Source organism: Nycticebus coucang, chromosome 23, assembly GCF_027406575.1.
Source record: "Nycticebus coucang isolate mNycCou1 chromosome 23, mNycCou1.pri, whole genome shotgun sequence".
Classification (NCBI taxonomy): domain Eukaryota; kingdom Metazoa; phylum Chordata; class Mammalia; order Primates; family Lorisidae; genus Nycticebus; species Nycticebus coucang.
Genome location: NC_069802.1, coordinates 34,429,149 through 34,573,327, shown reverse-complemented (window position 1 = coordinate 34,573,327; position 144,179 = coordinate 34,429,149). Strand labels below are relative to the sequence as shown.

General features: G+C 45.2%; 2 protein-coding genes across 3 annotated transcripts; both read right to left on the bottom strand.

Annotated features, from left to right (window-relative positions):
• Positions 1-26,159: 26,159 nt before the first annotated feature.
• Positions 26,160-29,850, bottom strand: NKX3-2 (NK3 homeobox 2). The gene is made up of 2 exons (XM_053577822.1): positions 29,218-29,850; positions 26,160-27,753 (listed from the first exon to the last, which is right to left on the bottom strand). The coding sequence occupies exons 1-2, from the start codon at positions 29,678-29,680 to the stop codon at positions 27,218-27,220; spliced, it is 999 nt and encodes a 332-aa protein (XP_053433797.1). The 5' UTR covers positions 29,681-29,850; the 3' UTR covers positions 26,160-27,217.
• A 13,313-nt stretch (positions 29,851-43,163) lies between these two features.
• Positions 43,164-98,664, bottom strand: BOD1L1 (biorientation of chromosomes in cell division 1 like 1). 2 transcript variants are annotated; one of them, XM_053577733.1, is made up of 26 exons: positions 98,305-98,664; positions 92,394-92,518; positions 87,677-87,867; positions 86,623-87,234; positions 85,952-86,101; positions 82,954-83,120; positions 80,966-81,077; positions 79,966-80,104; positions 78,929-79,001; positions 70,554-76,581; positions 68,794-68,858; positions 67,669-67,753; positions 64,133-64,176; positions 62,684-62,744; positions 61,134-61,204; positions 60,167-60,239; positions 58,895-58,974; positions 55,999-56,083; positions 55,654-55,724; positions 54,302-54,377; positions 54,183-54,220; positions 53,144-53,189; positions 51,293-51,342; positions 51,117-51,198; positions 50,550-50,706; positions 43,164-44,537 (listed from the first exon to the last, which is right to left on the bottom strand). In XM_053577733.1, the coding sequence occupies exons 1-26, from the start codon at positions 98,539-98,541 to the stop codon at positions 44,420-44,422; spliced, it is 9,036 nt and encodes a 3,011-aa protein (XP_053433708.1). In that variant the 5' UTR covers positions 98,542-98,664; the 3' UTR covers positions 43,164-44,419. The 2 variants fall into 2 exon arrangements, with proteins under 2 accessions (XP_053433708.1, XP_053433709.1); XM_053577734.1 differs by having other exon boundaries at positions 44,396-44,605; positions 98,305-98,649.
• Positions 98,665-144,179: the final 45,515 nt, after the last annotated feature.

Genomic DNA, 144,179 nt, shown 5'->3' with positions numbered 1-144,179 from the left:
ATTTCATTAATCTTTTAATGGATACCTGAGACTACAGTTGTCTTTCAGGACATGACGAGTGACCACAAACTTTGGGACTTGATGCAACACCTATTGTTGTGCTCACAGTTCTACTGGTAAGAACATGATGATATGGCTGGCTGCTGAGAGCCTCTGCACAAGGTCTCACAAGGCTAAGATCAAGTTGTTGATGAGCCTAGATTTCCATCTGGAGCCCCAGGTCTTCTTCAACTTCATGTGGTTGTGGAAGGTTCGAGTTCCTTGCAGCCTTAGAAATAAAACCCACATTCCCTTTTACCATGTGGCTCTCTCCTCCTTCAAGGCCAACCACAGGACTGTTGAATCCCTCTCATGCTTTGAGTGCCTCAAATTAGGAAGAGTTCAGTCCCTTTTAAGGATGCATCTGATTAGCATAGGTCTACCCAGCATAAGCTCCTGCTCATAAAGTCACATTCCTGTGATGTCTTACCTAGGAGAACAGTCTCCAGCTCCATCCAGGTCGTAAGAAAAGATACCAGGTCACCATTTTTTTTAAGTCTGATTAGCACTCCGTAGTGTACGTGCACCACATCCCGTTAATCTGTTCATGCATTGGTGGCCACCTGAGCTGTTCCCATGTCATTGCGATGGTGAATTGTGCTGCTATCAACATTCAAGCGCAGGGGTCCTTATCAAACATCCTGCAGTGCCCTGCAGCCAGGAACACTCTTAGAGAAGGACGCAGCTATGAGCCTCAGAGGATGAGAGCATTGACAACGAAGAAAGAATGTGGACAGAACACCAGAGTGACCATTATAAATGACATCAAACAGGAAGGTCAGTAAACTAAAGGTTGGAAGGCCTGGGTTTTAGCCTTGGCTTTGCCAAAACTGCGTGTTTGTAAGCAAATCACTCTATCTCTGGGGACCCTGGTTTCCTCAACTACAAAATAAGAAGAAGTGTGGCACAATGACAGGTATTTCCTCCCGAGTGGCAATCTCACGTGCACATGGAAACAAGCATGCAAGGGGTATGGCAGTAATAATGCTGAGGAGAGGAGGGCCTAATAGGATGGACTCGCATACCCCAATTTAAAAAAATTAGATGTAGCTGTATGTACTAATATGAAAGCTCTTCAAAGGCAAAAAAGCAAGCTGCATGAAAGGTATGACGTGGTTCCACTTAGGTATAAAATAAATCTCACAAAACAAAAGCATGTATGGAAATGTGTCTCAAGGACAAACACCAAAGTAACATTACTAATCGTCACTGAGAAAGGCCAAAAATTGGGCTGGGGAGAAGGGTAGGGGAGAAGAGAGTGAATTACTTTATATCGCTTATGTATTTTTAATAGCCAGATGTTACTTATGTAAGTTGAGAGAAAAAGAATAAATACATAGATTAAAGTAAGGTGAGCAAACGTGAGCTCTGAAATTCCAGCGCAGGGAATCCCATGACCTTAAGCACCAGTCCTCTACTTGAGCTCCACCTCTCTCCCTTCCACAGCAACCACCAAAACGGGGTAATCCTGACAAGATGAGAAGTCGACCTTGGCAACCAATTTCATCAGCAGCAATATGGGAAGGCGAGAAACCAGAAATGGAAAGATTCTGCAAGGGTGACTGCCTCTCAGATTTAAATGTGTTAGCAAAGGAAACCTTAAGAATTGTTTGGCTGGTATGACCTCTGAACTTAATTTGAGTTTTGATTCAGTAGATGTAACAACAGCAAAAAGTACTGAATTTGTAACCGCTTCAGATAGTATTAGCTGATCTGCACAGATCTTTTAGAAAGGACTTTGCTTTTTTATACAGAAAGAGAAGTTAGCCTCCTAAAATTACCAGCTTAGTAATCATCTTTTCAAAATACATATAAATTATTATAAGGTGTTCTTAATTTCCATCATTTTAAAAATAAGCTATAGAGTCCCCAAAAGAAGAATAGAGAATTGTTTTACATCATCCTTTAGAGTACCCTAAAACTGTGTTAAACCAAGAATCTGTGCACACACCAAATAAAGTTTATAATGATGAAGAGTAGAGCCCTCCAATACTCAGGCATGTACAATGTTAAAATCCACTTTAATCGTGCACAGAACAGTGTAATGTCTGCAGAAAGTTGGCCAAAGAAAGGATAATTGTTCCTTCTATTTCTGCCAGAATGGGAATGTTTCAGGGAGAAGCCTCCTTCCAGGGAAGAAAAGGGTCAAATCCAATTAAAACGGCAAAGGAAACTTCGAGAGGACAGAATGCCATTAGCCCAGACTGGAATGTGGCCAAAACACAGGGTAATACTTCAACTCTTAGAAAAAGTGCCAGGGGAATATTTAACAACTGCAGGTGGCCAAATGCTTTCTCCCAAGTCTCATCAGAAAAGTCATTTAGCAACAATATTCACCAAGTTCTAGTAATGTTACTTGATAAACTGCGTGTTCGATTACTATGTGTTAAACTCTTGACATTTGACAATTAAAACTACATCTCTTTAGGACAGCCAATACAGAAAGAAAATGCTTCTGTTATTAAGCAAGGTTAGAACGTAGGAAACAGCTATTATTTAAATCCAGCATGGGTCTTCATTAAATGAAAAATCAACTATCATTTTGGCCAAGAAACTGGGCATATTTTTAAATTTTCCTTCTGTTTTATAAAACCTTATAAAATTTACAGCAAGATTTTATTTTCCACAATATTTTCTTACTCTGTTAATTTTATTCATTGGTTTTATGTGTTCCATAATCTGCACAAGAAAGAGCTTGACTGGTTTTTTAAAATGTGTAAATTCATCCATGCCAGGAAATATATGATACGATTTCAAATTTCCTTAAAAATTTTTCTTTGTATTTCTTATATTTATTTTCTTTTAAATATCCTCTCTTTCCCCCTCTCTTTCTCTCTCTGTCTTTCCTTTTTTCTAGGATTGTAAGAAAAGCATTTTGTGAACCGCGATATTAAAGTGATGGAAAACGCAGGCCTGTTAGTGACATAACACACCCATTCCTGAATCCTGCAAAGGATATTATGGGAGCAAATGCACCCAGTGAAACCTAAAAAGGCTCCAATTTTTAAATGCTGAATGCTTGAGAGCTCTGCTTGTACCTGCTGTGATTTAAAAGGCTAGAGGCCTCATTTTAAGCCACTAAAATTCAAAGTGACAGAAACCTACAAATTTTTATTGCTGTGCATTTAATAAAATTTACATTTACAAGCTGTCAGTCTGAAATGTTGAATAACTGGTACTTTTGCATTCAGAAGAGCAGATTTGGTTGTGTAGAGGGTTCATTACTACCTACTTACACCTTCCTTAAATACTCTGAATAATCCTTCAATCTATGACTTTTGATATCTCTTAATTCAACACTGCACAAAAACACCATTGAGTTTTCAGTAGGGTCAACAAAAGGGATTTATTGGGCTCCTATAAAGCAGGGCGTAATTAGAGCCCCTTTCTGCTTGTTGTAATGCACTAATAGGAGAACATTAGAACCAAACTACAACCCATTGCTAGGTGTCTGCAGCAGCTGCCCAGGTTTTTGGTAATTTACTTACTCAATTATGTCGACTCTCTTAAATCCACAACACTGGTGGGTGGTAAGGTGGAGGGATAATAAAAAAACATAGAGTAGGAAACCCCTTTAATGCATGCTTTACGTGCATCGTGGGTAACATTTTTTTTGTTTGTTTGCTTTTGAGAACAAGAATTAAAGATTGTAACTGTAGGAAACTCTCAGCACAGGAATAAATGTGCATGGGTTTAAGACACTTCAAAAAATTATGAGATGTCTAATAATCTTATGATTATGTGGTCCGTTCTGAAAAAGAAGGTTAAACTAAATGTTTGACTCAATATTACAAAAACAGATTATCTAATGGCTTCCAAGGGGGAAATATGAGAAAGGCCATTTATAAAGTTCTTTAATAGTAATAAATTATACACATTTCCTTATTTTCCACATAAATGCAAAAACAAAGAGAAACTCTGATAGAAAATGTTCTCAGAGTTTTATAAGGAAGGACTGCTTTTAGTAAAATCTGTTTCAATTGTTTGTAATCAATGTTCACCCAATATTATTCTCACGTAATCCTCAGAGAAAATGTTAACTACACTTCTAGAATATCTAATTTCCCTTAATATTCACATAAGTTTTAAATGCCAACCTCAAAGTTTTCATTCTTAGAATGCATTGATTTTATATTCAAGTCAAAATATGTACAAGCTGGGAAAAAAGGCCTAAAGTATAAAATTCAACCTGATATAACTTGCCATTATTTAAATATGAAAAATTAAATTGTTACACCAAATTATTGATTTAACCTTGAACATTCAAATCACCTCCTTCTAAATTTTATTTAAATTATCTCTTTATAAAAGGTCAAAACATAATGTGCTGGTATAAACTGAAACTTAGAGAAAAAAACAGGTTAAGTAATTTTCTCTGTATGTCAAAATTTAGCCTGCATCATCTATTTTCTTTTCGATATGTTAAGTCCCACAAAATATTTTTGATAAACCAAATGATCTCTATTTTACAGTTCAAAAATTATGAAAATATTTATCAATATCAACTTACTAGTTTTGACTGCAAATCAGATATCTTTAAACATTCCTCCCTGGAGCATTTTATATTCTCTTAGACACGATGACATAATTAAAAATAAGAATGAACAAAAAAAAACTTTATTTTATAAAATTACCTTTCAATCATTGTCTTTGAAATTATTTTCAATCTTTTGCTCTTAAGAGAACTTTTTTTTTTCCATTTTGGTCTCAAGGAGACTGAAGGTATAAAATGTTATGTTATAGCCATTTAAGTCTCAGGCAGTAACACGTTCAGTAATACAGGTATGATACTTTCTAAGTTTTCAAATGCAATTTATGACTTGTTTTTATTTTTAGTTAATAGAGGTGAATAGTTTGTAAAGAAGCCTATGAAATGTTTCTTTTAAAAAAAAAAAATGAACACCGCTGTCATCTGTGGCTTTGGTGTAAGACTGTGAGAAGAATTATATTGATAATGTCAGTGAGACAAGCAAACATTGAAACTGAGGCACAGATTGGTCCACAAGGAGTTCTGTATATTTTTTCCTAAATGCAAATACCTTTTTAATTAGGTTAATTAATGTTAAGACTTTATAGGCTTATGTTAAAGCTGTGTGTGGGTCACGGTATGATCACTTCTAACTGGATAAAGTCTGTGCAGCACAGTCCTGAGTGTACCATACAGACTTGTAGCCCAGCATGAAAAATTTACAAATACATTTTTCATTGATCTTTTTATATTAAAAAAATGAAATCTGAAATAGCTGAGAGGCTACCAAATGATAGAAAAATGTGTAAAACCATGTTTTCTCTCTTTTTTCCTCTTACAGTGAAGCCACTGAGCTAAGGGAACTCTCCTGAGTTTCCCATACACACACATCACAGAACTAGCCTCTGTATAAATTACGTGTGTTCATTACCTCTAACATGAACTATTCAAGTCCCCTGTTAATGAGTCCATTCTGAAAGAACACATGCTACTCAGAATATGTGAATGAAATTAATATCTGTAACAGAGTAGAATACTTTCACCTCTCTAAACAACTAACAAGATAACACTTTGATGGCAAACAGAACAGTGATTCAATGACTCATCTACTATTAGAAGTAAAAAGTCTAACTCAGAGTACAAAAAGAAAACCTCCTGCCCTCATGCATAAGCTCAAGCCTGAAAATAGGCTTAACACTGTTTTCATGCTCACCTTTTCTCAAACACTTGGTTTCCATGTCTGTGTAAATGCTGGGTTTTATAGGTCTAGTGCCTGCATGGAATACATCAGGTCTCTATTAATCTGACTGGTTGCCTTCAAGATAACTGAACTTTAAGTAACTAAAATAACATCAATATTAATGTAATTGTATTTACTAACCTCCCACTATGCCCCCCCTTGCCCGGCATAAGTGTTAGAATTACAAGTCAGGCAGGACTGAGCAGCAATCTTCAAGAAAATTGCTTTAAATTGGCCTTCATTACCTCTCACAGCACTGAAAAACAACTCCAAGTTCATGCCCATGGATGATAAGCCAAGTAGCAATAGTTCCTTATTAAAAGGTAGTTCAGGAATCTGCTGCACCAGCATTCATCACATTTGATAAATATATTCAATAAGAATCTTCAAGTGCAAAACAATTCTCCTATTTCTAAGTATTGGGACTGTTAGGACCAAATTTGAAATCCCATCTTTAATGTTAATTCTCGCTTACTTTTTTTTTTTTCCTAATTGTAGAGCATTGGAGAGCGCAGCCAAACTGAAATTTCCTTTGCATAATATTCCTGTTATAAATAATGGGTCCTACATAGTAACAAAGAATAAGGAAACTAAAACTTTCATAAGAAGTTCAAACTTCATTTAGATACCAACAGCAAGAGGAAAATATATTTCAAAGTGAAGAAAAATCCTTCTGTTTCATAGCTGCACTTTGAAGGGCACGCTCTTTCTTGACTTCTGCAGAGTGAAAGGGAGTTTAATTCCCTTGGTCAACTATCCTTTCTGAAAATCCTGTATTGGCAGCCTTGAAAATGGAAAAAATTTTTCTCGGGGATTAATTCTCTGCTCTTCTTAACACTGAAAATGCTGACTATCTTCAGTACACAAGCCAGGGAATTTGGCCCTTGGAGTTAATTTTTTAGCACACAGATGTTAAAAATATACATATATATTTTCAACAGACCACACAAAATCTATCAGAGTTCTGAATTGTCTTGATATGGAATTGACACATGTATTAACTCCCCCAATTAAGCTCCCTCTGGTTTACAGCTTGAAAACATTCCAGCATTTCATCCTTTATATTGGCATTTTCATTTCTAAACCTTACCATTGGTTTTGTTCCAAAAAATAACATTTCAAAACAGAACAGAAAAGTGGGGCATTTTAGGCCTAGCAAATAAGACCACCCCTTCTTGAAAGCCAGGTAATTTTTCTCAAAGTTTAAGCTCATAGCCAATTCTACCATTTCAACTTGAACCATTTTAATTTAGTAAACATTTTAATGAAATACAAGGTTCTGTTACTTCATGTGCCTGGTGAAGGGTGGTATTCATTTCACTGGGGGAATGCAACTTAGTGTGGTGACTAAAATTTGGGTCTTAAAGTCGACCAATCCCACTTTTATTATTTATGACCTATAAGACTGCAAACAAGTCACTTACACTCTCTAAGGCTCACTTCCCTTATCTGTTAAGAAGATAATATCAAAGGCTTTCATAAGGAGAAATGAAATAACATTTGTACTTAGCGTATAATAAGCACTCAGTAGAAAAGCTGTTAACTCCATGTTTAACTCAACAAAAAAAATTTTTTATTAACTAGGATATTTTTAGACCAAAATGACCAGTTACATCTTTCAAGACTTTATCTTTAAATATTTAATTCAGATGTTAATTGACCCATTATGGAGTGCTTAACCCACTAGGTAAATTGTGAAAACCTGGATCATTCGAAAAAACACTTTCCTACAAAAACAAATGGCAGGTTTTTCTTTTCCCTCCAAAAGATTTGGTTATCCATTCCTGTAAACAGGACATAAAAATACCAAGTGGAATTTTTCACTTTTTTCCAAAGATCTTTTGCCATATGAAAAGCAAATGTGGCATTTTTTTGTCTTATGCCACTTGCATATAAACCAAATAGCATCTTAAATCTATTTCAAGATTCATTTTGAAGCTAACTTTAAGTTTTTTTTTACATAGTCCACCGTGGAATCAAATTTTAAACCTTGCTCTTTATTCTAATTCCATATTCAAACAAGCTACTTTTTTATTTTTTTGCAAGATTCCTATTTCCATCCCTCCCCCAAAGAAAACAAGGAAAAAGAATATATGAAAAACAGGAGTATGTACAGTTTTTTTCTTCCAGTTTATTGAATACATGATTTTTTTCAATACAAGTAATATAAACTAATTCTGTTAACATTGCAACAGTCTTCAAAAGCCAAGATTATATATTTCTATTTCAGGCCTGTTCTTTACCAAGCAGTCCATTTCTAGGGATCTAATTATCTTACTAAAATTATTTCAATTTTATGATTGAGGATAATTAAAGGACAGAAGTGCATATTCTGTTCAGGGAACTGGTAGCTTCAATTTAGGTTTATATGTGTAACAAAGGTAAGAGGATAACCCAAGCAAGCCACTGGCAATAACAAAGAAAAACCAGTGCTTCCAACATAAAGGTGGACTTCCCAGGGTCTCTGAAAAGATCACAAGGTGAAGAAAGAGACCCAGGCCTAGTTTCATGAGGAGAAGACCTTCCTTCTGTCCTGGACCAGGGCCATGGTAGACATATCTAGGTAAAGTAGCCGTGGCCAGTTGACCCTGGGTCCTGCCGTTTTCTTTTAGGCTCCCTCCACCCATGGTGAGTCTCTGGAAGTCAATAGGAGTTCAGGGCGAGTGAGCCTGTGTAAAGCACACCCACACAGTCCAACCAGCCCCATAAAAGCCAGGAAATGAACAAGTTCAAGTTCTCATAGTGTGTTAATGTGCCCACAAATGTACTTACTTTATACATTTAACAGCTCAAGTGGTAATGAAAAATGCCATGTAGAATGCATAGCTGGGTGTGCAAGGTGGGCTAATTAATATGCCTAGATGTGCCCCTTAATTGTTTATTCCCTGTATTTTTGGTTAATGTAACACTGCAAACTTTTATATAAATAATTTATATTTTACATGGAATTTCGTGTAAAAGAAACCAAGAGGGAACGACAGGGGGGAAATTCTAATGGTATTCTTACTGAATTTCATGAGCTCCATAGCCCACCTTTCTTTTTTTCCTAGAAACTGCCAGTATATTGACACAAAGCACTCCCTCCCGGCGGAGTCACCCAGCAGGTCAGGGGACAGCTTAGCGGAAGGCAGACGGGAAACGCGGGGAGTCCAAGTCTGTGCGAGCTAAAGTTTTACATTTCGGTCAGGTTATCTCTGCAAAACAGGCAGATAACCCCCAAGTTGGATATTTTAAGGCCCAGACATGTTTGTCAGTTGGAAAATCAGGCACGGCCGTATGAAGAGTTGAATTTTAAAGTTTGCCCTGTTGCTGGTGAGCTCTGGGTTTGCTTGTTTTTCTAGGAGGAGCAGAAGGCCGCTGAAGATGTTTTTCCATCAATTTTTTCATAAGCATTTAAGCTAAAGGGGTGAAGGATGAAAGGACGGGAGAACACGGGTTTCTCTGGGGAAGGAAATTAGAAGTCACCGCAAATAATTCACCTGGATAGGGCGAAGCATCAAACAATGTTTACTTGTGAGCCCCTGACAACTTCATTACCTTCTTCCCAAAGGAGAGGCACAGCCCCTCGCTCCGTCTCAGACCCGCAAAGACAGGGCTCTGAGAAGGGATCCAGGCGGAGCACGTCCCAAGTGTGGCTCGCCCGACCCTCTCCGCAGGTGGCTGTCCTTGGCACCCGGCTCCAGCCCGCCGGCTCGCGAAGCCCGGCATGACCCTGGCCGCGGCTGGCAGGGAGCGACGCCCGTGTCCTCCGCGGGAAGGACGCGCGGCCCCTGCGTGTCGGCTGCGGCCGGGCTCTGGTGTTTCGGGCAAACCGCTATAAACAAGGTCCCAGTGACCCCGGGCTCCCCAAGCGCGTGGCTGCCTCCCTCACCGAAGCAGCTGGCGGAGACCCGGTCGCCCCTCTAAGTCAGTGCCGGGACTGGGTGGCCGCAAGAACACTCGGCGCAGCGCTCTGGCCCCTGCAAAGCCAGGGCGACCGCAGCTCTGTCTTCTTCGGAGTCCTGGGGACGCTTTGCAGAGGGCGAGAAACCTGTTCAGAGGCGGCGGGGCCGCATATGAACACTAGGACTTCGTGGCGTGGCGGCCTCCAGGCCTGACGCCCAGTCGCTAGACGGTCACCTCCCTGAGAGCAGGTCATTTGGGCACTCCGGGCTCACGGTGGCTTCCCAGTGGCCAAGCAGAGGACGATTCCACATGCTTGTCTTTCCACCCTGCAGAGCTGGCATCTCGCGGCGAGGTCCCAAAACCGCGGCACCACGACCGCCCACAGGTGACAGCGCCCCACCCTCACCCACTGGAACCAAGAGCGCTCCCGCTGAAGTTTGAGGCGCGCTGGGTCCTGACTCCACGAGCATCCTTTTCATCTTGGAAGAGACTTCCTGTCTCTTCACCTTCTGGATGTGGCCCCCTCTGTCTTCACAGAAGGAGCTTTGGCCCTAAGAGGGTTGGGGGTACCCAAAGGCCCGAGCAGGAAGTGGCCCTGCAGCACTGGACTGTCCCCACACAAGCACCGTATCTTTCAGGACGCAGCGCTGCTAGGATTTGGGGATTCACGCCTGCCCCTCAAGACCGCTGCGCACTTGAACCGTCTTCTCTTCCACCGCCCACCTCCCACCACCTCCATCCTCTCCTTAACTATGGAGGCCCAGGACACAGGTGGGAGGAGAGTGCCATTTACAGCCAGTGTCACCTTGGCCGCCCCTGTCAAGGGGAAGGTGGGGAGGGGCGGCAGAACACTGGCCTGCCTTTTAGCTGTGCCTGGTTGCTTTACAGGAGCCCCCATTGCAAACACCCTCCCCCCACCGTTCATGTCTGCAAATGCTAGCCCATTCCATCCACCCCGCATCCCCACCCCTCTCCCCAGCGCCGGCCTATGCCCCTCATTCGCCCGCTCCACCTTCACTGGCTGCTCCAGTACCACTGGAGGTCTGGATGCCTGGCTTAGTCCTTTCTGCCTACGGTGCTGGGGGACGCTGAGAGGATCCCGCCAAGGCTTGGATGCGCCTTGGATGGGTCTCCTGTCTGGTGAAGGCAAAGGGTAGCCAGTGGGTCAGTAATGCCATGGCCTTTGGATTGCAACACGCAAGAAATAAAATGAAATCTTGCACTCAGCCAGCGCCAGCTAGAGCAAGAAAGCCTTCGGAGCCCCCAGAAACCGAGGCTTGGAAGCAAGTGGGCTTTTCTCCATGCAGATAATCCTAGACCCACTGCAAGGCATAGGTCTTGAAGACAGAGTTCTCAAGCCAAATTCAAGTTCCATACTTTTATTAGTTGTTAGAACCATAGAAAAATCCAATCTTTAGTACATTGGCCCCCTTAACTCTAAAATGGGAGTGATTGTATGTCCCTGCAGAATGAATGTGATAGATTATGTCATGGAGAGTTCCCAGTGATGGGTGTTGTCTACAGAAACCTCAGCCATCAGTTTGCCTCTCTCGTTATCCTGCGTCAGACTGCACATGGTGCCCCCCCAGTGCTGCCAACAACCTTTCCTTTACAGCAGAGGCAAAGGATGCCAAGGGGCAGAACGGGCGTGGGGACGGAGCCAGGGAACTGGGTGCTCCTTCCCAAGCTAAACTTGGGTCCCCAGGAACAGGCAGAGAAAGTGCAGTGATCCCCTGTGCTCTCCCAGGGCCCAGGGCCATCAGGCAGACCCAGGTGCTCCAACACCAACCACTGCTACCCGTGCAGAGGAGTCGAGAAGCTGCAGGTGCTGCTGGCCATGTAGTTCCTCCCGGCTTTCCCCAAGACTGCTACCATCTCTTTCCAGCTTTCCCCAAGACTGCTGAACGCTGGGGAGCAAGTTCCAAGATGCCCCTTGCTTATACTACTCCCGGAATTAATTTCCCAGGGCACCCTTAGATTTGAAGGGAAATTGCAGTAGGAAAGACCTGTGGGCTTAGGGATGTCCTTCAGTGAAATGGACAGAATTTGCTCCACAGGCTCTTTTAAAGCTTTTCTGGGAAAGCTGAAAAACACACCTTGAGCCTTCTCGCGAGTGTGTTTCAGAAATTCCTGCCTAGGCCCTTTTCCTCAGGCTTCTATGATCTAACTTAATAACAGGGGCTCCTATTTTTCCATACTGTGTGCTGGGCAAATTGCCAACCATTTTACATGCTCTTAATTTGAATCTACAAAATAGGTTTTGAGACTGTGGGTCTTACTACTGAGTGCTCTTACAGGCGGGCACACAGTGAGTCACCATGTAGTAAGCCGTCTAGAGTTTTGATCAGGAGTGCCCAGAAGAGGTATTTGTGAACTCCAAGTGAATTCTGCCCTTCTGCTGGCATTTTAGGAAGGATTAAGTACAAACACCCCACTCAGTTTCTCGGTTGTCCTTTACACCAGTCTTTCTGCCTCGTCTACAGACTTAGGAGATTATAATAGGAATGCTGGTACTGTCTGTTACCCTTTGAGAGAGGAGTGGGCAGCTAGAGCATCCGGGCCTGTAAACCTCACACATCACAGGTGTACATTCAGTCTAAGTTAAGACAAGTTTCCATGCACCCTCCAGACCCCTAGACCCTTTCCTAAGAGGAAATTCTGGTGCCTCCTCTTCTAAGTGGCAATTGTTATCCTCCCTGAACAGGTGGCACCTGGCTCAGAGAGGCTGTGGCTGATGCCAGGCCACCCCATTTAGTGAGGTCTATCAGTCTTGAACTCAGATCATCCCTAAAGTCCTTTTCTCTGAGCAATCACACTAATTACCAGAACATTTCCCAATAACTTCTCTCCTTCTAAACTACCAGTGTCTGTAAAAGCAGTTTTATAATAAGGAATAAGAGCCATCACTATTGAGTTCTTACTAAGTCTCAGGCACTGAAAAAAATGCTTCACACGTATATTTTAGAAGCAAACCCTAAGTACTCACGTTGTGCCAGGTCGGGTTTAAATGCTTTACACATATCTACTCAATCTTCGTGACAGCCATGTGACATAGGCACATTATTATCCTCATGTGACACAGGAAGAAGTGGAAATGTAAAGAAATTAAATGTCTGTTAGTTCAAGGTGACCTGGCTCTTACGTGGCAGAGCTGAAACTGGCATCCAGACCTCTGACTGGGGAGGCCTCCCGCCAAACCCCGTCCTAGGCAACACTTAGAGCTTCTGTTTGCAAGGCTCCTTCGGGCTCCATGGGTCTATGGGAGTCTCCTTATGTGTTTGTTTAAATCCAGGCAAAGATCTGAGATTCGTTTTCAGGTGAGCTGTGGTGTCTTTGAGACATAGCTGCCATGTCTTGCCTGCTCATCATACAGCAAGTACAGGGATTGGATACTCACATGCCAGATACCATTCTGAGCCATTCACAAGTTTTAACTGGTGTAATGCTTAGGAAAACCCTCCAGAATAGACTCCATTGCTATCCCCAATTTACATATAGGTAAACTGAGGTCCAAACTGAAAGCAGGAAAGGGTAGAGGTAGAGCTGAATCTCATTTGACTGCAAATGGTTCTCTAATGGATTTAAAAAATGAAGGCTTCTTTTGCTCAGGGGCCCCTGTACCAACATCTAGGACCCCTTCCAATTGACTTACAGAAATGTCTTCTTCTATGAAGCTTTCCTGCTGAGCTAAAGCATTAAGCAGCCCAAAGAAAGGGGAAGGGCCACCATCCCCAGACTCAGTGCCAGTCTCCAAATTGATAAAATGAGCAGCCAAAGCAACTCCGAGAGGCTTGAGGCTGAGACTCATGCCTGGAACCCGGATAGCAGGAAGACCAGGAAACTCTCCGCAGTGTTTGGCCAAGTTCTTACAGGTATCAGCGGGGGTGATGGAGATGCAGTTACATCCACAGTTGGGTCTTTCCTTATTCTTTGCCAGTTACAAACTGCTTTCACCACATCCTTCCAATATGGTTGAAGAAGGCATTAGATTGGAGGGCGGAAAACCATGATTCTCTCACGTATTGAGGAGCTGAAATCCTGTCTCACTGCTGCTTGAGAGCCAGGGAAGGGATGAACCAAACAGGTTTCTACCTCCCCGCCCCCCCAGTAATTAAATGTCTTCCGCCTCCCTCCAGAGGAACCTCTAACTTATTTGTGTCTAAAAATGTATTCCGTGGCTGGGTGTGGCGGCTCACACCTCTTACTCTAGCAGTATGGGAGGCCAAGGTGGGTGGAATGCCTGAGCTCAGGAGTTTGAGACCCTCCTGAGCAACAGTGAAACCCCATCTCTAAAAAAAAAAAAAATTATTCCCAAGACATTTCTTTTTAAAAAACAAAGCCCTGCTTGGAGCAAGGGCGGGCAGGTGTGGCTGGCAAGGCTTTAGCATTCACACTGGCTGGCCCCCCTTACTCACATCCCCTCCATTCCTCCCTAAGCCTCCCCAAAAGTACTGGGTCAGAAACCGCACTCTAGACTTTGGCAGTGACCGTATTTGACCCCTAGCAGACCTGAGGTCAGGGAGGACATCCCTCCTACAGTGGTAGAACCCCGGGGGAAGCGGGGCAGACGTAGAAAGGAAGGCACAGATCCTCACCCGCAGAGGAGCGCACAAGCGGCAAGGGCGAGAATGTGAGGCCAGGGCTGTGCTGTAGTGTGTGATTTCTCGTCTCTACTCCTCAGTTTCCTTTTTTTCAAAAAATTAAGTCATGTACACATAGATCATGAATACATTTATGCATCTGTGGGGTACAATGTGTTGATATTTTATACAATCTGACGTGCTTACATCAAACCAATCAACATAGCTTTCTCCTCATTTACTTGATTATTGTGTTAAGATATTTATGTTCTACACTTGACAGATTTGACTTGTACCTTCACAATATGCTCCATAGGTGTGGTCCCCCTCAGTTTCCTTAATGCGCTCCTGGTCTCCTTGACCCTACCTAGCAGACACTGCTTCCGTGCAAATAAACACGTGCTTAGACCCAAGGTGTGTCTGCGAGGCCAGGGTGCACAATACCTCCTCCATGGCCAGAGGCTTCTCCACGACATCCCCTGGGCCCTCCTGGCACTCCCGCTCAGAGCTCTGCACCTGGGGGCGGGGGCATGTGAGCAGCCTCAGGGGAAACTCCAGGCCCTGGCCCTGCTTCCTTTCCTCATGAGGAGCACTCTTCAGCACCTGCCGCGTTCCCCCAAATCAATCACTACAGCAGGGGCACAAGTGCGCCCCCGATTACGTGAGTGGAATCCTGGCGGAGGTTGGTATCTCTCAGGGGTCTGGACAGGAGGCCTCTCCATCTAATCCCGCAACCATTTTCAGAAGGCACCATTTTTATCCCTGTTTTACACAGGCAAGACCTCAAGTTCCAGGATCTCATTCTAAGGCAGGGTTAGTAAATTCTGCTCTGAGGCTCTGCTCACCCTGTGGACCACCATACTGCCCAAGGCTACAGTGTGTTGGTCAATATTAGGACTTTCCTGGGGACTGTGAACCCCTGGTGGGAAGGGGATCTCTAGTCCTCTGTCCTCAGATCCAAGCCATCAGCCAGACCGGAGCGCATGGAGGAAGTGACCCACAAAACCACCTAGCTAGTGTTGGCAGAGAGTGGGGCTTGCTGGGGCCTGGAGCCTCTAAACTGGGCGAGACACTGGGGCATGGATGCTGGAGGCTTGGCGTCTAAGAGCTTCGGCTTCCTCACACCTAAAGTGGCTATAACAATCCATGCCTGGCTGGCCTGAGCGCTGAGAGCGACAGGTTGAGGGGAATTGCGTCTCCTCCAGAGTGGTTAAGAACACAGGTTGGGGCTGACTCATCTGGTTTCCCAGTGTTATCTTAGGCAAGTTACTTAACCTCTCAGGGCCTAACATACCTCCTCTGAGCTTAGGAGAAGGCTCCTTGTCAGCGCCCCTAAAATACCACCTCCCAGGAGGGCTTCGAGAAAGAGGAACAGTCTCCCCGCTGAGGACTCCAGGAATGGTCCGGGTTAGCCAGAAGATCTCAGGTAAACAGCGCTCCTGCTCTCTGCCCCTCCGCTTGCGTCTCCGTCTGTAACATGAGTCTCTAAAGATACATCCGTCTCTGAGGCCCCTTCCAAGCTCTGGTTTTCGCCTTTGGAGGTAGCAGGACCTCGGGTTAGAGGGAGGGGCCGGCAAAGCCAAGTCCTTCCGAGGGTCCCTCCTACCTCACCGGTTAGGGCGAGGCTAGGGGTTGGAAGCTGCGGGCCGCAGGGCGGCTTCGTGCCACGGCGCAGAGCGAGGACCCACCGGCCCCCAGTTCCCTCCGCCACATATGGTCTGTGGATTTAGGTGTCAAAAACCGGAGAATTAGAAATGGTAATTTTCCGTCATTATGGCTGAAACGCGATCTGTCACAACAACTGGAACATGTCTCCGCGCTAGCGAAAATAATGTTCGTGATTAGGAATCATTACGCACGTCAAGCCGAGTCCATTAAGTTGTAGGGAGAAATTAGCCTTGACGGGCGGAATCAAACTACAAATATACAGGACTCGCCTTCAGGAGGCCGACCAGCGGCCCTGGGGAGGGGCGGGCTGGAGCCCGGTGTTTTCTTAATAGGAAACTGTCCAGAGAATCGATCCCTGCTTCCCGCACCCTGTGCGAGTCTCCCCTCCGCTCCCCACAAACAGGTCCCCACCCTATGATGGGGAGGAGCTGAGGCTTTGAAGTCTCACAGGCCTCCAGCCAGTTCCCCTCTCACCACTTCCAAGCTGTGTGACTCTGCCCAAGTCACTTGACCCTCCTGAACTTTGCTGGCTGGTCTGTGAAAAGACATTCAAATAATCCTACCTTTTTCCTGGGGTTCTCCTGAGGATTAAATGAAATCCGGTATAGTTAGCTCAGCCATCAGAGACCCCAGAACCACTGCCACCACCTGTAGCTGTCTCTGCCTTACCCTGGTGAAGTGATTGGGGCTTCAGGGTGCGTGTGTGTGCGTGTGCGTGTGAGTGTGTGTGTGAGAGAGAGAGAGAGAAGAGAGACATGGGGTTGGATGGCCACAGCTGACAAACTGGCCAACCAGGAGCTGAAAAAGGATGCCAGAATCTGAAAACTGGGGAGGGGTGAACATAGAAGAACCAACGAATTCGTCCTGCTGGGCCTTGCACCCCACTTCTCCCATGTAGGAAAAAGGGCATGGGTCCTCTGGTGCCTCTCGAGGGCTGCACTAGCTACCCACCTGCTAACGTGTCACAAGTCTGTGCACCGCCACCAAGGAGCAGTGAGCGGTAAGTGAATGCAGGACTGAGAAGCTTTCCTTTTCAGCCTGTCGCCTCAGTCTCGCTGCTGAGTATTTGACTGTCCACAGCAGGTAATTTGGAGAAGCAGGGGAGAATCCACTGGGCAGGAGTCTAGAAAGCCTGACTGCTCTCCACCTTTATACACCTGGGAACCTTTTGAGAGCTTTCTCTGTGCCAAGCACAAACTGCAAAGGACTTTGCTGAGTAATTTGGAACTAGATAGTCTAGGTCTGAACCCTAGCCCCACCAGAAGTAGCTGCAGCAGTAGAACTGATCTCCAAAGTGGAGGGATGGGAATTGGGCTGCTAGGATGAATGAATGAAATGATTCACAGTTGCTCCGGCTGCAGCACTGAGCACAGATGAATCTTAAGCAAAGAACTGGTCTCCAGCATGCAGTGATCACCCTACACAGGTTTGGGGGACTGCTGACCAAGGAGAAGAAGAAGCTCCCCCAGCCCCTTCCACAAACTTCTCAGGTGTTGCCAACATCTCTGAGCACTAGAGATTTGATCCTCAGACACTGCCTCCCGAAGGTGCCTAAGCAATGCTAGGTGACCCTCCTGCATGCAGGCCTCCGGGAGGGGCTGAGTCTTTAAAACCGGGGTGTGGATGAGGAGACAGGAACTCCAGGCAGTCAGAGCTCCAGGCCTGGCCTCCATCCCCACCGCTCTGCTTTCCCCACACATGCTCTAAGAGTAGGGAATGCTACTAAGAGTCTAAAACAAAGGGACATAGAGGGACAGGGCAGGAATAGCTGTCCTCTGTCAGACAGAGGTGGAGACCAGGAGGGAGGCAGCTCAGTGATCAGTGCACTGAAAGTGCCCTTAGGAATATACCAGGTGACCTTCCTTCATTAACCCCCCAAGTAACATTCTGCCTTCTCATAGGAGCTAACCGGCAGCCTGTCTTATCTTTCTCTTGGCACTTTCCTCCCTGTCTCCCACTAGACAGGCAACGACTCCACCAGGGTGTGTTTTTTCTCCCAGGAATTGGAAGCGCAGGGCAGGCAGTCAACACTGTTGTTGAATATCTGAGAAAATAAATGAATGTACATGGAAAGACAGAAGGAAAGAATGACTCCACAACAAAGATTTCTTTTTTCCTTAAAAAATCTCTACATTTCGGGCGGTGCCTGTGGCTCAGTCGGTAAGGCGCCGGCCCCATATACCGAGGGTGGCGGGTTCAGGCCCGGCCCCGGCCAAACTGCAACCAAAAAAATAGCTGGGCGTTGTGGCGGGCGCCTGTAGTCCCAGCTACTCGGGAGGCTGAGGCAAGAGAATCGCCTAAGCCCAGGAGTTGGAGGTTGCTGTGAGCTGTGTGAGGCCACGGCACTCTACCGAGGGCCATAAAGTGAGACTCTGTCTCTACAAAAAAAAAGAAAAAAAAATACAAAAAAAAAAAAAATCTCTACATTTCTGCTTCTCCTTGGAGCTCAGCCCCTGTGAAAAGATAGGACTCTACTTCTCCCTGCAGCCCAATACGGGGCGTGGGTGGCATTCTCCCCTAGAGTGAGCCCTGAAGGCAGGACTCAAGCTTCTTACAATGGGAGGAGCCACAAAATCAGAGTGTGCCAGGCAGGGGTCGCATTGCCCAGAGAACCAGTCAAATGTTAGATATCTTAGGAGACAATTGTTTTAAAGGAAGTCTTCTGCAGATCATTTTGGGCCAAAAGAATGTATTAGAAAGTGAAGTTCCCCCTCAATGTATTACTTTTCAATGTATTAAAAAACTCTTCAGGACTCAGAGTTTTAAAAAATGAAATAAAATTAAGAACTTTATAAAATGAATTTAGTTTAAACGGTGAGTGCAGTGGCAAAAAATACAAAGATCCTGTTGGTTGAAAGAAGGTTCCAGCGGGGGCTGGCTGTTTTCATTGTTTTAGTGGTCACAGTCACTCAGCACTTTCTGTCTGCACTTTACTATCTCCACAGATAAATTTTTTAAAGTGGTTCAAGTCCTTGTTTAACTTTCCAAAATGTACCAATTAGGCTACAAGCATTTAGTGATGCCAACTAACCCATCTGCGCTGGGGGGTGTGCAGTTTTCTCAACAGAGTATTGTGAATCAGGTCTTCGTGGAAGCCTGGCTCCAAATCTCGGCTCTGTTACAAAGGGTTTTTTTCCCACTCCCAGGACAAAACTCTCTCTACTGTCCCTCTTGGAATATCAAAAAGACCACAGCCTGAGTTGCTGGATTTGGCTTTTCCAGCTGATCACTCCTGGATAAAGTCACCAGCACCTTCTGCTCCCATGACCGTCAGGAATCAGTACTGTCCGCAGTGAGATTCAAAGAAATAGGCAGGGAGAATTTCTTCTTGAGATTTAAACAACTCTACGGTAGAGTAGGTATCTTTATCTGAGAGCATCTCAGTGCTTACTCCATGCCCAGCCCTGGGCCAGGAATCCAGAGAGCAAGGGTGGTCGCTGCAAAGCCCCCACCTCCCAGCAAGCAGCACTGCCTTGAGGGCACCATGGCCCCCACCCAGCACTGGGCACAGAGGCCTAGCCTCATCACCTAACAGACAGCCATGACCTCTCCAAGGGTGTCTCCACCCATGCTGGCCAGTGATTCTGTGCTCTGACCGACAGCTGGCCCTTTCCACATCACAGCGTCTGTCCAATTTCGAAATTGGACTGATTTTCCATATAAATCCGAAACCGAGAGTGTTCTTTTCAGAGCCTTAATTTTTTACCCCATAGCTGGTCATTAATGTGCATTTTAATATGGTTAAGGCACCAGGAAAGAATCCCAAGTGCTCAGACCCCAGACCTTGACCCAAGACAAGACTGGCTCTTACAGTCTGCTTCCCCCACACCCAGGCCCAGTGGGACAGGAGAACAAGAAGCAGTGCTGAAACAGGGGTCAGAGAGCACCTACTGGTCTTGCCACGGAAGTGCCAGCTTCCTGAGGTCTCTACCACCTCCAAGCCCTAGATGGGTAAAGGTGTGGCGGGGACAGATATGGACAAAGTTGAGGGATCTTGGCTCTCATTCGTGAATCCTTCCAGTACATTGGAAACAAGAGGCAGGCCCGGCTCTGGGGCCATCCTGAGTGCAAGTGTCCCCAGCTCCACTTTCCCAGAGGTTGGTAGGCCAGATAGCACCAGAACAGGGCACAAAGCACTGGTACTAAGGGTCAGGACTGGGGGACCTACTCAGGAGGGACATTTATTCAAACAAAATTTGTTTTTCTTTTTGGCAAGATGACCCAGGGAAGGCCTAGGACCTATAAGTCCAGATCTAAAGGACCAAGAGAGTGTGGCCAGGTGAGGCCTCCCTTCTGCCTAGTTCTCTGTTACATGCCCAAGGACCCTTGGATCTCTTGCCTGCTCTTTCTAACTCCTTTGTGTGGGTGTGTCTCTAGCTTCCTTCCCACAGTCCAGCAGCCCTGAGGCTGTGTTGTTGTAACTTCTGGGGAGAAAAAGGAGCAAGGTCCCAGGCTTCCTTTGGGAAGAGGGGTTGCTGGAGATAAGTCCTGCCCCCTGTGTCTGAGGCACTCAGGAAGCCAGGCCGCTGACTTTGGGAGGCACACAGGAGAGACATGTATACTAGTAAAGAATTTACCACTTGGTTTTTGAGTCCTTAGAAGGGTCACAGCCCTTGACACCTTTTCTAAAAACACAAGCAAAAGGGAGGTAGAGCCACACAAGCCCGAGGCCTGAAGATCCCTGGAGGTTACCTAACCGGGATAATTCAGGGCCACTCATACAGTCAGCTAAACTCCCTGGAGACCTCTAAACTCACAGAGCCCTGTAGCCTCCATGACTACACTCTTCCAGACCCTGGTGGGGGATGCCAAGTCCCCAGTTGGCAATGGGGACATCACCCAGCCGCTCTCGCTCTGCCACGTGTAAGAGCAGTGATACTGTGCATGTGGCCCAGGCGTTCCTGCAGAAACCTGGCCACAGGCTCTGCCGTGCCTCCCAGGGAGGCCTTGGCACTCACAGGAAAGCCATTCAAAATCGTTAATAAGCTTATTAAAATGAGTGGCTTTACTGGCTCTAGTTTTACAATGAGCTGCCCACCCTCGCTTTCTGGCCGGGGAGAAATAGCTTGTGGCGTTAATTTTTGTTCTTACCAAGTTTTCCATCCAAAGGCAGGGGAGTCTGGGGAGTCCAAGCAGCCTGGGGAGGAACAGCCTAGTGTGGTGGGTGGGGACTTTCCAAAACAGCTGGCCACCCAGGCCCAGCCAGGCAGAGGAAGGAGGTCCAGAGATAATGACCTTCGGGGAGGCCGCAGGGCAGCAACTTGGGATGACCGGAAGAAACTGAAAAACCACTCAGGAAGGGCATGACACATTATTTAAAGCAGGAAGGCTTTGTCCTGTACCTCCACTCCGCGTGGAGTGTGGACCCCACATGTTACCGGGAGCGTTATTATTGTTACTGTTACTATTATTATTAGAGGCCCAGAGAAGAGAAGTGATTTGCCAAACACTGGCCAGCTCCTGGCAGGTCCTCAGGCCTCCTTAATCTATGTGCGTACAGGGCCCTTGAGGCGGATTCCACCGCCTCCCACCCTCGGCGTGCAGGCCCCAGAGAAGCTTCTTCCTACCTGGTGTCTCCTCCCGTAGGCACCAGGACCCAGGGAGAGCGGCTCAGCTCCGAGGCCTGAGAGTAGCGCCCAGAGGGGCCGGGACAGGGCCGGAAAGAACTCACCCAGAAGGCCCTAGTCGGCGCAGGACCCAGCGCTGGTTCCTCACGCCGGGAGCTTAAAGCTACAGTTGCAGAACAGCCCCGACTGGCAGGACATTCGCCAGGGAGCGTCGGGTCTGGACCGAGGTGGGTGTTCATTGCTCCACGGGAACCCCAACTGCAGAACCGCGGCCGCCTGGGGACTGCGCGCGGCGGCGGGGCTTGGGAGGGAGAGCCGGTCAAGCACGTTCTCCAAAGTGTGTAGGAAACGCTGGAGCGCAGGAGCCAGCTTACCTGGCCAGAGGACCCAGCGCAGGTGACACTCTAACCCCCCTACCCAGCGGGTGCCGCGTGCTGCTTTTGAACTGAACTTTCCTAAAGGAACTGAGAAGGGCTAGTCGCGGATTCGGGTCCGCCCCTCATCCGCCAAAAGCCGCGCTGCTGCCTTTACCCTCCCGCCTCGCAGCAACTTGATCAGCCACAGCAAAGTCTAGACTCCGGGCTGTGCGGAGGTGCGGGGCTCTTTGCAGATCTCACATTCGCAAATTGCCCAAAATTTGGACTTTTGACATTTGCTTCGCAGGAGGTACAGTCTCAGATATACACCCCACAGGTTTAAAAGATGTTCATGGTTCATTTCAACCTATATCCTACACTGGACCACCCCTGTCTGCCTGCAGGGCCCTGGGTATCAACTCTTTACGCCCGCTTTAATAATCTGAACAGCCCAAGTTATGTTGAATAACTCCTATGTGTGACTACAGCAAGCTCCCGATTTATTAGATGATATAACCATTTACAACATAACACAGTTTTTTCAACCCTATTTTGGCATTTCCACATTTTAAAAACATATCAAGAGTTGGAAAACTTGGGGCGAGTATAAGACCCCTGAGAGACCCTAAGCTTAACAAACCACAGGGCACTTGGAACCCCAGAAGGATGAAGGAATTCAAGGCAGATAGTGGCCCGTTAGCACATTCAGCATTGCCCAGAAATTAATAATGATGATGGTAATAACAATGAGAAAGTCATACCAGTTGTACAGTGCTTACTGGTTTTCAAAATACATCCACAAAAATTGTTTTTTAATCCAACCACCCCAGAGCCTGACAGTGCTAAAGGACAATCTATCTTGCCACCCAAATCTTAAAATATGCTGCTGGGCTTTGAATGGCCCTGACATGCCCTTTCAATGGCCTGTGAAGATGGAGAAATTGCACCACCTCTTTGAGCCTCAGTTTCACCATCTGTAACATGGGCATCATGTCTGGCAGACTACAGGGAGCTCAGCAAATGGTACTGGGACAGGATTCAGAAGCGCTTCACGTGTAATGCTCCAGATAAAGAAGCGTAGGCGGGTTCTGTTGCTGTTATTGCCAAATATTGTTTGGTTGATCCTTTGGGCCTCTCTCAGATTAGGAGCCTCTGCTGCTCCTTCCTTTGCAGCTCTGGGTGAGACCACCTGCGGCAGCCATGCACCCCAGCAATGGATGCAATCACCCACCCACACCCCACGCTTTCTGATTTACAAAGCACTTTCAAGCATTTGCCATCCTGTGCAGTCCCCATGCAGCTCTGTGAGGTTCTGGTTTGGTAAAATGGTAAGTAGGGTGAAATTGGTGGCCTGCAAAGTTGAAGCCCTGGCAGCTGCCTGGCTCTGATTCATCCTTTGGGGCTTAGGCATTCTTCTGCTGGTTCCTGGGTATCTCTGGAAATGCCCGATAGTCCAGTGACATTCCCTTGAGGCAGGAGCCTTTCTGTGAAGTGAGTTAAACTTCCTGAACTTTGTGTTCAGAAGGCCAGGTTCCACATTTCCCTCTCAAACACCCACAGAAACATGGGTAGATGAGAGGGGTTCTTGGCTTGTCTGGTACTGAGCTTCAGTGGCTGGATAGGAAATGAGAGTCACCCATTCCCTGCCTGTTGGGACCTCTGTAGGCCCGAGCAAGAGCTTCCCTCTCTCTAAGAGGAGATAAGCAGGAGCCCTGGTCCCAATTTCACACTCCTGAAAAGCCTCCACATGCCACCTCTTGGCAAAACCAGTCTCCAAGTTCCAGACACTGACACCACTGAGCCACACTCAGTGGCATGTGGTGTTTGAACCCAATCTGGACCAAACGGAATAAAGTTAGATTTGTTGTCACCCTCTGTCTTTTCCCAGTGTTGGGGAACTATCACAGTGCTGGGATTTGCAGTTATCTAGGAAGGAGACACAGCTTAGGGTACACAAGATCAGCAAGCCTGGGTGTCCTGCCTGGAAACACCACATGCACACACACCAGTGACACTCGCCAGCTACAGACCCCAGATTTGCAGGATTCTGGGCTGGGCCTGAGTCAGTGGGACTGATTTCTGTTTGATCATAGCTTTTCGCCCCCTTTCCCAGTCATTCCTCTTGCCTTGGTTTACCTATATGTAAAGTGAGTGAATCTGACCACCACCGCCAGCTCTAAGAGTCTCTAAGGGCCAAAGGAACTGAGAAAGATAATAAGGCGGAAGGTCCACTGAGCTCACGCTGCACTGCCATTGCCTTGGGCGACCAGGCCCCAGGGAGGAAGAGGGCTCCGTGCAGCCCTGGGACGCAGCGAGGGGGTGAAGGAATAGCCCCCTGACCAGGCGGCAGAGGGCAGAGGGCGTGGTCTTCCTTTTTCTAATCTTTGGGAGTGGGTGGGGAGGGAAGCGCGTGTTGAGGGAAAGTAGAGGAAAGAGAAAAGAAAACGAAGAAACGAATACTGCAAATTTCCAACAGAAGCCGCGTGTGCGGCCAGAGACCCAGGAAAAGACATCGTCTTTGGGTCGTAAAATAGGGTAGGAAATCCTCAGAGGCCAGGCTGGACACCGGGCCCGCCTCAGCTCCAGCAATCAGACGTCACGACGTTCACGCCAAAGCAAACCGCGGGGCAGCTCGGAGGGAAGCTGCCACAGTCCAGAGGAAACTGAATTCATTTGAGTCATTTTCCCCGGGCAGGGCAGCTCGACCCAGCCCAGCTGAGCCGGCCCAGGCGGAGAGGGAAAGGCGCACGACCCACCGCGATCAGTAGGGACAGAGGGGTCTGCGGCGGAAGACGGGTTTTGGAGGGTGCGACCTCCGCGCCTTTTCCTACTCAAAGCAACTCCCCGATTCTCTCGCTTCCAGATCTGCAAAGATGGGGAACAAAGTACCCTGTTAGGACGCAGCAACAAAGTCTATCCATCGGAAAAGAGGAAGAATTCCCCTCCTCAACAAAAACAAAAACAAACAACAAAAAAAAAACAGAACCTAACCAACCCGTGGTAAGGGCCTCTCCAGGGAGAGGAGGGGTGGAGATTCTCGCTTTGTTGGAAGTGTTCCAACTTTCAACAAGGAAAATGCATCCGCGATTAATTGTAAAATTAAAATAGAATCTTAAAAAAATTCGAAAAGGAACAGGATTGCTAGAGCCATATGGACCGCAGCGACAGGTTTGGGGTGTAGTGCGGGGAGGTGCATCCCCAGGGTTGGGGTGCAGTGCTGGGAGGTGCATCCGAGGGCCCCTGAATCTCCCCCCCCACAGTTAGCTGTTTCCGGAAATGGGAGTCGTTTTGTAAAGCGGCCGCGCTCAGGCCCTGGCGGGGTGCGAGGGCTGGTGGAACTCACGCCAAAGACCTGTGGGATACCAAACCTTGGAGGCCCCCCATCCCTCGAGGGCTGGGGAAGGTCTCTGTAGCGCTGGAGAGCAGATCTATCTTTCTGCTCCAGGTGAAATTGAAAGCCCGGGCCTGGATTTCGGTGTTTCCCAGTTCCGGGCCAAGGACTCAGGGAAGCCTCTGAGCCCGAAGATGTGGTATTAACCCTAACTGCTGGCCAGGGACCTGGCGGGAGGCGTGTAAAGGTGAGCATTTCACCCTCGCGAATCTGCGGTGTTGCGGGCAGTCTGTAAACAGGTGATCTGTAAACTTGGCCCTGCCCACCCTCTGCGCCCCCGTGGGCTTCGATGTACACCATCTGATACCATGTTGGAAACCTGCTAGGACGCCCTTGGTGTCCGTCCCAGGCAGATGCGCAGATGACCGCAGAGACAACGCAGCTCACGGCTGGTTTGCCCTAAGAGCTTGGGAATTTCAGTGGGAGTTTTTACTAGGCCATTTTGGAAATAAATAAAGACCTAATCACTTCGAGAAATGCTCTTCAAAAATCGAAAATCGAAAGGAGACACCGGCATGCACGTATTTGTGCAAGATAGGAGAGAGAAACCAAGAGAGCGCTCAGATTGAAATGGGGATGGAAACTGGGTTAGGGGTTCAGCTATGGGCTCCCTACACTCTGTAAGCAATGCCCATGACAAAAAAAAAGAAGAAAAACATCCTAGAAATTTTCTCCCGAATTCAGTGGGTGCTGCAAAGTTCCTGAAACTGAGATTCCCTAAACTGTGTAGGTGTAAAACCCTTCCCGCATAGAGGGCGGCGGCGCATCCTTCCTCCCAAACTGAAATGCGCCTGGGACATGAATCCCACCTGTTTCCAGGCGACGTTACCGGTCTCACGGTTCCATCCCTCCCCACCCTCAGCCCCAAGTCCCAGAGAATCTCGGAACAAACACGGCGTCCAGGAGGGCATGTTAAACTAAAAGTTTATAAATTAAAGAAAAAAATACAGCGGATAGAGCTTTACAAATATTTTTACAGTTAATACTCTAGTTGCACAGTGCCCTTAAGGGGGCGAAAAGCGGCGAGGCTGACAGGCCAGGTAGGATCACCCGCATAAGGGTGGGTGTAGGGCTGGCAAGGGAGTTCCGGGCAAGGAGGCCAGAGTCGCAGAGGTGCACATGAGGGGCCTAGCGCCGGGCAGCGCCACCGCCGAGGGCGCCCTGGAAAGGCGGGCCAGGGATATTCACATTGAGTACAAAAATAACCGTCATTTGAATACAAACAACTGAAAAGTGCTACGGGTCTTAATCTCCTTTAAAGAATAAAAAGAAATGAAGGAAAGTTTCTTTCTGCAAAGGGCTGCCCAGGCGTGCGCGCTCTTCTCTTTCCAGCCTTCCCTGACGCTTCCCACCCCGGGAGGGCCCTGGACTCCAGAGACGGAAGGAATGGGGACCCCTAACCTGCTCTACTCTCCCTTCCTTACATTGGGCACCCAATAGGGCGCCCCTACCAGAGCTCTGACTCAGGAAGGTGGAGTGGGGACCTGGAAGCTAAATCCTTCACGGCTGGAATCAACCGCTGGCTGGCGTGGCCAAGTTCCTCACCCCTTTGTTATAGACGCAATTTCCAAAAATAAAAGATATGTAGATACACATAGATTGGTAGCATGGATACCATGAACTAGTTAGTGTGGCCTAGCGCACGAAGCTCCCAGCAGGCCTGACCTTCTGGGTTCAGGCGATGTGGTCTCCATGAGTTCATGCTCTGGGGAAAAGTCACCCCCAGCAGGCAGACATCATCCAAATCCAAATCCATCATTGTCGTGGTAATAAATAGTGTCCCAGGGCCTCTAGGCAGGTGAGCGGTGAGCAGGGCCCTAGGCCATAGGATGCCTTTGTTCAGTTAGAAAAAGGCGCCCCCTCTGGGCACACGCAGTCCGGGGCCAGGGCGCAGTCCGGGTGGGCAGAGCCAGCGCCCCATTGCATCCTTCGCGCGCCCCGCGTCGGAGCGCCCGGCACCGACCCCGGTCCACACCGCCGTAGGAGCTGGGTGCGGGCATCTTGGTTGCCTCTCCCGGCGGGCTCACTGGGTGCCCGCGGCGGCCGCACACGTGGAGAGCGCCCAGCCCGGGAGGCAGTAGTAAGGGTAATAATAGGAGGGCTGCAGTGGCAGAAGCGAGGGCGGCCGCAGCACCTCGCCGGGTAGGTACTGTCTCTGGTCGTCCCGCACCAGCACCTTTACCGCCACCTTCTTGGCGGCCGGCGCCGAGGCCAGCAGGTCGGCGGCCATCTGCCGGCGCTTGGTCTTGTAGCGACGGTTCTGGAACCAGATCTTCACCTGCGTCTCCGTGAGCTTCAGAGACGCGGCCAGGTCAGCACGCTCCGGCCCTGACAAGTAGCGCTGGTGGTTAAAACGACGCTCCAGCTCGAAGACCTGCGCGTGGGAGAAGGCTGCTCGAGAGCGCTTCTTGCGGGGCTTGGGAGCCGCCGGCCCCTCCTCCTCCTCCACGCAGCCCGCCGGCACGCTGCTGCCCCCGCCGCCGGCTCCTCCGCACAACGCGGGCACGCGTGCACCTCCGGCGCCAACACCGTCATCCTCAGCGCTTGGGCTGTGGTCGCCTGCGGACCCCGGTGGGAACAGAAACAATAAGAGACCGTCAGCGCCCCAGACCAGACGAGGCCAATCCTCAAGGGCGGGGGTCACTGGGGCGGGGCGGAAATACACTCTGATCCCCGGGGCGGCGGCGAGGTCGCAGAGGCCACGGGCCTGGAGACCAGTCTCAGAGCCCGCTCCACGGGTTTCCCTCATCTAGGCCTCTTCTGATGCCCGCGACTGACTCCGCCGCTTGGTCACCGCTGTGAGGACGGGACCAGCTCCACGCCCTCTCTGGGCTCCAGGTACCCTCAGAACGGAGGGGCGCTGGGCCTGGGCATCTCCCAAGCAATCTCTCCAGGCTCTCAGCGCTCAGCTCTGGGGTTCTTGCCTGAGTGTCGGTTTCCCTGCTCGGGTCTACCCACGTCCCCACACTTAGCTCACACCCGCACAGGCTGCAGGTACAGGGGCAGCAGAGAGATGGATCTTGGGGCCAGCGACACTAGGAGTCTGTCACCCTCAATCGCGCGGGATGGCAGTGCGCAGTAAGGCAGCAGGCTGTCTTAACATGGGTTTCTCTCCATTTCTTTGCAAGGAAATGGGAGGAGGACGGCCTGGAGAGTGATGAGAGGACCGTGTCCCTGACTCGGGCCCTTGGACCCTTAAATGACACCAGATCGTCCTCTTGCCCACTCCCCAAAACATCCCAGCAGTGGTTCCGCACTGCAGCCTGTTCGTGGCCAGCGTGAGGCCTAGAAAAGTTTGCACCCAATTGGGGCAGGCTCCGGGGTCTTCCAGAACACAGGTCCTGTCAGCCTGCAGCTGAGGAAGCCCTTCTCCTGACTGCGTGCAGAAAGGCCTAAATCAAGCTCTCTGCCTTCAGCTGGCTGCAGGCTTTGCCTCCAGCTCCTGGGTCCTCGGCCCAGGGCTGCTTTCCCAGCTCTGGAGTTTGAGAAGACTAAATAAACCATCTCTTTCCCCAAAGCGCGAGCTCCGCACATTCTCGCCTCTCCCTCACTCGGAGGTGTACTTTGCAGCCCGTCCCTGCACCGTGAGGCCGGGCCCTGGGACCTGGAACTGGTAGGGTTTCTGGGCCAGGACTAGAGCCCTGCCTACCTAGGTCTCTGGATCCCTCAGTCTCCGCGTTTTCTGATTTTGGGGACGTGGGGTCAGACTCGCAATGGCACCAGAGATGGACTCACGCCACCCCTCTCCCACCCAGCTCTTCCAACCCTGTTTAGTGCATGTGGGCCCAGGACGTCGCAGGCCTCGTCCCAGGATGCAAGGCTCTGAGGTCCTCGGTCCTCTCGCGGGCTCAGTTTTTGGAGGGGTAGAGCAGTTCCCGCCAGGGCTTAGAAAGGTTCGGGATCTGGCGGGTCTCCGAGCCCCAGGGTGCAGGGTGCTCACAGTTGGCCCACCCCACTCGGCGGCGTCGCCCTCCACATTCATCCCCCCAGCCCGGCCCCCTAACCCGCGAAACCACAGCAGACCTGAGACGCTGGCCGACATCTCGCTGTCGCTCCGGCCCGCAGCTTCCTCGTCCAGGTCCTTGGAGGCGGGCAGCTCGCAGATCGGCTGGCCGCGGCTCAGGGCTCCTCTGGTGCGGCCGGCCCCGCTGGCCCCTGGGGCATCGGTGCAGCGCCTTTTGCCCTCGTTCTCCTCGCTCAGAGCCGAGTCCGAGTCCCAGCCTCCCGGGCTCTCCGCAGTCCGTCCCGCAGCTGTTCTGGTACGGGCCGGAGACGCCAGCAGAGAGTCCTCAACACCTCCCAGCGCGTCAGCGTCGGTCTCCCCAAAAAGCCTCCAACAGCAGACAGCGGGCGCTGCCACTGTCACCGCCGTGCCCCCGGGCAGCGGGCGCCCGTCCGGCGCGGTCAGCCCAGCGCGCTCCTCTTTCTTGTTGAGGATCGCCTGGATGGAGAAGGGCGTCAAGGTGTTGGCGCCGCGCACAGCCATGGGCGCCGCGGGCCGGAGCGGCCGGTCGGGCGGGCAGCTAGGGCGCCGAGCAGCTCCGAGCCGTGCTGAGAGCGCAGGCGGCGGCGGCGCGAGTGAGCGGGAGCGCGAGGCCCAGGCAGCCCACTCCTGCGCGGCCCGGCAGTCCCCGCCCCCTCCGTCCCGGGATCTGCACCGACCCTCACCCTCACCCTCCTAGAGACCCCCCTCCCCCGAATCCAGCGCCGGGCGCTCAACTTTCGCGGCTCAGCTGGATTATCTCACAGCCTCTGGCCCTGAGGGGCGGGCCGGGGTCGGCCCCCTCCCGGGACGCGAAGGAGGATTGGTGAGGCCCCCTCCGCTGCTGCAGTCCTCTCGGGATCCGCGCCTGGGCGCACCGCCCGAGTCACTGTTTCTTTGCGCTTCTGTCTCTTCCCCGCCTGCAGGACTCCGCTCCGGACTGGTCCTCTCGCTTCCCTGCCCGGCAGGCTCTTCCGGAGCCCCACCCCCGGAGGCGGCGGCGACCGCGGATTCCCAGAGGCGCTGGGCACCTTTTTACCCCCGCTCTGGTTTTATCTGTTTCTGTTCTCTTTGCTTCCCCTGCGTTCCACCGAAGCCCCCTCCCGCCCGGTGTCATTCCTCAGTGCTGAGTGACAGCCTCGGGCCACGCCCCTTCACTGGGCTGTCCCGGGCGCTCTAGACTGTCCATTGGCTGCCTCCAGATGGGCAACTTTGACTTTAACAGACAAAACTGGGCACGTCGCGCCGCCAAAGACTGAGTCTGACTTAACCCCTTCTCGCCTAAGCCTGGTCCTGGAGGGATCTTCCTGAGACTAGGAGGCTCCCCCATCCAGAAATAAAGTACCTCTGCAGCTGTTATCCGACGATTCCAGCATTTTTATTTTACATTTTTATGGAATACTGATATTAAACTGCGTCAAAATTTGCGGAGAAAATTCAAGAAAATGCAGTTCCATAAACTATGCGAGTGGTTTCTGTTCTCTAGGAGGGGTTCTGTTCTCTCAGAAGGAGGTTTTTACAGCAAACGAAGAATCCAACTCATCCTCTGTCGTCCCACACGTTTGCCTCTTCCTCACTGCTGATGCTCTTTGCTGACATAATCAGCTAATTAAAACCATTCTAGAAATAGCTATTTTTTTCTTGCCATCTTTAGTTTGATTCGATTTCTATAGAGGAATTTTAAAGAAAGAAAAGTACAGTTAGAACTAAATTCAGGGGAAGAATTTGAAAGCATCCTTGGGAGAGTTTCTGGAAATTTCATAGTCATATCCCTGGGTGGTCAATACTGAAATTAACTGGAGTGAGTTAAGCTTTATACTAGGAGGAAAAATAATCCTTTAATTTGTTTTTTAAATACCCTTCTACTGTGAGTCGAATAAGATTTCATATATATGTGAGTGTGTGTTTGAAAGTATATCTGGGAATTGCCATAGTTAAATGATACAGAACTGATGCTATCGAATGCTTTTAAAAAATAAGAAATACGGAAGGAGGGAGGGGTGGGGGTCTTATTGTGTGACACACCTTCTGAGGCCAAGACACAATTATAAGAGGGACTTTACCTATCAAATGCAAATGCAATCAGTGTAACCCGGTTTCTTGTACCCTCAATGAATCCCCAACAATGAAAAATAAATAAGAAATACATTATTTGATGAACTAGTAGGAACCAAGCTAAGAAATAGAAATATTGTGCGTCTATACAAATATATGTTGCTTATTTATGTTATTTCTTTTTAAATAAGAAATTTGCTCAAGTAATACCCTTTACTGTCCTCCACACAGAGGGTTAACACCAAATACACAAACTTGAACCATTAAATAAATTTAAAGGACTGATATTAATTTGGTAAATTGCTGGGATTGGTGTGTTTGGTGTCATTAAAATAAGTAACATTTCCCCCTGTCACTCTCTTTTTGGTTGTCCTTGCTGTGCACCGCAGGAGGAAACATACCCACTATTTGAGTTTTCAGTCTCAGAATGAGGTTTTTACAGCATCTGCACTTTTCGGCGTTTCAGCCACATGGCGCTTTTCTTGCTCCGTGCAGACCTTGGGGTGTGTCTGGGAAAAAAACTGTCACTTTGAGGGTGTCGCCCCATAGCTCTGTACAATTACGAGGCCTTTGAGGAAAAGGTGTTTAAATTTGGTGTCCATATTCAGCAAGTATGAGGGACGGAGCGTTCTACTCAGAAAGGAACCGAGCTGAAAGCATAACAAGGTTTACGCCCAGAAGTGTTTCCCTGCTCACCTTCATTCTTGAAATTACCTTTTTCCCCCTGCCCCCGCATGGGTTTTGGAAGTGTAAATACAAATAGTGCTTTTCTCTGGGGGCCAGTCCAGGAGGAGAGGATTGACACAGATAGCCGGGAGGTAGGGGATGGGCAAGTGTGGACCGTTGTTGCTTTGTGGAGTTAGGACTTACTGCTCACAAACAATAGAGCTCGGAACACACAGGCGGGCAGAGATGTTTGGGATTTGCACAGCCAAGCACTAGAGCAAGTTTGTAGGCTTTGCAAAGACTTACTTAAAAATAACTATCATTTTGTTGCCCCCTCCTACAAATTCTCTTTTAAAAAAGAAACCCAAATCACAGTTGGATATTCCTCCCACCAGAGGCTTGGGTATAGGTTTGCAAAAGCGTGAGAAGATGCAGTTTGGTGATTCTGAGGTTTCAGGTTTTTCTGTGTGCCTGGCCTTTGAGAAGGTGGCTGCGCGCTAAGTCTCCAGGAGGGGCACAGCTAGGGAGGCCCTTTTGTCATCTCTGGCAACCGCGGTGGTCGGCTGATCTTTCGGTCTGGCGAGTGACTGCAGGCAGGGCTTGGAGCTGAGCGTCTGGCGGTGGATAAACACCACGACGTTCATCTGTAACTGGAAGCGGCTCCTAGTAAGTGGTCAGGTGGAGACGAAAGGCTTGGAGGACGGTGAGCGGTGATGGGGGCCAGAGATGTCAGGGGATGCAGAGTCCACGTCGGCGGGTGGGAACCCATGCTGAAGACCGCAGGTCAGCGGGTGTCACGGGGTCACCGACTGGCAGAGGCAGGGACAGCGCCGCGCGGCCGCGCACAGGTCCGGCTTCTGGCTCTTCGAGAGCGATTATCTGAGGGTGTAGCCTGCAGCTTCTGGAACTCGGCGGGCTCCAGACATCAGTGCCTGCCCCTCTGTTACCGGGGCGCTCCGGCCTGGGCCCGCCCAGGAGCTGGGAGCCGGGCGGCTGGGGCAGCTTCGGGGAGACCCCGGCTTGCTCCCGGATATGCGTCTTTCTCCCCGGCCGCTCCTCCTCCACGTCCCCGGCCCTGTTCTTTCCTAGTTTTCCCCTCTTCTCCCCTTCCCTCTCCTTCTTCTCCCGATCCTCCTCTCTTTCCGCTTCCCTCCTCCGGTTCCTCCTCCGCAGTTTGGTTCCCGCGCGCCCCCTACGTGCCGCGCCCTTTGGTCCCCAGAACGTCCCAGGCCTGGAGCGCTGGTGACCGCGAGGCTTCCGCCGGTGGAGAAAGGAGCCCGCGGGAACAGCCGGAGAGGGGCGGGCGGAGAGGGAGGAAAACCCGGCCCTCGTGGGCACACCGCAGCTGCCCCGCACGTGCGCGCGCTCGCGGGGACCCGGGTTTGCCCGACGTTGATTGTCAGGGCCATTGGAACCTGGCCCCAAACGCCCGCCACCTGCGTCCTGGGCCGCCTTCTCCGTCGCCAGGGGCCAGAAGGCGCGCGCCGACTGCTGCCCAGCAACTGCGGACCACGCGGGGCTGCTCTCAGATGCCGTGACCTTGACAGAAGTCACCTGCCTTCTCCAGTTTCCAGTTGTTTTTAAAACGAAGGCTTGGACGGGTGTTCTCTGAGGCCGCTGCTGAACCGGGTCACCAAGTGGGGGAAGGGAGAGGTGTCATGGAAGGTTCCCCAGAGCCAGGTCCTAGCAGAGGTCGCGCCCCGGACTGCCGAGGCCGCTGCAGGCAGCCATGGCATCCTACGCGTTGAGCAACTTGCCACTTGCCGGTCCCCAACACCGGATCCTGGGCCCCTACGTCGTGCAGCCCCCAGGTTTCTCACGCCGGTGGTCCGAGTATATTAGACTACAGAGAAAAGCCTTATTACCACGGGTCAAGGCAGTTTTACCCAGGGTGCCGGGAGCTAAAGCCTATCTTATTTAATCAATATACACAACACTGGGAATCGAATGAGTAGAAAACATTATTATGCCCCTTTTACAGATGAAGAAACTAAGATTCACGGAATTTAAACGACCCGTCCAGTAAGTGGCTGAGCCAGGATTAAGGTCTGGTCTTATCTGATGCCAAAAGCCAATTGGATTTTCTACTCTCACTGTTTTTTCTCATTAACCCTCAGGTTTATTCTCATTCAGTGCTTCCCATACCCATTTATAATTTCTCATTCGTCTGAAAAGGAACTTCGTTTAACTTTAAGGAAATCGAAGAAAAAAATCAGGCAGGCAAATACAAGGATTTTTTTTCCTATTCTGTGCATTCGAAAATAAACCACGCTAAGACCTGCAGATCTGAACTGAAACTTGATTATATAGAAAGAAAGAAACACGCTATTTTATTATAATCAATGATCTAAACCATGTGTTGAGCGAGGCAGCCAGGTGACGAAAACTCATTGGGTTCAGAAACTATTGCGCTCGCAGCTCTGAGATGCAGCGAAGCGACCTTAGCCAGGACACTTTCCTTTGGGGGCTTAGTTTTCCTACGTACAGAAAATTAGGCTTGTGAATCGCAGCGCGCCTGCGCCAACCCGCCTGGGCGCTGTGGAGAACCAGCGCCACCTCGCGGGCGCCCTCGGCACGCGCGGCGCACTTTGTCCGAGAAGTTCTCGGATAACCCAAAGCCCCAAAGAAAACGGGGTGACAGATCATGGCAAACTTGTGAAGAAATACAAAAAGAAAGGGTTAGTCCAAAATTTAGGGCAGTTGCTCTTGCTGGGGACAGAGATGCTCTAGGACCAGGGCCGCTGGGTGCAGAGGAGGTTGCTGCACTGGGAGGGGGAACGTGGGTCTTCAAGCACCTTGCGATCCCACCCCGCCTCCCCAGCAGGTTCATAAAACATTGGGAACATGTGGCAGCTGACTGCAACAGGATTAGTGGTAGATTTGGTTGATAATTTTGTCCCCAAACTCGTGAGTTTGAAAATAAAATCTTTTAGAACTTTGCGGCGGTGGGGTGGGGGGTGGTTCACAGGGTTTCACAAATAGCAATGTTCTTATTTCCAGTTTTATGTGTCTACGGCCTCATGTTGTCAGGGACCCAATAGCGGAGATATTTCCTTTCTAGAACTCAGACAGTCAAAACCCCAGCTAGAGACTCACCTCTCTTCAGAAGGGAAGGGATTGCAGCGACGTGTTGGGGCCAGTTTTAACGCCGAGGCTGTGGCTGCGAGGTGACCCCGGAGAACCCCCTGGTCTCCTCCTGTCCCTCTGGTCTCCTCCTGTCCCTCTTGATGCCCCCGTGCTGGTCTGCAGGCTGCCTGCTGTGAGTAATCAGCCAAGGCTCTCGCAGGATGGTCATTCAGGGCACCTGCAGCTCTGCGTGCTTTATTGAGCCTATAGGAATGTTTTCCAGAAACTAATTTATTAATGATATGAAGTATTTCATGCTAAATATCAGAAAGTTCGGGCATGGCAAACAAACCTCACTTGTCCCCCGAGTTTTACTTTCTTATTTGGGTTGTCTGTCATACAGCCGTGGCCCACGATGCTATCTGGGGGAGGGGAGGGAGCTCCCGAGGACGAGGAGGAGCAGGTGTGAGCAGATACGAGGAAGATGTGTTTATCGTGTTATTTTGTTGTTGAGTTCTAAGAATTCCTCATATGTTCTGTGCATTGGCCCCTTATCAGACTCACGATTTGCAAACGTTTGCTGCTGTGCCATCGATGTTTGTCAATTGTTGAAAGACTCAGGATTGAATGGAGGTGAGGGAAAGGGACCTCACTCTAGTTCACCCAAGACATCTCCTGGCTTCAGGCTCGGGAGACTGAGTAAGCAGTGTGGATGATCCCGGTGGCAGAGGGAGGGTGGGAGTTGGCTTTGGTTTGAAATGTGGTACAGGTTACATCAGAGATCTCTGTGTTACTAGACGTCTATGCGGAGATGTGACACAATCAGTGAAGATGACATTTCAAGAACAGGTAGATGCTAGATGGAGCTTTGGGAGCTATAAATTGATAGAAATGGACGGAATCCCCTAGGAAATGATGCCAGCCTCACCAGAGAGAACTCAGGTGCAGAAACTGGGGCCCTTCCACGTTTGCAGACTCTGTTGTGGAAGGAGATTCACCAAAAGAAACCGAGAAGAAGTTACTGTTTCAGTGGGAAGACTTGGGAGAGGTTGGCACTTGAGAGCCCAGACAAGAAAGTGTTGCCAGAGGAGACAATGGTCAATCACTGGATGTGCTGCAAACAGTGTGACACAGAGATGTGACCTTTTGGTTGAGCAACATGGATGCCATTGGTCACCTTGATAGGAATCATCTTCCAGATTAGAAACACGGAAGGAAGCATGGTCAGGGGAGAAGCAGAGCTAGTGAGTGCAGGTAACTCTTTACAGGAGTTGAGCATGAAGGCAATGAGGTGAAAGATGGAGGGGATCTGTCCAGAGATTCATTTTTAAGTAGAAGATGATAGAACATGTTTATACGCTCTTGTAAGAATTCCATTAGAGGCTCGGCACCCATAGCACAGTGGTTACAGTGCACCAAGTATGGAGGGATCGAACCCGGCCTAGGCCAGGTAAACAGCAATGACAACTGCAACAGAAAATAGCCAGGTGTCGGCAGGCACCTGAAGTCCCAGCTACTTGGGAGGCTGAGGAAAGAGAATCGCTTAAGCCCAAGAGTTTGAGGTTGCTGTGAGCTGTGACACCACAGCACTCTACCAAGGGGGACATAGTGAGACTGTCTCAAAAAAAAAAAAAAAAGAATTCCAATAGAGAAGGTCAATTGATAACGCAGGACAGGAGAAAAAACTGCAGTCCTCGAGGACGTGAGAGCGTTGGTCTCTGGGAAGGAGAAGAACATGGATGCCTCCCAGTGAGTTCCCTAGGTGACCAAGGATGAGGTCGTAGTAAAGACGGCTGGCACTTCCGGAACCCTGATCATCAGCCGGGTACTGGCCAGTGCCTTGGGCACATTGAGTTCTCTTCATTTACTTCTCAACCAGAACAAGGCCAGGTGAGCATGTACAGCAGGACCAGGAGGGTTGTCAGTGTGAGACATAATCACTTGGGCGAGATATGGGGGAGCCTGGTGGAAGAGCTGAGCAGTATTGAGGGTATATAGGAGAGTCCTGCCCATGAAGTCCAAGTATGACCAGGTAGCCCGGATATGGCTTTTTTCCCCCAGAGGTAATCCCCTGTCAGTCAGTGTCAGGCATAAGGTGGGTGGACAGTTGGGTTATCCAAGGTTGGGGCATTGCTGGGAACTATGGAAAACAGCTGAGACTTAAGGTTGTTTGCAAAAGAGGGCATAGCATCAGAAGTCGTGGCTGGAGGAGGGACGGATAGGTGCAGAGCTGATGATTAGAAGACTTGGAAGAGGAGAACGCCTGTTTGAGTACGAACACTCGGGCATGAGTTGGAAGGAGAGTGGAGTTGGCACTTAGTCAAGATGTGGGAGGTGCTCTGGTAGTTGGGGACACCGAGTCTGAGGGTGAGGGCATGAGTAGAGGACTTGAGTCCTGGAGGAGCTCTCCTGCCTCGTTTCCGCAGCTGCTGGTGCAGCCAAGTGACTCCCGTGGGTCCCCCCACGTGATGTCTGCCCTGTCCTCACTGTGGACATGCCATGGAACCATGAGGTCTGGGAAAGAACCTGGAAATGGGAACCTGCAGCATTTTTAAAAGGGATAGTTTTCCTGGCTCAGCTCATGAAGTCCTGACTCCTGGGTCATCCTCGACCCTACCTAGTTAACCTTTGGAGATGAGGATGCCAGTGTGCAGGAATGATTTCCTGGTGTTAAAACGTGAGCATTTGATCCTTAATCAAATCCAGGCACTTTAGGAAAGATGCCACCCAGTGACCATAAAGATACTTAAATGAAAGTGTGGCTTTTTGTAAGTAATCTGTCTTAAGTTATAAGCATCTGTATACCCCTTTCACATTTTTCCACCTGTATGTTTCCACCAATAACTATTATTCCCCTAATACCTTGATTCAAATGACTTCCTTTTTAAAACTTGAAAAAACCTTATTTTCAAAAGAACCTTTATAGAAATAAACATGGAACATAGATATATTTATAAATATGGCAGAACCTCATATTGACCACCCCTCTACCCTGCCCACCTCCTTAACTTAACCTAATTTTCATTGACTGGACATGTACCACATGTACGTTATCAGTACAGTAGGCTGAGTTCCTTGCGTTGACCACCTCTGTAAGGTTGGTGAATTTGTTATAGTCCTTGGGTGGTCAACTTACAGAGGTTCTACTTTATATAAATAAATGGAACACCATTAATCCCTTGCCATATAGAAAGTCAAAATATGTATAATTGTGATAAGACAATGTTTGCACACTCCAGCTAGATGCTGAAGGCTCTGGGCCAGAGCTTGCCTCTTTTTTATTATAAAAACATGTTGAAGGGCGGCACTTGTGGCTCAGTGGGGAGGGCGCCGGCCCCATCTACCAAGGCTGGTGGGTACAAACCCAGCCCCAGCCAGCTAAAACAGCAATGAGAATTGCAACAAAAACTAGCTGGGCATTGTGGCAGGCTCCTGTTGTCCCAGCTACCCAGGAGGCTGAGGCAAGAGAATCACTGAAGCCCAAGAGTTGGAGGTTGCTGTGAGTTGTGACACCACACCTCTCTACTGAGGGTGACAAAGTGAGACTCTGTCTCAAAAAAAAAATATTGAATAATACACAGCTGTTCTAGACCTGTTAATTAGAGAACATGATGACAAGTTCACTGACTTTGAGAAGTCACACTCAAATCAGCATTTCAGTCTCACCTAGTTGATATCACCAAGGCATCTAAATAACTACAGGTGGAATTGATTGAGCTCCCAATTCCACCTCAATGACATTTTAAAGTCTTTGTTTGATGCCACGAAAGATCCAGTTGAAATATGGAGAAATGCAGTGGAATACCTACACCTTTAGCAACATGCCCCCAAATGCTTTCTTTTCAACTACTTATTGCTGTGAATCTGCGTTCTCCTACCCTAGCCCAAATCAAGACACCTTTAAAGTCACAAATGACTGATGCCCCTCTAAGGATCAACAGAAACCACAGGTCTCCATGCCGCCACCAAATCTTCATGTGCCTCCCAACAAAAAAGCAGACACAACAAAGTCAGTAAAAGGTCACTTAATTTTAATAAATACTTGTCACTTTTTTGAAATTATTAAGTACATAGCAGTTAGATTTTTAAAACATACTGTATGCTTTAAAGTATCTCTAATTAAAGTTGCTTGAATATAGCCTTATTTGATCACAGCTCAAATAGTGCAACCTTCCAACATGAAAAGTTTCCCTACCTTGAGCCTGAAGCATTCCAGCTCTTAGCCAATTCATTGAATTGGATGGTCTCATTTTAGCCTCAGCATAATTCTGTGAGATCAGCAGGGCAGGAATCAGAATTTCTACTTCCAGAAGAGGAACTTGAGGCGCTTGCTTCCTGGTTACATCTAGAACACAGTTGGCTGCACTGTTGGGTTGGTCTGTAAGCCACATCCTTACCATCATTCTTAGTTACATAGTGGTTCCCGTGGGCTTTTGTACAAAACACATATTTTGGTTTCTTTTGTTGTTGTTAAATCATATTCTGGAGATGTTTATTGGAGATGTTTATTTCCATTGTGAGACATTTTGGACTAGGATGTGAAGGAGAAAGGGCCGGAGGGCTGTGTTTTCATAGAAAGGGGCTTAAGGTAGGCGGAGAAGGCTCACCAGAGAGATTTATGGGAAGGAGTTGCAGCAAGTGCTGTCATTCTGTCTGAGTAAGTGTGGCGAGACTCAGGAAGAGAAACGCAGGATATTGTGGTGGTGCACGGGCTTAATGGATGTCAGGGGAACAGCTGGAACTGAGTGGTCCTGGGAACTGTCAAAGGTTTGAGGAGGCTTCGGAGGAATCCGGTACAACTGCAGGTGAACTGGGGATGAGGACGTGTGTGCTGTGTAAACTCAAAGAGTCATTGAGAAGCCTCAGAAGGACAAGCAAAAGCATCTTCTGTCCAAGCCATCTTTCAGGAACTGAGCCACATCCAGGCTGAAAGGAAGTCAGGGTCTCAGGGAGAAGAGGGTGGACAGATTTATTGAGATATAGCTTACATAGAAAGGGTTAGGGTTAGGGTTAGAATCTGAAACAATCAATTATATATTAGCTATAATTTTTAGATACAGTAAACTATAATGCTGTAACCTCAAACTCCTGGCCTCAAGCAATCCTCCTGCCTCATGCTCCTGAGTAGCTGGGACTATAGACATGCACTAACATGCCCAGCTAATTTAAAAATAATATGTAGAAATAGGGTCTTGCTATGTTACCCAAGCTGGTCTCAAACTCCTGAGCTCAACAACCTTCTCTGCTACATCTCTCTAAGTGCTGGATTTTCAGGTGTGAGCCACTGTGCTCAGTCAGTTGTATGCTTTTTAAATCAGGGAGACAGTTTCTTGAAGAGCCAGAGGACCACAAGATGGCAGGTGTTTTGTGGTGCTAGGACTAGGGCTCTGCAAACCAGTTCCTACCGAGGCAGCAGGCTCCCTGTTAAGTTTTGTCAACAGGAGACACTAGTGGGAGTCTAGGAGGCTGGGGTTGGAAGGGGTCTTACTTCTTAGCTTTTGGCGACTTTTATTAGCATGACCCAGGAACAATTCTTCACCCTGGCAGTGGCAGCTGATGGCGGTGATTTTGCTTTTTAGTTAATACCTGTTTAATTAAATAAATTACTGGCTTGGTCTATCTGGGGTGACAAAACAGAATACCACAGACTCGGTAATTTATAAAGAGCAGATGTTTGTTTCTTAGTTCTGGAGGCTGGAAAGTCCAAGACATAATGGGCTCATGGTATCACAAGGGCCTCTTTGCTGAGTCCTGTCGTGGAAGGTGGAAGAACAAGAGAGCTTGGGCAGCCAAGGCTAAGGAGCCCACTCTCCTGATAGCGATCTCATTTATTCTTGAGGTTTCTGACCTAGCCATCTCTTCAAGGCCCCACCTCCCAACACTGGCACGGGGGAGGGAGATTAACTTTGCAACACATGAGCTTTGGGGGTCACATTCAAACCATAGCACATCTTTCTTGCAGGAACTGGTGCCATTTCTAATAGTGTCCTGGACCGTGACTAAAACATTTCCTATAAAATGTAGGAGTAATATGGATCCTTTTCAAAAGATGGTTCCAGGAGAGAAAAGGGAACTGTAGTGACTAATTTTTAGAAATGCGCTGATTCTAGATCTCTGGGCAAACACCTAATGGTATGTGTAAGTGGGGAGTGAGTACTTAAAACATAATTTTAGCACAATGTAACTGGTCAGTCCAGGGTGGATCACAGCAATAAAAAAACACCCCCCCTTGGAATCTATTGATTTATGGGGCACAGATCCCTGGACAATGTCACACAGCCTACATAACCAAATGAGATGTCCCACGACTGAAATGACTTCCTTCTAAGTAACAGGGCTGCAGTTGTTTTAGAGACCTCCTGTGTTAACGTGGGGACATGTGCATCCTGACAAAGGGAAGCAGGGTGGCTGCCCTGGGCCAGCATGCCTCCCTTGTGTCTGGCGGCTGCTCATATCCTTCTTATATCATGGGAATGGCTCTGGTAAGTCTTAGTCAGTAGGTTTTGGTATTTAAGAAGGCCAGAAGGTCAAAAATCACATTATAACAGAGGTATTTGTACCAGAATGTTTATTGCAGCCCAATTCATAATTGCTAAGTCATGGAAGAAGCCCAAGTGCCCATCGACCCACGATTGGATTAATAAATTGTGGTATATGTACGCCATGGAATATTATGCAGCCTTGAAAAAGATAGACTTTACCTCTTTTCATGTTTACATGGATGGAGCTGGAACATATTCTTCTTAGCAAAGTATCTCAAGAATGGAAGAAAAAGTATCCAATGTACTCAGCCCTACTATGAAACTAATTTATAGCTTTCATATGAAAGCTATAACCCAATTATAACCTAAGAATATGGGAAAAAGGAAAAGGGAGGGGAGGGGAGGGGTGGGGGGAGAACAGGCAGGGGGAAGGTTAATTGGTGGGACCACACCTATGGTGTATCTTACAAGGGTACACGTGAAATTTACTAAATGTAGAATGTCTTAACACAATAATTAAGAAAATGCTGTGAAGGCTATGTTAACCTGTTTGATGAAAATATTTCAAATTGTATATAAAACCAGCACAATGTACCCCACGATTGCATTAATGTGCATAGCTATGGTTTAATAAAAAAAAAAAAGAGAGGAAAAAAAAAAAAAAGGCCAGAAGGTAGGGCTGGGAGGGACAGTTTGCATGGATTCTCAACTTCAAGTGAGGAGTTTTCCCCCACTGTGAGCCTCACTCGGGGCTGAGGGAGCAGATGGAGACTCCAGGGAACTCATGGAGAAGCCCTGGGGCCGTGGCAAGGACAGCTGAGCTGAGAAGTGGGAAATTTGGAGATGGGCTGCAAGTGCTTCTCAGTGGGTGAGTGGAAGCCAGTGGCGTTTTGGTTGAACTTTTTTCTTGTAGTATTTGGCCAGGCCAGCTTTGAACCTGCCACCTCCGGTACATGGGGCCAGTGCCCTACTGAGCCACAGGTGCCACCCAGTTGGACTTTTTTTTGAAGTGGACTGGTCTGTGAATTGTAGGAGGACGTTTCACATTCCTGACCTCCTTCCTTCTACTAAATACGAATAGTACGACTCACTGTCACGACTCAGAGTTGCTCCCACGTATTCCTAACACCACCTGTGGGCTAATGCCTCCTTTCTACTTAAGTTTCAGCACCGCTGGAAGTTACTAGGGGGTCCAGCTGATTTTCCCACAGAAGAGTCTTTGTGCCGTTCCACTAGTTCATTCCCGTTTTGCTAGAGGCAGCACTTCTTCACACCTTGACTGCCTTGTGTCTACAGGATCATGTGCACAGGGGCCGTTACTAAAAGGAGCAAGGCTGGCTTCACCGTGAGGAGTTGTTCCCGGCTGTGCCCTCGTGGTGAGCTGCTCTAACACTGACCAGGACAAAGACTCAAGGAATTGTGAGGTCTGGAACCCAGTCCAGCTTCTACCCTTGACTGACTCTAAGACACTTTAGATTTTTGAGCTTTGGTTAAAACTCACCCATATACGTATATAAAAATGATAAATTCTCATGTTCCTGGTCTCTAAGGCCCTTTCTGGATCCAAAGTCCAGTTCTACTAGGAGAGAGGCATCACTAGCTTATGTTTGAACGTGAAAATGGAACAACAGCTCTAAGACCAATTACACAGAGAGAAGAAACGATTTTCATGTGGAGGAATTTTACAACACAGAAAAAAAAATTCTTACCACTTCAAGTTTTGGGAAACATTTTATAATTTATATATAAAATCTCAGTAAGAAACAATGTAAAATGACAGAAATATCCACCTTACATTAAGAGTTAAAAAAAAAAATCCACACTCACTGAATGTAAATTTTAATTATAAAACAAGAATATGAACAAAACATTTTAAAATAATCTCAATTATTTGGCAACTTATCACATCATTGCAAGAGACAAATTTGATCTTAAGAAAGGTTTAATTCTATGAAAAACTTAAGTTGGACAGTTTGCTCATTATGGGAGTTAAAGCATGTTTAAAAAAACACCTGGCCATAAAGCCAGTTTCTATCCCGAAATAAGACAGAGTATGTGTATAAAACAACATTAACTCCTGACACTGTGTAGACCAGGGGGACCTAACCCCTGCATTTCTCTCCACTGAAAGGGACGATAGGGAGAGAACACGGGTAGAAGCTTCAGAACAGCAGAGGAGAGGACTCAACATGGACAGAGGGGTGTCTGCTGTACGTGACCAGAGTAACTACCTGAACCAGCATTTCACATCAGTGGGCTGGTTGTAAAGTTACATATGCAAGTATAATCTAAAAACAAGTTACATTCTTAAAAAATAGAGCCACGACTGTGAACAGAGAAGCGATGGAGAACCCTTCTTTAGCTAAACTACTTCACCTGGATACATGCGAGAGTTTCCGCCAGGTCATACTCAGATTGTTACAGGGCAGGCAGGGTCCCAAAAACTGCTCTACGAATGACTGCATAGCATTTAAAACCTTTTATTAAAATAAAATAAAATAAAATAAAATAAACAGATATATAGTAAAGTTCACAGATAAGTTTTCTCTGTAAAATAAATAAAGTGTTCATTGATTAGCATCATACATAGAGTAAAATACAACCTATTTTTACATGTTTGTATTTATACACAGATCACCAGCAGGCAGCTTGGCGTCTGAAGGGCTGGAAGGGTTTGCAGTAATGATGTATCACATTGGGAAATCCCAATTTCAAATGTTAAAATATACAACTACTTTGTTTTGAATTCAGATACAAAGTAAACTTATTTTCATCTGAAATAAATGTACATAATATCTTCTATGAACAATAGTTTATAAAGCTGTTTAAAACATAACAAGAGAGAGCTTGCACCTAGGAACTTACAGCACATGCACATCCTTTTTCTGATTAAAAACAAAGAAGCCTGTGGCCATAGGCTCGTCCCTTTTCTTTCCATGGTCTTCCCCTACAAGCCAGGGGCACTGGGGTGGGATTACCGCTTCGCTTTCTTCATGGGGGCTTCCTCCACCCTCTGCTGGCCTCTCGTCCGGGCCCCGGGAGGGCTGACTTCTCGCTTGCGCTTGGTAGAAGGGGAGAGCTGTGCCTTCGATCTGCATTAAACATAAGTCAAGGCAATGGTGAGAGGTAAAAGCAGCTGCTTCAAATAATGTGGGAGTTCCTTAAAAAAAAAAACAGAAGAATTTTGAACTTGTCAGCTAAGAAAAGAAAGCCCCAGTACCATTTATACAGGGAAAGAAACTATCAAAGAGCTCGAGCTAACCAGCTGTTTGCTGGCAACCTCACAGACACATAGAGGGTGCTGAGGGGACGTGGACACCTGTGTTCTGGTCCCAGCTCTATCACATGCTAGGTCTTGACCTTGACCAAGTCAAGGTCTCCTTCTCTGGGCCCTAGTCTTCTGCTCTACAAAACAAAGAAATGAACTGCTAGTCCTACCAACACACAAACTGTTCCAAGTTCAAACAACTAGCAAGAACCCAGCAGGACCGTAACCTATGTCTGATGACACATAAAGTCCTGTTTCACAGCTCAGTATTACAGAACACAGCTGACGATGTTAAATAAGGCAGAGAAACTTGAGAAGAGCATTTTCACCCATCTTCCTCTCACCAGCCTATCCCTGTTCTCCAGTCTGCATTAAAATTATTTGCTAGAAATTCCAATCATGTTACAGTTCTGGAGATAAAACCCCTCCTGGGTCTCTGGTGCTTTCAGGATGCAGCCACTCCTTATAAATGCTTTTGCACCATCTCGGACTGCAGTCCTCCTTTGCATTTTATATTTTAATAGACCATTTCTTAGAGCACTTAATTCACAGAAAAATTGAGTGTGAAGTACAGAGTTCCTCTATGACCTCTTTCTCCCCCACCACACCAGAGGGTACGTTTGTTACGATCAACGAACTATATTGATATCTCACTATACCCAAAGTCCACAGTTTACATTCAGCTTCGTTCTTGTAGTATATTTTCTACATATTCTGGCAGGTGGATAATGGCACATCTCATCACAGTATCATACAGTACAGTTTCACTAACCAAATCTCACTGTGCTCTACCTACTTACCACTGCCTGTGCAGTAACCTTTGGCAAGCGCTGATATTTTTACCGTCTCCCTAGTTCTACTTTTTACAGAATGCCATACAGTTGGGATCACACAGCATGTCGCTTTCTCAGACTGGCTTCTTCATTAAGCAAAATGCATCTACGATAGCCTGACAGTTCATTTTTAGTACTATTTTGTTGTCTTTATAGGCTACAATTTATCCATTCATCGACTGAAAGAAGAACATCTTGATTCTTCTTTCTTCAAGTTTTGGCAATTAATAAACTTCCATGTGCACATTTTTATATTAATGTATTTCAAACCCATTTGCACAAATACCAAAGAGTATGACTGCTGGATCACACGGTAAGAGTATACCGAGTTCTGTAAGAAATTGCCAAACTGTCTTCCAAAGTGGCTGTACTATTTTGGATTTCCAAAAGCAATAAATGAGTTTCTGTTGTTCCACATTCTTGCCAGGTGGTATTAGTATTTTGAGTTTTTGCCACTGTAATAGGTATGTAGTAGTATATCACTGTTTTAATTTCCAATTCTCTGAAGACATAACATTGAGTATCTTTTCATATGGTTATTTATCATCTGTATATCTTTTTGTGAGTTGTCTGTTCAGATCTCATGCCTATTTTCAAATAGGTTGTCATTTTCTTGACTTTTAAAAATTCTTTGTATGTTTTATATAGTTGTCCTTTACTGGATATATTTTTTGTATCTGATTTTTTTTTTTTTTTTTAAATAACCCTACACCAGCCATCTGATCAACTTTGTTTCTAAAAATAAGAAACACTGTCCATTCATAAGTCACTGCTCTGGGAATCTTTCCACAGAAGAGAGGACGCTGGTCCTCTTCTGGAAACGCCACAGCACTTTGGGTCTTCACAACACTTACCCCTGTAATTTAATTACTGTGTTTTTCAAACCACAGTTTACAGGTAGTTATTTTGAAACAATGGTTTAATAGAACACAGTGGAAGACACCCTTTGTATCACATCCACCAAGTTTCACTCAGGAGGTTTCTGTCTCGGTTCTAGCAGCAGGAAAGTGTGTACTTGTTGTTCTGAACATTTTCTTACTTGAGTTGCAGTCAGTTAAGTTTGAAAGTCTCACTACATGTGCACACGTCTCCCCACCACACAGAATGCTTCTACCACAGCTGCTGAGATTTAGTCTCTTCTCTAAAGTCAGGGCTTAGTCTAACCCACCACTCAGAAAGCAAGGAGTAAAGGTAAATGTCACAGCAGTGGACAAAAAGCTTCACAAAACTACAACTGCAGACAGAGACATGGGGCTTAACCCATCAGCCGACTTTTACTTATTGTTCCTTTGACAACAAAAGGAAATAAACTCAAGTGGGTAGAGATGATGAGGTTCTGGCACGTTTACTGTGCACATTTCAACCATGGCTAAGAAGCAGTGTTCGTTAATAACCCATAACTGTGTCCACAGCCAACCACCAGCCACCAGCTGCTGTGACGCCTCTTTGCTGTGAGTTGCTGTGTGCGGCATGGTGCGAGGAGCCATGTGGCAGGGAGATGGGCTTTGAGCCGGACTGCTTCTTCCTAGCTGTGTTTGCTTGGGAGGTCCCAAAGGTTTTGGTCACCTGGTAGAGGTGCAGGCTCTTGGGCCCACCCTTGACCTGCAGAGCCAGAATCTGCCTGTGAACAGGTCGCAGGTTACAGGTTCGCACATTCAGTTCGGAGAAGTACGTGTCCAAATTTCCCGAGCTTCTTCCCTCGCACGTTAAATGTGACCTGCGCTTCATGAGGACTGAGCAAGAGAATCTGAGTGAACATCTGCCCTTCAGTTTGCTTTCTCTAACGTGGGCACCAGGGCGTCCACACATGACAGACACTGTGAAGACCAAAACGTGGTGCGAGAAGGTAGTGAAGAGTCTTATTCTTGAATGCACAGAATAAAACAAATTCCTGACCTCAGGGAAGCAGCTTTTAGCTCAGAGGGAAAAAACCCCCAGCAAACCTGAGCCCCCAGGACATGGCGTCCTGAGAGCTTCAAGTGCAGTGGGAAGGAGATGAGACTGGCCTGAGTGGTGGGGACAGCGTCTCCAGAAGGGAAGTTGGAGGATGGGAAGCACCTGGCTCCCTGGGGGTTGAAGGCAATGGCTCAGCAGCCTGGGGGCACCAGTGGGAAGCAGGAGGGTGAGTCGGGCTACAGGGAAGGTGAGAGCAGAGGTGGGCTGTGCCGGACGAGGGCGTCTTCCTCTGTCGCCTGGTCACCTCTCTAGCACCCTGGCTGAGAATTAAAGTCCCAGGGAATTAAAAATGACTTGAAGTCTAAGCAGGGACTTACCTTCCTAACCGGGGAGATCTAACTTTTTCCACCTTGGGAACTCCTCTTTTGCTAATTTTTGGCAATTTCTAGGAGAAAGTGTTACTGGGCTGCAGAGTTTGGCTGCTGCACGTGCAGACGGCTGGTTTGGATGCTGGGATTATAGAAAAACTAGACGGCGGCAGCACTGAGTCCTCCAGATGCCATAGAAAGGATGAGGCTCCTTGTGGCTAAATCAGAAAGTGGGGGCTCAAAGCAGGAAAATAGTTTGTTCTCTTGATGACTGCTTGGAAGCAGGCCTTCGTGTTGCCCTTGACTAACTCTGCTCGCATGGGTCTGCCCTTGCTCTTACTGTATGTGGTATGTAATCATCACTTAGAAGAAGAGTCAGTGAAAAATACAAAATATGGCTCTTCAGAGTAGAGGGGCCCAGATTAATGAAAGTGCAATTCACAGCAGGGGGCTAAGCGGTACAGCCCCAAGAGTCAATTACACAAGAGGAAGATAAGAGAAAATCTGATATACCAGTAAAATATCTTTTAAAAAGGACTTTTGCTGGTGTGTGGCTAAAGCTGAGTAAACTCAGAGATGTGAATACATTTTGGAGAACAGTATCCAGAAAACAAGGTGGGACCATCCTCTTCTGGATTCCTGAGCCCATGCGTGATGGAGAACACTTGCTTCTAAAGGGGACACAGACAGACTTGGGGACAACAGGGAGGGTGGGGACTCGAAGCAAGAAGAGGAGACCAGAAGCTTTTCCCACGCATGAAAATTATATAGAAGGTTCCAGAAGTGGAAACTAGAAAAGAAAACAGAAGCTCCTGGGATGAGAGAGAGAAGGACAAGGTGGAGAGGCTCTGCCTGCCCTGGGGGCATGTGCAAACCCTGAAGACCTTCCAGCAGGGCTGCCGGGCAGTGATGTGGGCCCCGTGGACAGGAGCACTAGATGGCCACGGGGAGTCCGCCCAACCCGGAGACTCTGTGAAATCATAAAGACGCCAGAACCCTGGGAACATGTGACCAATGCCAGGGAGTCTGACTACAGACATGATTCATCTGAAAATCAAAAGTTCCTGAAGTATGTTAAGGAAGAGCACTTATGACCCAGGAGATCACAGAACCATATAAATCAAATACAGTATTTATTTATTATTTATTTACTCTTCACCTTGGTAGAGTGCCGTGGCATCATAGCTCACAGTAACCTCAAGCTCTTGGGTGTCAGTGATCCTTTGCCTCAGCCTCCCAAGTAGCTGAGACTACAGGTGCCCACCACAATGCCCAGCTATTTTTCAAAGACAGGGTCTTGCTCTGGCTCAGGCTGGCCTCCAACTCCAGAGCTCAGGCAACCCACCCATCTCGGTGTCCCAGAGTGCTGGGATTACAGGTGTGAGTTGCTGGGCCCTGTTCTAGGAGTTATTGTTAAAGAATTTTTGAATGGCATATCTGAGAGCTACTTCTGGACACCTGAAGACAGCTGGAGGGCCTACAGTTCTTCCTGAGTTAAGCCCCACTGCAGTTCAGTCCTACTGTCCTGAATGACCTTTCTACTGGGTGAGAGGGACTGGTAGTACCACTGGGATTTCTGTCCCCAGTGCAGGACAGATTTCTGTTCCACATTGCGTTTTGTCTATCAGCAGGAATCTTCCTTCTGTGACTTCTGTTTGTTTGAGTTGCCTACCTAAAGGACAAATATGAGACTACCTTACCTTTAGCCACGTGATCTAGAGTCTTTGAGAAATCATACCCTGCCATGAATGCTGATGATGTGCAGGTCTGAAGGATTAGAAACTTGCTGACCCACAGTCTTTATGTAAATATGAGATATCATTATTACTACAGTCTTAACTAGTGGTACTTTTGATATAAATGTTCTTGCACTTTTTTGAATCTTTGATAATAAATTTATGTAAGATGATACTGAGATTAATAGTTTGTAGATCACATTAAAGATAAAAAATATTCTTGCTGTTGAAAAAGGTATTAACCTTAGGAGGAAACTCCATAGTCATGCCCCATCTCTCAGAATGTGCTACCAGGAGAGGAGCACTGGGCATGTTAACAGAGGTGACGCCACAGGAGGGGGTGTGAGGGGCAGGCAATGTCTGAGTAAACAGAGTCAAACCGGTCTCTTTCCTTTGGGACTTTGCCAAACACTTAATAATTTTAATGAGCATTGTGACAGATAAGAAGGGGACTCACTGGCACTCCCGGCAGTGTTTGACATGGTATTCTTTTCCTCAAAGGCTTCTGGCTCTACTAGGGTTTGAGAGAGCATGCTTTGGGAAATGAAATTATGTTATTCAAAATGGTCAAGTAAGGATAATTTCCTCTGACCAACCCATCACACAGCACGAGCCAGATGCGTGTGAGGACAGGGGTGTGTATGTGCCGAGCATGGGGCTTGTCCCAGAGCTCCGCGTCCGCTTGTGGCACCACACACAACGCCTGAGATATAACAGGTGTTCAAAGCACACATGTGAAGGGACTGAATGGGTCCCACCACATAGGCATTCCAAATGTGGTAAAGACTCTGAAGTGATCCACCTGAATGGTTTAAGACAGAAAACAGATTCTCCGAGAAGAACCAGAGTGACAGAGGCTGAGAGCGCTTGGCCTCTGCTGGAGGCAAAACCAAAGGAAAGAACTTCCAGCATGGCTGGAGCAGATCAGTTCCCAGAGGACCCGTGAAGCCCCAGCCAGGCTCCAATGGGAAGCTGGTGAAGGTCTTCCTGCCTGGCCCATTACCTCTGAGCCTCGGATCTGGCGGTGGATCTGGTGGTGGCTCCTGAAGGCTCCTCCTCCTCCTCTTCCTCCTCCTCCTCCTCATCGGACTCCTGGTCTTTCTTGTCCTCAGTTGCTTCAGATACTGATTTCTGGCGTTTTCGTTCTGGTTCTGATGATTCTGTTCAAACAGAAGGGTAACACCTGGATTGTACAATTCCCAAGACATCTGTGAAGGAGTCATGGCATTTAGAACTTAGGATATTAGGGACTTGGAGGAAGAGAAGTGGTTTTCCACTTCCTTTTTATTTCAGCACTTGCAATTCACAACTGTTTAGCTTAATCTCAAACACATTTGGGATAGTTTACATAGACAGTTCACAGCCAGCGTTCATGAAAAAGTCACATGTACTGAGGAAAACATCTGGGATGTGGCACTTCTGACACAGGATTAGAGCTATTTCACACATATTTAGGTAATATTAATACTAGCTGTATTCTTCTGAATTTTTCCTCATTTAAAGAAAAACTCTTAAAATAGTGATTTTGAAATAACAAGACTCTGTAATTAAGAATCTGCTAGAAACGTACCAGCATCATCTGAAAGCGTGAATGAACGTTTGGGCTTCCTCCCTCTCCGACGCACACTTGCTAATTTTTCTTCAACATCATCCTAGAAGCAATAAAATTAAAGTTGAAAGAAGGATAATCGAGCCTTTTAAAGTTTGTTACTAGAGGACATTTGCCCATACACAAGTGACACTTACGCTGTTCATGCTTCTTTCTTGTAGGTCAGCCGTCTCTTTATTGGGCTCATCTTTAAGAAAAAGGGAAATCTCTACATTAATACTCGGCTACTAGAAAGTTAAATTTTAACAGTCTCTGGCTTATCTGTCAATGCACCAGTGCTAATTAATGCATTGTTATACAATTTACCATTGTTTTGTATCAGTCAAGCAAAGATAGACTCAGAATACCTCGCAGGGAGCACATCAGACATGTAAGTTGGGAAATCAAAGTTTCCATTTCACATTGTCAACAAATAAGTTACGTGATCTGGGCAGATGACCTGAACTCCCCAGGAGTTTTCATCTGTAAGATAAGGAGGTGGGTTAGACCACCTGCACAGTCTCTTTCAGTTCAAATGCTCTGATCCCAGGAAGGAAGGAGAGGGGTAGGAAGCCCATGAGACAGGCCAGAGCCTGCGAGTCCAGAAGGTGCACAGGTCGAGAATCCCTAACCCAGAAATCTGACGTCCAGACACTCTAAGACCCGGAGCTACTGGAGCGCTGACTTAGCACTCAGAGGAGATGCTCGTCTGATTTCCGGGTTAGGGATGCTCAAATGGTAAATGCAAATCCTGCAAAATCTGGAAAAGTCTGAAATCTGAAACACTTCTGTTCCTGAGCAGTTTGGATAAAGATTACTCAACCCATACTTTTAGAGCTCAGTGTAGCTGTGTTAAGTGTTACAATCTCAGCCTACAGTTTGGAAAATCCAGGATTCACTTGATTTACATAATTTATTCAGAGTCACATGAGTAACAAGTGTAGTGATAGTTGGAATTCTTTTGACTCAAAACATTTATATAGTGGTAACTTAACAAATATATATTATAAGCCTGTGTAGACGGTGTGTTCCTTTTCTTTATGCTTCTGCTTTTTGTAGATGTTGCAATTTTCTGAGACTATACTTTGGAGAGAAAAATGAAGATGAGTTCAATGTACTATTTGAAGTTCAAATTATGAGAATGTTGATTAGACAATGAAAAACTCAAAGGTTCTGCTTATTAATGATGAAGATTCTGTAGGAATTGCTCTTCTGCAGGTTCAATATACTAATGAAGATGGAAAAGTTAATTCAATAGGCCAAGAGTCTCGCCATCGTTACCCAGATTTAGAGAACTGCTGTTAATAACAACCCCAAAAGATTAAATTGAACTCTTAAAAGGACACTCAAGTTATAAAGATTTCTTGTATGAATTTAAAGTACCTTAAAATTATTAATAAAAACTAGTTAAAAATCTAGCATGCAGAATCTCCTCTCACTTTTTAAAATTAAACAAAGCTTAATTTACTAAGAGACAAGAAAAACTGAAGTAAGATCACAAGATGACACCTAGGCAATGTAGAAAAAGTTTTATGTGATATATTTGCTTGATCTTGCTCATCAGCACCTGTACTTTCTAATCTGATCATGCTATTTACTTAATACAAAATAGCTATTCCATTCATCTTTTTGGCTTATATCAACCCTAAGGTCACCAGTGGCTCTTCTTGCTTTTAGGTAGAACATTTTAAACTATGAAATTAATACATATACATTATAAAAAGTCTGGAAAACACATGCAACAGTAATACACAATTTGTAATGCTCCCTCTATTCTGCCCCCCAGTTATTATCAATTTAGGATATTTTTCCTCCTTGGAACAAAGATAAAAATAATATAAACATTTACTTTATCTCTTCAGTCCTAGGCTCTCTGTAAGCTAATAGGTGTAGTCTATCACGGTCGTAAGGATGATGGGTTTTACTCATTTCAGTGACGTTCCAACCGCCCCCACAGCCAGCCTCCCTGCCCCTCCTCAGCTCCTGTGCAAAATGCTGTCAGCACATACCTGGCTGCGCTGCTTTCAGCTTGCTGCTGGGTGGAGACTGTTCTCCCTAAGTTTAAACAAACAAACAAAAAGTCTAAACTGGCAGTTTATAGTCATCACAGAGATGAGATCAATAATGTAAGAAGTTGGGTTCTCTATTTATTTAGGGCGGCCACATATTGAGACCTGTCTTCTCTCGTTCACTAAGTGTACCTAGCCAACGCGGATGCTATGCTTCTGAACACACAGTCTTCCCAGCAGGCCTCTTGCCAAGCCAGCACAGTGTGGCCACTGTTGCTAATTCTCCTGAACACAAACCACTTTAACATGCAGGGAAACACATATGGCTCTCTAGTTTTGTCATCTTATAAAAACTCTGTGAAACAGGTACTAACGGTATCATTACACCAACAAAACTGAGTCTCTGCAGGGTCACATGACTGGCCCCAAGTCACAGGCCTGGCTAGTAAGTGGCAAAGCTGAGGCTTGAATCCCACGTGCTTTTGTTACATCAGTGGAGCTGTGTCTGTCCCCTTGTGATGCTGTCACTGAAAGGCAGGCAATAGAATCCTGATAAAACAATCATTTCATTGGGCAAATGCTTCAGGATCAAGGATAAAGAAGGTTGAAAAATAAAGTATCACTGAGAATTTTCCTGCACTGAAATCAGTGTACATTTTAGGACAAAAAGAACTCTATAGGACTGCTAAGATGGCAAGACACCTCGGAGGTCTTCGTAAAGAAGCCACTACCTCAGAATCACATGAAATAGCTAATTTCTTCATTTTAACCAAGAGCAAACACAGGAAGGTTAAATCTCTAAATAATTTTTAAATAATCAAGCTCATAAGTGAGGATGGAGTCAGACTGAAAACTAATATAATTCTGTTTATATGAAGATAATGCTAATCAAAATATTTGAATGTTTTACTTAAGAAAGTCTTCTAAAGCTTTTCAAATACTTAAAAAAATAAAGTAGTTCAAAACACTAGACAGTGCAATATACCCTTCTCAGAACAAGAGCAAATATTTAAAATTGTCTTCTTTTGTAATTACTTACAGTAACAATTCCAGTATCTGTTTTGGAATCTTCTTCTTCTAAAAAAAAAAAAAAAATCTCACTTAGAAAATCAATTTGAAATGTTTTGTGTGTGATCTGAAAACACACCAAATACCTACTTATTTTTAATGCTGTTTCTACAGGGTATTTTCGAGGTCTTCCTCTTTTCCTTTTAATAATTATTGGCTGATCCTCCTAAGGGGAAAATGAAAAAAAAAAAAGCAATAAAAAATAATTTTATCCTCTATAATACAAATAAGATGTTTTTTCTCAAAATGAGATCTCGAGTTCCTTCCTAAAAGGGCTCAAATCCCAGCTTTGTCACTTAAAACATGTGTGACCTTGGGCTTATTGTTTTTCTCACTGCAGTTCTTCTGCCTGATAAATACTGGTAACTGTCATGTGAATTTAGTCATGAGGTTCTGAAACCAAATGCTCAGTGTTACCTTCAACTTCTGTAATAAATATGTACATCCATTTACATTGAGATTTAGTCTGAGTTACTTGCAACCAAATGTTATCCCTTACAAGTAATAAAGGAGTCCACTGACTTTCTCATATAGAACTATGAGAAGAAAAATTAAAAACCGACAAACTGGCTCAGCACCTGTAGCTCAAGCGGCTAAGGTGCTAGCCACATACACCAGAGCTGGCAGGTTTGAATCCAGCCCGGGCCTGCCAAACAATGACAACTACAACCAAAAAATAGCTGGGTGTTGTGGTGGGTGCCTGTAGTCCCAGCTACTTGGGAGGCTAAGGCAAGAGAATCGCTTAAGCCCAAGAGTTGGAAGTTGCTGTGAGCTGTGATGCCATAACACTCTACCGAGGGTGACATAGTGAGATTCTATCTCAAAACAAAAAAAAACAAAAACTGACAAACTTGGCAATGGTTATCTAGAAGTTCTGATTAACACAGTGTAAACCACTGGTTTATGGGGCTCGGCCTTATCCCTGGTGATTCTCTGCCCCGTGGGCTCTATGCCGATCTAAGTGGGCCTAGAGCAGGTGAAGCAGAAATGGTCTGTCTGCTCCTGCAGCCTCATGGGACCCGTGACCTTGTCTATGGAACCAGGTGCCCTCAGGCACTCCTGCCAGCCCCTGAGCAGCACTTGCTGCTCCCATTTCATCCTGGCTGGACGCCCCGGCTCAGCTGCTCCTGTTTGCTGCCCTGTCCTGGCACCTGGCCCAGGTCTACTGAAGTAGAGCGCTGGGTTGACCCTATCTGGCCATGACAGAAGTAGGTCTCATACAAAGGACTTGATGCAGCAGAGACGAAGAGAGCAACATTAATCATAGTGACACTGATAAAACGCACTGTGTGAAATGGTGTCACAGCACACTAAAAAGGAGAAGAGCCAAAACCGCCATCAAAAGCGCTTAAGAAAACGTCAGGGAACGGTATTGAACACAGTTAATTTGGTTTCAGTACTTAAAGAACTCTAAACAAATCAGCATGGAAAACATTTCCCACCTCTTGGGATTTGATGGTCTCGTCGTCGTTCTGCTCCATCTTTTCACCGGCAGCGTCACTGCCGCTCTCGTCTGCAGGAGAGGCAGAGCTCAGGTCAGCACAGTGGCCAGGGTCAGGCCTCCCAGGGGAGACGCCACCCACCGCGCCCTGCCCAGCTGTAGCCACATGGTACAGACTTCACTTTCAGCGGTCCCGAGTGGGCAGCAGCACCCGAGGTAAACTGCTTCCCAGTACTGTGTTCTCCACATTACTCAGGGAAAGCAAACGAGGGGACCGGGTTTCAGCCGTGAAGCACCACGAGAAAGATGCCGATGGCTCTCAAGGCTCTGTCCGCGTTTCCCTCACCTTTTTCTTCCATGGTCCCTGAGACAGTGCTGTTTGTCTCTGAACTTGTTTTAGGTAATTCTTCTAAATCTCCAGAGTTCTCTTCCTGCAGAGAAGTTGAACAAAACAAGAATCTTCTTCAAATTCAACCTTACCTCCATTCACCCTCCCCAAAGCTTTCCTCTCTATTTCAAAAACAATTTCCTAGCTGTCTTGTAGAATAGTTTGCTGGAAAATGTCTTTTAAAAGTAACTATTATTGTTGCTAGTCGACTATTAAAAAAGATACAAATTCTGAAGGTACAAATCATGAGGTCAGGGTTCAACTCTAAGAATAGCAAGGCCATTTTATTTTCCTACAAAATGGAAATTTCTCTTTTCTTCCTTTAGCCTGGCTTTTGTCTTTTCAAGAGAAATTCCAAAGGAGAAATGATAGATGTTGACAATAGAGTTTTTCTCTGTGGAGTCACGGAGGGAAGCAGTGGGGAGCAGGGGCACCTGGAAAGGTGACGGAGTTCCCAGTGATCCAGAGGGGCTGATGTGGAGCAATGGATTTCTCACCTGTTAAATTATTCACCCTTAGTTACAAAACTTGAGCATGAAATACTAACAGTATGAAAATAAAAATACATAAAGTAGGATAAAAATAAGACAAAATAAAACCTCAAGTTTTAACCTTACTTATTTTTTTGAGACAGAGTCTAACTCTTCACCCTGGCTAGAGTGCTGTGGCATCATCACAGCTCACAGCAACCTCCAGCTCTTGGGCTTAGGAGATTCTCTTGCCTCAGTCTCCTGAGTAGCTGGGGCTACAGGCAACCACCACAATGCCTGGCTATTTTTTGTTGCAGTTTGGCCCAGGGCCACATTCGAACCCATCACCCCGGGTAAGGGCTGTTGATTTTCAGCTTGTAACCTCTTCAAGGGCCATACGTACGAGGGTGTGTGTGTGTGTGTGTGTGTGTGTGTGTGTGTAGACGGGGTGTTAAAGCAGGGAGGCATTTTGAAGACCGTCCCACATTTGAGCTAGGATACTGATGCTTCTATCGTTTCATGTCGTAGACTAAAATGCACTGGCTGAATGTATTCGAACCTTCCAACACCCTGCATTTATCCTGTGCAGGTGATGCTTACAGAGCCAACATCAGTCCCAGAAGCACTTCATCAGAACGTGCACACAGCTCGTTTTCATACCTCACTTTTATTTTTCCAGTGCTGGAATTTATTCTTATCCTATTTGGGTCTTTTTTTAGTTTCGCCATATACACTTTAAATACATGCTATTGAAGATAGTTTCCATGCAAAAGAAGATTCTTTTATAACTGAAAATGCCATCTGTGTACAAAATTTCATAATGAAAAGTTAATTTATGTTTTTTTAAAAATGCAAAACATGAAGCTGAGGGGAAAATAAAAAGAAACCCCGGGTGGCGCCTGTGGCTCAGTGAGTAGGGCGCCGGCCCCATATGCCGAGGGTGGTGGGTTCAAACCCAGCCCCGGCCAAACTGCAACAACAACAACAACAAAAAAATAGCCGGGTGTTGTGGCAGGCGCCTGTAGTCCCAGCTGCTCGGGAGGCTGAGGCAAGAGAATCGCGTAAGCCCAAGAGTTAGAGGTTGCTGTGAGCTGTGTGAAGCCACGGCACTCTACCTGAGGGTGGTATGTGAGACTCTGTCTCTACAAAAAAAAAAAAAAAAAGAAACCCCTCAGTTGGTTTCTCTTAAATTTTAAAGGAGTATTTTCCCAGGATTCTTGTTGTACCCAGGGCAGGGTAAGGGAGAAGACCTCTGAAATCCCCGATGATTCGCCACTTTCCCTCTTCGGTTGTTAAGTTTTCTCCAACTTTTTAATTTAGTTCATCAGTTATTGAGGAAAAAGAAAAAGACTCACTGGCTTCAGTGAACTGGAAGTCAGTTCAAATATTTTTATAACCTCATTTAGATAGTTTTGGAATAAGGTAGAAAAAAATAAACCAGAGAACAAGAAACAAGAGGAGAAGGAGCTATCTGGGTGGACGGTGAGAAGTTTAGAGCAGTGGTTCTCAACCAGTGTGCGGGATGGAATCGCAGGAGTGCCACAGAAATTTTAAAGGTATTTATTTATTTATTTATTTATTTATTTATTTATTGCAGTTTTTGGCTGGAGCTGGGTTTGAACCTGCCACCTCCGGTATATGGGGCCAGTGCCCTACTCCTTTGAGCCACAGGCGCTGCCCGCTCATGAATTATTTTTGACAGAAGTTCAAGCACAGTGTGTTTTTTACTCTTTTTAAAAATCAACGTAATTTAAGTGTGCCACAGAAGTTCAACTACGGGTTCAAGTGAGATGAAAAGGATGAGGAGCAGTGTTTAGAGTGCTGCCTCAGAAAGGGAGCACGCCCCAGAGGCCGTCCAGCGGGAAACAAAGGAGTGTTTCCTTAAGTAAGTACAATTGTGGCCTACAACAAAAGGGTGGGCAGGGTAGAAAGGAAAACTGGCGAGCTGCTTCCCTGAATCACAGGATGAAAAAAGCCAAGGAAGACGCCAATCCTTGGACTCCCTGGATTTGAGAGGCAGGTGAGAGGTGAGTGAGGAGGTAGAGCATTAAAATTTCAAAGTCATGTTTCTCACCGTAGTTCAGTATTTTATATCTGTGATAAAACACATTACACTTTGGAAGCAGCATCAATAATCTTAAGGCAATAATACTACTGAACAAAAGCCTAAGCAATGATGTCAATCGGGCAGCTTAAGAATTACAAAGTATGACAGTTGATTTTACTGGGGGAGGGGACCAGAAAATGTGTACCTTTTATAATAAAGTGATTATTATCAGAACACTTAGAGAGAAACTAAAATGAAAAATAAATAGTGTGATAAGTACTCACAATAATATAATTAGGTTACCCCCAAACTTAAAATTAGTATGTGGAAAAAATACCTTTGTGTCATGTGGCTCAGTTTCAGAAGGCCTCCGCTGTGCTGTTTCTATTCTGGAATTCAGGACATCTGGATTATCATCTGTAAATCAGTTTGGTCAGAATCACAAAGGAATAAAAGCTAAATGAAAAATGAAATGTACACTTCTATTTTAAGACGGTTTGAATCTTCTTTCTGAGGCCTATGATTCGGTAAAGCCAAAAGTTTTTCTAAAAGCATTTATAATGTTAGGTGATGTGAGCACTGAACGCTAACTATTGGCCTTGGAAAAGTCAAAAACATAAAACAGAATAGAAAACCCTCAAATGCTCACACGACGTGGGCAAAGTAGCAGCTTGTATGGAAGGGCTTAGTGTATTCAATTTTCCAGACGCACTTCAACTTCCTGAGTAAGCTACCATCTCAGAGGTATAGAGTAGAGATGGGGATCACAGGCTTTGAAATTAGATTTACTTGGTGGGATAAGGTCAAAATTTCTCAGAAACTTAATTCCTTTATTTATAAAATGGTGATAACAACTAACTCAGAAGATATTCTGAAGATTCAATGGGAATGCACATATAATGTACCATGGGTAGGGCCTAAATACAGCATAAACTTAATGAATTATTATGAAATAATCACGTACTTCCAACAAAAAAAAGGCAGTATTTATGTTCCCATTCTTTCTTATGGATTCACTCAAGATTTACTGAGTTTCTACTGGTGTCAGGTATTAAAGGTCCCGGCAACATCCATATGGTAGATACTAGCTACACGTGGCTCCTGAAACTTACAATAATTAAAATGAAATATAATTAAAAACTCAATTTGTCATTCATACTGACCACACACTCAAGGGCTCAATAGCCACAGATGGCTAGTAGCTGCTCTGCTGGACAGAATAAATAAGGAACGGCCTACCACTGCAGGCGCCCCCTGGAAGAGACTGCCCAGCGCATGCTGCAGACAGGGCACCAGAGGCTCCTCAACCAGCCTGCTTCATTGGCTCTGCCGGGCACCTGGTCATGACTTAAAGTGCAGAATTCAGTGGGGCACCTGGCTGTGTCCCAGACCCATGGTACAGAGGAAGCCTGGGTTTGTGTGAGTACCAGGCGTTGGTCTTCCACAGGAAACAAGACTCTGGAGGTATCGCGCCTACGTAGAAACCAATTAGCTTCAAGAGTTGTGAAGTAAATAGTTACTGCCCTGTAGGGTACTGGCTTACTCTTTAGGATGTGAAAAACATGATTTTCAAAGATGTCTAAAACAGAAACGTATATATTCCAAATACCCAGTTCGTCTTCTGAAGAGGGATAATGCTTCTTTCTTTTTCTGTTAGGCATCTGCCTTTCTTCGTCTTCAACCTGGAATTAAGAATGACTTTATTAAAGGAAATAGAATCTGAACTCAAATCCACTGAAATGGGGATATACTGGATTAGCTACGAGCCTTTGGATTAAATTGATATACAAATTTTTAAAAATCTAAAATAACACTTACAGCATCTAGATTTAGACTAATTTTATAAGTTTGAGCCTTTTTTATTTGAATACAAATCCACATAAAACATCAAGATTTGTTTCTGGGTACATACTGTATTTCAACAATTTAAAAACCCATGTTTTTAAGAAATTATTTCTTGGCCAGGCAAGGTGGCTTATGCCTGTAACCTTAACACTCTGGGAGACCAAGGCAGGTGGATTGCTTGAGCTCAGGAGTTTGAGACCAGTGTGAGCAAGAGCGAGACCCCGTCTCTAGAACTAGCTGGGCATTGTGGTGTGCACCTGTAGTCCCAGCTACTTGGGAGGCTCAGGCAAGATGATCACTTGAGCCCCAAGAGTTTGAGGTTGCTATGAGCTATGAGGCCACAGCACTCTACCCAGGGCAACAAAGTGACACTGTCTCAAAAAAAAAAAGAAAAAAAAAGACATTATTTCTATTTTATAGTCTCTGAAGTCAAGTTATACCTTAAAGCTGACATAACTGGCGTGTTATGATTTAATTGGTAGTGTTTTTCTGCTTTCTTAATGGCCACTAAACATAGGCTTCTTATGGCTGATCTAAGGCAGTACATGAAAAAACATTCTGACTGTACAACACAGACACTTCCAAATAATGCTGGGACCTGCAAGCACAGACAGGAAAAAATGATACACAGAACTCTTCATATAGCTATTTAATTATTTAATATATATAGAAAAGTAAAGCCTAAAACCGTTCTTTGTGCACAGGTGACTTAGGTTTAGTATGTGACGTACCTCCTTAGAATTTGCTTCAGTACCGTGACCTCTTAGAGCTTCCATGTTGTCTTTTCTCCCATTGGGTATCTCTGAGTAGTAAATACAAAAAGAAAAAAAAAAAGTCTTTAATATTTTTCTAATCCAAATGTGTGGAGCAAAGAAGCTGGGCTAGCAGTCCTCCTGAGCACAGCAGTAGATGGTCTGAAAATTCCCCAGGATGCCCCCAATAGCACTGCCAGTTACGTTCTATTTTTCTACTTTTAGATGTGGGAAATGTGGTTTACAGAGGGAAGTAACAGATCCAGGGTCTTCTCGGTGGACTTTGCACAGCAGGCCACATGGCTCTGTCCCCCAGTTCATGTGGCAACATCATATTAGGAAGTGTCGATGAAAACAATGACAAACCAGCCTAGTACTAAGATTAGCAAATGTTCATCAGTGTAAAGATACCAAATACTGGAGGTGGTGTGGAGGAACGGCGTATACCCCTTGGGGTCGGGCTGGTGCTTACTAGTCACCGAGCAGTTCTGCACCGAGAGACAGCAGCAGGGTGCTCGCACCAGGAAGCAGGCACAAGGACACACAGCGGTACTCTCGGCACTGGGCAAAGTGGTCAGCAGCCCAAATACGCACCCACAGAAGAAACAAAAAACACTAACTTGGGACCATCCTCCTACAGCAGACGGTGTATGGAACGTGGGACCGTCCCCCGACGGTGGACGGTGTATGGAACGTGGGACCGTCCCCCCACGGTGGACGGTGTATGGAACGTGGGACCGTCCTCCTACAGCAGACGGTTTATGCCACACGTTGCTCATGGAGCTATGCGTCAAGCAGAATGGTGGTTCCCTTTGGAGTGGGATAAAAGGGGGAAAGATGGGGAGAAGGAAGGGGCAATGTGAAGTGAATATATTAAAACTAAGGGATGGATACACGGTGTTTACAATATCACTGTTCTGCTTTTGTTTGAAATATGGTAAGATATGTTATACAAATAACCATCTACAGGAACGGAATCTCTTTCCTCATTCTTGGATGAGGGAATCAACACAATTAGTAGCACCAACACAATTCCACGTCCAGTGAAAAAGAGTACCACCTGCCTGGACGGGCAGCCTGCACAGGTTGTGTGGCCAGCCCAACCCGAGAGAAGACTCAGATGACAGACACCCGTGCTCCCCTCCTGCGGCTGCCTGTCAGAGTTAACATGTTACACACGAGGGGGAAACCCCACGGAACTATGCATTTTGTATTCACATCGGATCAAGCCCACTGGGAGGTTGACGGCAAAATTCCAGTAGCTAACTAAGGAAAGGCACCACTGACACTGTGTGGCCTGGACAGAACCACATGACTTTCTGAGCCTCATCTTCCTCAACTATGATGAGATGTGATGTGATGATTCAATCAACAGACGTGATGCTGTTGATTCTCACTTTACTAGATTAAATGAATTAGACCAGAGAATTTGTAAAGTCATTAGCACAGTGCCTGGCATATAGAAGGGACTCAATGAATGGTAATTATAATTACTATTAAAATCACTACTATAAAATCCATTAACTCACCTCCTTTGTTAGGAAATTTGCTATGATCTTCTTCATCTGTTTTGGAGCCTGAATTTTCCTCCTAAATAGACAATGTAAGGGTTATTTATGGATAGTCTCAAAAAAGCTTAAAGGCAAAAACCAAACAAAAGAAATAAAAAACCTGGCTCTTTATACAAATACCAAAGGAACTGCAGTACATATTCTTTTTAATTGCACCCAAAAGCTCAAGAGCATAGACGATCTTCTTTTTGAAAAATTGTCCTGCTGTGTTTATTCTCCTTGTCTTTAAAACAGTTAAGAAATAAGAGAAATGAAAATTTTCTGAATTCTATGAATTTTCTTCCTGATTAAAGATCCTTCATGACTTTATTCTTTATTTAAAAACTCTGTAGGATTTTGTCATAAGAGTTCTTATTTGGCAAATGTTGTGAATTCTTCTTTTTCTTTTTAAAATTAAACTGTGGGGCAAGTCTCAGTATACCCTATAATACTGCAGGTACCAGCTACAGACTCGTGTGCCCCTTTGGAAAGGACAGCTGTCCTCAGCTGGGGAGAAGGAACGAGTTAGGACGGAGCACACACCAGCTGGTTCTGCAGCCACAGCCCCATTTAGAATCTTTTTAACTCTTTTATGATTGATTGTATTTAAATTTTTTTTCTTCTTTAGCAACGGAGATCCTGCTATGTTGCCCGGGCTCCAGCAATCCTCTCACTTCAGTTTCCTGAGTAGGTGGGGTGCAGGCAGTGCCACCACACCCAGTTACCATCTTTTTAACTCTTGGAGGGCAGGCCTGAATCACACCAAATGGGGCTTTTCTCTTCCTTCTTATTCAGCAGTGTATGAGTTTCTAGCTACAAAAAAGGTGCTTTTGGTGAGGCTGGCACTCTGACACACAGGTGTCTGCTGGGACCCAATTCCTCGAGTCTAGCAGCACTAGAAAGAATGCAGCTGACTGCGAATTTCTAAGCAATTTACAAAGCGTTCACTCCAGGTATGATGTTATGTTTCCTATAAATACATTAAAACAGAAAATACAAAAACTCTCTCGAACATAAAAGGGATAATGAGAGCCACATCTTGGAAAAAATACACATACATGTCAAACACAGCTTAGTATCTTCATAAAAACTTCTAAAAACATAAACTTAATGCTCAAACTAAAATCTATTGTTTCTATAGCACCACGATGATTTAAGACATCAAAATCCAAATTTCAATCTCACTATAATAATAAAAAGTAGAGAATTTGGAGTTCCTCATCAATGGATACAGGTGAACATTGAAAAGAAGCAGGAGGATGCTGAGGGCGTGCTGAGCCCAGAGGGTGCGGAGAGCGCGCTGAGTGTCCCTGCTCCTGAAGAAATGTACAGGCAAAGGAGACAAAGTCTCCTCCCCAATCAGTCTCTAAAAACCAAAATAAAACAGAAGCCCCAAAACAAAAAATCAAAACCCTTACAGTGACTTACATTTAGTGATTCATTGACCAACGAAGTCTCCCTCTGTCGCTCAGCTGTTCAAAAACAAAACAGAGACAAAGAAGCTGAAGATTGTTTCTGAACTACAGAGAAACAAATTTAAAGATCTTCAGGACAATTAAACAGGCTAATGGCCGAATTACCTTCGTGAACTATAAATTCTGACCTATTATTTTCTGTAATCTGTGTTCTACTACCAGAAAATAACTACCAGAAACACAATTGAAATCAATGTTGGCTTCATTTTCATAAGTAACAGCAGTGGTACATTAAATCACTACTACAAAAAAGGGCGTTTTAACTATTTTGGTGATCTGAAAGTTCGAAAAAAGTAATTTAACCGTTTTGGTGATCTGAAAGTTTGAAAAAAGGTGGAAGACCTTTCTGTAACTGTTAAGCTGCAGCGTAACACTGGTTCACTTAAAATAATGCCATCAAATGAAAAGCCAGAGCCTGTCCCCTCAGACAGCAGGGTCTGTTTATTTTCTTTGGAAACTTGAAGTACAAGGTCTACTGTTTCTACTCAACGATGACACAACACACATTTTTCTTTTAAACAACTTCCTTTTACGTAAGTACATCTCTTACTGAGCTGGACCTAAACACGGTAAAACAATCTGAAATATAACTGTGGGAACAAAGGACTTGCAATCCCAGCACATTGCCTTCTTGACAATTAACAAATGGGATGTTAATTACTTGTCCTATAAAACACCCATACACATATTAGCTAATGTTTCTGTCCAAGTTTTGCATAGATTAGTTATTCTCAGGGTTTTAACATGTTGGCAAGAATGACTTACCAAGTCTTGGCGTGGTCTTCTGGGACTGGCTGATTCTTTTACTTACAAGACGCTTCAGGCCCTTTCAAAGGATTTTGTCTAAGAGGATTGTCAACTGACCCACCCTTTGCACCCCCAGCTATTATAGGTAAGGACTGACACAAGTTCTTACCTAAATTGGATCAGCTCCACCTCCACCGCCCTTCTCTTAGCCTTTCCCACCTTTCTCACCTTTTCAAACCTACTTGTCCTTCAATATGAGCTCCAAATAAACACAGTGACAAATACGAAAATTCAAAACTTACACAGGTCGAGTCTCCCAAATCCAAAAATCCAAAATCTGAAAAATTTTGAGTGCCAACCAGACACAAAGGAAAAGCTCACTGGACCATTTCTGGATTCTTAAGTTTTGCATTTGGGATCCTCAGCGAGGTTTAATGCTAATATTCTAAAATCTGAAAAAAAAACCCCAAATTTGAGACATTTCTGGTCCCGAGCATTTTGGATTAGGGCTACTCAAACTGTATAGTCTCTGACCCCCTCCATTCACTTCTGTGGAAATACCTGGGGACACGCCTTCAGTGAGGCACATACAGACGTTCTTTGTTGCTCTGTTTCGAATAGTCAAAATCTGGCAACTACTAAAAGATCTAAAAGTGGCTTTGTGGACGACTATTTAGCTGTTAAACAGGGAAGAGGGTCTGCATACGCTGATACAATAATAAAGGATGCCCACAATACATGGCCAAGGGAAAGAAAGCAATTATAGAATGATTTAAATATGATTTTTTGTTTAAAATATACAGTTGTATTGACGGTGTCTGCTCATGGGGAATGGGAAACTTTATCATGTACTTTTATCTTATTTTCTATAATTAAAAGGGAGGGAGAAAAGGAGAGAGAGAGAGAGAGAGAGAGAGATAGACGCTAACTCCCATGGACAAGTGCATGTCTATCTTTATTAAAGCACCTCACTCACTTGCACATCCATCTCTGTGAATGAATGATTTGTTTCCATCAGTCATTTCCATCTTGATTTCCCCAGTACTCACAAATACCTGGCTTAATGATGCTTATTAAGGGAGTAATTTTAAAAGTGAGCTGGCTACAACAGACATATGGCTACTCTTCTGGCACTTTCCCCAGGAACTTAGACTGTGGAACAGAGACCTTGATTTAAGTCAACTTGTAAGCTATCTTCCCCCTGGTCACAGGCATTAGTTTAGGGTGGTCACGCATACCTAAGCTAAATGAGAGTCTCTTAGGGTATTCACCAGAAATAACAGGCATAAAGCCATTTTTCCAGAGGCCAAGGATGAGAAAGCAATGATCTCTGGGAGGGGATGAGGGAGAAGAAAAGAAATTGCGTTTCTACCCGAAGTATCTTGGGAATATGACCATACTCTTGACTTTTTTGGTTTTGTGAGCTAATACAGTCTCTTTAAGTAAATACTTGCAGGGTTTTCTCTTATAAGTATTGCAACCAAAATCACCCTGAATCATGACTTGTGTAAATATGTCAACATTGTTTAAAAAAAAAAGAACTGGCTTAAATTTGGCCCCATAATCAATAGCTCCTAGTACTTTTTTAAAAATAGGCAAATCAGAAGGAAAAATACAATTATGATTAGAGTACAAACTGGAAATAATTCTCCATCATCACAATTCTTCTCATTTCCATTCCCTTAACCCTAAAGTATGGTCCAGGTCCCAGCCGGGAATTCCTGAAGCCTTCCACCAAAGAATCCACCAAGGCCAAACTAACGTCATATTAATACCAATCTGTCATTTACCTTATAGACTCGTAAGTGCAATGAGTTTTTTCGAGGCCACGTGATGTATCCACCACTATCTGAAAAGGCTACTAAAACCCAACTGTGTATCCACAATGGATTTACTTCAACTACTTCAACCAAAGCTACATACAGCAATAGCCTGAACGTGCGAACAGAAATCAGCTATTGTCTGTTAAGCCAGACTTAGAGTTGCAAAAATATAAAACAATGTCAGTCTTCTCACTACATTTTGTTGTTTTAGAAAATCTAGTTATTTTTCATGAAAAAAATTTATTTATGGGCATGGAGCCTGTAGCTCAGTGGCGAGGGTGCCAGCCACATACACTGGAGCTGGTGGGTTCGAATCCAGCCTGGGCCTGCCAAACAACAATCTCAACTACAACCAAAAAAAAGCCAGGCATTGTGGTGGGCGCCTATAGTCCCAGCTACTTGGGAGGCTGAGGCAAGAGAATCACTTAAGCCCAAGAGTTTGAGATTGCTGTGAGCTATGATGCCATTGCTCTCTACAGGGCAACATAGTGAGGCTCTGTCTCAAAACAAAATTTATTTATGCTAACTTGTAGTGAGTTACTTATATTAAACGAATATTTGTTTCATGGCTCTCCTAATTTTTGTTTCTTATTTTATAAATGCCAACAGGTATAATCCTCTAACAAAACTCTTTGACTCTTTAACAAAAGCTCAAACAACTTCCTTTTTGCCACTATTATTTGGAGATACCAGATTTAAACAATTACTCTACACAAAGTCGATTCAATTTAATGAGGAAAAGGATACGTTAGCAATGAAATAGTGAAGAATTACCTCTAATCTGTTTTAAAAAGTGAGAGGCAAACTCACATGGCCTGCCAGTGTATTATCACGCACCAGCTACTGATTAGGCTGCAAGGACAGACGGAGAAGGACACAGGGCCGCAGAGCCACCGTGACGGCCGCGGGAGGAGCTCACCTGCTCCACTCGGCTTCCCCCCTCGCCGGCTTTCTGGTGATGCTAGAACGCCAGGATTTCTCTCTTTCTCTGAAGGCACATATGTCTAAAAAATCCAAAGCACCACAAAAGTAAGTGAACTGAGTGTTTCACAAGAAGGCAAGACTGGCCTCAATGAACTAAACTAAAAACCCCAGTGTCTTAAAATAGCATAAAAATCTGCTTTTAAGTCTGTACACAGTTTAAAAAGGAAGACATTCACCTTTAAAAACAAAACAAAACAAGCAAAAAGTCAATTTAATCCATCAACAGCTCTCCTGCTATAAAAGCACAACTCCAGCTTAGCACGATGCACAGCTCCTTCCAGACGAGACCCTCCCTCACAGGCTGTGGTCTCACCATACCACTGTGCACTTTGCGGTGCCCAGGACACCAGGAGCCCTGTCTACTCTGGGTCTAGAACGTAATACCCCCTTTGCCCTGAAAGGCTCTTTTTTTCTTCCTTTTCCAGTAAAGTTCTGCTCAACTTTCAGAATCCCAGTCCAGTGTTCCCTGTGCAAGCCCCCGTCTGCAGGCCCTGCTGGGCACGGTGTGCTTGTCTGCGCAGTTCACAAGCCCAGTTTCACTGCTGCCTCCTCATGGGTCCTCAGAGAGGGCTGAGAGATCAGGCTGAAGAAGAGGCACTAGATTGTGTAAGGCATACAAGCCATGTTAACAAAAAATGTAGACTTTATTCTCAGTGTGATGGAAAGCCACCGGAAATTTCAGCAGAGCAATGAGAGGCCCTAAACTGCACGTCTGGCTGTGCAAGCTGCAGACTGGAGGAGGCTGCAAGGAAGAAGCTCTGACGTGGGGGCTGCTGAGCAGTGGCTCAGGCCAGTGGTGGCTGTAGAAGCTGAAATAGATGGATTCCTATTACATTTTGGAAATAAAACGTGTAAGAACTGGCAATGGATTAAGTGTGAGGTGGCAGGCAGAAAATGGAAGTGATGAAGGCACTATTTACTAGGATTACTAGTGTTCTCAGGCCCCATCCCCCACAAGGTATGGCAATTAACAACACCGAGTGCTCCGAGCACGAGCAGAACAGGACCTATGTCCCAAGTACACACACACAGGTGCACACAGCTGAATTGTAAGCCATACCTCAGTTTTCAAGTTGGCTTTCAGTTCCGTTCTTCCAAAAGTGTTTGATGGAGACTTTTCATTGCCTAATGAAATTCAAAACATTAGCACATTTTAAGAATTTGCTTGCACAATGTATCCAGAATCAAAAAGCAGTGGGATGTGGTTATCTGGCACACCACGGCCTTTTGCTGGTTTACTTTGCTGTTAGTAGAAAAGAATCAAAAGAACTATGGTGTATGAAAAGTACCAAGTCGGAAGGCAGGGCCATCTACTTATTTCGGGGGAGTGAAAGTGCTTCTTGCTTGGACAGTGAGATGGTTGCCCAGAAAGAACAATAAAGCATGATTGAAGCAGCTATTTTATTTATACATATTTTTCTGCAGTGGCCTTCATCAAGTTTGTCCTTACAGGAATAAATTCTGCATCACTGAGATACTGTCTTAATAAAGAAGGTGATTTATGAATAGATTCATTTTACTTGCTTACAGTAACATAGCAAAATTGAATATAAAGTTAAAAAAACTCCAAGGCAGACAGAAGAAAGTGGGATTTTCCCAGATGCAGGCTCTGCTCTACTTGGAGTGCGCCTCCCTTCTTCTCCCTAGCTCTCAGCACCCCTGGCTTCTCTGGTTCCCTCACTTGACCCCACATGAGCACAGAAAGGAAAGCCCTCCTTTCCCCTAGTCTGCAGGCCTTTCCTTGCTAAGAGACCTTCTACTGTTGCTCCTCCAGGGGAGAGGAGGAGGCAGGAGTGACAGACTGAAGCAGCAACCAAGTCAGAAGAACTCCTGGGGCATTCAGGTTACTCCAGGTCAAATCCAATGGGAAATTTTAAAAGTTACTTATTTCAACTCTTGGGAAGTTTCTTAAAGTCTCCAATCTAAGTCCCAATAGGACTAAATCTACTGGCCTCAGCTTCCTGAAGCTGGGTTAATGATGGGTGAGGTCTGTTCCCATTTAAAAGTCTGGGACACCACAAATTATACAGCCCGAGTGGAAAAGAAGTCAGCACCCTCTCACCCGTCCCAGCCCAGCCCATGGGCTCCCTCGGAGTTCCCCCAGCCTCCTGTGCGCTCCCCTACCCCAGGCACTTGTCACACTGAACTGTGCTACCCGCTTACAGTACGGGGCTGGATTTACTGCTGCCTTCCACTCGACTATCTTTGCATCCCTAGTACCGGTATAAAGTATTTGAAGGCAATGTCACCACGAATGACGGAGACAACTGATATGAACTCAAACCTGTAATCAATCAGATGAGGGTTGCCATGATACTTGCTTTAGTACCATTGTCTTCTCCTATCCCCATTTTATACAACAGGCTACTGAGGATCAGAAGTATATTTTTCCTAAGATGCACCCAAGGACTATGGAAGTTATTTAAATTCTCTGACCCTATTTCTTCATTTGTAAAATGAGAGTGAGAAAAAAATACTCATTTCATAGGCTCATGCTAAGGTATTCATTTTGACTGACAAGAAACCTGAATGTCAAAGAGTGTTAGTGACCCGCCACAGTCACACGAGTGAGCTGCCTTGCCTCAGCCCCTTCTCCCATACAGAAAAGGTCTAAGGTTTTAAATCTTTAAACAAGTATCTTTTAGAGAAGCTTGACTTTCACATTTAATGAAGAGCTATTTTGCAACATTATACAAACAAATAATTTATGTATTTATCACTTTGGAACTAAAGCAATTTCTTAGAGACCCGTCCTAAAAGCACTCTGTTGTAACCATCTTTGTAAAAGGCTAACATTTGCAATTAGGAACAGATTCTCACCTACGTCACACCCGTTTTCTTCAGAAGAAAGTGGGCCCGAGAAGTCTCCCATGCTGCTACCACCTCCAGCTTTCTCAGGCCGTGTGCCACCAAGGGCACTCCTTGTACTCAAGTGCTGCTCACATCTAGGAGCCCACAGAGCCTCGTGGGGGACAGCTGGAAGGACCGTTGTGTGGGAAGCAACAGTTTTTGATTCTTGGCCAGTACCACATTTGGAGGTTGTGGTTTTTAGGTTGTCTTCAGGCCCTCGCTCCTCAGGAGGAACAGAGGAATGCACCACGGCAGTGTCTTGGACAGGTGGCGTGTCGCCAGTTTTAGCACCGGTATTTGCTGCGGCCAAATAGTGAACACTGACAGAGGGCTCCTCTGCCACCTGTCCTGGCCCTCTCAGAGGGACAGGGCAGCCTGTGCTCCTCTCCACGCCCCTCCCTGCTGAACCACAGGCCGTGCTACTGCCCTTTGCCCACTCTGCCTCTGGGCTGTTCCCTTCACTCTGTGCAGAGCTCAGCAACGCCTCCTCCTCGTCTGCTGTGATGAGGTGCAAGGCACTCTCCTGTCCTCTTCCCGGGAGCGGGCCTGTGCCAGGGCCCTCCCTGCCATGTGTCTCTTCCTCCTGTGCACATGTGGCACTTGGCTGGCCCTGTCCTGCAGCGGGCTCCTGGACTGACAGCCGGTTCTGGCCTTCCTCGGTGCTCACTGCCATCACCTCTCTGCCTTCTGTGGACGGCCCCGGATGCTGACAGTTATGCTCAGCAATCAGGCTGGGCATGGGCACCTGGTGCTTGTTTGCTCTTGTGGCTGACAGGTCACTGCTTCCTTCTGGGTCACGTGCAGCTGGCAGATTCTCTCCATGTCTGCTGACGCTGACGACAGCTGGCACACACTCCACTGTGCTGGTGGAGATGATGGCGGTGTCGCTCAAGTCCTCCAACCTTGCAGTGGTGGGCTGGTCTTCATCCTGGGAGACGGCGCCCATCATGACCGCTTCGCACCCTTCAGAGGTGCTTGTGGAAATCATGGCAGCATCACTCATCTCTTCCACTGGTGTGACTGAGGTATGAGCCCCCTCCTGTGGGGCGGCGCTGGACACCGGGCCCTCGCAGTCTTCCACTGAGCTTGTAGAGATGACAGCGCTCCCATCCTTCTCTTCCAGGGCCATCCCAGCTTGTTCGTTTCCACCTTCAACAACTGCCCCAGACACAGAGGCCTCACACTCCTCTGCTATGCTGGTGGAAATGAGGGCGCATTCATCCTTTTCCTCCTTGCTGGTTGAGGTGAGGGGGCCTTGGGCCTCTGAGGGTGCACTGGGCATAGGCCCCTCAAAGTCAGCCGTGCTCACGAAGACCACACCTTCAGCTCTCTCTTCCACAGCTGCGAGTGGCTGTGGACCTTCGGCACACTTGGTAGGGGTTGCGCTGGAAATGGGCACCTCGCACTCCTCCCTTATGCTCGTGGAGATCATGGCACACTCGTCTTTTTCCTCACTCCGGCCTGGAGCACATGGGCTCTCCCCGGACACAGCACTGGGCATGGGGGCCTCGAACTCTTCCACGTTCGCCCTGGCACTGTCCACACTTTCCCCAGCCCTCAGAGCACCTGTGTGCCCTTCTCCTGTGGTTACCACTGCACTCCCGCGAGGCACGTCATCACTTGTCGTGCTGGTGGAGATCATCAGGCCTTTGTTCAGACTTGTGCCACTGGCGAGGCCATGCTGCTTGGTGATCCCGTCCCTGGCGGTGGTGGCCAGGAGGTGGTCACACTCCTCGTTCTCCACAGACGTGATGACGCCCTCATCTTCTTTCTCACTTGGTGATGTGTGGGCAACTTCACGCCCCAGGATGGCACCACACACAAGAGTGTCATAACTGGCCCCTACCAGCCCCGTGGAGATAATGGTGTCTCTAGCATTTTCTTCCCTGGCGAGCTGAATGTCGCTTTGATCGGAAGCAGCACTAGTCATGGGGTCCTCGCAACCCTCCAGGATGGGTGCCACTTCCTCCTTCCCCAAAGCCCCACTGGTCACGCTGCTCTCCACGACCCCTTTGGCACTGGAGCAGATCTCTGCGTCTTTGACCTTCTCCACGCCGCTCACACTGTCAGCATTACTCTCACTCACGTTGACGATGGCCGCTCCGGCCTCGGCCTCCACATGCTTGGTCACTGTACCAATCTGACTGTCCCCTTCTGCACTTTCACAGATCAGCGCCCCTTCACTCTCTTCTCCCATGCCTGTGCAAGTGGAAGCATGCCCGATTTCATTTCCTCTTCCAGTACTGGTCACCACACCCTCCCCTTCCTCCTCCTCCTCTTTTGCACCTGTGCTGGTCACAATGCCTTCATCATCACATGGGCCAGCAGCGACTAATGGGATGTTGGTGACATCTTTGGCTGCTGTGCTGTCCATGGCATTCTCTCCATTTTCCTCTGACTCAGAACTTAGAGCAAAGCCTTCGCCACTATCTTCCGAACCTGTGCAGCTGGCTGGACCCTCCCCGTCCTCTTCCGTTATCCCCGTGCTGGTCACTGCGCTCTCTCCTTCTACGCCGTCATTCACGGAGCTGTCCCCTTCGAGCCTGGCGCTGGCTCCTGCTGGTGTGTCATTACCTGCCAGAGCCACATCTGCACCCGTTACCACGCTCTCCTCTCGGGGCCCTGCCCTGGTCACTGCAGAATTGCCACTCTGGCCTTCTGCTCCCGTACATGTCACAGTGCCCTCTGTTTCTTTTTTGGGGCCCAGTCTCATCTTATTTCCCTGGAACCTGTCAACCTCTTCATTGCTGAGGGACCCAGCTCTTACTTCTGTCCCAGCACTGGTAACTGCCCCATCGCTTTCAACTTCACTAATAAAAGTAACAGTTTCTTCGACCGTTTCTGTGTCTCTACTGGAAGAGCCGTGACACTTCTCCTGAGAGCCTGCACTGGTGACAGCGTCATCCTTCTCCTCTGTCACAACACTGTTCACAGTGGCTTCAGTGTCAACTGCGTGCACAGCCACAAGGCCCGCTGCTCTTTCCTCCGACTCAGCCACGGCACACTCCCCACTCTCCCCTTCCTTGGTGCTTGTGAGGAAAGTTTCGTTCTCAGCGAACCCCTCTGTGACGACAGCTCCTTCTTCTTCAGCTGCAGCAAAAACAGTTTCTGCCCTGGCCTGAAGCGGACGGCTTCCAGGGCGTGTGCCTGCCATGAAGCCTTCATCGGCCTCAATGCTGGTGCAGGGCAGAGCCACCTCACGTTCTCTGCTTTCTGAAGATGTGGTGGTGGCAGCACCCGCCTTTACTGAGCTCATGGGAACGCTTTTCTTGTTCCCTTCAGTGCTAGTGGCGACAGAAGTCTTTCCTACCTTACTGGGTCCACTCGCCAAAACCTCAGTTTTTCCATTCTTTTGGTGTAAAACAGGGGCTGCAGAGCCACTCATAGCACTGGTGTCTACCTCACTGCTTTCATTCCTTCTTTCAACACCAATGCGTATGTCTTTTATTTTGCCGGGGCCTCTATCATGTGTAAGTTCCACAGTTTCAACATCTTTTCCTGCACTCGTGCCTATGGTACGGTCAACAGCAGTGCCATCCTTCTTGTCATTTTCTACTGCTGCTCTGCTTGTCTGCTTTAAACTGGGCTCTGAGTTTAAATCGCTCTCTTTCTGGGCCAAGTCTGCTGAGCGGCCTTCTTTGTGAACATTCTCATTTCCCACAGCCACGCTGGCTACCTTGCTCCTGAGAGGCACGATCACTTTGTCTGGCTTACTGTCCAGTGAAGTGGCCTGGTAACCATCTGGGATGTGTCTTTTGCTAGTGATGCTGGTTTTTGCTGCTGTCTCTACTGTGGAACCTTCATCACCTTCTTTGTTGTCACTTGTCTTAGGGACAGCACAGTGACCCATAGGAGCAATGCTGGCAGTGCCACCTTCTAAAGCAGTTCTTCTGTCAACTAGAGGATTTACATCTGAACCATGAGATTCTTTCTGAGATCCAGCAGTCACTGCGCTTAGGGATGGTGCGAGCTCTGCACCTGTGGAATGTCTGAGAACAGTATCCCCTTGAGCAACGCGCTCGTCGGCAGGCTTGGCTGCACTTTTCAGGTTCTTCTGCACCCTCCCGTTTTCTGGCGGGGCACTGGGCAGCACTCTATGTGCAGTTTCCAAGCCTGCATTCACTTCGTGAGCTGCTCGCTGAACAGGCTCTCTCTCTCCGGGGCTCGGTTTAGATACAGCACTTTGCACATGCACTTTTCTGGCCAGGGGGCTTCTGCGGTCAGTGTGCTTTTCAGAATTACCAGTAACTCCTGTTCCACGCCCTGACTTACAGGTGAGAGCTGTTGTTTTTGAATCTACTGTAGAAGTTCGTGATTCATCCTTTAGAACTGTGGCATTAGTTTTTTGTTTTATAATATTTTCAGAGTCAGTGTGTTGCTGAGAACTATTAGTGTTGCTGTCTTGGATTTTAGAAACTTCATACACATTTTCAACACCTGACTCAGAATCAATTTCCATTGGCTCTTGTTCAGGAATCAATGTGGCATCACCACTTTTTTTTGGTCTTTGAAGGGAGGAGTTACTGGGAGTGCCTGAAGTGTTTGCTGCTGATTTTTCCTCTCCTTTGGCCATTTCTTGTGGTAAGCTTCCTCTTCGATTTTCACAAAACCTTCTACTCAACTTCTTTTCCATGACTGAAACATTTCCTCTGGCCTTTTCGTGATTACTATCAATTTCTTTGCCATCCTTGTCATCTGATTTACTTTCTTCCTTCCTTTTCGCATCTTTACTACTATGCTTCAAACTTCTACTTCTGTGTCCATCTGATGGCTTTCTGTCAAGCCGGGAGCCTGGATCCTTGTCACCCCGAGATTTCTCCCTTGCTAAAGGTAACTTAGCTCTATGAGTAGAATCCTTCTGCATACTAGGTGCCGAGGAAGCAGGAGTCTCTGAGGCAGGTTCAACACCAGTTTCTTCAAAAGGTTTCTCTTCAGCTTTAGACTTCCGTTGCTTTTCTGAGTCATCTTCGTCCGCGTTTTTCTCCTTCTCTGGTTTTGGAGTGGCTGCCTGCTTTGTGACATTTTCTGCTACTTCTGCTTCTACGCCTTTTAACTGCTTGCCTTGACTTTTTGACTTAGGCTTTAACACGGGTTTCTCATCTAACGAGCTCTTTGTTCTTCGCTTTTCCTTGTGAACAACCTCTTCTGGTTTGGAAACACTGTCTAAGTTGGTTGAGTCTGTGTCACATCTATCTTCAGAATAACTTTCACTTCTTCTCTGTGATGTGACACTGTGCTGCTTGGCACTTAGAGAATCTTTCTGAATCCTAGAATCACTGGACCGTCTGGATTTGTGCTCTGCCTTCGGTTTTTCGGTTGACAAGTGTCTGTCTTTTTTGTTGTTTTCTTTGCGACCATTCTCTTCTGTTTTTATAATATATTCAGAAACCGGCTTTCCATCCTTGCCTAAAATTGATAATTTCCTTTCATTCCTGTGTTTGCTTTTTCGTTCAGCTTTATCATCTGAAGAAAGCTTTGCCTGTTGACTTTGCTTCTGAATATTTTCCTCCACTTTTAAACCTTTCTCACAGGAGTGCAGGTCAGCCTCGTCGCCCGTGCTGTGCATGCTGTCACCTTTATATTTATGTTTCATAGACACTTTATCTTCTGACAGAGGCTTCTCTTTGTCAGGCTTCTCCCTGGATGGCTTCAGCTCCTTCTTAGGCAGGCCTTTCAGATGTGGAGACTCAGAGTCATCCTTCCTCAGATGCTTTTCACTTTTCACTGTGCTTCTCTGTTTCTGGGGTTCTTCTGTGCTCATTTCTGAGCGTTCCACCTGCCTCTTCCCGTCTCTCATGTCAGTCTCTTCCTGGGTCGCTTCCACCATGACGGGGGTGGATGTGCGTCTTCTGTGTTCTCTTTCTGTTTTGGATTCATTTTTGTTTTCATCAACTGAATGCAAAGACTCTGAAAGTCTCCGGGCAGGTTTACTTGGTTCACTTTTTGCATGAATATGCTTCAGCTCCTTTGAAGAAGACATCTTTTCCTTTTCACAATGCTGTAAGAAAATAAAGGTTAAAATATGAGAAATGCAACAATCAAGAGTTAGATCTCAATTTAATACTGGAGGCCCTTTAACATATTGAGTGCCGTCACATTACAACTCACTGAATTTGTGCAAGCAGTCTGTACGAGATATGATTACCCTCATTTGATGCACCAGGAAACTGTATGTCAGCGAGACTCAGTAACTTGACACCCAGGCAATCAAGCAGGTGTGTGAGGCTTAGCCCAGATGATCCCCCTCTGCACCTGGTGATCCCCGACTATACTGTCACCATGTTTGCAGAGACTAGTTATTTCTTCTGAGATTCATCTATGCATTCCTCAACTCTGAATCACTAGAGCCCACTAATGCCCAATAGAAATTAAAAGTAAGCTGAATGAATGATAGTCCAACGTTCTTTTCAGTCTAAAAACAGAGTATGTGATGATTAAGACAAATTAAAAATTTTATACTGAAATAAGGACTTCCTATTTTAACTTCAGAAGTCTTTATTTCCATAAAATCACTTATGGAGGCTCGGTGCCTGTAGCACAATGGTTACAGCGCCAGCCACATACACCAAGACTGGTGGGTTCAAACCCAGCCTGGGCCAGCTAAACAACAATGACAACCAAAGCAAAAAATAGCTGGGCATTGTGGCAGGTACCTGTAGTCCCAGCTACTTGGGAGGCTGAGGCAAGAGAATTGCTTAAGCCCAGGAGTTGGAGGTTGCTGTGAGCTGTGATGCCACGGCAATCTACCGAGGACGACATAGTGAGACTCTGTCTCAAAAAAAAAAAAAATCATTTATGGAAAATCTCATTAATTTAGGCCATTTGTACACTGTTTTATATATGACGCTTCAAATGTATATAATAATGCACAGTAGAGCGGCGCCTGTGGCTCAGTCTGTAAGGAGCCGGCCCCATATACCGAGGGTGGCGGGTTCAAACCCGGCCCCGGCCAAACTGCAACCAAAAAATAGCTGGGCGTTGTGGCAGGCGCCTGTAGTCCCAGCTACTCGGGAGGCTGAGGCAAGAGAATCACTTAAGCCCAGGAGTTGGAGGTTGCTGTGAGCTGTGTGAGGCCACGGCACTCTACCGAGGGCCATAAAGTGAGACTCTGTCTCTACAAAAAAAAAAATAATTCACAGTAACAGGAAAAATACATATAACATATACGAAAGGGAAGATACTGAGAGAAACAGCATCTAAACCTTTCCCTCTACCCCAGGATTTGGCACTAAGAATATGACTAATGCTGACCAAATCACCGTAGTGAAGACCTGCTGACTCTTAGCAGTGCTCATTCAAATAAGGGCTTCCCATCCTCAGAAGGACTGTGCCATGGGACAGCTCAATACTCACTATCCTTAAATTTCAACACAAATATTAGTGTTTTTCTACTAATGCAGAGATCAGAACACAACAAGACCTTAATAAATACTTTAAATTCCTCAAAGAAAAACTGGCAGGAATTTGCAACAACCTAATTTTACAATAAAATATTAATTCTAAATAGTTAATATATTTTGAGATCATTTCTCATAGAAATCTATCACAAAATAAAATTCAGTATTAAAAGATATGTCATTAAAACATCAAAATATACTTCTAAATATGCCCTTAATTTTTGAATAAAATTAAAGATATTTGCTGACTGTGAACAAATAATTTCTAAATTATTAGTTTTCCCCCCTGAAAATATTAAGATACTTCAGCTATAAAATTAGAAATATGGTTTTGTAAATAAGAATTTAATCCTAAAAGGGGAAGAAATGTATTCAGTGCATATATTTTTACTATTTAAAATAACTGAATGTTAGAAATGACCAATGTGCTCAAATATAAGAAAATGCTTAAGCAAATTACAGTATACCCATTCAGTAAAAGACTACACAAACACTAAACGAGGAAGCTTACAAGCAACATGACTAAACTGTTGTACTTCCACTCCAAAAAAATTATTGAATGAACAAGAATAAAAGGGATGATTTGTGATAATCAAGGGATTTTAGCTTTTCCCTCATTTCCTTTTCCATTATGTTTGGGAATTTTGTTATTGCAAATATGAGAAATGGAGAGAGAAGAGGAAAGAAAAGGAGAAACAGAGCTGTTACCTAGATAAAAGATCACATAAAATTAACTCACCAAAATGAGGAATTTAGGTCAGGATAGAATGGAGTTTCAAAAATGATTAATGTAAGGAATATTTTAAAATTCCTTTAAAGGAATTTTTGAAAATGTAAGGAATATTTGAAAAAAACTCAAATTGCGTTCTAAGTTTTACTCCAAAGGATTAAATAATTTATATCTATCAAAGGAGCTTCTGAAAAGACGTTTTACTGACTATAACACACCTCACTGGTTTTCAGGGTTTCTTTGGAATCTTCTTCAGATTGCTGCTTCTTTTTGGAATTCTCTTCAACATTCCTAAGGGAGAAACAGTCAAATGTAAACTTTCAAACAAATGTAAAAAATTTTCAGGAAGGTTAAAACAAAGTTTTCCTTTACTATGAACACTCGATCTATAAATATAGATGTTGCTACATTTCAATTGCAATCCTCTGCTTAGTCAACAGAGAACATATTCCCAACTGTGGCATGAACTGCTCTTGGTGCTAAAGAAAAGTAGGTGAAACATTCCCGATTTGTTGCTTATTTTAAAATAGATGACTATTTTATGAGCTGCAATTACATTTTGAAATTACTACTTTTTGAGTGAGGAGAGCAATCTTATTTATTCAGATCAACAGGAATCAGACTTAATAAGAAATCTAAAGAGCTGACTCCTCTCATGGAGTTCTACAAATTACTGATTCACGTATCTTGAAATCTGTGATAAATTCACACAATCCCAACTTGATATAACAGCAAAATTGTAGCCCATGACTCACATGACTTCACAACCATTGTCTACAGCTTTCTAGTTCTTTAGGAATTAATAATAACAACAGAGTGTTAACAAGGCTCAGATACGGGGTGAAGGGGAGAAGCATGGATACTGCTAAAAAGAACTCTGTAAAAATACTGTAGAATGGACACAACAAGTGGTCACTAAATGCCCCAAACAAGAACACTTCCAGAGGACTACTGCAGGGTCCACACTCTCCCCAAACTCTACAGATTATACGTGTGCTTCCTGTGGGGAGAGGGTCTAAATAACCCATCAGAGTAAGAAAGATACAGGATTCAAAGATAGATCAAGACACGTTACTACTCAGAAAGTAATGGAAAGAATTTTGATACTAAAAATAAAACCTTAAGGTTTTTCATAAATGTGGTAACTAGCACACACGTTCAAGGCATAGAACTCCTCACTGCCATTTTCAGTGCTGTCTTCTGGAAGCATCCCAAGAGAGGTTCCAATGTGAACATGACCATACAAAACATGTACCTTGAAATTTTCCTTCTTTTTTTGCTCAAAGCTACTTTTTTCTCTAAAACCTTCCGTTCTTTAAGGACTTCTTTAATTTTGGGGGTTTTAGGTTCCAAATTCTTTGATGATAGTTCTTCTAAGTCCACATTACTCTTGCCTAGGAAAGAAACAATAAAATGAATTTAAGAGCTTTGTAAACAGTGCAATATTTATTTTTATTAAGATTTTTCTTTTTTTTTTTGTAGAGACAGAGTCTCACTTTATGGCCCTCGGTAGAGTGCCGTGGCCTCACACAGCTCACAGCAACCTCCAACTCCTGGGCTTAAGCGATTCTCTTGCCTCAGCCTCCCGAGCAGCTGGGACTACAGGCGCCCGCCACAATGCCCGGCTATTTTTTGGTTGCTGTTTGGCTGGGGCCGGGTTTGAACCCGCCACCCTCGGTATATGGGGCCGGCGCCTTACTGACTGAGCCACAGGCGCCGCCCAAGATTTTTCTAATCATTGTAAAAAGGCAACATGGTTTACTATTAAGCTGTAATAGAATAAACATAATATTTGAGTTGGAGAAGTCTTAACTTTTCTATTTCAAATAATCATACAAGTGTGTGTCTGTGAATCTGCATATTGTACAGAGGGGGAGTGCCATTTTTTTCAATGCAATATTCCAGAAAAATGCTGGACATTTTAATTAACATAAGCATAGATTAATTCCATTTAATATTACTGCCATGTATTAACAATCCATTTTCCAGAGATAATTCATTTAACCATTACTAGAAAATAAACTGCTAGTCAATAAGCTGCATAAGCTGATACTGACAAAATGTCTAACTTCGATATATCAATAATAAAAAAGAAAAGTTACTAAACAAATGAGATTAACAGCTAAGGAAATCTCCCATGCTTGAGAATGTATCTTTTTATTCTATATTCATATCTCGTAAGTAATGTAAGATGATCTAGAAAACAGTGGAATATATAAGATAGTTTAAATATTAAAAGTTAATGTCTCCTATACCTTGACTCTTGGCTTTTGAAGACTTTGTCTTTTCAGCTTTCTGTTTTCGCTTTTCTTCAAGTTTCTCTCTATTAATTTGCCTTCTTAAAAGCCTCTCTTCTTTTTCTTTAGCCTGAAACCACAAAACATCCTGTCAGATTAGCCATCAAAAGCAAAATGCTCTGAAAAAGAATGTATAAAACACTGTACAAAACATTTGTACAAACAAAAATCATGGTTTGTCCTTCAGATGTTCTCACAAATTAATGGGCTCTGCAGAAGAGTCACAACCTGACACATCCCGCACACGCATAACTGTGTGTAGCTGCATACGTGTGTTTTATTTTGGAAGCTGTCAGAATCAAAGTTAAAAATTTTCATTCCTTTTCAGAATCCCATTAGTTTAAAAAATGAGAAAACTATTATTTTGGGAAAAATTGGTTAAATAAACTGGTTGTTTCAATTAAAAAGAAAGGCAAGAAAATATCTATAAACATCAAGTATACAAAGTTAGGTCTCCATAGCTTTTCAGTTATTTGTAAAGAAAAAAGTTGAAATGCAGATTCAAGTGACAGGCTAGTCCTACAACAAATTTGACATGCTGGTTATATTCTTGGGACCCAGACTTTGGACTTGGGATTTCTACTTTTGTATTTTAAGCCAGGGAGAACTCAACAATCATTGTGCTGCTCCCGCTCAGTCTAAGTGCCAAAACATCCCAAGTGGATGCCTCACCCCAACCATGCGAACTTTTCAGGAGCTGAGCCTGGATGGAGGGCTAGCCACTGTTAGCATCTTGGTACAGTTCCCCCACCAACCATTTTTCTATGTAATAATATTTCCTGGTTCAGCGCCTGTAGCACAGTGGTTACGGGGCCAGCCATATACACCGAGGGTGGCCCAGGACAGCTAAACAACAATGACAACTGCAGCAAAAAATAGCCGGGCATTGTAGCCAGCGCCTGTAGTCAAGAGAGAGGCAAAAGAATCACTTTAGCCAAAGAGTTGGAAGTGGCTGTGAGCCGTGATGCCACAGCACTTCACCAAGAGCAACATAGTGAGACTCCGTCTTAAAAAAAAAAAAAAAAAAATTCCTGATTTGGGGATATAAAACTTTCCAGATTTTAATGTTTCTGAAATTGTAAGCCATCTTAAAACCAATGTATACATATGGGTGGACATGAAGTTCACGTGCGATTTTAAAATAGTTCAACATAGTAAATTGCATACGAACTTTACATCCACCCTGTAAAAAGCTGTTAATTCAACGGCATATTCTCATTGAAAGCACTTCCAGATCCAGGCAACTTGTGAAGCGCATTTCTCTCAGTATGAGGTTAACAGCTGCATGCTGCATCCAGGTGTGAGCCGATCTACACTTGATTCAAATGTTTTCATACCATGAAACATTTAGGCTGTTACTAGTTTTTCACTACTACAGTTGAACCTCCCCAATCTGAAAATTCAAAATGTTCCAAAATCCAGAATGTTTAGAGCACTACAATTGGAAAATTCCAAACTTGACCTGACAGGTGGCAGTCAAAACGTAGTCAAAACTTTGTCTCATGCACAAAATTACTAAAAACATTATATAAGATAACTTTTGGGCTATGTCTATAAGGTATACAAGAAACATATATGGATTTTAGTTTAGATTTGAATCTCATCCCCAAGATGTCTCATTATATATATGCAAATATTCCAAAATCCAAAAATTTTCTGGTTCCAAGCATTCTGTTAAGACACTACCGTATTAATAAAGATGACACAAACATCTGTCTGTTGTATCTAAAGGACAGGGTCCCCGCAGGCAAAGCCTGCCTCTGCCTCCCATGCACGTGATGACGCCTCACACGCAGACCGTCTAACTCCTCCCATGCACGTGATGACGCCTCACACGCAGACCGTCTAACTCCTCCCATGCACGTGATGACGCCTCACACGCAGACCGTCTAACTCTGCCACGTGATGAAGGAGGCTGACGTGACGTCAGACCTCAGCGGACTTACGATGGACTGTCGCCGCTGCTCCACAGTCAGTTCATCATCAGAATCACTGTAGTACTTTGAGTAAAGATACGGTTTGTGAACATACGTATGCCGTGCAGTTTTTGCTTTTCCTTCAATAGAATCATTAGTTTGAGTTTTTGTTTTATTTTGTTTATTCTTCTCTTCATCTAGAAAAAAGCAAATAGAAGAGTGCTCCTATGAATGAGCAATAAAATCAACATTAATCTGTATAAGTAGTAAAAACTACATTAATGTAGTTTATTTGTAGGTCCAAAAGGAAAAATATCAATATGTAAAAATTTCAGAAATTGGTATTTTTAAAAGCTGTCATCCATATCTTTTTCTTAACCACCAGTCTCCCGCACATAAAAGAACGTAATGAAAAATAAGATATTATGGGTATTTATGCTGTTAAAAGAAAAACTTCAGACAAATTATGTTTAACAGAGTTTACCTGAGCAAGGAATGAACCATGACTGAAGCATCATGAGGAGGAGGAGCGGTGCAGAGAGGTCTGACTCAGCAGCCTCAACAGCAGTCTTTGATAAGCTGAGCACTAAAGCAAAGCAAATACATGACTGGACTGCCTTACTTGGGTATGAACTTAATTGGAGGTTAGCCAGTGGTTTCTGATGGGCTAAGCTTAAATTTTGTTTTACTGTTTACAATGGGCTCCAGTTTGGGAAAGAAGCAAAGGCACTGGGGCTATCTCAGCCTAATCGCCTCCAGCTACCCCTCTTCACCCCCTGTTCTCCTGACGATAATAGGACAGATAGGACAATAATTCCTATCTGTTTGCCAGTGCACTTGATGTGAATGATCTACCACTGGTAAACAGACGAATATGTTTGAATTCTTAAGTAAACTTGAGATTTTAATGACCACCTCTCAGTTTATCCGTCAGGGAAAAGGCAGGAATCATTAAGTGTTTCTGCACAAGTACGCACTAAACCCCTCTGCATTAGGAAAGCGACCTGCTCCCCATTAATACGGCAAGAAGGTTTTCATGTCCTACCACTTAGTACTATTAAAATAACATCATCTTCTTACTTTTTACATCCCACACATATATAATCCCACACATTATTGTCTAGGAAAAAAAACTTCAGAAGACCCTCAAGGCATCAAGAAGCAGAATTTTAGTTAGTGTAGAGAAAGGGCAGTGTTCACAGAACCAGGCACGTCTTCCCATATAGGTAATAAAGAACTGACCCTGTGAGGGCAGATATAGCCTCTGGGAAGTGCTACTATTGCTTTTTTTGATAGGTAATTTAGTTTTCCACAAAGATGCATAAAAGAATAAAAGGGTGGTGCCCGTGGCTCAGTGAGTAGGGCACTGGCCCCAAATACTGAGGGTGGTGGGTTCAAACCCGGCCCTGGCCAAACTGCAACAAAAAAATAGCCGGGTGTTGTGGGGGGGCACCTGTAGTCCCAGCTACTCGGGAGGCTGAGGCAAGAGAATCACGTAGGCCCAGGAGCTGGAAGTTGCTGTGAGCTGTGACGCCACAGCACACTACCAAGGGTGACAAAGTGAGACTCTGTCTCAAAAAAATAAATAAATAAATAAAAGATGAGACTGAAAAACACGTTTAAGGGGGTTAAAACTATACCTTTTCTCCTCTACCATTTTCTCCCTAGGTATCCTATCCAAAAGCCAGTGGCAAATTTACAAGATGCTATCTTGAAGCAATGGCAAATAAAATTCAGTATTTTTTTTTTTTGAAGTCATAAGCAGAATTTAATCATGTAAAAAGCAGCATAAGATACTGGACAAATGCACAGACTCATGTTTGAAATGTGCATTGGTGTTCACCAGCTACATGACTTTGCATAAGACACATCTCTGTGACTTTTTTCCCTCACCTGCACTCACCTCCCAGTGCTATTCTGGGGGTTGCAGGAGTTATTACATGGAAGGTTGTTAGCACAGTGCCTGGAACACAGTTAAGTGCTTTGGAAGGGTTAGCTGCAAAGCAAACTATTTGATAAATAGTTGAGCCTTGTCCAGAAGAGCTCTGGCCTTTAGAATGCCAGGCTTGACCGGAGTGCTTTTGTTTGCCTCAGCATCTTGAGTCAAGCTAAACAGCTAACAACGTAGTTTAGGGTAGGGTCTTTGGGTTATGTAGTATCAGCTATTCCGAGGGGCTAGAGACTGAGATGAGCCTCATGGTCAGACCACTCTGACTACATGCTGGAGTCCACTAGGATCTCTGGACACACTTCCCTGGTTGGCAGCTCTCTGTGTGTCTAGTCAGACTCAACAATGAAGGAGCGAGGCTGTCCGTAAATTCAGGTGCTCCCTGTCTGGAGCTTTCCTGGACTCTGCCCTATGTGCCTCTTCCCTTGGCTGGCTTCATGTGAGTTAACAAAAGCACCCCAGTCAAGCCTGGCATTTAAAGACCTAGAGATGACCTCCCAGAAGTTAAGGGCAAAGGCCAGAGCTCTTCTGGGGAAGGCTCAATTCTTTATAAAATAGTTTGTTTTCAGCTAACCCTTCCTAAGCACTTACCTGTGTTACAGGCACTGGGCTCACGACTTTTGATGTAGTAACTGTCATAATAAACCATAATGTGAGTGTGCCTATACAGATTTCACTGAGTTCTGTGAGTCCTTCTACTGAATTGTCAAATCTAAGGGTGGTCTTGGGGACCCCTGAACTTGTAACTGGTGCTGTGAGGGCAGTATTATGGACCATGCTTCCCCCAAACATCACACACACACACAAACACAAACTTCATAAACATTTTCTCATCTAAATCTCACGGTAACACTAGGAGATGAAGTTTAAGAGATGAAGATCCAAGGGTTGTTCAAATTTAGTAACCGAGCAAGTTTGCTCAGACAGCCAGCTTTGGAGCTGGGCCTCAGAAACAAACCTTCCAGCTATAAAGTCCCACACTCTTACTGCAATACCACTCTATCAAGACACAGCTGTCAGAACACACCAACAGTGCCCGGGAGGAAGCCCTACAGAGGCATTGCTAAGGACATGCTCTACCGTCTGAGGCGATCTCGCCTTCTTCCATGCTATCAGACATCACAACCTCTTCCTCCGTGTCTTCTTCAAAAGATGAAAGGTCACTGGTATGGACAGAACTCACTGTGATGTCTGTAAGTCCATCCACATCAGAATCCATCAAAGAGAAATCTTTTCAAGAAGAAAATAAAACAAAATAAATCATCTTGTCATAAGAACATACTCAGAGCTCAATTACTAAATTACATTTAAAATTGTCTGCTTTAAACATGTCTAAGAAAGTCAACTATCAAATAAGGCAAAGTTGTGTCCAGAAAACACAAAGGCAAACTAGTACCCTATAAAAACAACTGATCTATTAATTTACAATGTAAATGATATGACCAAAAATAAACTTTAAGTTAACGACATATTTACTACCCAATATTTTAAAGGTCAGGATATACAATAATTAAGATGGCTTGGAATAATGTATGTAAATAAATTACAAGACAAATTTCACAATTTTTTGGTTAATTTACTCTGTGTAAACACATTATACAGAAAAGAAACATAGAAATTTAAATTTTCAGTGTTTGGAGATATAAGCATCAAATAAACTTATTCAAATTTGAAAGCAAATTTGACCCTCGCCCTAAAGAGACCCTTTTGATTATTTAAACTACTGTAGATTTTTGCAAGTATTTCTCTACCTTCTTTTGTTCCTTCAGCAGTTTTGCCTTTATTGCTGTTCTTTTCTGATGGAAGTTTTGCACTCTCCCCTTCTTTTTCCTTGGCTTGTTTTTCAGCAGCTTTCTGGGTGTCTTCACTGCGTTTTGAGTAGTCAGACTTCCTGTCTGCCTTTTCCTTCCGCTCCTTCTTTCTCTCTCCTTTTTCATTGCTGTCTGGCTTCTTTTCACCTTTGTCTGTTGACTTGCTTTTTTGCTCACTGCTTTCCTGTTGCACATCCTTATTTAGCAGAATTAAATTATTATTCTCCTTTGCATGATTTTTAGTTTCTTCAACTGGACAAGGGAGGTCATTAAGCTCTTCGGACTTGGGGGCGGTTCCCAGCACCTCCCCTCCAGAATCAGGTGGCGGCTGCTCCCTGTCGGCGAGGTCCTCTGCAGCTCTTTCTCTGTCAGTGCTGGTGTCAGCACTGGGCTGAGATGGGAGTTTTTTGGCTGCTCTGTCACTGGGCTTGGTGGTTGATGCCTCTGTGGAAGCCCTGGCAGCATTAGCTTCTTGGTTAAGAGAAGTGATGGTTTCCAGAATTGACATGGCATCACTGGCTACATTAGCGCTGGGCCCAGGAGCAGGAACACCTTAGAAGACAGACAAGATTTAGAATGATCTGGTGATGGAGTCAACACCAATGGCACTGTGACCTTTATGTGATGCACATGCTGTGCCGACCACTTGTATCCCCTTACTTTATGTTCCAGCGCTAGTCCATGCCATATTCTCAATTCTCTGCCCCTCTACTACACTCTTGGGAAGGGCACCATGAAAGTCTTGCAATAGTCTAATTCCCAGAAAAAGACCCTTTCTCTAATTACTGTGGTTCTTCACACTATTATGACACACACTCCATTACGAAAATGAGTACTATTTTTATTAATCTAGTAGAAAAAGAAATATTGTGCTGTTTGAAGAATCTGGATGATATTTAAAATAAACGCAACTTGACTAGAGTGGCCAGAGAAATGTTTTAAAGAATCTACTGTCCCTAACTCGAGGCTCAGTTCAAGAAGAGAAGCAAGGCACCTTGTGTAATGACGGCAGAGTCTGGCTTCTCCTCATCGGGAGCTGTGCTGCCACTTGCTTCCTCTTTGTGATTTAGTGTGGCCAAAAACTCGTGCACAGCCTTCTCCACCTGAGGTCTAAATGTGTGGTTGATCTTTGGATCCACAACCTGAGAAATAATTCGGTCGATACCAGACTCCAACATTCCTGATCTGGAACACAGGATAATTTACACAAAAGTGAAAAAATAATTTTATATTTACATTGATTACTTTGAAATAAAACTGAATCTGTTATACATGTGTTTAACCTTAAACTGTCCAATCTGTCCACCTGGATATACAAAACAATAAGCAACAGAACATGAGTTTCAGGCTGTAGTGGCATCTAGACATACCACTCTACAAAACGGTCTGTGAACTTTACCACCACTGTGTTGCTGGTGGAAATACTGAAACAGACAGAGCAGACCCCCACTGAGGACAGACACAGCAGGCGTGTTGGTGGCGCTCCTCTCACTTCCGCCCAGCCACACCACACAGGAATATGGTCACTAAAGCTCGGTTCTGACTATAAAGTAAATCTATGAACTCTGCAACCTTTCTTTTTCTTTACACAGAAAAACATAAGCCTTTTATAAGAACTAGAGTCTCCGGGAAAACTGAAGAACATATACAAAGCATAATTTCATCAAATTAAAAATAAAAGAAAGGTAACTTTAGTAAAACAAAAATAAAACAAGACTTCGGGCTTTCTTTTTATTACCTTCCTGCAATAAAAAGTGATGATTTATTATTTCGACAATTATGTTGTAAGTGTCTTCCGTCTCACAGGCACCGAACTGGCCACTGGGCAGCTAGCTATAAATCAGAGCTGGATTCTGTTCTGGTTGGAGAGGGAGATGCAATTATTCCTTTATTCTTTTTGTTTTAGAGATAGTCTTTGCTCTGTCGCTCAGGCTAGAGTATGGTGGCATGACCATAGCTCACTGTGGCCTCTAGTTCCTGCTCAAGCAGTTCTCTTGCTTCAGCCTCTTGAGTATCCGGGACTACAGTCGCACACCACATGCCTCACTTTTTGTAGAGATGGGGCTCTCAGTATGTTGCCCAGGCTGGTCTCGGACTGCTGGCCTCAAGCAATCCTCCTGCCTCAGTCTCCCAAAGCACTAGGATTGGAGGCATTAGCCAGGGTATACGGCCTGACACAAACAATTAAAATATGAGATGACAGGCATAAGAAGTTATTAGATATAAGATATATACGACATAATTTAGGAAAGCTTCATAAAACAGAAGACAAATGAGCCGAGTCTCGATGTCTGAGGAAGGTAAGGGGCAGAAAGGTCCAGCTTACAGAAACGTCACACGTGAGACAGCGGAGGGAGGAGGACAGTATCCAAGACATGCCCTTGCGTGAAGGTGTCAACGTAAAATAAGGGAACAGGAATTTATGTTAAGAAACACATTTAAAACTTTTTCTTTCAAAAGAACCAGAGGAGCAGAAGTTCCTAGGATAGCCCTAGGAGGGCCGGTCATGTCGACAGTGAGGAGGACAACTCCTCCTGCTTTACAAGGGCTATTTTTGACTGTAACTCCATCTGGAGTGGAGGATGGATCAGATTTTCATTTCTGAGGCACCTTGTTGCCTTGTGCACCTATAATTCTACTTATGTGGGCCACGGAGAAAAACGAGCCAACTCAGCACAAAGTAGGTTACCTGCTTTTCAAAGTTCTAAGATTAAAAAAATGCAGATCCTAAAAACATTTTTACCTCCTAGAGGTGTGTTTAAAATATAGTAGAGGCAGAAAAAAAATTAAGGAAAAGCAATTTAAAAAATGTTTTAAAGTACAAGTACAAAGGTATAAAATAAAAACTAAAACCTATCCACCCCCAAATTATCGCTTCAGTCTCTTTGTCTGTTTGACTATGTTTTAGCCTCTTGTCTTGCAAAATCAAACACTGTCTCCCTCAGGGAGGTGAGCTCTCGTCTTAAGTAAAAATGGAGCACAGGCCAGTGATCTCTGGGGCAGTCAGTGGCCACAGCTGCCGCACCCAGGCTGGAAGAAGCCACAGCTCCAGGGTCAAGGACAAAGCCAAATGCCAGTTGCTGGCATTTTTCAGTTGAAATGACTTCCTTGACTTTCTTTTCAATTCTGTTAAGATCATTATTCAGAGCTATCTAGAATTGTCAGATTCTGTTGTATAAATGAATGCTTAAGTAGAATAAAATTTTCCCTCCTACTGAATCAGCAGATTAGCTATTAAGTTTAATCATCTGAAAATGCTGATATTAGCAGATAGCTCAACCCAAATGAGTCGACTGAGTACTTACCAAAATCTGTCTAGAAATACTGTTGGAAATTACATTTATTTATGGGGATAGTCCATCCCTCTGCCATCCATTTGAACAAAACTAAATAACCTCCCTCTTTAAGGAAGCTTTAGATATTATTATCAGTAATACAGAACTATTAGTAGAATTTAAATGAAAATAGGTGTGCTCCCACTTAATGGACACAATGAAAGAGTATTAATAGGGCATACCATGTGGGTGCAGGACTTAAGTACAAGAGGGACTCTACCTAACAAATGCAAACACTGCAACCTAGTTGTTTGTACCCTCACCTTAACCTGAAATTTAAAAAACGGAAAATAAAAAGTAGTTCATTTCAAAATACATAATATAACCAGAAGAAAATTTACAAACGTTCTAGGAGAAGCAATGTCTAAATTGTCCTAGAGAAGATAGTTGTTTTCCTTCTTTAAAAATGTCTCTGGAAAAAGTGATTCCTCATCACTCATAGGCAGACTGCTCCAGTATTTAGCCACTGACATCGTCACAAGAACATCTTGCCATTTTGTGATTTGTGATAAGTGTGTTATATCAGCACAAGAATTTTAAGTGCTTTATTTTCTCATGTGTAAGATTGAGTTGAGTTCCTTTTTATAAAAGAACACAATAAATCCTTCCTTACTTTATAGATTTTTTTAATGTCAAAAAACAAAATATTATTCTAGGAAGTTTGCCTTATATTTGAGCCTCTCAATATATACAAAATAGAAACTTAAGATTCCCCCAAATGTGCTTTTAAAGCAATGGAATGGCTTAGAAAGGTGGTGGCTATGCAAATGGCAGCATGTGTGCACTTTGTGATCAGCGCAGCACTTGTAACCTTGAGGGCCTGCCTCAGCACCCTATCCTTCAGCCTGTGGCCTTGGTAGAACTGAGGATCCCTCCAGGCCTGTCACCCAACAGATCTCTTCTGTCGCTACTTTTTCTAAAAAGAGCTCAGACTATTCTTAACAGCTATTACCATGCAGTCCTTTACTGGCATCTTTTGATCTCAACTGAACTTTTATAGGTTCCTCACACATCCTTTAAAATGCAGACAACAGGGCGGCGCCTGTGGCTCAGTCGGTAAGGCGCCGGCCCCATATACCGAGGGTGGCGGGTTCAAACCCAGCCCCGGCTGAATTGCAACCAAAAAAATAGCTGGGCATTGTGGCGGGCGCCTGTAGTCCCAGCTACTCGGGAGACTGAGGCAAGAGAATCACTTAAGCCCAGGAGTTGGAGGTTGCTGTGAGCTGTGTGATGCCACGGCACTCTACCGAGGGCCATAAAGTGAGACTCTGTCTCTACAAAAAAAAAATAAATAAATAAAAAAAATAAAATGCAGACAACAAAGCTATTGATAATTTTCCTCCTGTCTTATGCATAAGGACAACCTGTCTGAGCCTCAGGCCCCTGGTTTCTAGGATTACTAGTGGCTGAATGTGTCTCTTTGAGCCAGGGTATGAAATTTTACTTGTGGGACTTTCTGTTGGTTGCAACTATCACAATAGATAGGCAGAAAGGTTCCTATGGGACCAAAAAAATTAAGGTGGCAGGTATACGATAATTTTGTTTAACTTTTAAAAGCTATATTTCATCTCAGATATATGTGAACATAAACACTTGTAAAGGCAAGGAGACCAAGTGCTCTTTAAATAATGCAGTCATTATTTAATGACCTTCTGGAGGAGGGGGAGGGGGAGGATATGGGGGGCTAGAAGGTCTGCTTTGCAAAAGCTTATATTCAAGAACAATCAGAAGTCAGGACTTTTTTTTTTTTTTAGTAAATATGCTTTTAGGCCTCTCTAAACATTACAGCTCTTTTCATTCTTTTTATCTTACGTTCACTTAAAATGGCTCTGACAGGTCCAAACACCTCTGCCCTTTTTTGGTATATCACTAAATAGCAGAGTTTAAAGTCATAATAAAATACAAAAATAAAATAAAAAAGAGGGATAAGCATGTTAGAAAACAGAAAACATGGTCTCAGATCAAAACATTTCCATTTCGGTGATATTTAAAAGTCATTATTCATATAACAAGAACAATAAAACCTATTCTTTTAGGGTCAAGAAAATAGTTGTGAATACAACTGTATAGGGTATTAGGGCATTTATCATCTATTAATACTCTGTCTAGGTTTTAAAAAGTCATGTTGTTATTTTCTTCCTTCAACTATTTCCAAAGGTCTACAGGAAAAGTCAGTCTGCTAAAATTTACAGGGGAATGTGAAGTGATCAGATCACATTACAAAATTATACTGTATCACAGCAGAGTAGCCACACCAAACCTGGTGAAACTGCCAACACCAGCAGGCAGACAAACGTCTCTGCAATGTCTCTGCTTTCAGACAAAATAGGCTATGCCATTTTCAAAGCTGCGTAGAACACTAAGTCTCAGACTTACTTGAGAACTTGTTGTCTAATATTGTTTCTTAGCTGGTTCTTATTGAGATGAGGACTCCAAGTGTGAGTTGCCAAGTGGTTTGCAACAAAGTTATCAACACGCTGTCTCAGGTTCTGATAGGCAGGCTAGAAAGAAAAACAAACATAAATGTTAAAAATCTTCAATGACACACAGTGTCAGTGTTGATAATCTCAGGAATGTATCTTACTTGTGTTACCATTTCTTAGATTATACAGTACTAACGTGGCAACAAAGTTCATAGTTTATGACAATCTGCTTTAGGATAATTTATGTTCAAATGAAGCTTGTTTGGTCCAAGACCAGGAGTTTAGAGATATGAGGAATACAAAGAAACCACACCCCTTATTTATAAAGGAGTAGAAAACAAAACACAAATAAACATTATTGTTAGGTGATTTACAATAAAAAAAGGAGAGAATCTGACCTTGAGAATGTGGCATTTAGAGCTGGAAAAATCAGTTTCAGTGTTTCAAAATGTATCTGGAAATAAGAACGGCTAGCTTTGCAGATTCAGTCAACAGTATAAGCAAAGAACAAGTAGAGGAGAAAACAAGGTTAGGAGCATCTTGAGAGCCCCAAAGTTGGCAGCCCAATTTGGCCGGAGAAGAGAATGCAAGAGAACAAAATGAAGCTGGAGACGGGGTGCCGGAAAGCTATGGGTACCTGGACGAGACGTTTAGAATGATGGGGCAGAGAATGGGACTGCATTGTACACATGAGCGAGTGACGTGACAGCTGAGCTCTCTGGTGATTAAGCATCCTACAGTCAAAGCACAAAACACACTTGGGAAAGTATGTAGTAACTAAAGTGCTAAAGGTCTGTACCAGGGTGGCAGAAGTGGGTTGAAAAGCATTGACACAACAGAAATTACTAATGAACAAAGACTTGAACTAAGCATTAAACCTGATGCAAGGCATTGGTTCTCAACCAAGAGTTGTCACCCCAACCCCACCCCTCCCCTCCACCCCAGGGGACATCTGGCAATATCTGGAGACGTTTTTGGTTGTTACCACTGAGAAGTGCTACTGGCATCTAGTGGGTACAGGGCACAGATGCTGCTGAACATCTCACAAGGCACATGAAAGCCCCCACAGCAAAGACCTGCCCAGTCCAGAGGTCCACAGTGCTGAGTTTCAGAAATCCTAGTAAGAGATATGAGGAATACAGGGGAGGGAAGTAAGAGGGGAATACGGGGAAGGAACACACAGTATGCCACCTCTACTTAAAAGGACATTGCCCCGAAGGGGTACACTCCATTCCTAGAGGCTGTCCCCCCAACTCCTGTGACCTTTCTACCCCTCTTCCATAGTTTTAATGTGGATGGATTTGAGCATCCCTGAATGATTTTATGTTCCAACAATCAACTCTTGTGCCTTTAACATTCTACACCTACCTTTCCATCCACCTGTCCATCTGGCCAGCTTCTTGCCCTCAGAGATCACCCTCATCTGTGAAGTCATCCTGACATCCAAGGTAGGCTTACGAGACCCTTCATCCAAGTTCCCACTGTCCTTTACACATAACAGCAATTCTGGCACTGCACTGTATTTTGGGAAGAGAAGATACTTACCTTCCCACAGAAGCCCGCACCTCCCTTAGTCTTTGTTCTTACATAGTCTAACACATTGCTTAGAATTGTCAGATAAGCAATTAAAGAATAGTCAGCAGACAACTGGGTAACTGACTACGACACAGAATGGATAAGTTTTATCCCTCTGAGATGCCCTTTCATTACTTCCAATTTCCAGACTTTTGCTGATACCTATTTCTATCCTACAAAGAAGTCTTCTGTTCTTTTTCACATTCTTCTACATTTATCTAAAATTAATGTGAACCCAAAAGAATTATTTCTCCTCCATGATTCTAAAGCATAATTCTTCTGTGCACTATTGCCAAATCTACAAACATTGTTAGGCTCAAACATCGCAATGCATTTTGTATTTTAGTCTCGTTGTCCCACATCAAGTTCAAATTTGAACGAGACCAGTGACTTTCCTTATTTCCAAGTCCTTCTTTTAGTAAAAAGTCAAGTGACTAGAGAAATGGCAAAAATTCTTTGTGAACTATTGTTTTAGGGTTGTATCCATACGTGTCTTCTTCCCTTCCCAGTGCTTTGCGCAAGTGGCCTGGAGTTACCCTTGACCCATCTTTTCCTTTCTATCCCACATCCAAACCCACAGCAAATTCTGTCGGCATTAGCATCAGAATACACTCAGATTCTGAACACTTCTCACTATCTTTATTGTTCTGACTCTGGTTCAAGACATTCATCTCTGGTCAATTATAGCAACTGACCTCCCAGCTTCTACCCTTGCCACCCAAAGTCTACTTTCCAACTCGGCAATTAGAGTAAATCTTCTCAAATCAGGTTACCGACATAATTTATTGTCCAAATCAGATCTCAACTGAGCATGAAAGAGGACATTATTAATAATTATACATGGTCAGTCCACCTGATGTGGAAATCAGACTATCTCCTTTTTTTTGCTGAACACCTGCCAATGGCTTCTGAGCCTGGGTAAAAAGCAAACTCTTCCAGTGGCACCCAAGGCTGCCAGGTCTGGAAAGGCAGAGAGGGGCCCTCCACCCGCCCCAGTCACTCCCCGCCCCAGTCACTCCCCAGTCACCCCAGCAGGTGCCGCCCAGGTCTCCTGCACCTGCTGTATACTCTCTTCTCACAGTCCAGGCCCCAAATAGCTGCAGGGGTCTGCACAGCTCCTTTAGTTCCTTCACAGATGGCTCAAATGCCACCTTTTTGAAACCTTCCCTGAACTACTTATTTAAAACAAAACAGGAGGCCTTTCCACCCCTCACCTTGCTTTATTTGCCCATGGGACTATCAAACACTATTTGTTGTCTCTCTGCTAGGATGTAAATAAACCCTATAATAGGACTTCGGGTTCACTTCTGTATCCCTGGCAACTAAACAAAACTGCCTGGTACATAAAAGTTGCTCAGTGAATGGTGTCTGTGAGTGACTAAATTGAGCAGGAGCCATTTATAATGAGAAAGTGTTCCAGAATCACTTTGTATTACTTGGGAATAAAGTAATACTTTATTACTTTATTGGTTGATGAACTCCCTCCATGGGACAGAGTGATAGGCCCCTTTTGTCTTCTCTCCTCACACTCCCTGGTGGCTAATCAGTGCAAAGGAGTCAGAATGGCTTAGTGACTCCTGGACTTGCTCCAGAGATCTAGGAACTGGTAGTCTACCATGCAGGAGTCTTGGCAGCAGGAGGATCTTGGGGCAGCCCAAGGTTCTACTTACTGGGTGGGAAAGGCTGATTTGGTCTGCTGTAGCCAGACCTCTCTGTAGTTAAAGTCTGCAACGATCCCAGAAAAGTTTGGGGGATTTTATAGTCTTCGGCAATAGCAGCAAACTTTGGTACGTCTCACTGTGGTTTAAATACACTAGACTGGATGCTAGTTTTACTTGCAGAGCACCTGGCATGTATCAAATGTCTTGATTCTTAAATATGTATATGACTGACATAATCCAGTTACTGTTACTACCCTCCTCCCTGCAGGTAAGACTTTTTACAGGAAGAGGACAGGCTTTGGGGTTCATTTATCAAAAGCACCCATAGCATAAGTGGCAGGTGAAACCCAAGGATTTCCATTAGAGAGATGCTCCTTTGCATGAAAGGAGGGAATCTCATTTCTACTTGGCCCGCTCATCACATTGATATGAATGTTAAAGCTCCTATGGAGAAAATTTTGGCTTCCGTATATACTTTTGGAGGCTTTCGGGCTTACTTTCTTTTTTATTTTTTTCAAATAAGAAAATAGAGTGTAAAACGCTATTCAATAAGAATAAATATTTTATATTAAATTAAAATCTACATAATTGCTAGTTAAGGGTGAGGCCAGAACATAATCAGAGGAAGGTAAAGAGGTGGGAGGGGTTGTAGGGGTGGCTAGAGACAGACAGCATGGGAGAGTCTGAGGGAAGGAAGAACTTCAGACCCAGGTGCTCCCCTCTGTCTGAGAAGAAAGTGTCATTTCAGTTCTATTTTTCTCTAGCCTCAATCATTAAAACAGGGAATCTTATTTTGGGTCCCCGAACTTCCTGAAACTATGTACAATATTAGGTTCACCCACAGAATTGCCTATAGTCAACGATTTTTAACGTATAAAAACAGCACCTTAATAGGTATATAAGCATTCTCCTTGGAGAAGATCCCAGCCTTCGTCGAATTGTCAAAGCCACTGTGCTTCCCTCAACCCCTTCGAGAAGGCTGTAATATTCTACTTTACAAGGGACTAGCAGGAATATTACAAACACACAACAATAACATTTAGGGGGGATGAGATGAAGAAAAAGTTAAGCCTTAGATATTGCAGACCCCCAAATCACTATATTAAAATTTTCAGTTTGCATACACAATGATAACACACAGATTCATGGATTTCTGAGACCAGCAAAGTGAAATCTCTCCTTATTGGATACAAATAATCACCTTTTGGGGGGTGGCATTTACCTGGCCACATCTAGTCTCTTTCCCTTATATAACATTAGTAATCAGAGTAATGAGACATTATTTTTAAAAAGATCGCTGTGCATATTCCATAATACAAAGTAAGAAAACTATATATTTTCTAAGTAGATGAACACTCCCTCCCCCCATCACCCAAGAAAACGGAATTCTCTGTGGTGCAAAAAAAAAAAAAAATCCAATATCGGAAAAAGCACATTCTACACAGTGGACCCACTATCACAGAATCCTAATAAAGGAAGATGTCGGAGGACAGAGAGAAATTGTATGCAAAGCCTGGGAAACATCGGTGGACCCTACAAAAACACTCTTTCTTAAAGAAACAAGTTCCTGAAAAGAGCCAAACATACCAGGGAAAATTCCAATAGACCCACCCGATCTAAACAAAAACAAAATAAAACAAACAGAAAACCAATTAATTTTCTAACATGCGTCCTGTTCCACCTGCTTCCAGAATTCCAGACTCAACTGGTTTTCCATCATCTTACTGCTCCTTCCCAGTGTCCTTTTCTCATTCTTTGTCAACGCACCTAAATTCACCTGTTCCCCATAATGCTCCTCTCACTCTGACATTCGGCACAAAGCTTCTTCCCTTTTCTGGCCCCTGACTCTCTTTGGACAGGGCATCTCTCCGCTGACCTTATCCGTCTCCCCGTTACTCTTCTGAACTAGCTCTACTTCCCTGCCCATCCTTCACTTCTCTGTCTGTTGTCACCTCTCCTCCATTCTTTCCCTGTTGAATGGCTTTGCTCTTTCTACCCACATCCCCTTCTTCCTCTCCCCTTCGAAAAGCGACTCGGCCTAAGCTACCTAAGAGGCAGTCACCACTAGAATCCAAACTCAAGTTCCCATCTCCTAACGCAGCTTTTCACTGGCCAGGATTGCCTCCTATCTTTGCACCCCCATCCCAATGTCCAGCAAAATACGTTGCAAATGATGTGATTCAATTATCATTTAGTGATTTCTCCAAAGGGCAAACACATTGCCCTTATCGCTCAGGAATCTGCAAGAGAGAAAGCAAAAATAACTTGGAACAAAGCAAACCGGGAGAAAAATCTTGAGAGATGAGAATGAATCAAAATACAAAACCGAGCCCTGTTAGCGTTACTGATACTAAACGGCTCTCCCTAAGAACAATGACTTAGTTTCGCTCCCCAGACCGGTGCAATGCCCAGCGCCGAAGCCGCGCCCGGCACGTAGTAGGTACTTGAGCGCGCACCGGTTAGGCGAATGCTAGGACTGGCTGCTGAATGGACTCACCGCGCCCTGCACAGTGCATGGCACACGGCTGCCGCTGCAAGAGGAAGCCGCTGCATAAGGAATTCGGCGAGAGGAACGCCCTTGAGGTCCTCCCCTTCCCCGCAGACCCCCAGACGCCGCGCGCGCCGAACCTTGGTGTCCACGTCGGCCAGGCAGTCCCTGCGGAACTGGTCGAAGAGCCCCTGGCTCTTGAGGTGGTTCACGATCATGGCCACGAGCTGCGGGTCCCCGGCGCCGGCCCCCGCGCCGCCCGCTCCGCCTGCACCGGGGCCAGCCCCGGGGCCCGGCGGCGGCGGCGGCGGCTGCGGCTGAGGCGGAGGAGGCGGCGGTGCGGGAGGAGGCGGCTGCGGCTGCGGGTTGGTGGCCATGGCGGCCTGAGCCGGGGAGGGCGCGGGCCCGCGCGAGCGGGCGCTCCTGGGAGGAGGCGGCTGCACTGGTCCGGCCGCCTGAGGGAAGCCAACGGGATGTTGTTACGGAACCAGAGGATCCAGAGCAACCCCGGAAGTGAAAGGGAACCGGGGGAAGGGAGGAAAAGGCGGTGACAATAGCAACCAAACCCGGACGACGGGGGCCGCGAGGGGCCAGTTCTGGCTGCCGCCGCGCGCGGGCGCCCCCGGGAGGCCGGGCTGCGCCGGAAGAGGCGGTGTCCGGGAAGCGCCGCGGGCCGCGGGCTGCGAAGTTGCGGCAGCTGGCCCCGGGCTGGCGTGCCGGCGGTGGGGGGGGTCCTACCGGCGCGAGACCCGGGGCCCTGGGGCCGCCGGGTGCCTGCTTGGAGCAGACCGGGTTCCATGCGCGAGGGCATTTTAGCCTCTTGGCTCTTGTTTCACAGAGCAGTCAAGATCCATAGCCGTTTTTGATGTCACCGTACGTGGGGCTGCTTATTCTAAACTCCCCCAGCCCACTTCGTCCTCGGCCTGGGATCCTGTCCGACTCGCTTCCCAGCAGGTAGCTCCAGGGCCCACAGGCTCTCTGCCCACTTCCAGTTCCCGGCCTTTCACTCTCAGTGTGCCCGGGGCTAGACCTCGATGATGCCTCCAGTCCCCTTCCGGTCTGTGAAAACAAACAGGCTTTTAGTTTGAAGGGCGTTGCTGTTGAGTACTATGATCATTGCAGGCACAGCTCAGATAGCCCCGTGCGATACTGTGTCAGGCACGGCGATTTTACAGGTGTCACGTTTTTACACTTACAGTCATCTCCCATGGGGATTGGTAGATTCTAGATAAATGTAGCTAGTGGTTGCTTGAGAGTTACTATTAAAAATAGGCCTGACTAATTCTATACCGCATACTATGCCATACCATACCATAAACGGTATATTGACTTGATATTAATATTGAAATACACTAATTAAAAGCAAATAAAGACAAAGGCAAACATCACTGTTACACAAATTTACTGTGTTATACAACAGCTTTGTAAATGCAGCGTACAATTCTAGTTAAATGGCACTCAATACACTCTTCAATTTCACTGTTGTATTTTTTGTAACTTCAAGTAACGCATTAACAAGTAAAACCGTTACAGAGAATAAATGGGAGCTGGGGGTGATATAGGGAGCCTCTGCTTACTCAGGGCCTGGCACACAAAGTTTGAACTATTGTTTTTTTTTTTTCATATATTTACCTTTAGTCTTTGTAAAAACAGTAACTACCTCTGACTTCTGGCCCCATTTTGCAGATCAGGGTATTAAGGCCCGGAGAAAGTAAATTGTGCAAGGTTACACAGTCAGCAAATTGCCTGACTTTAGACCATGTTATTCTTAGGTTATTATTAGTACACAAAACAACAAAAATGTTACAAAATTCATAATTATTAGATAGAGTATAATTTATTAGAAATAGAATCTGAGTAAAATGGACATTGTTGCTTTTTAAAATTCACATACATATCTGTGGGTAAATGTCTAGAAGGATTGAGCATCAATTTTATTTTTAATTTTTATAGCTGTATGTCCTGAAAAACCTTGTTCATATGAGGTACTGTACCTGAGAATGGAGTTTTGGTGTAGCGATATCATTTAATTCTTTTTTTTTTTTTTTTTTTGAGACAGAGTTTCACTTTGTCACTCTGGGTCTCTGAGTGCCATGGAGTTATAGCTCAAACTCTTGGACTCAATTGATGATTCTCTTGCCTCAGCCTCCTGAGTAGCTGTGACTACAGGCGCCCCCACAACACCTGGTTATTTTTAGAGATGGGATCTCTCTTTAGCTCAGGCTGGTCTTGAACCTGTGAGCTCAGGGCAATCCACCTGTTCGGCCTCCCAGAGCCCTAGGATTACAGGTATGGGCTACTGTGCCTGGCAATATCATTTAATTCTTGACTTCAAAAAATTAGATGTATGAACCGATTTCATACATCATTAGGACGTCTTTCAATTTCATTGAAAATAAAGACCTAAAACCCACCTGTTTTGCCAAAAGCATTTGTTTGTTTAGTCTTTATTCTCTTACTTGTTTAGTTTCTGGTCAATATACCAATAGGCTTTATCAAGATATCAAATAACTATGAATTAGACTTTTTTTTTTTAATGTGATGCACTTTGTGAACTAAAAATAAAATTTTAAGGGTGGCGCCTGTGGCTCAGTGAGAAGGGCGCCGGCCCCATATGCTGAGGGTGGCGGGTTCAAACCCAGCCCCCGCCAAACTGCAACAAAAAAATAGCCGGGCATTGTGGCGTGTGCCTGTAGTCCCAGCTGCTTGGGAGGCTGAGGCAAGAGAATTGCGTAAGCCCAAGAGTTAGAGGTTGCTGTGAGCCGTGTGACGTCATGGCACTCTACCCGAGGGCCGTACAGTGAGACTCTGTCTCTACAAAAAAAAAAAAAGAAAAAAGAAAAATTTTCTCCCCAGCAGCAGAAACTGAGTTGCCAGCCCTTAGAAAGGAGATCAGAAGTTGCTTATCATGTTCCCCTCCCTTTCTTACAGATGTCCTTTGTGACTCATTCACAGACCTAAGGCTATGAAAGACATACCCGCAAGTCCTCAATTTACCTAAGGGAAGTTTTTCAAAAGAAGATATACAGGCTGGGTACCTATGGTTCAAGCCGCTAAGGCGCCAGCCACATACACCTAAGCTGGGGAGTTTGAATCCAGCCTGGGCCTGCCAAACAACAATGAGGGCTACAACCAAAATATAGGTGGGCGTTGTGGCAGGTGCCTGTAGTTGGGAGGTGGAGGCAGGAGAGGAGAATCGCTTGAGCCCAGGAGTTGGAGGTTGCTGTGAGCTGTGATGTCACAGCACTCTACCCAGGGCAACAGCTTGAGGCTCTGTCTCATAAAAATAAATAAATAAAAATTAAAAAAAAATAAAGAAGATATACAAATGGCCAAAAAAAAAGTGAAAAGGACCTCAGGACATCATTAATCATTGAGGAAATTCAAATTAAAACAACAATGAGATGCCAGTTTGCCCCTGCCAAAAAGGCCATTATTAGTAAGTTAAAAAATAATAGATGTTGATGTGGATGCAGTGAAAAGGAAACACTTAAGTACAGTTAGTGGAAATATAAATCAATGCAACTTCTATGGAAAAATGTGTGGAGACCTCCCTATCAAGCCAGCAATTTCTCCCACCCCCTGCATATCTACCCAAAGGGAAAAAAGTCTTTATGTCAAGAAGACACCCAAACGTTAATCATAGCATAATTCACAATCACAAATCTATGGAATCAATCTAAGTCTATCAACTGATGAATGTATAAGGAAAATGTAGTGTACACACACCATGGAGCACCACACAGCCAAAAGAAGGAGTAACTTTTTTTTGCAGCAAATTGAACGGGGTTGGGGGTATGAAGGATCCTGTTTTCCTGAACTCAGTTGACCTGTTTCTATTAGTTGGCTGAGCTAGAAAGTTCAACTGAGGCACAGCAGGAATTGAAAGCAAAAGCAATTGGAAACTGAAAATAAAACTGGAGTAGCACAGACAGTGTGAATAGAAAATAAAAGAAACCTGCACAAGTTTCAGTGTAACAAAGAGAAATTTTGTTAAGGAACAAAAGGAAAGTTTAGAGTACTTCCAAAGAGAGTTGGAAGCGGGTCCCTCTGGTGAAGAGCAGAGGTGAGGCAGATGGAGACTGAGAGGTTGGGCAGGGGTATAAATACCCTCTTTGTCTCAATTTGAAATTAGTTGCAACTCTTTCATTGGCCCTGTGCCCCTCCAGGCATTATTGGCTTTTTCTATTGATCATTAATCATTCTCTTTTTCTATTGGTCATTGGTTATATCTGAGTGGCTCTGGCATAGGGTGAGCGTCCACAAGAAGAGAGAGGAGGCCAGTCCAGGAACAAGGAAAGGCTTTAATGGAGGGGAAAAGGAGAATGAAGACTGACCGGTGTCAGCTCAGCCCCTATACAGTTGCAAAAGGCTTGTATTAGCCTGATCGTACAGCTGGAATGGGGCAAGAGCCCGAAGTATGGCTTGGGGCTTTTCTCTGATGACATCAGGATTATGGGTAGGGCATTTGCAGGAACTCTGGCCTTGCACTCCAGGAATCTGGGGAGGGTATTGCTGTTTTGGACCTGATTTTCTAAAATGGCTGCACTCCTGTCCGGGTATGAGAATTCCTTTCTCACAATGCCCACATTTTTTTCTTTTGGGGGTGAGAGTTGCTGAGTGGTCAGTGTTCCCGTGGGCCCTCCAGACTTCCTTGCTCAGCAGGCCGAGGTTTCGTGCCGTCCCCTGGAAGCAAGCCTCTTTCTTAGTGCCCCTTCTCAGATGGAACTGAGACCGTTATTCTAAGTAAAGGGTCTCAGGATTAGAAAACAAACACCACATCTTTCCACTTATAACTAGTAGCTAAATAAGGGATACACGTTGTGAACTAAAGTAAAAGCAACTCAATTTAGGGTATTTCTGGGTTCCTCTTGGCCAAGAGGGGGTCCATTCAGTCATTTGGGGGCTTAGATTTTGTTTTAGTTCACCTTTCTTCTTTGTGAAATTGCAAGAATAATAGATCTACTATAGGATTTTAGGGAAGATCAACTGAGATCATTTATTCTGTTGGGGCTTGGGTATTCCAGTTCCCCAAACTTAGTTGACCTTATTCAATTACTCAGCTGAGCTAGAATGTTCAACGAGGCGCCACAGTAATTGAAGGCAAAAAAAGATTGGAAACTGGAAATAAACCTGGAGCCACTTAGGCAGTGTTGATAGAGAGCAAAGTAATGTAAAGTTCCAGGGTAACCAAGAGAGATTTATTTAGGGAAGACAAAGAGTTCAGAGCACTTCCGAAGAGAGTTGGAAATGAGTACTTCTCATGAAAGAGAAAAGGTAAGCGAGAGAAGACACGAAGGACTCTGGCAGTATAGATATTCTCTGTTCGAAATTGGCTGCAAGGCTCTCATTGGCTGCTCTGCACCTCCAGGCAGTATTGCCCTTTCCTATTGGTCATTGAAGATCTCTTTCTATCGGTCGTTGGTTACCTAGGTTACTTTGTGTCCATATTCTTATGGGCCCTCCAGACTTCCTGGTTCAGCAGGCCAGGCTTTCCTCACACCCCCCTTGAATGTCCCTTCTCACATTCATTCCACAAGTATATTCTGGGCTCCTGTTATGTGCGCTGCACTGGTCTAGGGATGGGAGGGAAAGGAGGTGGGTGAAGACAACAGATAAAGCACCCCACCCCCGCCCTTTTTTAAAACAGGGCTTCCATTCTTGTGGAACAACTGGTCAACAAACAAATGCATGAAGAAAGTATCAGAGATCAGTACTCCGTAGAAGATTAAGCAGAGAGATATGATACGGATGACTGCACAGCAACTTGCAAGCTGGGGTAGATCTTTCTGACGTCTGATTGTCACCTTGAAGCCATCAGAAAACAAGGGGCAGCCTGGCGGGGAGTACAGCAGCCCTAAGGTCCGGGGGCAGGAATCAGCCTGGTATATTTGAGGAATAGAAATAAGGTCTTTGCAGCTGGGGTTTACTGAGCGAGGAGTAGTGTGATAGCAGATGGAATTAGACATGGGGCTTTCAAAACAAGAATCAGTTATGTGTGGTGTTCTGTGCAATGCAAAGCCACTGGAGCGTTTTAACTGGTGAATGGCATGACTTCATAGCAGATGTCAAGTGCTCACCACCTGTCCTGGCACAAGATGAAACACCCGGTTATGTTAGCTGTTGTTGACTTTTCATTTAATCCTCACACAGCCCTGTGCAATCGTTCCTATGTCAGGAGATTATCCCAAACCTCAGCTGGGCAGAACTATGAGAGCTGACTTGATTTTCAGCCCCTTTGGGAAAGATCTTGCATTCCTGACAAAGCACTGGAGTATTTTCTGATAGACTTTAATGAGATTTTGAATCCTTCTGGGAAGTTAGACTGGCTTCACGATTTGCTAACTGTTATTCTTTAGATGTGTCCAATAACCTTTAACTAGACATTCAGAAGTACAATACTCTTTAAGCCTTAGGCTGTCCTAACAATCTTTAAACCAGACATTCCTCTTTTTAAGCTCTACTTGAGTGGTGTTCATTAAGTCACTTTTGTTTTTCTCCCCAAAGAAAATCTTTGAACTAGATTTTTGGAAGTCTTTCCCCTTACAATAAGCTTGAAAGAAAATGTGGATAAATGTTCCCATACTGTTTATCTGAGAAACTGCTTTGACAGTACCATTATCAGCATTTTATGGATAAGGAAACCGAGGCTTTAGAAATGTTAAGTTCATCCACAGTGCAGATTTCCACCCAAAGCCTGTCAGTTTAAGCACTCTGCTGTACTACCCACACCCCCAAACTAAGATTCTAAGATTTTAAGAAGCAATAGAACAAATTGAACCCAACAGGTCATATTCCCTAGCAACCACATACTTCTTTTACTGCTGTCTCATTATTATCTATTTTATTTTGTGTCCATTTGTGAAGACGGGCATTCCACAGTCCATTATGGCCTCCTGTTTTCTCCACCAGATTTACATGTATAGTTTGACTCCATCCCCCTCTGCTTCTTCTTATAAAAGTCCTTATTTTCTCTTTTCACTAATTGAACCCAATCCTAACTTGGATGGACCTTCTCCAGTTTCTCAAGCTCTATAAATCTCTTCTTATGGTCTATGATGTCACTCACTTGAGACTTTGGTCCCACTGGCACTTTTTTGTTAAATGAAGTTTTGTTGGATAATACCTGCACTTATTTATTTACAACTGTCTACAGCAGATTTCAGGCTACAGTGGCAGAATTGAATAATTGCAATGGAGAACACGTGCGTACCACCTGACTCTGCAGAAAAAGTTTCCTGATTCCTGCTCTTGAGTTATAGATGCTCCCCCAAACTGGCTCAGCTTTCATTATCCTCTTCACTGTGGTACAAAGGCCTCAGGACCCTTGGAGAAGAATCAGGGCTGGAAGTAGGTATTTGTGGTCAGCCAGTGCAGTTCCTCAGCTGGCGCCAGAATCTCCCCAACATACCTTCTCTAATGATCCCTCAGTGGTAGAGGCACTCCATCACCTCAAGTGGCCATTTCATCTTTTTGTGGGACATTTTAGCTGTTGGAAAATGATTCTTTACTTGGAGCTGGAATATGGTGGACAAGAAAAATCATTACGGTTTAATTATCTAGGAGTCCCTCTTCAGCCTTTATTGCTGGCAGGCTGGGTCAGGCTGCCTGTGGTGTGTGCATCAGTGAACACATGCTGGATGCCCCCTGAGAGAAAGATCCCAAGAGTGATGCTGGCATGGCGTGGTTGTCAGGGTGGGGTGAGAGAGGAGCTGCAGGTGAGGCTGGGGTCAGACGTGTGGGAGTTATCCCAGATTATTCTTCACTGCTTCTGGAGTAAGATGTGGGTCTGAGGATATGCCTCTGGATGAAATTTCCCAAAAGGGAAAACCAAGGGGCCCAGGTGCCGTTGAGTTGGGTCCGTCCTGCTGAGGCTCACCTGCATGGGCCTTATATTCCCAAACCAAACACCTGTGTGTGTGTGCGTGTGTGTAGACAGTCTTACTTTATCACTCTTGGTAGAGTGCTGTGGTGTCATAATTCACAGCAACCTCAAACTTCTGGGCTTAAGTGATCCTCTTGCCTCATCCTCCCAAGTATCTGGGACGACAGGTGCCCGCCACAACACCCCACTATTTTTAGAGGCAGGGTCTTGCTCTTGCTCAGGCTGGTCTTGACTGCCTAAGCTCAAGCTATCCTGCCTCAGCCTCCTAGAGTGCGGGGTTACAGGCGTGAGCCACCGTGCCCTGCTTTCCAAATACTTTTCATAGCAAGTGGCACCCTTGGCCACAGTTGCACAAATTCCACCTCACCGCCTTCCTCCCCAGTCACAGATTTTCTCTTCTCTGTCCTCAAACTTTGCTCCACACCAGCAGGGTTGGAGGGAGAGAGGAGGAGGGCAAAGATTTTCCAGGGCACAGGGCACAGAGGGCAAGATCTCCAGATGGGATCTCAAAGGTGCTGGCTTCCAAATTTATTTTTACAGTAACTTCTTGTCATTTCTCTTCTTTGTGCCTTAGTTGTTTCTTTCCTCTTCTTCTTCTTTTTTTTTTTTCAAAAAAAAAAAAAAAGAGCTACAGTTCAAACAGTTTCAAGTGCTTCTCGCCTAACCTTGAGCCAGGGGACCTCTGGGGGCGTGGGCAAGGCTGGCAGCAATGCAGATAACAGAGGCTGAATTGCCCAGCCAAGACATCTAACAACGTCCGGCCTTCATGGGTGGCTTTGCCATTAGATAGACTGGGATCCCTTGAACCCCCTCCTCCCCACTAGCACCACTACATTCCCACGGCCAGAAGCAAGCCTAGACCCCTCTGGGCTTTACCAGCCTTTGCAAATGTGCAGGGCAGGCCCCACAAGAGAGATGCGAGCTGATACGTGAACCGTGGACCAGGCCCTTTCAACTCCCCTTCCCTTCCCTTCCCCTTCTCTCTTTCTCTCTTTCCACTTTCAGTTTTCATAGCTACCGTATCCACTTTAATGTCTCCCAGGAAAAAGGAAAACTAGCACATCAATAGAATTTCATTGCTATATTGCCTAGATGGGGCTCAGTTTAATTTAAATAAGTGGATTTATTCAAAGAAAGAGAAGTAACAGTGCAGATGGTATCGTGACATGGCAACACATGGGTGTTTGTGAGGACGGACAGAGTGACCCGCACAGGCCCCCCGGCTCTGTGCGCCTCCTGGCTCTCCTCCTCCTCGGGACCACTTCTGTCACTGCGTCCCGGGTCGCGCGGTGTCCTCCTAGGCAGAGACGGCATTAGACAACACGCGAGCTTTCAGATTCAGAACGTGGCCTAGACAAGCACAGAGTCTGCGCTCGGAGTGCCCTCTCCGTCCTCCCTACGTCAGGACTCCGCTTTGTTGGGGGAAGCTCTGCTTTTCTCCCTCCAGTTTCTGATAAATGCAGGGAACAGAAGAAAGCAAACCAAAAAGAAAGCGAGGGAAACAAGGCTGCGCAGAGAGCGCATGTGCGCCTCGCTTGGGCTCCAAGGAGGCTGTTTGGTTCCATCACGTGAATGCCTGGTGCGCTTGGGTTCCAAGAGCGCAGCAACAGCGTGAGCGGCTAGAAGCTGTCGGTCTCACAGACAGATGATTCTGCCTTGCTCTTTTGCTTTTTTTGAGACGCAGTCTCACTTTGTCACCCTCGGTAGAGGGGCATGGCGTCATAGCTCACAGCAACCTCAAACTCCTGGGCTCAAGTGAACCTCTTGCCTCAACCTCCCAAGTAGCTGGGACTACAGGCGCCCGCCACATGTCCAGCTAGTTTTTCTATTTTTGGTAGAGACGGGGTCTCACTCTTGCTCATGCTGGTCTCGAATTCCGCTCAGGTGATGCACCTGCCTCCGCCTCCCGGAGTGCTGGGATTCTAGGTACGAGCCATGCCTTGCTCCTTTTTAACCATCAGACTTCACTTATTTTTATTTACTTCTTGGCATGAAATAATTTCCTATATTCTCTTTGTGACTCACTCCTAGTAGGATAACACATGTCTGTTCTCCTCATTCTGGATGATTTGTCCTCGATTGCTGACAGGACACACTGGGGGTCCTGCATCTGGTATCTAATGCTAGATTTGCATTTGGTGACCACCAGTGATGAAATGTGGCCTGTCATGGTGGACAGACCTTGGACAGTGGGGCAGCCCGACCTGGATTTCAGTTTAGCTTAGCCACCGGTGATCTGTGGACAGATGTTTCTTACTTAAATAAGCTGGAGTCTTTAATCTCTCAATAAGAATTATGCCTTTTTTACCTCCGGGGATTTTTCTGGTGAGGATTTAAGGGGATATCTGTCTATCTATCTATAATACATATATGTCCAGCCTGAGTGTGTTGAGTTTTACATGTTTAGTAAATATGAGCTCTCTTTTTTCACTTTTTTGTAAGCTTGTTCTAGATCCTACGGATGAGGGAAAAATGCCCATGACTTAGGTCAACATGGCAAGTAGGTTTTCTTCATGCGCCAACTCTTGGGTAGAGGTGCTCCTCAGGGAGCGCTGTGTTGAGATGGATTTTAAGGGTTGGCAGGGAGCAGTGTCATAGTTGATTAGCTACGTCTGCCAAGGCTTTGGAGGGGGCAGTGGGGAACGCAAATTCACACATTTGCCATCACTGGCACGAGCTCTGCTTTGGGGAAGACAGGACTATTAGAGTGTGAAATCCACCTACAAAAAATGGATAACAACTGAGCATTCGGATAGCAGCAGGCACTTTTACTTACGCTACATCTTGAATCCTCTCAGCAAACTGGGGAGGCATAAATTGGCATTAACAGGACAGTGCTCCAGGTGGCCTTGAACCAACCAAGTTCTGCCTTCGTTCTTGGGAATAACTGTAGAATGTGCAAGGATTGTAGCACCTTGAGATAAGGAGGAAATGGCTAGAACATCCTGAGCTCTGTTCAGTCCCCCGCCACCCATCCTGAGAAACAAGATGTCCTTCAAAGCTTCAGCCCAGCACGTCACGTGGCCATGGGAAATAACACGGGGGGAGGGGGCTGCTTTCTGGAGTCCCTGAGCCGAGGTGCAGGTGGCCCACATAGGTGAGACTCGGGCCACTCCAGGCAGCTTTCCTGAGCTGTGGGGGACCAGCTTATCATGAATTCCAGGCTTCTGTTTTCCCATCTCATCCACCTGTCGGTAATAACGCAAATATGTTCTGTACAAATGTGTTCTGTCTCACTGGATTCAGATGAGTTGATGACCAGGGCACAGGGACCCTGCTTCAGGCCCTTCTCAGTTTATAACTGAGAAAAGTAGAGTTTCAGACAAGCTAAGTAATTTTTTCAAGATCTTACAAAGTAAAAAGTGATACAAATGAGATTTGAACCCAGTTGTCCCAGGAGCCTTTTGTTTGCCACTGTTAATTTTTTTAAACTAGGGTATTCAAGTGGAGTCCTTTTAAAAATCAGGTAAAGGACAGGTACTTTATGGTGTGTAACAGGGCACTGACACTGAGTCTGCAGCCTGATGAACTTTTAATTAGTTCTAAATACCTGTGTAACCACCACTGGAAAACACAGAACTTTCTCTGCTTTCCAGAAGCTTCCTTTGTATTCCTTTCCAGTCAATAACCTCTCCACCAAAAGATGTGCTGTTTTTCTGATACTTTTCATCTCTGACTGATTTTGACTGTTTTCCAACATCATGTGAGTGTGTTTATAAGGTAATTTTGTTTTTGTGTCTGTCTTCTTTATTCAACATAATGTCTATGAGATTCATCCATGTGAATGCATTGGTAGTTTGTTCTTTTAAAAATGATTGTATAGGCTTGGCACCTGTAGCTCAAGCGGCTAAGGTGCTAGCCACGTATACCAGAGCTTGCAGGTTCAAATCCAGCCTGGGCCTGCCAAACAACAATGACAACTACAACCAAAAATTAGCCGGATGTTGTGGCGGGCACCTGTAGTCCCAGCTACTTGGGAGGCTGAGGGAAGAGAATCACTTAAGCCCAGGAGTTGGAGGTTGTTGTGAGCTGCAATGCCACGGTACTCTAACCAGGGCGACAGCTTGAGGCTCTGTTAAAAAAAAAAAAGAGAGAGAGACTGTGTAGTACTTCATTGTATGAATACACACCAGGAACTTTGGGTTGTGTAGTTTGGGGGGTTATTATGAAAAAAGCTGCTATCTACATCCTTGTGCTGTCTGAAGGTAGGCATGTGACCTTAGGAGGCACAGGGCCTTCAGGTCACGAGGGCAGAGCCCTCAGGAAGGGGATTAGTGCCCTTCTAAAAAAGGTTTGAGAGAAGGCTTTTTCTCATTCTGCCGTGTGAGGATGCATAGAAGGTGCATTTATGAGAAAAAGGCTCTCACTAGACACCAAATCTGCTGGCATTTGATCCTAGAGCTTTTCAGTCTCTAGAACTGTGAATGATAAATTTCTGTTGTTTACAGATTGCCAGATCTGCAGGATGTTGTTATAACAGCAAGAGTGGACTAAGACTTGAACCATGAACCTTTGCTTTTTCCAGGGGCGAGCTCCACTAAGTCAGAAGCTCGGGCTCTCTCTTCCTCTGCTATGTCTCTAGAATAATCTACAGCAGTCTCTGGCTCAGAGTCTAAGGCAGTCAGACATTGGTTGGTAAGTGAGTGTACTTACAGATTGTCATCTTGGCTTTGTATTGGGGTCATCATGTTCTGGTGAATAGTAAGGTCAGAACCTCTCTTCTCATGGCTAGAGACTTCCTTCTAAAAGAAATATTTTATAATGATTCCTTAAGTATCTTCAAATAAACCTCACAGGGCGACCCAGAGGTCTGTCCTGAGAGCAAGCGCGATGCGCGGCTTCCTCAGCAGAGGGCGCCGCAGGGTGCGGGTCCCCGCCGTCTCCGCGCGCATCGCAGGTGCCCGCTGCCGCTGGACGCGAGGGCGGCAGGTGGAGCCTGCTCCGGCCACCCGCCAGACAAGTCGTTCTGTGACTTTGCAGCCTTGGCCGGGTGATCTCACCTTTACGCAGCCCCCTGGGCCCTGGGAAGCCACTCCCCGCGCGCCCACTCCGCGCACTGCGCCCCCTCTGCGAGCTTCTGCACCCGCCTGTGCGTGGCTGATCTTGGCTGTAGCGTGGCACGTGGCAGCCCCATCCTCCTCCTCCTACCCTGCGGCTCTCCCGCACCAACGTTGCAGGTCGCGTCACGGCCCTAGCGGCCGAACTTCCTTCTCGGTTCCCCACGGCCAGCTCCAGCTCGGCCCAAACCGCGCGGAACCGCACCTGTTCTCCAGAGGTCTGAGTCCCTCGGACGCTTGTCTGTTCCTGGTCCCCCCACTCAGCGCTAGCGGGGCTGGGCAGAGTTTCTGCGCATCTGACAGTGACTCAGTCACACTAGTAAACTTCTCCTCTTGAACTGTGTGGTTTGTTTCTTAATTGGATCAAGAATCTCATAGGAGGCGACCCCAGGAGGATGGCGAGAAAGTGGGAAGAGAGGAAAGCCGATACTCCGTATGTTGAGGAGTGGGTCCCTGTTCAGAGCCGCTGGGGCGCAGTCCCGCGCACCTCCCTCTGACCTCTGGGCGCCGCACACTTCAGCACGCTGGGCATTTACCCTGCGACTCGGTGCTTGAAAGTTGTTTGTGAGGACAGCGACTTCTGTCTTGCCCTGAAGACCTGGGCAGTGTGGAGCACGCTTCAGTGGCTGGAAGCAAACGATACCCTAGTGCATGGTATTGCCTAGCGGAGCTGCCAGCGACCTCTGCGGTAGCCAAGGAAGTGTGCGTGGTCGAGGATGCAGGTGTGTCCCAGACCCTTGGCGGGATGCTGGATGACGGGAGGAGACTAGGGGCTGGGTGTCTGTGAATGGAAGGACTTACTCTACGGTGAAGAGTCAGTTACAGAAAATCAAATGTTTTCCTGACCTGTGTGATTTAATTGTATGATCAGTGTTGGCTATGGAGAATTGGACTTTTCTTTGACCTTGACTGGCTGGCTGTCTATCCGCACTGGAAGATGTTGTTTTCCAACTCTCTACTGAGTGCAATCAGTCAAACCTGGCCTCATCAGGAGCTGGTGGGCCTGCGGTTTTCAGAAAGTGCCGATGGCTGTGGAATTCAACCAGCAAATGACAGTGGTATTCGCATTTTCCATTTTTGCCCTTTACAAGAACATTTCTCCTGAAGCAAAAGGCTTTTTCCTTCATCCTGGGTTTTTAAATAGAATATTGGTGGCATTAAGCACTTTTAATTCTAAGAACCAGCTTCTAAAGTTCAAAGCTGTGTTCTGCTGGATACCAGGGTGACAGGGTCTAATCGCCAGGAACACCAGAAAAAAAAAAAAAAAAAACCCAGGAAGGAGACAAGTTTATTACAAAGAGTCGTGTACAGTATTTGTCTGTGGGTAGTGTGGACCAGCGGTGGTCATTTCTGCATTAGAAACACTCGTATTTTGCAATAATTTAAACAAGGTATCTCTTTTCCCAATTGGGGATGTGTTCTTCCCACATATAACTTGCTTAGTGAAAAAAAGAAAAGGATGAGGGAGCTTACTTTGTCCTGAAACAGAAAGATCTCGGGGACATGTTAAATGATGTAACAATGGGCAGGACAGTGTTGAGTAGCTCAGTATCGTACAAGAAGGAAAAAACAAGCCTACATAGTCACATTTGCTCGCATTTACTTACAAATCTATTGAAATTAGCTGACTATAACCTCAAACTCTGAGCTTCAGTCGTCCTCCCACCTTGGCCTTCTGAAGTGTGTGGATTATAGGCATGAGCCACTGTTCTCAGCCAAGATTTTTCACTTTATAAGTTCCACATCATTTTGATTTTAAAATTATGTCAATGTATTTCCTATTCACACAAAGACATAATAAAATGCCCAGTGAAGAAACTGATAACTGTACAACGAATGTCCTAAGATATTTTTTACAAGCTTTTCAGGTAGCTTCAGTTGAGAAAGTGCATTACACAAAATTCAAATACCTGCACACAGTGAATCCTTTGCAAACATTTAGGGTGAATGTTCTCAGGTGGTCATCGAAATTTGCTTTTACATCTATGCTGCTCTTCACCGCACAGGCAGCAGGGGGAGGTGTTTCTCTATTTTTCTTTGCGCCTTCCACCATCTCTCCAACTTTGTGTGCAGAACCGACCAAGAATTCTGTAATTCAAATCTATGCGCGGAAGGTATCACGTTTTCTAGATTCATGCTGTTGCCCTCTCGTCCCCAAGATTTTTACGGGACTTGGAACTTCCAGCAGGCTGTTAATGATTATTGAAAAGGGGCTGATCCCTGGTTTTGCTGGTGTAAAGTTTTGTCTTTTGTCTTCCTTGTCACCCATGCAGCTTCCATACTTCACGTGCCATAATCAAGCTACAGGAAACAAAGCTCACAGATTTCCCCACCCCCTACTTTTCAGATGAGACTCAGGATTTGGAAGGCAAAACAAACAACCAAACAAACAAATAAAAAGAGATTGAATTTTGGACTTTCATGAATGGTACTAACATGAAAAAAAAAAAAGTTGCAGAGGGCGGGCCTGAGTGTTGGGTGAGCGTTTGTCTCTGCGCCTGGCACAGCACCTGAGTTGATGTCTCACAACAGCACAGCAAAGTGGGTGTCACGACAGCCACTTTGCTAAGGGGAGATTATAGCTCAGAGGGCCTAACCGTATGTTGCTGAAAAATGGCAGAATTGGAATTAGAAACTAGACTTCATTCAAAGAGGAAATATGAATATTGTCTCCCTCTACCATCCAGATAAACACAAAGCAGCGTTTCCCTGGTGTCCTTCTCTTGTTTCTGTCCCCCCACCATTCCCTGTACCTGAGTTCTCACAGAGACGTGCCACCTGCTCCCTGCTGCACACTGTGCCCATGCAGACGGGAAAGGAAGAAAGGGATGGGACTTCAAGAGGTCCGCATGTGCTCCCTGAAGTGGCTCCTTGTTGTATGCGGGCAGTGATTCCTTTACAAAAGTCAGCAACATAGATCCAGGCGAAGTCAGAAATTTCTTGACCTATGGACTTGGGAGAGTGCTGGGAAAGGCATCAGACTGTGTCAAAAATTGGTTTGGATGGGCGGCAGCTGTGGCTCAGTGAGTAGGGCGCTGGCCCCATGTACGGAGGGTGGCGGGTTCGAACCCAGCCCTGGCCAAACTGCAACAAAAAAAATAGCATTGTGGTGGGTGCCTGTAGTCCCAGCCACTCAGGGAGCTGAGGCGAGAGAATCCCCTAAGCCCAGAAGTTGGCTGTGAGCTGTGACACCATAGCACTCTACGGAGGGTGATAAAGTGAGACTCTGTCTCTAAAAAAAAAAAAAAAAAAAATTTGGTTCGGAGCATTTTGTGTTTGTTTGTGTATGTGTTTTTCTGAGTGTTCCTGCTTTCTCATCTGAGTGTCCTGGCAATGCCCACAGGCAATGGTCATGGTGGAGATGTAGAAATTGGCACCGTAGAGCACTAGGTGGACTAATTAATTACAACATCGAACTTAAAGAACAGTGGTGAGGACCTTCTGCCTGAAGTGAAGTTCCTGGGAGTGATCTGGCCTCCTGCTCAGCCTATGTATTAAGTATAATTGACAGCTCTGGGGACAGAGTATGGCTCTTTTCACTTCTGAGTAGAGCAAGAAGGAACTCTCCTCAGTGCTGGCGTGACTTTAGCATCTCACTGTGTGTGTCAAGGGACATGCGACAAGCTGGGGTCCTCGAGCAGACAGTAGTTATGATTATATTTATGGCAAAGATTATGGTTTTTCTATTTATGTTAGTGACAAGGTGTCCCTTTTAAATGATGTATTTAGGTAAAAAGAAAGCAAAAAGTCATTTAATAAAATATAATTAATAGTTTAATAAAAAACAGTTTAGTGACTAACAGAATAGTGGTGTATAGATTTGGCAAAAAATGATGAAAGTGGTGCTAAAATAATTGAACTATGGGACCTTTCTAGTGGATTATTTCTAAGCATACATTGCAGCTCAGACATATTGTAATTCTAATTCCATCCTTTGGGAATCCTGACCAAGTTAGAATCATATAATATTAGTAAAGAAAAGGGGTAATCGGGGGTGGTGCCTGTGGCTCAAAGGAGTAGGGCGCCGGCCCCATATGCCGGAGGTGGCGGGTTCAAACCCAGCTCCAGCCAAAAACTGCAAAAAGAAAAAAGAAGAAAAGAAAAAGAAAAAAGAACAGAAAAGGGGTAACTGGGTCCACTTTCCTCTTTTTACAGTTGATGGAACAGAGGCTAAGAAAGACACGACTGGCCCAAATCACACGGTTTTCTGTTGGCTCGTAGTCTGCGTACATGTGAGAAATCTCATCTGGCTTTAAGATGCTGTCATTCTACTTTATCAACCAATTAGCAACTCAGAATAAGGACTAGGGTGGAAATTCCTTCATCAGACCCCTCCTGTGATGAAATTGTCAGTCAAGTCAGACAAAAATGTATCTGAATTCAGTATTTACCCTGAAAACAAAAGAAATATATCTGATACATAGGGAGGTAATTTGCACTAAAAAAAAAAAAAAATACAAAATACAGATAGACTCATGGAAATCGGCCAGCAGAGTTTAGTGTAAAGACGTAAGTAAAGATGGATGGAAGTGGCATCCTTAACGGTGTAGTAAAGAGCCATGTGAACCTAGGAATGAGCTGATGTCTTTGTTGCCCAAGTCACAGACTGGCTCAGAGGTAAGATGCTTTAGTAGCGGGGCTCACATAAACTGTCCAGATAAAGGCTGTGGGCTTCTTCTGGCTGAAAATAGGAAAACTTGACACATTTTTGTCTGACTTGAGATTCCTCCTCTAGGGTGACGATTTTACAGAGTTTATTGATCGCCAATTAGAAGAAAAGACAAACTTAGAGAGGATTGTTCCTTAGACTTTGGGAGAAAAGATATAAAAAGCATTCCAGAGCATTGTTATTATTATGATGATGATCTTTATTTTTTTGAGACAGAGTATCACTCTGTTGCCCAGGCTAGAGTGAGTTGGTGTCAACCTAGCTCCCAGCAATCTCAAACTCTTGGGCTCAAGTGATCCTCCTGCCTCAGCCTCCCGAGGAGCTGGGACTATGGGTGCTTAACACAACACCCAGGTAATTTTTCTATTTTTTGTAGAGGAGTCTTGCTCTTGCTCAGGCTGGTCTTGAATTCCTGAGCTTAAGCAATCCACCTGCCGTGGCCTCCCCAGAGTCCTGAGATCACAAGTATGTGCCCAGCTGGGATTTTTACTTTTTATTTCAAAATATTAAGGGGGTACAAATGTTTTTGTTACGTGGAAACATCATGTAATAAATAATGAAGTCAGGGCTTTTAGTGGGCCTGCCAGGAGAACAGTGTTCATGTACCGAAGAGGTAAGCTTTTGTTCTCCAAGGCTCTCCCAACCTTTTCTCTCCTTGGTTTCTGCTGCCCTTTATATCTCTTTGACCTGTGTAGTCATTGTTTAGTTTCTACTTATTAGTGATAACATGTGGTGTTTTTGTTCTTTTTTTTTAGTTCCTGAGATGCATCTCTTAGAATAATGGTCCCCAGGAAGTTGTTGAGAAAGACTATTTCATTCCATTTTATGGCAGTGTAGTGCTCCCCCCATATACCACAGCGTATTCTGCCACTGCTGAATTGATGGACCCTTAGGCTGAATCCACATCTTTGCAATTGTGGATTGTGCTGTGATAAACATTTGAGTGCAGGTGTCTTTGTGATCAACTGATGTCTTTTCATTTGGGTAGATGTCCAGTAGTGGAATTCCTGGGTCAGATGGTGAGTCTCTATTTATTTCTTTGAGGATTGCGATACTGTTTTCCGTAGAGATTGTGCTAATTTGCACTCCCACCAACAGTGTGTACGCATTCTTCTTTCTCTACATTCAGTCCACATGTACTGGTGTTTTTGCTCTTTAATAATGACCATTCTGAGAGGGGTTTAATTTGCAGTTCCCTGATGATTAGTGATGTTGAACTTTTTTTTCATATATTTGTTGGCCATTTGCCTATCTTCTTTTGAAAAGTTCTGTTTATGTCTTTTGCCCACTTTTATTTATCTATTCATTTACTTATTTATTTCACAGTATCATAGGGGTGCACACATTTTGGTTACATAATTTGAATTTGTACATTTTAAGTCAAAGTTGTAAGTGTGCCCTTCACCCAGAGCAGATACATTGTACCAGTTAGGTGTGAATTTACCCTGCCCCCTCCTCCCGACTCCCACCTACTGGATTTCCATTGAGTTTTACTTCCATCTGTGCATGAAAGTGTTGATCAACTAGTTCCAATTTAGTACTGAGTACATGAGGAGCTTGTTCTTCCATTCTTGCAACTGGAAAAGAATGGTCTGTCTACAGTTCCATCCATCCCATCCAGGTTGTTACAAAAGATACTACATGACCATTTTTAAATTTTTGCCCACTCTTCGATGTTTTTCTTTCCTTGCTAATTTTTTTGAGTTCTTTGTAGATTCTGGATATTAGTCCTTTGTCAAATATATAGCTGGCACATATTTTCTGCCCTTCTGTATGTTGTCTATTTACTTTGTTGATTATTCAAGCCCAGGAAGCCTGGATTATACATTTCTTGCTGGTAACTACTGCTGCTGACACCAATTTCTTTTCCAAATGGGTCACACAATGAGATCCAGGCCAAGTGCCTGGTCTCTATTTATTTGCAAACCACTTCTCCCCATGTCTTCTGCTGGAATCTGGAAGGGCCATGTCTTACCCCAATTCTCAGCACTCAGCCCTTGCTCAGTGAAAGGCTGAGTCAAGCACACCCCCCACTGGCCTTTTCAATCATCATAGCCTTTGCTCATGATGCTAACCAAGCATTTTTCTTTCTGGTAACAACACCTGGGTAGTATTCCTAGATTCCAATTCTAATCTAATGTTTTTTACTTGAGGTAAAGTTCTTGAAATTCCAGGAGCTTAGGCCACCTCCAGAATGGAAGCCGAGCACCAAGAGAATGTAATTTTCCACTTCTGCTTAAAATTCTCAGAGCTCTTTGATCACAGGTATTTAATCTTGAAATGAATCTTAGTGCAGCCTACAGGGGGAAGGAAGAGGGATTCAAAGACATGAGTTATTTGCTAGAGACAACTCTACCCCTAGACACTCGGGGATAGATTTCAGACTGGGAATCAGGACTCCCAGCACTGTGCATGTGCTTTCAACTGTGTACAGAAGGAAAACCTGCAGATTAGATATTAGTCATTTACAATATTATTTTTACCAATGTTACATAACATTTGAAGTAAAACTGAAAAACCAAACAAATATTAATATGTTGCTTTGGTAACAAATGGAAACCATAGATGTAAAAGACTATTTCAATAATGAACATTTTTAAGGACTTCTATAAGGAAATTTATAGAATGCTGATGGACAATAAAACTATGACAGTACTATTTAATGGCATTTGAGGAGACCACAAGGGAAGGTTCTGTACAATTAGAGTCTTGTCTTGCATACCATAAATCAAGTAAGTCTTCTATGAAAGATTAAAGGCATTAAAAACATCCCAAAATGTATCATTTGTGGAAATCTCTAAGCAGCCATGAAGCAAAGGAAGCATGCTTTGAACAAATTCAAATTAGTTCACTAATGGAAATCTTAGAAAAGACGATTTCAGTCAAGGGCTCGGTTTGAATCAAGATCCATTAAAATATTACTTCCACAGACAGGGCATTTGTGAAATTAAATTTTCAGATAAAATGGCTAGTCCATATTTTGAAATAAGTGGGTTATGATTTTGCTTGGAAAGGAAGAAATTTGTAGATTTAGGAGAAAGATATTTTCTTAATGACTGTATCAATAGTGGTCAAAGACAATAATTGATTAATCAATGCCAGGAATTTACTCGATGTGTGACCCAGATACGATTTGTCACCCTTTCCTCACAGCTGCCTCTGTCCTTCCATATGTGTTACCAGTTTTACCCTTACAGTACATGTGGTCCATGAGTTGCTTATGGGCAGAGATGTTGTCTTTTTAGTTTTTTATAACAGGCGAGGTGAGTTATTCATGGCACCTGTGGACTGTGTGGTGGACCCAGGGTTAAGACTCATGTCCTTTGACTCTGAGTTCTGTGGAAATAAATGAACATTAACCAAAATGGGAAGAAGCAAAGCCTATTTATCCAGAGCTTGCCAAAGTAAGCAAGTCTACCCTTGTCACTCACATATTTTCAGAGACTCAAAAGGAAGAGGAGTGAGAAGTCTTCACAGTGGGCTAAAGGGGAGGCTTCAGGTGTGCTCTGGCTGGAAACTACTGGCCTGGAGAATTGGGGAAGGGCTCATCAGAAGCAGGAGTCCCAAGGCTCACAGGAGAGAAAAACATAATTAAATTCAAGGAGGAGGAGAGGGAAGGAGGAGAGGGGACTCAGTAAGCTCCCACCCAACGTGTACAACACGGGGAGTACAGCACACCTCTCCCAAACATGCAGAGGCAGGTACCCATGTGACTCGTTAGGGCTGTGCATTTGATTTTCTTTGCTTGGTCCTAAGTCGGAAGCAGGGACAAACATTCAGAAAGCTGTCAGTTATTAGTCAAGTCCTAGATATTTTGGGCTTCGTTTTCTTGACCAGTTGCTGGAGATAGTTGTCTGTTTACACACGACTCATAGATAGCAAGCTGGCTCCCCAGGCTGGCGACTGTGCATAACGGCTTGGTTTTCTGGCTGGTTGCTGCACCTTGTAAGTCAGAGTACCTATGGGCTCATGTGGCTCATTTTTATAGACAGTCCAGCCATTGTTTGTTGGTATATTCAGTGTGTTAGTTCAGCAATCTTTCTTCTAGATCAGGGGTCAGCTAACTTTCTGCAAAGAGCCAGACAGAAAATATTTTCAGCTTTGCAAGCCTCACATTCTCTCCTGCAATTACTCACCTCTGACACTTCAGTGCAATCGCAGCCACAGACAACAGGTGAATAAATGGATTTGGCTGGGTTCCCATGAAACTTTATTTTTAAAAAACAACCAGCAGGCTCAGTTTGGCTGTAGTGCCCTCATTCACTGACGCCTGCTCTGGAGTGGAGAGTTTGCCCAAAATCAACAAATGTGCAAAAAGCAGCTGCCCTCCCCTGTGCTACAACTCATCAGTTTTAGCCTGCGTTAATTCTACCGAAGCTGCGATCATTACAGTCTAGTTTCTGAGTGGGACCCTAGTCCAGAAGCATTTTACAATGCCGTTTTTATTTCCTTTCTCTCAGAAGGTATCATACAGCACACGCTTCACATCTGAAGTGGGACGCCTCGTCATATTGTCTGCCTTCAGTCTGATTCCTCTGTAGCCCACACTCCTGTCTCAGAACATCTTAGTTGCCAACCACCCACCCCCAAAGAAAGCCTCTGGTACATGCAGAGACTCAGACAATCAGAGAACCATCTTCCCTTCAACCCGTCACATGCCAGATAGCAGCAACACGGTTGAATTGGCAAAGGTGGTCTGGACTTCACCTTGTACCCTCTTGTTTGCAACGTGGCCGCTATAGTTCCAGGCAGCACAAACAGAAAGAATAATACCAGAAGAGGAAGAAGCCTGCTAGTCCTTACATCCCCTTTCAGAGCCCTTTTCCCAGAAGCTTCCCAGAAGACTCACCCTCTTGCCTCCTGGCCCAGTTGCATCACATGCGCACACCCAAGTCAAAACTTCCCAGGGCAATGGGATCACCAGGATTGGCTTAGCTCAAGCAGAAGCCACCTGCTGAGGCTGGGGACACACCCTGTCCTCCTGAAGCACATGGCCAATGTGAATGAATGACTCTGAGACTCTGTAGGAAACACGTGGGCGTTGTGACCTTCTCTGACTGGGCAGCATCACAGCTTATCTTCCCTGGCGCTGTGGCACAGTCCTTTGGATTTGTACTAGGGCAGGGTCACATGCTGGGTTCTGAGGCTGGGTAAGGTCTGTGGGGGGTTTTCTCAGCCACATGGTGTGGACAGGCTATTCTCTGCTGTTCTGTGTGCACTGGGCTTTGCCTTTCACTCCAGAGTAAGCTCAAACAGAGCACTGTGGTTTGGTGGCGTCTTCACTTAGCAGCTGGGTTCAGGGTGACCCGCTGCTCCATCTGTGGGTAATCACTGACCTGTAGTTGCCTCTAGGCTTGGGGAAAACTTGATGAGACTGTCAGGACTAGGCTTGGCACCTGTAGCACAGTGGTTATGGCGCCAGCCACATACACCAAGGGTTGCAGGTTCAAACCGTGCCCAGGCCAGCAAAACAACAATGACAACTGCAACAAAAAATAGCCAGGCATTGTGGTGGGCACCTGTAGTCCTAACTATTCAAGAGGCTGAGGTAAGAGAATCGCTTAAACCTGAGCGTTTGAGATAGACGTGAGCTGTGACACCACGGCACTCTACCGAGGGTGACATAGTGAGACTCTGTCTCAAAAAAAAAAAAGTCAGTGCTTAGTTGAATCACCTCTTGGTGTGGCCAGTAGGGAAGGGTGGGGCCAGATGCTCTCTTTAAGGGTAATTTCTGACCTGCTATAGCCTTCTCATCTGGGACCACTCAATGCAAGCGCCAGGATTTAGCTGGCCACCAGGGCGGGGAGGGCTTGCTGCTCCCTCCTTGGGTAATCACTAACTAAATTGCAGTTGCCCCTCAAACTGAGGAAGGCTTCACCAGAGCTGTCCAGCTGCATGGGGAGGCTGGCTATGGGTTTGGACCTGGAAGATCTGTGGACCAATCTTCCCGAAGCACTATGCTGTTGGCTAGTCCCTTAGGTTTAGCTGTTCTGTGGGCCACAGTGCAGAGCGATCACCAATATCTTCATGCTGGTCTTGTACCCACTTCTGTTCTCTATTTCTAACCGATCCCAGGTGATCTTGCCATGCCAGTCCTCCCAAAGTTTCCCATGGGTGATAACGGAGTGAGCCTCCTGTGAAAGGTCTCAGACGATACAGTCCACTCTGTACGTCCAGTCTGATCCACTTCCCCTTTGCAGAAACTAGAAATCCAGGGACATTCTCTGTGTATGGCACATATATACCCATCTCGTGGGGGTATGGGCAAAGAGAACCACTCCTCTTACTGTTTGATGGCAGATTTTCTCAGTTCTGTGCTCCAAGGGGATGGGTCAGCCTCACTGGAATACTGGAATACTGGAATCCTCACGAGTTCTCACCCTCTGGAATACTCAGGAGGGTGCTCTAGATGAGGACTGTTGCTAGTTGGCTTTCTGTTGGTGGAGAGATGTGCAGCCAGAGAATCCCTGTTGGACCATCTAGCTAATGTCATTCCTCATAGAGTCCTCATGCTTCAAAATAAGCTTTTGGTTTAATTTGCATGTAGGATTTTAAGAATGCATGTCTTTCAACTAGATAAATAGTGTTTCTTAGCTCTATAGCATGCATTTCTTTATCAATGCATTCACCTCATAAATAAAAAATAGCTATTATGCATACCATATGATTATGCCAATTTTGATGGAAAAGTTTTAAAGGAAAAGAAGTAGCACACCCTGTCTGCAAGGTGATGATGCTGGGAACGGGTGGCAAGCCCTCTAGTGCCCACTGCAAGGCTGAGCTTCTCTCATGGGTGAGGTGAGTCCTGGGACTCCGGCTGCCCATGAGAGTGGTCCTGACTGTCATTCTCAGATACAGCTCCAGTGAAATCAGTGACCCTGGTGCAGACAAAGATGAACTTGAGCACTATTAGGAAAACAAAAACTTCTAAATCCCAAAGCATAGGTTTTGAAAAAGGAGTTAGTTTGATGAGGTAAACTGGTTTAAAGGGCAGGTCTGGAAGAGACTCTGAGGACATCCAAACAAAGGTGGGGCCTTGTAAGGAGTTGTCCTTATGGCCGTAAGGGAAAGTTTTACTGTAGGAACTTAAGGAAGGTGAGAGGCAGGTAAACAAATGGCTCAGCTGCCCGGGCTCAGTGCCACCTTCCCATGTGGCACAACTCCTGGGGGTCCCGCTCTTACTGTGCTCAATGTAAATGTTGCCCCTGGGAGGTGGAGGATGCAGAACCAGTGAAGAGGCTGTGACAGAGCTTCCAGGTGCCGAGGAGGATATCTGAGTGACTCAAAGTGTCTGGGAAGAGTCAGAGGAGGTGACATTTGACATTCCACGATGTGGAATTAACCGAGAGGAGAGGGAATGAAGCAAATTTCAAGTGGGGAAAAGAGTAGCTACAAATGTGAGGGTCACTGGAGAGCAGGAGGTGCCCTGGCATGTCCCATAGAAGGGTGGGAGGGGACGTGGGGTGCAGGGGTGGAGTGGCAGAGAGCCTTGAACAGCCCTGCTTGGAGCGTGGGCATCAGTCACCTTGCAGGCACAGGGACGCCACTGCAGAATTGCACAGGAAGTTCCTTCATCAGAGAATACTTAGAAAAAGTGCATTGTCAGCGGGTGTAGGATGGAGGTGGGGCAGTGGGGTAAGACTGGTGGCCGGGGGCTAGGGGAGAGGCTGTTGAAACAACCTAATCAAGAATTGATGAGAGTGTGAGTGAAGCCTCTCAGTTCGGGCTGGGGAAGTGGCATGGACAGATTTTCTAGCTACTTCTGTTGCACACAGCCTTGCCTACGCCTGACCCCTTCCAGATGAATCAAGCTGGATGCCTTTCCCATTTATGCTGCTGAGGTAACTAGAAGTGATTTCTTTTCCACTTGCTTATGCAGAGAGATCAACAAATACGTAGAACAACATGACCTGTCACGTTCTTCATCATCTGGCAAAGTGACTCTGCCTTATTAATAGTTGGAGTCAGTTCATAACTCCTTGCTGCATTTCTTGTTTTCCCATTAGCATTTTGGTGCATTTATATATGCCCATGTGCATATTTCATGAAGTTGAGAATACACTGCAAAAACCATTTGCATTCTGCTTTTCCCTTTGACTTTCTATCATAGGTATTTTCCATCCCATAAAAAAATTCTTGGTAAATGTAATTTCGAATTGCATAGTTTCTTTTATATTATTATAGAAGCACTGTTTTAAACAATCCAATATTGCTAAATATTTAAACCATTTTGGATTTTAGCTATTGTAAGTAATACTGTGTGCACATTTTTGCAAGGATATTTATTTATTTATTTTTTATTGCAGATTAATATGAGGGTACAAATGATTAGGTTACATTGTTTGCCTTTCCAAGGTAAAGTTCAAGTTGTAGTTGTATCCTTCATCCTAGGGATGTTCTGTATATTATTACACTGTGCACATTAGGTGAGAGTTTACCACCTCTCCCTGACCGTATACCCTTTCCCTTTTCCCACCTCCCTCTAATACACTTGTATTTTTCTTTTGATTGGGCCTGTATCTGTTTTTCTATTGGTTTCATATTAGTACTGAGTACATTGGATACTTGCTTTTCTATTCTTGTGACATCTTACTAAGAAGAATGTGCTTCAACTCCATCCAGGTAAATACAAAAGATGTAAAGTCTCCTTTTTTTTTATGGCTGAATAGTGCCCTATGGTGTACGTATACTACAGTTTATAGCTGCTTTATTAATAATAGTCAAACCCGGAAAACAGCTCAAATATCTATGCACAGAAGAATTAACGGGTGTTATATATTTACCCAATGGAATACTTCTTAGCCAAATCAAGGGACAGAGTAAAAGAACACAGATGAATCTCAAACACATTATGTGCAGAGGAAGATTCTAGATGCAGAAGAGGACATAGGATATGATTTCATGTACACATAGTTCTAGAATGGGCTAAACCATACTATGGCAGCAGAGATTAGAACAGTGGTTGCCTTTTGGGGTTGCAACTGACTGGAATGGGCAAGATGGAACTTTACAGGATGATGGGATAGTGCCCTATGCCTTGATTGGAATGGTGGTGACATGGGTGCATACATTGGTTAAAGCTCATTTAACTATACATTTAAAATCCATGCACTTGATCATATGTAGATTATACCTTAATTTTTTTTTTGAGACAGAGTCTCACTCTTTTGCTGAGGCATCATCATAGGTCCCAGCAACCTCGCCCTCCTGAGTTTAAGTCATCCTCCTCCCTCGCCCTCCTGAGTTCAAGTCATCCTCCTCCCTCACCCTCTTGAGTTCAAGTCATCCTCCTCCCTCACCCTCCTGAGTAGCCCGGAGTACAGGCGCCCACCACCTTGCCCAGCTAATTTTTATATTTTTGGTAGAGACAAGGTCTCTTGTTCAGAGTGGTCTTGAACTCCTATGCTCAAAAGATCCTCTCAGAGTGCTAGGATTATAGGCATAAGCCATCACACCTAGCCTATACTTTAATTTTTAAAATATTTCTAACATACCTATCTCCTTGCTTTGAGTTGATGAATTTGATAAAAATTTGAAATAGCGTGAGAAGTTTACATGGAGCATATCACATGTAAACACATAGGTTGAGAACCATGGATTTTAAGCCATAGACTCTGGGAATGTAGGAGACACAAAAAATATTGCAGCAGTCCCAAGATTACACCTCCTGCAGCCTCCTGAGTTTACAGCTCTCTCGCCAGATGCCTAATATATAAGATTGCTGGGCAATACTGTAAAAGGGCTTGCACAGTCTATTCTGAAAAACTGGTACTTCAATAAATAAGATAAGTGGAGGAACCAGGATATAAGAAAACACATAAAAACTTTTAGAAGGTTGACAGAGCCTAGGGAGATAAAACTCAGTAGTTCAGGGACAGGAAAGGAATGGGGGTTTGTTTGTTTTAGATAGAAAATTACAGGGCATTATGTGAGCTTATAGCCAAGGCTGGAGTTGTCCCTTGCAGGAGTGCGATTTAATGACCAGCTAGAAATCTGAACCCTTCCACATAAAGGAAATGACAGGATAACTTTCTGTTGGCTTTTTATGGCTGTGAGAAAGGTTCCACCAACAGGGAGCTTTGGAGAGGATGCAAAATGTCTCTGTCTTGATTTGGGCAGTAGTTACATTGCCACAATTTATCAAAATGGACATGTAAGATCAGTGCATCTAATTCAGTACTTCAATAAAATGATATAAACAATAAAACTCAAAGAAGGAGAAGATAAAATATTATTCATCTATTTTCTACTATTCCAATGGCAAGTTAACATCTGCTAGGTAGCAGGGTAGATCAGATCTGGAGTTGTCAGGACCACACCTATGTTAGGAGTGGCCAGATTCATTTAATGCAGCTGGGGGTGGGGTGGCCCAGGCCATCTCTAGGAGCAGAGACACTGGGAGTAGAGGCGTCATCTGTGCCTTTTGCTTCCCTCACTAGACACAAAACCAAGAAAGTCCGTCTGTGAACTAGGAACCCAGTGTGGTGACAGCAAATAGGTTTTATCTTCTTTTATACAAGAATCAGCAGGAAGCCCTGGGTACATGAGCATAAAGAGGACAGTCAGCATTGATTGGTGATGTCTGCTGAGGGCAGCAGAGTGGTCTGGAGGTATATATGCCAAATATTTATTAGCCACTCCTGGCCCAATTTTTTGAAGGAAGAAGGAGAATGGGGGCTGGATTCTCAAGACCACAAGGAAATTTGTCTTGTGGTGGGAATGGCAACCGTGGTGGTGCTGGGAATGTTCAGACATACTGAATCTGGAGATCAGATTTCATTGCTGCAGGAGCTTCCAGGCATGAAGCTACCTTAAGAGAACTAACCAGCTTCAATCAGTCGGAAGGAGCTGTGCAGAGGTGGAAACTAAGTCTATACAAAGAGGACAGAAGGCAGAGGAGATGGAGGCAGAGGCAGGGAGTGCCGGTTGGTTCAGGAGGTGGCCCTGGGCTCCTGACTGGAAGGGGCACAAGCCCAGGGTCTTTGGGGGTGGGATGCGGCTGGCAGGGGACACAACTGTTTTGGACCATGAATAAAAAGCCATGCACTAAAAAAAGAAAAAAAGAAAGAAAAAGAAAAAAAAAAAGCCACGCATTGCTAAATTCCAGCACCTTTAACTACTCTTCTTTCCTTAAGGATGTGTAGGGTCCATGCCTGGTCCTGTGGCCAGACGTGAGAGAAAGACAGAGGAGGTGAAGAAGGGTCTGCAGGGTGCCTGGGAAGCGCCCCTTCTGGGAGGTCACTGTGTTGTATGTTGGATTCAGACAAAGGCCTCTGGATGGCAGACTCCCAACCCTTGCTGTATCTTCTTATGGTGGAAGGGCCAAGCGAGTCCCTGGGCTAATTTCACAGGGGCACTAATCCCACCCACAACAGCTTTTCCATCATGACCTAGTCACCTCCCTGAAGGCCCCAGCTCCTACCACCATCACCTTGGCAGTTAGGATTCCAATATGGATTTGGACGTGGGGACACAAATGTTCAGACCAGCACATATGTGTAATCCAATAGGTGCTGGTGATCACTCATTTCCTTGAAACAGCTTCAGGGACTGTGTCAGGGGCTGGGTAAAGAACTTAATTGTTTGATTTTCATGATTGAGAGAGAACACCTGGAAAAAATAAGGTCTAGGACCCGTGGTTCTCAACCTTCCTGGGCTGCAAACCTTTAATACAGTTCCTCATGTTGTGGTGACTCCCCAACCATAAAATTATATGAAGTAGCAATGAAAACAATTTTATGGTTGAGAGTCCCACAACATGAGGAACTGTATTGAAGGGTCACAGCTTTAGGAAGTTTGAGAATCACTGGTCTAAGAGAACAGAGATCTACTCAAGGAGACCCCAAGCAACCTTCCTTCGAGGTCCTCCCTGTGGTGACTCAGCTCTTAGGAATTTGTAGAAACTTAACTTATTGGTGATATAGGATTCCACCACTCAGGGCTAGACGGGGAGTCCCCCATTCTCTAGGCCCAGGTGAGCTCAGAAGTCAGACCCCCATTTCTAGGCACAAGCAGACTGCTTTTTTCAGGACACACCCTCTGGCCTCTGATAAGATCAGGAACAAAGCAGCCTGTGATGGTTTTTTGAAAGGTGGGTCCACTTTGGGTAGGAGCACACACCCTAATCTCTTCTCAGGGACAAAGACTGTGAAGGACCAACTGTCAACCACGTGTAATCCTCTAGACCTAAACCCCTAGATAAAAGAGCCCACGTGGAGACTCCCGAGGGAGTTCTTCAGTTCTTTCCCTTTTCCAGAACCTCTGGTGCTTTTCTGTATTCCTTTCTAAATTCTGATAAAAGTCCTATCTTACCACTGATCTGTGGCCCGTGGGTTCATTCTTCAAATCCCTGAGACCAAGGACTTACTGAAGAGTGAAATTCTGGTATCACTGGGACTTGGAAACTAACGATTGCTTCTGCTTTTGTAAAAGCACACAGTTCTGTAAAAGCCAGAGCCGGCTTCTCCAACTTGATTCAAACTGACCAATGAGAAAGGTACTTGTGGGCTGGAACTTTTTGACTGGGGAAAAAAGGAAAACTGAGCCAGTCAGGGAGCACAGCCATTTTGAATTCTGTGTGATGGGTCTGCTGGCTGAAATAAAGCCCTTCTTTTACACACAGTGTTTGGGTGCTTCTTCTCTCCATTGGCCCTCATCCTCCTGCAACATGATGACCCTAGGTAGGACTGTTGCCTGAATTTCACTCTAAGCTGAATCCTTGGTCTCGGGGTTTGAAGAATGAAACCACAGACCCCTCAGATACATGACAGGATAGAGTTAATTGAGAAGGAGAAAGACTGATAATCACCATGAGCAAAAGGGACAATGGGAGGGGGGAACAGGAGATGGTTGGTCAGTTTGAATCAAGTTGGAGAAGTGGCTCCGGCTTTTACAGAACTGTGTGCTTTTACAAAAGCAGAAGCAATTGTTAGTTTCCAAGTCCCAGTGATACCAGAATTTCACTCTTCAGTAGATCCTTGGTCTCGGGAATTTGAAGAATGAACCCACGGGCCACAGATGGGAACAGAACCTCTGTCAGCTGAGATGGGGGAGCCAAGTGGGAAGCCCCATCAGTCTAGGGGGTTTAAATGCTGCCTTTGCTCTCCTGGGGGCAGGGAGGCTTAGGGAAGTGTCACGATCGGCCAGATGTCTTCCCACAGAAAATAATCCTAAAATTAACACAGGAATGTGATCCTTGAAGTTCTTGCCTTAGGCAGGAATTCTGGTGTGTGCTCCTTACTCTCTGTGGAACTGCCCCAAACCTTGCAGGCTGCTTTGCTCATGACCTTGCTAGGCCTAGAGGGTGTGGAAAGGGCCATCTGTTTGCACCTAGAGATGTGGGCCTGATTTTTGAGTTCACCCAGGCCTAGAGAATAGGGGATCCCTGTCCAATCCTGAGTGGGGGAACCCTGTGTCAGGGCCACCATCATCTTCCATTTAACAGAGGAGAAAATTGAGGCCCAGGGAAGTTGAGTAACCAGCATGTGCCAAGGGTGGAATTTTAACCCAGGTAGTCTGGCCCCAGAGGCTGCTTTCCCAACACGTCACCCAATGGCTTTCACAGACATAAGCCAAATCTCACCTTAAGCCTCCCGGAATACACTAATGACATCTTGTGGGTCTGTAAATGGGGAGCATTAAGGCTGTCCGGCCTCCCCAACATTATCTATGGTAATAAATCCCAAAGTGGCCTGTACCAGTTAGGAAGTGAAAATATTGTTCAGATGCTACAATGGTTCAGTGCTCCTGTGGCTGCCACCTGAAGGCCTGCCACGCCCTGCTCCCTGGTTTTGGTGGCCTTCTGATTTTCCATGAAGTTCTCTAAGCCTGAAATGTTGTGATTACCCTAGACTTAAGGTATTCGTGGGTTCTGTGTTTCAGAAAACCGAATGCTGTGATGGATCTAAGAGAGATAGAGAGAGGAGATTCCAATCTTGTTAGCGGAGTGAAAATTACCGCTCGTGACATTGTGCCCCTGGGAATATTGAGGCCCTGGTCATGGTCAACCTAGATGGGGGGCGTTTTGTCCACAAGTCTCTATGTAGTACCTGGGGGTCTGGAGAGAAAGGACCTGTGAGTGTTCTGGTGAAATGGAGTTAATCAGTACCATCTTTAACTGAATTGTTTTCCACACAGACCTAAGCCTGAAGGCGAGTGGGGAGATAACGTAAATAATTGCTTTGTTTCAAGGGTGATTCATTTCTGGCCTGGGGCACCGGTCCCCACTTTCACTTTGATTCCATCAAATGCCTGCAGTTACTTCTGCTCTAGCCTGGAGATTATTTTGGTGGACTGGTGTGGAGAAGCTATTCCACAAGATATTTAAAGGTTTAATAATTAAAGCAAATGGAGATCTGTGAATAACTGAAGGTTCAAAGGATGGCTACTTTTAAACACCAGCCCCTGGTGAACCACAGGCATTCACTAAAAATTAACACTCGGTTCAGAAGCTTTTGAGTTCACACCTGCTTGGTCCGTAACCCTCTTTTCGTAGCTTTCTCTTTCTCCTACTTTTTTCTTCTCAATCAGACTCTTTCTTGCCTCCTCTCTCAGTTTCTTCCTCCTGTTTCCTTTTACTTACACTCACTAATTGGCCACAGGTAAGGTGGAAGCAGCAAGTCCTGGATATTTCCCAGCTGTTAACAGCAACCCTTGGGTTTTACAGTGGAGGAAACCGAGGCATAGGCTGGGGAAGGGGTTTCTTTCTTTTTTTTTTTTTTTTGTTTAATATACTTTTAATGCAGTACCAATTGCACAGATCTGTGTTCTTTTTTTTTTTTTTTTTTTTGGTTTTTGGCCAGGGCCGGGTTTGAACCCGCCACCTCTGGCATATGGGACCGGCGCCCTACTCCTTGAGCCACAGGCGCTGCCCAGATCTGTGTTCTTTTATTGTAGGATTCATTTTGCCATTTTTTGAATTTAGAGTCTTTTTTAACATTTTTTTTTTATTAAATCATAGCTGTGTACATTAATGTGATCATGGGGCATGAGACAAAAACTTGGCTCTTGGATTCACCACCCCAATATTTCTTTTTTTTTTTTTGTAGAGACAGAGTCTCACTTTATGGCCCTCGGTAGAGTGCCATGGCATCCATCACACAGCTCACAGCAACCTCCAACTCCTGGGCCCAAGCGATTCTCTTGCCTCAGCCTCCCGAGTAGCTGGGACTACAGGTGCCCGCCACAACGCTCAGCTATTTTTTGGTTGCAGTTCAGCCGGGGCTGGGTTTGAACCCGCCACCCTCAGTATATGGGGCCAGCGCCTTACCGACTGAGCCACAGGTGCCGCCCGCACCCCAATATTTCAATCCAGCATTTGTCAAAAGTATTTAGAAGTATTGATTAATTTGTTCTTAGTGTAAAATATTACATGACCCTTGTGAAAGTTGTTTAAAAATACAGAAACTGTAAAGAAAAAATAAAAATTGCTTAATTATCTCTTCATTTATAGATAACCACTCTTAATGATTTGGGTAGATTTTCTTCTAATCTCTTTTCCATTCAAATGAACAGAAATTGCATTCATTTTAAAGATACAGGTTTGTATTATAGGCTCACATTGTATCTTTTTTTTTTTTTTTTTTTAAGCTTAACCTTCTCTTTTATTTATTTATTTATTTATTTTTTTGAGGCAGAGTCTCACTTTGTTGCCCTGGGTACAGTGCAGTGGCACCATAGCTGACAGCAACCTCAAACTCTTGGGCTCAAGTGATTCTCTTGCCTCAGCCTCCCAAGTAGTTGGGGCTACAGGCACCTGCCCCAAGGCCTGGCTATTTTTGGTTATTGTTGTCATTGTTTTTAGCTGGCCTGGGCCAGGTCCGAACCCGCCAGCCTGGGTGTATGTAGCTGGTGCCCTACCCGCTGAGCTACCAGCACCACCTGCTTAACCTTCTCTCGTTAGCATTGTATCCATGCATGGCACTCAGTATTCTCGCAAGTGTGCTAGGACTTTCAATGAGGCATACTATTCCAGTCTATGGCTGTACTATAACTTGTTTAACCATTTGTGGCATTTACTGAATAGACTTCCCCAGTTTTGATTTAAAAGCAGGTGAGTGAGACATTTTGTATGTCCAAAGGGGAGGAGAGAGATCGCCCACATTCCCAAATGAGTTGGTTTTTGGTCAAAGCTCTGAATCGAGTTTTCTCCCTGTGGGAGGCAGACCCTCACGAGGGAAGAGAATGATAGTTCCGTGCTCTGTGTTAATTTAATTGCCATCATTGTCTTGTAACCTCCTTTGCTCTTCTGTCCCTTCTGTCCCTGTGCTGGGCACAGAACCAGCTCCACTCTGTGCCTCCTCCCCCCGTGACCACTTTGATCTTAAAAACCAGTGCCCCCTCATGGTGCCTGCCTGTGTCGAGTTGATGGTCCTCCCGCTGGGTTTGCTCAACATTCTCATTTTCCCTATTGTTTACTTTCTGTTAATTCTCTTCCCTTCCTCTCTACCTCCTTTTCTTCCCTCCCTTCCTCTCTCTCTCTTTCTCTGGCTTTATGGAGGTACAGTTGATAAATGAAAATGGTACGTATTTACAGAGTACATGTGATGTTTCCATGTGTGTATATATTGTGAACTGGTTACTGTGATCAAGCTGATTAGCATATCCATCCCCTCACATGACGATGATTATTATTTTGGTAGTAAGAACCTTTACTATCTACTCCCTCAGCAATTTTCAAGTATATACGATAGATTCTTATTAATCATAGTCACTGTGCTGTATCAAACCTCTCGAAGCAGGAAAGTGTTGGGCGCATGCAAACATTAGCCAAAGAAGGCAGAAGAGAAACTTGCTCTTGTTGGGGCACAGTACTTTACAGTTTATAAATCCTTACCTGCCCTGGCAGAAGTAATTAGAGATGTCCCCAAAGGCCACAGAGATTCACTCACAGTGTTGGGAGTCACAAATTGGACCCAGGGTTTGCAATTGTTTTCCATTTTAAGCATGAGGCAGTGTAGGTGTCACCTTGGATGGAAGCGCAGCCTTCGATGGCAAAAATAATTCTGCTGGAATCTCAACTTTACCTTGACTTCTTGTGGGACTTGGACAGATAATTTGAGCAATCTTCTGAGCCTCCATCTTTGTCTGTAATTGAGCAATGATAATCAGCCCTAAGTCACAGTCTTGAGCAAGGGTTGAAAGACACGATACGTCATAAGAGTTCAGCAAGGACCACCATTTATCCTGTTTGTCTTACCCTGTTTCTGCATTCAAGGTCAATGTTAACCTTTTCCACGAACAATACAGAAGGAAAATTGATGTGATTCCCATGGAATGATCCTTTACATATATATGTGTGTGTGTGTGTGCATGTGTGTGTGTCTGAAGTGGATATACTTGGATTTGACTGAAGCAACAAGAGCCTTCAATTGTTTCAATCTGATGAGGAGCTGGAGACCAAGTTTAAGTGCATCTTAATGGGTACATTTGTTTGTTATTTTGTTTGTTTTTTGAGACAGAGTCTCACTTTGTCACCCTCCGTAGAGTGCCGTGGAGTCACAGCTCACAGCAACTTCAAACTCTGGGGCTCAAGTGATTCTCCTGTCTCGGCCATCCAAGTAGCTGGGAGTACAGGTGCCTGCCATGATGCCGAGCTATTTTTAGAGATGGGGTCTCACTCTAGTTCAGGCTGCTCTGCTAAGCCTGTGAGTTCAGTCAATCCGCCCACCTAGACCTCCCAAAGTGCTAGGATTACAGGCGTGGGCCACCACGCCTGATCCTGCATGGGCATATTCAGAGTCAGATATCTAACTTTCATTTCTCCATGCCTGCAGGGTTGGGAGGCTCTGCAATCCCTGCTGTGAGGGCCTGGATCCCTCCCTCCCAGGTCCCTGCCCATGGTCTCTTTCTGGGCACCTGCACCGTGGAGCTTCCTGGTTCCAGGTGGGCAGCCTGGCTGCCCTCAGCCTTTGGAGCCAGATTGAAACTTTCATGTCCGCCTTCGTTTCCCACCCGAGGCTGTGTTTTGTGAGCCAGACATGGATGGGGGGGGTGGGGGTGCAGAATGAATGTCCTTTGCTGTGGAGAACAGTTTTCCCTAACATCTGCTCATAAACATGCCGTTTCCTCAGAAAGTCACGCTAGCCTCCCGCTGGCTCTTGGTGCTGCTTTCTCAGGCTGAATGGCAGCAGCGTCCGGAAGCACCTTGCGGCAATTTGCTAATTATTTTTATGATGCCAGGTCAGCAGTAAAGGTGGCCTTCCTGCCTCGCTCTTGCTCCAGAGCCATGTGATTGGAGAGACCATTTTTCAAACCCGAGCTTGCGTGGGCAGCCTGCCAGGGGAGGATGGCGCTGGACACTCTGGCCTACTGGAACCGTGTCCCTTTCCCTCCGCTCATCTTTGTCCTCATTCTGGGATTGTGTCCTTTCCGGAGTTGAAAAGTGTATTATTTTCCCGGGGCTACTGTGACAAAGTGCCACAAACAAGGTGACTTAAAGCAGTGAAAAAGCTTTCTTTCCCAGTCTGGAAGCTAGAAGTCTGAAGTCAGAGTGCTGGAGGGACCCTGCTCCTCTGAAGGCTCCAGGGAGGCTCTGCTCTAGTTTCTGGGGTTGCCAGAAGCTCTCAGAACCCCCTGGCTTGTAGCTGCTGCCCTCCAATCTCTGCCTCTGATGTCAGGTGGCACTGAGCCATATTCTCCCCACGTGTGTCCTCTGTGTCTCTTCTCTTACAAGAACATCAGTCCTAGGGAGGGCACAGTGGCTCACACCTGTAATCCCAGCACTCTGGGAGACCACTGCTGGTGGATCGCTTGAGCTCAGGAGTTCAAGACCAGCCTGAGCAAGAGCAAGACCCTATCTCTACTAAAAAAAGAAAAAATGAGTTGGGCTTTGTGTCAGGTACCTGTAGTCCCAGCTACTGGGGAGGCGTAGGCAAGAGGATCACTGGAGCCCCAAAGTCTGAGGTTGCTGAGAGCTCTAAGGCCATACCATAACACTCTACCAGGATGGCAGAGTGACACTCTGTCTCAACAATAAAAAAGAACATCAGTCCTGAGAGCAGAGAGAAAGGAGGGGTGGGGAAAGGAAGAGCAGAGAGAGGGAAGGAGGGAGGGGGGTGGGGCCTTGGTGTGTGCCACACCTTTTGGGGGCAAGACACGATTGTAAGAGGGACTTTGCTTAACAAATGCAATCAGTGTAACCTGGTTTCTTGTACCCTCAATGAATCCCCAACAATAATAAAAAAAAAAGAATATCAGTCTTGTTGGATCAAGGACCCACCTTGCTCCCATAAGACCTCCTCTTAACTCCTCACAACTGCAGTGACTGTTTCCAAGTGAGGTCACAGTAAGGTACTGGGAGTTGGTGTTTCTACATTTTCCTTTTTTTGGGGGTGGGGGGACACAATTCAAATCATAATAGAACATCCCTAAATGTACCTCATTTACAAAAGCTGAGGGCATTATTCCTAATTATTTACCAGGCCTGGGACTGGTTAGGAGCTGCTGCGTTTACTTTGCAGGTAAGAAAAGGGTGGCTCAGCTCCAGGTTTACACCAGTGGGATGGGGGCACACATGTGCTTTATGGCAGTGACTTCCATGAGCTCCGCTCATGTGTCCCAGTGACCGTGCCCCTTTCAGTACACAAGTACCGATAAAATCATAGTCTTCCTTTGAATAAAGAAAAAGATGACTCTCATTTCCTTTCTGAGCCAACGTCCACATTCTAAGGGCTCCCTCATTCTAGAGGCACCTCTTCTGTGATAAAAAGCTTTTTCTAGCCTGGAGGAAACATATATGTGGTCATATTAAAAGTATCACAGGAAAGTTAAAACCCTAGAGTTAGTCATTTCAGAAAAGGCTGAACTCTTTTAACTAAAAGGGGCAGCTTTGAAATGTAATGGAAACATTTCGAGATGTGCTATAATGCGACACACACCATTCCTGTTAGTTATTTCATAAAACATGGGCATTTATTTCTGAGATGGCTTTCATCTGAAGAGCCTCAGATGTCACACTAATTTTATAAATTATACTGTCCACGGGGAAGTCCTGTTCATTTTTCTTTTCAAATTCCATGGGGGTACAACCACCTCTAGAGTTCAGGTTGAAGCCTTCTGGGTGGTAACAATGATACTCAAACAAGATGTTTTGAGATTTTGAGAGTTTTCCATTCCTTAGTTATATCACAAAAAATGCATGGCATAGTAGAAAGAAATGTGGGCTTACAATGAGCTGAGTGAATCTGAACCTCAGTTTCCTCAACGGAAAAACAAAGCACTTGGCTTTAGCGCTTCTGAGGGTCCCTCCTAAGTCTAAACGTGTAGGAGTCTGGTTTGCCAGGACTTTTCCAAACTGCTTTGAAATGTTGATCAGAGAGCTAACCATGCTTTTAAGAACACGTCTGTAACTTGGCATTCTGCTCGGTTCTGCTGGCAAAACCTTCTGTTGCATGAAGGATTTCCCTGGTATTCGACCTCCGTGTTCTTCAGGCCTGTCAACGTCTGCTGCACACGATGACCTTGCAAAGTGAAATAACCACTCTGCGTTTCTTTCTGCCAGTACGCACGCTCTCCAAAGGCTGTCTCAGAGATTATTGATGAGGGGTACGGCCCAATGTGATTCCTAATATTTGTGTAGCTTTTTATACTTCTCACAATGAATTCATGAACATTCATTTATTTAATCCCCCTGGCAGTCTGGAGGTAAGCTACACTGGAATTATTATTCTCATTTGAAGCATGAGGAAGCCAGGGAACGCTGAGGCTGCATCACCCAACAAGGTCACAGAGTAAATCGGGGGCAGAGGAAGGAACGGAATAGAAATAGAAAACTTGGCATCTAGTTCCCATTTCCTTCCACTACATCATATTACACTTGAATTGAACCATCTGGATGGGAAAGGAAAAGAACTTACCAGGTGTACCCACTGTGTCCCAGAAACTGTCCTGGGCAGAGTTGGAATGACCGTGTATTTGATTCCAAAGATCGTATTTTTCCCATTGTTCCTCCTTGATGACTGGATGCAAACTGCAATCACCCAATGCCATTATATAAAATAGATCTAATTCGTTTGGTTTCACAGGCAACCTGAACACTCTCAATTGTGACAAGCTAATGTGCTGAGGGATCCAAATAGCCCTGGGTGGGATGGGTCTCCTGGTGTCCTCCAGGGACATTTCCTGGGAGGAGTGGAGAGTGGGGGAACCTGTGTAGGAAACATGTTTCTAAGAGACATCACCAGAAAATGGGAGGAGCCAGGAATGTCACTACCCTCCCTCCTAAATGGCAGGTGACCTTCAGGAAGTATTGTTAGATTGCTATAATAGTGGCTACCTGATTTTTCTCATTGACTGTTGGGAGGATGAAATGAGGTAACATACCTGACGATGCCGTTCATATACACCAACGGGAAATAATAAGAAAACATCTAGGGGAGGGTGAAAGAAGGTGAGGGAAGAAAAAGATGAGTGTGTGCAATGTACGCCATTCAGTCCTGGGCACACATAATAATTCAGACACTACCACAGTACAATTCACCTGTGTAAAACCAAACCATTTGTCAAAATTAAAAAAATTAAAAAAAAATTATTGTGTTTTCGTGAAAGAATGGGCTTTGGGTGCAAGCCATGACCGTTTTGCTAATTACTGGTCATGAGTTCTTGGGGAAGTGCCTTATCTTGGACTCCAGTCTCTTACCTGCCTGAGGGTGTTTCTAAAGCTTCAGTGATATGCTCTTTGTAAAATGCCAAACTCACCACCTGGCTCTTTTCTACAGTCTTGGGTAAGAAGCTTCCCTTTCTTCTCCCCTCTCTTTTGACTTAATGATTGGATTACTGTTAAAACATTCTGGGATATAACAATATTTCTTTTGAAGTGGCTTTTACTCTTCAAGAACACAGGATCTTCAAGAAACAGTTTTAAAAAAATAATTTTTCAAAGTCATTTCCTCATATCATTAGCTTTAGCTTGTCTATTTATTCCTTTTTCTTTTTCTTTTTTTTTTTTTTATTGTTGGGGATTCATTGAGGGTACAATAAGCCAGGTTACACTGATTGCAATTGTTAGGTAAAGTCCCTCTTGCAATCATGTCTTGCCCCCATACAGTGTGACACACACCAAGGCCCCACCCACCTCCCTCCTTCCCTCTTTCTGTTCCCCCCCATAACCATAATTGTCATTAATTGTCCTCATATCAAAATTGAGTACATAGGATTCATGCTTCTCCATTCTTGTGATGCTTTACTAAGAATAATGTCTTCCACGTCCATCCAGGTTAATACGAAGGATGTAAAATCTCCATTTTTTTTAATGGCTGAATAGTATTCCATGGTATACATATACCACAGCTTGTTAATCCATTCCTGGGTTGGTGGGCATTTAGGCTGTTTCCATGTTTTGACGATTGTAAATTGAGCTGCAATAAACAGTCTAGTACAAGTGTCCTTATGATAAAAGGATTTCTTTCCTTCTGGGTAGATGCCCAGTAATGGGATTGCAGGATCAAATGGGAGGTCTAGCTTGAGTTCTTTGAGGGTTCTCCATACTTCCTTCCAGAAAGGTTGTACTAGTTTGCAGTCCCACCAGCAGTGTAAAAGTGTTCCCTTCTCTCCACATCCACGCCAGCATCTGCAGTTTTGAGATTTTGTGATGTGGGCCATTCTCACTGGGGTTAGATGATATCTCAGGGTTGTTTTGATTTGCATTTCTCTAATATATAGAGATGATGAACATTTTTTCATGTGTTTGTTAGCCACTCTGGATCCCCTCCTTCTGGGAACTCCCCTTCCTTTCTTCCTGTGTTTCTGGTGGGGTTGACAATGATGTGGCTCTGCCTTTCTCGCCTCAGTGATTGGTCCACGGATGGACATGTGACCCTGGCAGAGCTAATCACAGTCTTCATTTAAGTTTGCTGTAGTAACTGATGGACGAAGTGCTCTTCTGAGATTACTAGTGCTGAGCAAGGGTGAGTCTGTTTTTGTTGCTTTGTAGAAAGAGCCTCCTGAGGATGAAGCTCCCATGATGGAAAGCACAATGGAAGAGCATTAGAAAGAAAGATTTCTCGGGCGGTTCCTGTGGCTCAAAGGAGCAGGGCACTGGCCCCATATGCTGGAGGTGGCGGGTTCAAACCTGGCTCCGGCCAAAACTGCAAAAAAAAAAAGAAAGATTTCTCATGGACTATTTGAGCCTCTATATTTGGCTATGCTTCAAATCATCTTTGCTTTTGGTCTGACTGCTTAGTTCCTTAGGAAAGAAACTTCCTTTATAGCTTAAATCAGTGACATTGGTTTTCTGTCTTCTGTAACTGGAAACACTCCTTAGTGAGTACTTGGAGTGGGTGGAGAAGTTAGTTGTTCTAGTGTCTGAGGAAGCATGTGGGAAGGGCTCTCTGCAGAGGCAGACAGATTGTTCAAGTTGATCACTGAGGACCAGCTGAGCCTACTCATGGTGGTCAGGAGCTGGCTTGCTTTTCAGAACAGACTTGAATAGAGAAGTTAGGGCTTGCAGATTGACAATGATGTCCAACACAGTTGGACTATTGCATTTTTGGACATCTGGTTTCAGGACAAAATCTTACCTGTGATCTTTTGAGCCCAACCATAGGCAGTCATAAGGCTTTGTCTGGCAGAATCTGCCCTCCCCGCTGCAGACTTGGCGCACAGCCAGTGTGTTATTGTTCCATGTCCACTGGGAGACGCAGCCAACAGCTCGGTGCCCCCGACATGCTCACCTGTCTACCTCCATCCCGACACTAGCACCTCCATCCAGAAGCCACCTTACTGGGAGCCTCAGCTGAGGGACTTTTCTCCACTTTGACTTAGTATAACTTTCTGTTCCTATGCCTTCCTCCACCCTCATCCTAGCTGACATGGTCATGAGAAAAGGGAGCTTTCTGTTCAGGGCTCCTGAGTGGTGAGACAGTCTCCCCCCTCTGAGCGGCATCCCGCTGACCTTTGCCTGGTGCTATTCTGTGGGGAGGGGGGGAGTGGACTGCCGGGGAGCCAGCACCTCTTTGCATTTTGTTGTGATAAGTGAATGCAGGCTGGGTTATTACATTCGGTTTGGTTCATTCTCCTAATTGACCACCTGGTTACCTGGCAGCTCAATTGTTTTAAATTTATTCCTCTGGATTCTTCTAATTGTTGTCTTGCATAATTACCCAGCCTGGCTGGGAGCAGAGGTGTGTGCATACTTGAGAGTGTGTCTCAAAGTCAGAGCAAGAGCTTCAGCACCAGCTGCTTGGGCCTTATCCCAGATGAGTTAGATCAGGACTTTTGGTAGGTGGATCTCAGCCATCGTATTTTTAAAGCTCCCGGTATTTCATCGTATTTTTTTTTTTTTTTTTGTAGAGACAGAGTCTCACTGTACCGCCCTCTGGTAGAGAGCCATGGCCTCACACAGCTCACAGCAACCTCCAACTGTCGGGCTGAAGCGATTCTCTTGCCTCAGCCTCCCGAGTAGCTGGGACTACAGGCGCCCGCCACAACGCCCAGCTATTTTTTGGTTTGCATTTCAGCCGGGGCCGTGTTTGAACCCACCACCCTCGGTATATGGGGCCGGCGCCTTACCGAGGAGCCACAGGCGCCGCCCATTTCATCGTATTTTTAAAGCTAATATTAGCCAAAGTCGTGAACACTGCTTTAAGGGGCATCAGAACCCTGAAGTGGAACAGGAATAACAAAGACTCCTGAGCTTCCCTGGGCCTCCTGGGTGAGAATCACAGGGGGATGGAGCCTGGGAAACTGGGGAGTCAGGGGCCTCTGAAACAGGCAGTAGCTACCTTAGGATGATTGGGAAATCATCAGTCCAGCGCATGAGTGTAGGTGTATGTGCACGCGGCGATATCTGTACTCTCTGAGTGTAGGTGTATGTGCACGCGGCGATATCTGTACTCTCTGAGTGTAGGTGTATGTGCACGCGGCGATATCTGTACTCTCTGAGTGTAGGTGTATGTGCACGCGGCGATATCTGTACTCTCTGAGTGTAGGTGTATGTGCACGCGGCGATATCTGTACTCTCTGAGTGTAGGTGTATGTGCACGCGGCGATATCTGTACTCTCTGAGTGTAGGTGTATGTGCACGCGGCGATATCTGTACTCTCTGAGTGTAGGTGTATGTGCACGCGGCGATATCTGTACTCTCTGAGTGTAGGTGTATGTGCACGCGGCGATATCTGTACTCTCTGAGTGTAGGTGTATGTGCACGCGGCGATATCTGTACTCTCTGAGTGTAGGTGTATGTGCACGCGGCGATATCTGTACTCTCTGAGTGTAGGTGTATGTGCACGCGGCGATATCTGTACTCTCTGAGTGTAGGTGTATGTGCACGCGGCGATATCTGTACTCTCTGAGTGTAAGTGTATGTGCACGCGGCGATATCTGTACTCTCTGAGTGTAAGTGTATGTGCACGCGGTGATATCTGTACTCTCTTGCTGGAGGGGAAGGACCAAGGAGAAGGGCAATATAAAGTCCAGAATCCAGGGAATGGCCTCAGAAGAACTTTATATCCATCCACCTCCCCATCCATCCAGGTTGGGTGGCAATGCAGTACAGCAGTTCAGAGCCCAGGGTCCTATTAAAAACATCTGTGTTTGAATCCTGCAAGTGACAGTCATCAGTTCTGTTGTGTTAGGAGAATTATATCACTACTCTTAACCTCAGTTTCTTCACCTGAAAAATGAGGCACATTTAATATCCTCTTTCAGGTTATCATGATGTTTAAATAAATAATACTTGTAAACTATTTAGAACCATGGCCAGAACTGTGCTGTCTGAGATGCTGATCATCCGTCCCATGCTCAGGGTACCGAGCACTTAAAATGTGGCTGGTTGAATTGAGATCTGCTAGAAATACAAAGTACACACTGAATTTTGAAGTCCTAGGATGAATGAGAAATATGAAATGTCTTAATAAGCATTTTAAATATTAAATACACTGTTTTGAGTACAGTGGGTTGAAATGATACTATTGTAGACGTAGAGGGTAAAATGAAATATATTACTAAAATTAGTCTTATCTGCTTCTTTTTCCTTTTTAAAAGCTTGACTATCAAAATATTTGAAAACAACTTATGTGGCTTGCTTTGTATTTCTATTGGGCAATGTTGGCCTTGATGGGAACATAGCAAACTCTCGATCACTGTGCGCAGGTTGCTGTTATTGGTGTTATTTTATGTATTTAGTTCAAAAGTGGTTAGTGAGCACCTGCTGTGAGGGATGCAAACATCAATCATCGATCTGCCCTTGAGGTGCCCAGAGTCTCCTTCAAACAAACAAAGTCATCATTAGCACATGGGATTTGATTCACTAGAACCGTGAGCTGTGCTGGACACAGTCCTTATATCCACAATGAATGCAAGACCAGGTGCTAGCAGAATCCTTCCTGGGGTATCGCAAATTGAGGTGATTTCCCCCAAAGCATAGATAGTGACCAGAGACAAGAAGATCTCTCAGAGAGGGCACTAGGGTTGGAGGACTTCACTGGCACATCAAACAGTATTTGCAGAGCTCAATTCTAATGCACACCATGTATCTAGCCTGCCATCCCTCTTTCCCATCATTACAAAGGAAGGAATCGACACTTATTGGGTACTAGGTTGAATAGTGTTCCTCTCAAAATTCATGTCTATCTGGGATCTCAGAGAGGGACTTATTTGGAAATAAGGTCTTTGCAGATGTAATAAGTTAACATAAAATCACATTCAACTAGCTTGGGCTCCAATCTTATAACTGTGTCTCTGTCAGGAGAGACAACAGAGACAGATGGACACACAGGAGAATTTGGGCAAAGACAGATCAGGGATTAGAGTCACATAGCTGCAAATGAAGGAGCACCAATGACTTGTCAGCCCAGGAGCTAGAACAGGCAGGGAGGCCTTCTCCTCCAGAGCCTTTGGAGGGGGCACAGCCTGGCTGGCACTTGGATTTCAGATCTCTCTCCTCTAGAACTGGGAAAGAATAAATCGCTGTTATTTCAAGGTACCCAGTTTGTGGCAATTTTGCTGTGACAGTCCTGGGACACCAATACATTGAATATCTGCTTAAGCCAGGCTTAGTCTTCTTGATGCTTTGGAGACAAATACTATTTTTCTGTGACTCACTCCTGGGTCTAGGGAGAACCTGGGTCCAGGGAGATCTGATGTTCTCGGCAAAGGTAGGGGCAGAATCCAGAGATCAAGGAGTGCAAAACCCATGTCGCCAGAGGAGTTTCCAAATGAGGACGAAGGGGCAAGCAAGAGGTTAAAGCCAGAAAACAGGGCCAAAAAGTGGTTTAAGAAGAAACCATGAAAGGAAGAGAGGTTATGGATTAAAATGGATTAAATTGTAGCTAGATTGACAAAAAGAGAGTAGGCAGGTGTGGATGAAGCGTTTGGGAATATGGCTGTCATCAGTGTGGGGAGGACCGAGCCCTATCTCTGTTTTGGGTCAAGTGTGTGGCAGAGTGATGGTCTCTAAGACATAAAACTCGAAGTCAGTGTTCCGCTGAGATGGTTCTGCATCTGGACACATGGAGATGTGACCAGAGTTACATAAACCTGTGGGACACGGTGCATTAACCTTCCATCACTGCAACATAAAAGCAAATGCACCTTTAGGAGTATGATATAAAATATCCTGAATGCTTAATCTACAACACTGGATTGTTTATGTTTTTCTTTTATGGTGTTTGCCTCAGGCTACTTCTAGTGCTCCCAGCCATGTACATCCGCTTTCTTTTGCTGTCACATCCACCTGCACCACTGGAAAGTTTGCGAAGCACAGATGGAAAAAATCCAGGAAGAACTGGACAATATTTTCATCATTTCTGAGCTATGTCCCTTGCCCCAAGCCTGCATATGTAGGCACTCATTAAGCATCTGTTAACTCTTTTGTGAGAGTAAAAGTGCCACTCCCTGTCCCAGAAGTGATGCATTTCTTTGGACCTGTTAAGTTGGCACATGTGTTTATAAACCAAAGAAAAGGTGTGCAACTAAGGTGTTTTAGGAGGTGCACACAGTGACAGGTGTATGAAGAGTCTCAAACACGTAAACTCACTGGGCGTATCAGGGCAGGGAGAAATCAAAGCCAATGCTAATCTATGATTTTCACCTTGACCTACACAAGGCTGTCTAAGCAAGAAACACACAGGATTTAAGTGTTCTGAAAGCACAGGGGCTTTCTTTCCTAGAGTCCTTCTTGTTCAGGTTTGTTCCACCCCAAATCTGCGCTCACACGTGCACCCCTCTTCTTGCAGTCAGGATAACAGGGTGTGTGGAGTGTCAGCCTCTGGATCACTAGGAACAAATGACACTTTGTGAGGCTCATTTCTAGTGCAGGACGGGGCTGTGGCTTGTCTCGGTGTGCTCAGCAGTGAGAAGATGAGGGAGTCTGCGGACAAGTCCAGATACCAGAATAGAGGCCCAGGTGTCCTCCTGCATCCGTCCTGCTTCCTTTCATCACCTCGCCCATCACCAAGTCCTCGGCCT

Bases quoted from the DNA above. Each gene is read 5' to 3' on its own strand.
- BOD1L1 (XM_053577733.1), bottom strand. From the start codon at position 98,541: ATGGCCACCAACCCGCAGCCGCAGCCGCCTCCTCCCGCACCGCCGCCT. The intron at 87,868-92,393 runs GTAAGTCTGAGA...CCTGTGTTCCAG, and splicing joins ATTAGACAACAAGTTCTCAA to ATCAGGAATGTTGGAGTCTG. The intron at 67,754-68,793 runs GTATGGCTTACA...TGGATTTTTTAG, and splicing joins AAGCCAACTTGAAAACTGAG to ACATATGTGCCTTCAGAGAA.
- NKX3-2 (XM_053577822.1), bottom strand. From the start codon at position 29,680: ATGGCTGTGCGCGGCGCCAACACCTTGACGCCCTTCTCCATCCAGGCG. The intron at 27,754-29,217 runs GTCTGCTGTGGT...CGGGGTCCGCAG, and splicing joins GATGTCGGCCAGCGTCTCAG to GCGACCACAGCCCAAGCGCT.